Source organism: Cervus canadensis, chromosome 3 (assembly GCF_019320065.1).
Source record: "Cervus canadensis isolate Bull #8, Minnesota chromosome 3, ASM1932006v1, whole genome shotgun sequence".
NCBI classification, from domain to species: domain Eukaryota; kingdom Metazoa; phylum Chordata; class Mammalia; order Artiodactyla; family Cervidae; genus Cervus; species Cervus canadensis.
In genome coordinates this window covers 29,619,303-29,758,132 of record NC_057388.1, presented here as the reverse complement: position 1 = coordinate 29,758,132, position 138,830 = coordinate 29,619,303, and the positions used below count along the sequence as shown (strand labels likewise).

Here is a 138,830-nt window from a genome sequence, read left to right as displayed (position 1 = left end):
GCGGTAGGTGGGATCCAATTTTACTTTCATTCATGTAGTAGCACGATTTCCTAGGACCGTCTTCTGAGAAGCCCTCTTTAACCTGGTTTGTTGGAGGCAACTTGTGTGTCTGTCACCTGGGGACTAGGAGAGTCAGATGTATAGATGGGCATTCTAGGATACCAGGCATCAGGGAGAATAGAAGCCTAGAAGTCCTCACAGCAGCGTAGACCTTAAGACTGTAGGGGGAACATTACAAGTAACACACATATAACATGTGCATTCACCACTGTCACACAGCCTTTTAACAAAGCCCAAAACAGAGAGTTACCTTAAACCCAGAATGCTGGGGTGGGGGGTGGGCAGTGGAATGGGAGGGAGGAAAAGTGAATAGGAGAGTAAGTAAAATATAAAACAAGGGAATAGACTTCTGTGTAGACTAATGAGAATGTGCTTCAAACAGAGGAATAAAATTAGCTCAGCTCTTCATCTAGCTTAAGTTAATGAGGATCTTGAAAAACCAGATCTGTTTCATGTTGTGACCTGGGGTTTCCAGATCATTCCTGCCTTCTGAGGGAGAGCCTGCAGACTTATCCTGCCACAGAAAGGAAAATTCCTCTGAGGGGGAGTGGCAGATTACTTGATGAGTGAAAAAATGCCAGAGGTTTTGTCAAGCGTGGGCAAGTGTGAGAAAGGATGAGAGCAGGGCTGTAGGAAGACCATTTTGGCAGAGTTGTGAAGCTAGATCAGAGAGTTAATTGGCATCCATCCAGAATGATGACAACGGCAATGACAATGATTGTTTTCCATATATTGGACAATACGGTTTTACATCCTTCACAATGACCTGCCAAGGCGAGGTGGTGAGAGAATGGTTACTCTAATTGTTCTGATTTTTCAGATGAAGGCGCTGAGGCACAGAGAGGTGAATTTGCCCAAGGTCACACAGTAAGGACTGGAACTGAGATCTGAACATCTGCAGTCTGATTCTGGACTCGGCCACGGAACCCTCTTACGGGGCTGAAGTCTTCACCACGTGTCGGGAGGACCTGATAAAGCTGTATCACTGGCACCACTCAAGTTGAACATTTTCAAAATATGGGGGCATTCAGTATTACAGGGAGCAATATATAGATTTTTTTGCCTTAAAATCTTTCAGGAATATTTGTTCTGTGGTTTTATTTCTCAGTAAACTCATATGCCACCATTTATTTTTAAATAAAAAATATTGAGAGCCATATTCTTGGCTGGTGCCACTAAATATACTGGGAAGTGTTCTTCCTGAATTTGGATGTTGAGAATGACATAGGTGAGGAGTGGTTTTGATGGAGGTACAACTATGACAAATTAACTGGTTAACAAACCTTTTAATCTCTAATTATATTATTTGTAACTTAATCAATGGAAAGGATCCTGGCATGCCTTCATTAATCTCAAAAACAAATGATTGCATTTTGTATTACCAAACAGATAAAAATACTGTCAGTGAGCAGAATATAATGAAAAGATAATGATTAGAATAATGTCAGTGAGCTGAAGAAAAGGGAAAGTTAAAGATTTTTGTATTCAGAGCTGTCCAGTGTTAAACTGATCTTTCAGGCCAATGTTTTGGAGTGTGTTCAAACCAAGAAAAAAGAGCGACATTCTTCATTAGCCGGAGATAACAAGAGGCATTTTCAGTGGGATTTAATGCTGGGTAGAGAGACTGCAGCAAGCATGGAAATAACTGAGTCTGAACTCATTGAACTGATTTGTGCTGTTTACTGATGTTCAAAAATAAAAAGACCCCATTGATTCAAGTTTTCTACCCCCAAATCCTTTCATCAAGTGTGCAAGGAATTGGCATGACACTCAAGGCCACAGAGAGCAACACCATGAAAAAGAGACTCGTGAAGGAAGTGGACTTTTCTGGCAGGAACGCGCCACGGCCTGTGAAAGGGAACACTGGATGTCTGTGGGGCCAGGCTGGGGGCCACAGCTGTCAGATGCGGCCTGAGCGGAACACGTGGCTTCTGCCTAAGGAATTGGGTTTCTGAGAAAGAATTACGGCTCGGCTGAGGTGGTGGAGGAGAGTTCAGAATGGTGAAAAAGACAGCTGGGGTTGGCACCAGGAGAGCACAGCAGGCCCCCTGAAAGGCAGCGAATAAGGGCCATTATTCAAGGACATTTCAGCCCCCCAGGGCTCGACCAGACCTGCGGAGAGGAGGTCCCCCTGGGGTGGCTCACACTGGAGTCTGGGACACACAGAGCTGGGCTTTGAAGGCTTAATCCAACTTTTAAGAGGAGATTATAAAAACATGCTGTGCTATATACACCTTTCAGAAATACAGCCTGCCCTAAAGGGATACCTTTGTGAGACAAATGAAAGGAACAATTAGGAACATCAACATGAACAAGAAAGAGGAGCAGGAGAGGCATGAGGAAGAGGAGGGAAAGGGGCTTTAAGACAGAATTCTTTCTCTATAGACACCTATCTATATGTATGTATATTTACATTTTAATATGGAAATTATTAGACATGTCTAAAAGCAGAATGGTACAAAGACTCTCTGTATATCCCTCACCTGGATCTACTGATTGCTAACATTTTAGTGTATTTTCTTCATATATTTTGATATTTACTTCATCATTATTTTAAAATAAATCCCAGATACTTCCTGTATATTTCCATATGTGTTATTAAAAAGAATACTTTTTTCAAGGTTGAAGTTGCTTTTATTGGGGCCAGCACTGCAAGGCCGCCATAGCTGGGTTAGTGCTCTGCCCTAAGAGGCGGCTGAAGCCTGACACCTCTGCTCTCCACCTGCCCCGCACCCCCCCCCAACCCCCACCTGGGTTAGTGGAACATGCAAAGCTCAGAGTTTGGAGCAGGGGTAGAAGCCACCAGGACATGGGGCTGTATAGAACAGGTACGTGTGGCAACAGACTGGGCCGCCTCGGTCAGCACAGACTACCCAGGCGGCATCATGGGGCCCAACACGGGGCCTAAGGCTCCCTGGGAGAGGCAGGTAGGCAGCACCCCAGGTTAAAAAGAATGTTTCTTGTAACTCCAAATTATAACAGTTCTAATTTATTAATTCCTTAATATCACTTCATACTTAGTCCACTGTAGTTATCTGCTGCTGTATAACAACTCCAACTTAGTGGCTTAAAACAGCACAAATTCATTATCTCCCAGAATCCATGGGTATGGAGGGCCAAATGTATTATTAATTAAAACAATGGTAGGTAGTACTATAGCAAACACATACACATTCTGTGACAGGTACTGTTTTAAACAACACTTTACAAACCTTAACTCATTTAAGTTCTCATAACAACCTTACTAGGGCAAATGCTATTACTACTCCCACTTTGCAGGTGATAAAATTGAGGCACAGGAGGTCAAGTAACTTTTCCAATGTCACACAGCTAATATAAGAAAGTGAAAGTCGTTCAGTCGTGTCCAACTCTTTGCGACCCCAAGGACTGTAGCCTGCCAGGCTCCTTTGTCCATGGAATTCTTCAGGCAAGATTACCGGAGTGGGTAGCCTTTCCCTTCTCCAGGGGATCTCCCCAAACCAGGGATCGAACCCAGGTCTCCCATGTTGCAGGCAAATTTACCGTCTAAGCCACCAGGGAAGACCAAGAATACTGGAGTGGGTGGCCCATGCTTTCTCCAGGGGATCTTACCGACCCAGGAATCTAAGCAGGGTCTCCTGCATTGCAGGTGGATTCTTTACATGAGGGAAGCCCAATAAATGATAGAGGTATGATATGAACTCAAGCAGACTGGGTTCAAGACCCAGACTGAACCCAAACCCAGAATCTGTGCTTGTACCACTACATCATGCTGCATTTTCTTCCCCAGCCTACTATACATCTCTACTAGTATATCTAAAAGATACTTTGAAGTTATCATGTACAAAACTGAACTCCTTATTTCCCCCCTCAAACCAATTGCTTCCACAGCATGATGGGATATCGTGGATTTGCTCATTCAACGTCTATCCCAAGCTCCTTCTAAAGTGCCTTCCAACACTACAGAAGCTAGAAAGCTAGAAACTGCATTTCCCAGACTTTCTTGAAGCTAAATTTCGAGATGTCAGTTAGGTTTCTACAATCAGATGCAAGACCTGAATTTGGAACTGATGTGAGGAGAGGCAGGACACATGCATCTATTTACTAATGAGGAGCCCAGCAGAAGAGGCACAGCTCTGAGGCCAGCAGAAGTTTGGGTGGCTTCCTAGCTTAGTCAGAGGCAGCCTGCTAACTGTGGCAACTATGGTCATGAGACTGAGCTGTTCCTAGAAGCTCAGTATAGAGCCTATATTGTTGCCCTTGTAATGATCCCATATGTCATTTTATACCCTGAAATGTTTTTTTGTGTAAACTAGAGTGGATTTTTCTGTTAGAGTAGACTTTGTTCTCTGCAACTGAACCTTGACTGATGATGATAGTCTGCCTTCCCTCAGCAGCTGTTCCATTTTTCCTGGGGGGAGGGGGTGTTTGTGTCAAAGTTATGTAAGTGCACACATAAGTATCAGCAATACACTATCTATTATGCCTCAATAAAGCTATTAAATTAAAATGAAAATATGATATATTTGAGTTTTTATATGATGTGAAGTTTTTATATGTGAAGCAAGGCTCAAAGTTCATCGTTTGCATGTAAATATCTAAATGTTCCAACACCATTTGTTCAAAAACTGTCCTCTCTCTACTGAACTGGCTTCAGATGTTTATCAAAAATCAACTGGCCACCTCTGCTTAAGAACCTGATAGTAAACGGCCCTGTGAAGTCACTGTGGTGCATCCTAGGGGCATTATTGGGGATTTTACTGAAGGTATCACGTGTCCACTAGAAGCTCCGCTGATCTCAGCACATGATATGCTTAGCCTTGTCCTGAGCAGCTGCTTGTTTGTGTTCTCCTTTTAGGAAAAAAATCAGGGTCACCATGGGCTCATCACTTGTTACTGATTCACTGTCTTGCTATGAGGAAGCCAAGAGGCCACGCCGCCACCACCATTAGCAACCGGAGAGCCTGTTCTCAATACATTTTGGTGTCAGAGCTCACTCTTGGCTCCATTTTATCTTTCCTGCTCTCACTTTCTCACTTTCCTTTTGCTCTGGTTTCCTCACGTACTTGTTTAAAGTTTTAATCTTATTATGCGTATTTTTGTAAGTCATCTCATATTCTTTCTGGAAAAGGTTTTACTTCAATAAATAAGTGACAATTGTTAAACTAAACTAAATCCAACAAGATCGAGCACCTTCTTCCCATAAAATTCCTATAAAATATGAAGAGTTTTCCAGGACCTACTCATTTCAGCTGTATCATTCACAGAGACATTCTGGCGCAACAGTGAGTGGGGGCAGTCCCGTGGAGTCATGGGGTTTGCTGTGCAAGGGCCCGAGCGTGATATTGAAATGCCTCCAGGCCAGCAAGTCCTGTGACCCCAAATCAGCTGTCTGGGGCTCCTGGGGAAGAGATTACTACCTCCTTCTTCGTCTTTCTCAAAAGTAAAGTAAACCCAGGTGAAATCACTGGCCACCAAACAGATAAACCCCTGGTGTCTCCTCTGATTCCTAAATGCAGCACAGTTAGTTTCGGTCTGTGGATTCTAGTTTGCTGCACCATCCATGCAGGAAATGGGGAACACAGAGAGCCAGCCACTAAATTAACTTACCTTAGCTGTTTGGAATATTGCAGGAAGACGGATGGATGAGGGTCAGGTATCACATTTCTGAAATCACAATGTTTCAGGCAGCACAAGATAGCAGGGTCTTTTCAGCCTTAGTCACCCTTGTACAACCTTCCTGGTTTCTGTCGTGTTTGTGTACTTTTTATTGTAGCTTTTACTTAATATTTATCTTTGTATCTATTAGTGACACCTTAATCTCATCCTAAGCAATAGTGCCTGTAGATTCACGAACCATTTTTTTTTCTATTAATATCAGTAGAAAAATGATCCACTGTAGCTAAAGAAAAGGAATCTATTGTAAGATAAATACTGGGAACCACATGAAATTTTAAAATGTGTTTACAAACCTCCCAAAGTCATCTCGAGCACCTCTAGCAGTAAATGTGCCACACTCTGGGACACCCCAGAGGAGAAACTATCCTGGGTCTCACAGGACAGCATAGAAATGTGGGATCCAGTAGAACTGGGGAGACTAGAGATTCTGTCTTTTAAAAGAGCCATATATACATACATGCATTATTATAGACTGAGTCATTGAATACCATAAATGTAATTGATCTCTCCCCAAATTAATCTGGGGCTTCCCTGGTAGCTCAGATGGTAAAGCGTCTGCCTGCAATGCGGGAGACCTGGGTTCGATCCCTGGGTCAGGAAGATACCCTGGAGAAGGAAATGGCAACCCACTCCAGTATTCTTGCCTGGAAAATTCCATGGATGGAGGAGCCTGGTGGGCTAGTGTCCATGGGGTCGCGAAGAGTCGGACACGACTGAGCAACTTCACTTTCACTTTTCAAATTAATCAAATCAGCAAACACTTGTATACTGATCCACTGCCCCCCGCCCCTCTTTTTTGGCCATATTATGCAGTATGTGGTATTTTAGTTCCCCAACCAGACATCAGACCCATGCTCTGCACTGGAGGGCTTCCCTAGTAGCTCAGTTAGGGAAGCACAGTGTCTTAACCACTGGATCTCCAGGGAAGTCGTTGATTTACCTTCTTAATTAGGTAATGGAAAAAGGCCAGCTGGGATTTCTTCTGCTTCAAGCCTTATTTTCTCAGTAAAAATTTTGTTTCAAGTTGAATAACATTCTTTTTGAGCTCCTCTCTTCTCAATCTCATGAGTAAATAGGAATTAGGGACCCATGCAGAGATAAAATGCTACCTTCACAGGATAAAGAATCACTCGTGTACACAGATCTAGAAAAAAAAAAATTAGGCTTTGGAAAACCAAAAAAATCACAAGGTAGGGACCATAACTTGTACACCATTCCTGGTTCTGTTTTGAAGCTTGTGATAAAATTGAGTCTTTAAAGCAAATATATCTACTAATGCCAATAGTGCAGCATTCGTAATACCCTCTGGAAACAATGTGAAAAGAGAAAGGGTTAGTCACTCAGTTGTGTCCGACTCTTTGCAACCCCATGGATGGTAGCCCACCAGGCTCCCGTGTCCATGGAATTCTCCAGGGAAGAATACTGGAGTGGGTTGCCATTTCCTACCCCAGGGTATCTTCCTAGCCTAGGGATCAAACCAGGGTCTCTGGCATTGCAGGCAGACTGTTTACTGAATGCTGGCAGTTACAAGTTCCCTCTTTATTTTATGAGTAGTACTTGTTCATTTGGGCTTCCTTGGTGGCTCAGTTGTAAAGAATCCACCTGGCAATGCAGGAGACACAGGTTTGATCCCTGGGTCAGGAAATTCCCCTGGAAAAGAAAATGGAAGTGCACTCCAGTATTCTTGCCTAGAGAATCCCATGGACAGAGGAGCCTGGCTGGCTACAGTCCAGGGGACCACAAAAGAGTCAGTCACAACTTAGCAACTAAACAACAACTTGTTCATTCAGTTTACCAAGTACCAGTAAAAGAAAGTTTTATTTATAAAATATCAGCGAATGTTGTGACCTGAAGGAAGACTATATTCCAAAGTGGGCTGGGAGCTTTCCTGGGAGCCCCTGTGGAGTTGAGAACGCTGATGAAGAGCAGGGGTCGGAGAGGGGACAGCTTCAGTCCGTGTTTTCACTCCCTGCTGGGCATGGAGGGAGGAGGAGGAAGAGGACTTCTGTTCTAAGGACTGGAAAAGGGGTTGACAGTGTTTTGTCATGGAACTGAGAATGTGGAAGCTCAAGAGAAAAAAATGGGAAAAAATGTTCTGCAAGTTAAGGAAGAGAAAGCTTATTTATCAGCAATAAAAGTACAGAAAGTGTAACCAGGTAGTAACTGGAGATCTGGAGGGTATGAGAGCCAAGTTCTAGGACTTCTAAACTGAAGTTAGCCTAGAGAGGTTTCTAAAGACATTATTTTTGTAAATGACATTATTTTTAAAATATCAGGCGTCAGAAGCAGAAAGAACACATCTCTCAGACATTCTTCTGAGAGATGCTGCATTTAGTTAGCCAGAAGTGCTGACTTACAGCTTCAAAGTGATGGACTGGCAGGACAGAGGCAGTACGGGATGGGCGAGGGCAGGACCATCAGCAGAGGACCAAGACAAGGGCTAAGAAGTCAGGCATTGGTCTGGGGGCAATGTCACCTCTTTGAGGCTGGAGGGTTGTGGTAGGTGCTTTCTGTGGCTTGGGGCACAGCAGCTCTTAGACAATGGAAAAAGAAGGGAAATGGGAAATGTCAAAGTTTTTAACAGTTCTTGTGAATTGATAGGGTGGAAGCAGAGGCTATGAGGAAGAACAGATTAGGAGAAAGGTATCCCTCCTGCATTCCCAGGTGGCCCAGGGAGATGAGAAGGCAAGTGGGGCTTCTACAGAAAATTGGACCTTTTCTTTCTTCTAATTTTAGGGTAAACTTCATAGAGCACATATCTTTACAGCTGGACTATATTTGGTGAACCGAAGAGAATGAAGACAAAGTCTAGATATTGCAGCCTCCAGTGTCCCCTCCCCCTTTCCCTTCCTCAAAGTGGTCACAGGAACATACAATGTGACATGTTGGTGGTGTGATGGAAAGTTCCTTAAAACACAAAAATCACAATTCAGCAGTTATGAACTTGATGAGTTTTGTGAAGAAAGAACAATGTGAGTATGAGAGTGTATGTGGGTGATCAAGGTACAAGAAAGTGCATCCTGGCATTATTTATGTTAGTAAATTGCTAGAAAAACCTAAATGTCCATCATCAAAGGAGAAGTTGAATACATTATGACACATTCATGCAACAGAATACTAGGTAACTGTTAAAAAGCTACATATCATATGTACATATGAAACTCTTTGGCCAGGATATCAGAAGAGCCTGTGTGTTCCGTGACTGATCCAGGATCAGAGGCTGTAAGAATTTTGTTGGGAATCCTGGGGATCATTTTTCTTCACTGACTCTCAGAGAAGACGTAGAGCTGGAGCTGTGGCAGGAATGCTGTCAGAAGTAAAGGTAGTCTGAAAAGAAGCCTAACTGGTAGTAAGACCTTTGCAAGGTCAGTTTCAGTGGAATGGTGGGTGGGAGGCAAATCAGAATGGGTTGAAGGGTGACGTGAGACTGGGTTGGGGAGGGGAGTGATCAAGTGAAGTGAATATTCAGAGAAGCATGGCTATTACAGGGAGCAGAGGGCTGGAGCGGTGGCGAGAAGATGGAGAGCATTTGCATCTGTTTCCCTACCCTCTCAAGCAAGAAGATGCTACAGCACGTGTGACGTTTCCGGGAGACTCCATAAAGCGGGGGAGTGGATAACTAGTGGTATCACACAGCATGTGTGAAGCACTGAACTTGGAGTGCAGAAGAGAATGACCAATGTCCTCTTGGATGGCTTCGAATTCTCTGTGAAGCATGAGGAGGGATCCCTCCTTCAGAGAGAAGCTAGATCAGGTGACAGTGGAGAACAGCTTAGGTGGGAACAGGTGCCCAACACCCAAGAGGAACTGTGTGGATTCCTGGGCAGTCACCGAGAACACAGGTCGGGACTCACAGTGCAGCTGTCTGTAGCAGCACTCCGCCCTGCTGGTGTGATGGTCACAGAAGACAGGCTCCTGGGGGTTCAGGTTGACTTTGCAAGCACCTGGAGGAAGGGGGTGCAGAAGAGGTACATATCTTTGAGTGACTGACTGGGGACTTCCATGGTGGTCCTGTGGCTAAGACTCCAAGTTCCCAGTGCAGGGGACCAGCGTTTGATCCCTGTCCAGGGAACTAGATCCCACATGCTGTCAACTAAGACTCAGCACAGTCAAATAAATAAATTAAAATGTTAAAAAAAAAAAAGTGACTGACTGATGGGCCCTGGGATCTAAGCTAGACAAAGAAGCCCATGAGGCCAGAAGGTGCCTCAGTCACTTGGGGATAGTTCTCTCCTCCCAGACAGAATTTCATTTCCTCACCTTTTGACAGCCTTTACTCATTTCTGTCTCAGGTTGGGCTTGTTAGAAGCTGCTTAGTCAGTTAGAAAGCTGGAGTTGTTTCTTAAAGTCACCTCTGTCCACTTCTGCCCCCACCAGGGAGCTGCCTAAGGTGGTACTTTCTGCCAATAATTGATTTTATTTTTTTCCTTTTCATTTTGATGAGATTTAGCTTCTGTGGTCAAGCACAAAAACTAGTATACAGGGCAGATGGCATCTTCAGAATAGTTGGGAATCCTGTCTCTCTGGGTCTCTGGATTGTTTCTTTGTGTGTATGTTTTAATATTATTCATTTATCTATTTGTCTGCTCTGGGTCTTAGTTGAATCATGTGGGGCCTAGTTCCCTGACTAGGGAGAGAACCCAGGCCACCTGTATAGGGATCATGGAGTCTTAGCTACAGGGCCATCAGGGAAGTCTCCAGTTTCTTTGTTTTCGAAAGTATAATTATTTTTCTTATTGTTAATTGGTCTAACAGATATCAGTTTGTTCAAAATAATAATACCCATAATGTATCTGATAATGCATGCTTATGCATTTATATTACATATATATGTATAAGGATCTCTTGTTTTAATGAAAAAAAGCACATAAGACCTGAAGCAATGTCCATACTGGACTGGTCCAGGAGTTCACTGAAAGGGACTCACGGAAACGCTGCTGATCAAGCTCCCAGTCTTCATGGCTCTTATCAATGTGCATTTTCAATAACAAATATATCATCTACTATCCTTTGAAATGTGAATAGGTTGTTTTCTATTTTCTGGACCTATGTTGTGGGAAGGAAAGCGGGGAAGGATAAATCAATAAGACATTTCAAAGAACAATTTTGCAAACTCTATTAAAAAGAAAACTTTTCATACTTTCAACTCGGCATTTCCGTTTCTTACAAAGTACTCCCACAGTGCAAAGATGTATGCTCTAGAATGTCCTAGTAAAAGACTGTTGGCCCATATATGGGGGCCTGGTTAGGTAAATTAAGGAATGGACACACAATGGAACACTATATGACCTTTGCTTCCCTGGCAGCTCAGATGGTAAAGCGTCTGCCTACAATGCAGGAAACCTGGGTTCAATCCCTGGGTTGGGAAGATCCCCTCCCTGGAGAAGGAAATGGCAACCCAGTATTCTTGCCTGGAAAATCCCATGGACTGGGGATCCTGGTAGGCTACAGTCCATTGGGTCGCAAAGAGTCGGACACAACTGAGCGACTTCACTTCATATGGCCTTTAAAAATAGTGAAGTAAGCTGCCCTTGCCTTCTAAGATGGCCCACATGCTGCCCCATGGAATGTGTATCTCTGCTTTGTTTTCTATGGCTTGCTCTTGAATTCTTTCCTGTGTAAAGCCAAGGATTCTCACTTGGGGGCCCATCCCAGGAACTTGTCAGAGACCTGGGACATGACCATCCCCTTGGGACCAATTTTCCTGCAATAGCTTTACAAAGGAAGCAGAAGAAGATGGTTTTCTCTCCTTCCCCATTTTTCTTTATGTTATAAAAATGTAGCTCACTTAGTTCTTGGGGAGGAGCTCTCTTGCCTGCCTGCTTCTATCATTCACAAGTATCCTATATTAATAAACCTACTTCTTATCTAAGAGAAGAAAAAAACAGTGAGGTAAACCTGTATGTACTGATGTGGAAGTTTCTTCACAACATTCTGTTCAGTGTAAAGATGCAAAATAGTATTATGGCATTGATAACGATAGTTACTATTAGACTATGTATAAGGAATAAAGATTGAAGAAATGTACACAAAAGTGTTAAAGACAATGTTGTCGGGAATGCGGAGTATACTTTTCATTTTATGTATTTCTATGTGGTCTGAATTCTCTATAGTGAACAAGCATAATTTTAGTGACTAATGGAATTTTTGAACATAATTTCTCTGCTAAGCATGTTACATTAATTATTGGTCACACAATGAATAGGTGGTGTATATTACCTATTCTACAGATAAGAGGATTAGGAAAGTTAACCTGTCCAAGTTTAGATTCTTTATCTAAAGAGATAATCTTTTCAAGCTGTGTATCATAAAGTGAATATAGTCTTCCCAGGCCCAGCTTCTCTTTTTTTAGAAGCTGGCTCTTTTGGCTATTTCTCCTTTCCATTGTGATTTCACTTCTCTCTCACAACTATTAAAATTCATTTCCTCTGGGAAGTTACCACAGACTCCTGGTTCATTAACTTCTCTGTAGCATTCTGATGTACTCACCACTGTGCTTTTGCATATATGTTACCACTTGAGCTGGTAAAGAATCCGCCTGCAATGCAGGAGACCTGAGTTCAATCCTGTGTTGGGAAGATCCCCTGGAGAATGGAAAGGCTTCCAGTTCCAGTATTCTGGCCTGGTGAATTCCATGGACTATATAGTCCATGGGGTTGCAAAGAGTCGGACTAAGCAACTTTCACTTTCTACCATTTGAATTTGCATGGTTCTATTCTCATTCACAGAATACACAGAAGAACTATACAAAAAAGATCTTCATGACCCAGATAACCACGATGGTGTGATCACTCACCTAGAGCCAGACATTCTGGAGTGCGAAGTCAAATGGGTCTTAGGAAGCATCACTATGAACAAAGCTAGTGGACGTGATGGAATTCCAGTTGAGCTATTTCAAATCCTAAAAGATGATGCCGTGAAAGTGCTGCACTCAATATGCCAGCAAATGTGGAAAACTCAGCAGTGGCCACAGGACTGGAAAAGGTCAGTTTTCATTCCAATCCCAAAGAAAGGCAATGCCAAGGAATGTTCAAACTACCACACAATTGTACTCATCTCACACACTAGTAAAGTAATGCTCATAATCCTCCAAGCAGGCTTCAACAGTATGTGAACCGTGAACTTCCATATGTTCAAGATGGTTTTAGAAAAGGCAGAGGAACCAGAGATCAAATTGCCAACATCTGCTGGATCATCAAAAAAGCAAAAGAATTCCAGAAAAACATCTACTTTTGCTTTATTGACTATGCCAAAGCCTTTGACTGTGTGGATCACAACAAACTGTGGAAAATTCTTCAAGAGATGGGAATACCAGACCACCTGATCTGCCTCCTGAGAAACTTATATGCAGGTCAAGAAGGAACAGTTAGAACTGGACATGGAATAACAGACTGGTTCCAAATTGGGAAAGGAGTACGTCAAGGCTGTATATTTTCACCCTGCTTTTTAAACTTATATGCAGAGTACATCATGAGAAATGCTGGGCTGGGTGAAGTACAAGCTGGAATCAAGATTGCTGGGAGAAATATCAATAACCTCAGATATGCAGATGACACCACCCTTATGGCAGAGTGAAGAACTAAAGAGCCTCTTGATGAAAGTGAAAGAGGAGAGTGAAAAAGTTGGCTTAAAGCTCAACATTCAGAAAACTAAGATCATGGCATCTGGTCCCATCACTTCATGGTAAATAGATGGGGAAAGAGTGACAGACTTTACTTTTGGGGGCTCCAAAATCACTGTAGATGGTGACTGCAGCCATGAAATTAAAAGACACTTGCTCCTTGGAAGAAAAGTTATGACCAACGTAGACAGCATATTAAGAAGCAGAGACATTACTTGACCAACAAAGGTCTACCTAGTCAAAGCTACAGTTTTTCCAGTAGTCATGTATGGATGTGAGAGTTGGACTATAAAGAAAGCTGAGTGCCAAAGAATTAATGCTTTTGAACTGTGGTGTTAGAGAAGACTCTTGAGAGTCCCTTGGACTGCAAGGAGATCCAACCTGTCAATCCTAAAGGAAATCAGTCCTGAATATTCATTGGAAGGACTGATGCTGAAGCTGAAACTCCAATACTTTGGCCACCTGATGTGAAGCATTGACTCACTGGAAAAGAACCTAATGCTGGGGAAAATTGAAGGTGGGAGAAGGGTACGACAGAGGATGAGATGGTTGGATGGCATCACTGACTCAATGGACATGAGTTTGAGTAAGCTCTGGGAGTTGGTGATGGACAGGGAAGCCTGGTGTGCTGTAGTCCATGGGGTCACAGAGAGGCGAACACCACTGAGCGAATGAACTGAACTGATTCTCATTCATCTTTGAGGATGAGTTCCAGGTGAGGAACTTGACACTTCGTTTAGAACTTATGATAATCCTTCATAGCCTGTTTCTAAACCTTCTCAGTAGATTTTAGGACTGAATCCTTAATGTAATACTTGCATTTGGTGGGTTCTTAATATTGATGATCATCAATTCCTGTAAATCAAGCAAACTTTTTCTTACATAGCACTATATGTTTTCTCTACTGAATTATGTATATAAGTGTCCTTCAGTTGAGTAGCTTCTGAATTAATAATTCCAATAAAGTCATGTCTTCTTTTGACTTTTTTTTTCTTAGTGTAGGGGAGGTGTGAGTCATATAGAATCACTAGAAGTTTTCCAAATGCAAAAGCTTGATACTTACTGTGTTTACAATATATATATATATATATTGTATATTATATATTATATATAAAATTCCTCTATTTCTCTGTTTCAGAGCTAACAGGGTTAAATGCTGCTTACATTATAAGTGACCAAGTAAATAAGAACAGATTTAAAAAAAAAAAAAAAAGAATAGATTTCCAGCTGGTTGATAATATGTGGTTGAGAAAAGAACCTCAAGGTAACCAGTTATATTGATTCTACATTATCTTCCTCGTCAGGTATAAGTAGAGAGATAAACACATACTCTTTCCCAAACAAGTGAATAAAAAATAATTTCCATTTTGCTCCACAAATATTTGAATTACTTTCAGGATTTCATTAGCAGCAAAAATAACATGGTCTACATCCACAGTTGGTTGTTCTTTAGAGCAGTTGTACTCCTTGTACTTTAGTACTAGAATGACAAGTATCATCAGAGTAGAACATTTAATTCAAGATTTGGAAACAATCTGACAAACTACTCAATTCATAGTGATTACTTCAGAAATCTAAAAGCAACTTTATAATACAATTTAGGGTGGGAAAGAATACTTCTTTTTTCTAAATTAAATCTTTAAAAATTTGTAAATGTATTTAAAGTATATAGAAAAACATAGAAAATAATATAATGTACTCACCACCTACTCTATAAAATTCTACTATTGTCATGTTTTAAATTAAATAAATAAATAAATAAAGTTTTAAAAAATCACAGATATAATGCTCCCTATATATGCCTTCTAAATCTCATTCTTTTTTTCCCCCTTTCCTGGACAAACTCTATTCTGAATCTGGTGCTAATTTTCTCAGGCTGTTATTCCTTTACTATGTTTATAAATTTATAAACAACATATAGTATTGTTTTATACTCTATTTTCAGTGGTATATTAAACCACCTGTGCTTTTTTGGCTGTTTATATGTGTAACTCAAGTTTTACAGATGTATCACATTATACCAAAGTGTATCTGTTACCTTGAGCATGAACTTCTGATTGTTTCCAATATTTTGCTATTATGAATAGTACTATTTAGTCTTATATGTCTCCTTTTCCCACATGCAGTAGTTTCTCATATATTCATGTGCATACCATCCTCCCATAAATATCATAAAAATAGAGACTCTGATTTGGTAGCTTTGGGATGAGGCTTGAGATTCTACATGTGTATTAAGTTCCCAGATGATGTTGATGCTGCTGGTCCTAGGACCACACTTCAAGGAGCAAGGGCCTTGAAGAGGAGTAAAAATTTCTAGATTGTAGAGGATGATCATCTTTAATGTTACTAGATATTGCCAAACTGTCTCCGAAGTGCCTACACCCATCCACACTCCAGTCAGCAGCTCACAACAGTCTCCAAAATACCACATCTTCATTAACACCATCATTGCAAGACTCTGATTTTTGCCAATAGACAGGAAGTGGTATTTTGTTATATTAATTTGCCAAGTATTATTGATTTGATCAAATTGTATTAATCTGATGAATATTATTGAAGTCAGACCTCTTAAGTTTCTTCTGCAATAATTTTTAACATAAACTAATGTCTGGGTAAAGAAAATGTCTTCATTCATCTGTTTCATACTTTAAAAACAACCTTGTACAGCCATAGCCAAGATTGTCTTGAGACGTTCAGGCTAGAAAGATGAGTTGCTGAAACAGATGGATGACCTGAAGGTGGAGCTGTACCAGCTGCATGTCTCTGAACTGCCAGGCAGCACAACACCCAAACTATCTTAAGACTCGAGTTGTTTGCAAATCTATTGCCTTTGTTCTCACTACCATTAATCAGACTCAGAAAGAGAATCTTAGGAAATTCTACAAGAGCACAAAGTATAAGCCCCTGGAACTGCAGCCCAAGAAAAGACGTGCTATGCACTGCCAGCTCAATATGCATGAGGAGAATTTGAAGACCACACAGCAGCAACGGAAGGAATGGTTGTGACCACTGTGGAAGTACATGGTCAAGATCTGATCATTGTGGTATCAACAGAAAACAAGCTGGCTGGGAAAAAAAAATGTGGAAGAGAGTCCTTCAAGTCAAAACAGAAGGATGATGAAAACCAGACAAAAATATAAAACTCCCTCACAAAGGTAAAAATATAGATAAATTTATAACTATGTAGTGTTGTAATGTAACTGCATAAATCACTTTTAAATCTGGTATGGAATTTAAAACACAAAAGAAGCATAAAAAGTAATTATATATCTATGTTAATAAACATGCAATATTAAAATAGGTAATCTTTCTCAAAAACATAAAGTGGGTGAGGCAGAACTGAAATGGAGCAGTTTTATGTGACTGAAGTTAAATTATGCTTAAAATGTATTATAACTTTAAAACACTGTATGTAATTACATCAGTAACCACAGAGAAATTATAGAATATACACAAAGGGAAATGAGAAGGGAATCAAATGTGTCGCTAACAACAACAACAACAACAAAAAAACCCAGCATAGCACAAAATAAGGCAGCAGGAAGAACAAAAAAGTTATAACATATACAGAAAACAATGAACAAAATGGCAATAGTAAGTCTTTTCCTGTCAGTAATTACTTTATATGTAATAGGTTAAATACACTAATTAAAAGACACAGATGGGCTAAATGGATAAAAAATAAGAACCAACTAATAGGTTGTCTACAAGAGGCATGCTATAGATCTAAAGATACACATGCTATAGATCTAAAGATACACATAGGCTAAAAGGATGGAAAAATATTCCATGAAAACAAGCATCCAAAGAGAGGAGAAGTGGCCATACTAAGATAAAACAGACTTTAAAACCAAAACTATTATATGAGACACAAAGAAGGACATTATATAATAACAGCATCAATTCACCAGGAAGATATAACAATTATAATGTACATGCACCTAACATTAGAACTCCCAAATATATAAAGCAAACATTGACAGAACTGAGGGGAGAGATAGACAGCAACATAGTAACAGTAGCATATTTCAATACTTCACTTTCAGTTATGGATAGAACAAAGAGGAGATCAATTAAAAAAAAAACAAAACAGAGGACTTAACACTAAAGAACAGCTGAACCAAACATACTGAGCACTTCACCCAAGAACAGGAGGATACACATTTTTTTCAAGTACACATGGTTGTTCTGCAAGGCAGTCCACATATTAGGCCACAAAACAAGTCTTAACAAATTTAAGAAGATTGAAATCATACAAAGTTATCTTCTCTGACCATAATGGAATGAAACTAGAAGTCAACAGAAGAAGATAAAAACACAAATATGTGAAAACTAAACAACACATTCTTAAACCACCAATGGGTCAAAGAATAAACCACAGGGAACTTAGAAAATACTTAGAAACAAATGAAAACAAAATACAAGACATCAAAACCTAGGCAAAAGCAGTGATGAGAGGAGTTTACAGAGATAAATGCTTGCATTAAAAAGAAGAAAGATCTCAAATCAATAATTTTATACCTTGAAAAAAAAACTAAATTTAGCAGAAAAAATAATAAAGATGAAAGGAGAGTAAATGAAATAGAGAATAGAAAAACAGTGGAAAAATCAATAACCAATAAAACCAACTGAGTATGTGTGTCCTTTACCCAAATTCATGTGTTGCTGCCCTAACCACCAAAGTGATGGTATTTGGAGGTGGGGGTATTTTGAGAGATAGTTAGTTTAAATTAGGTCATGAGGATGGCAACCTCATGACAAGAGTAGTGGCCTTGTAAGAAGAGGAAGAGAGAGAAATCTATTTCTTCATGCACATGTACCAAGAAAAGGTCATCTTAGTACCCAAGAAGGCAGCTATCTGCAAACTAGGAAAAGGGTTCTCACCAGAACTGACCATGCTGGCACCCTGACATGGACTTCCAGGCTCCAAAACTGAGAGAAATAAATGTCTATTTTTTAAGCTACCCTGTCTATGGTGTTTTATTTTGGTGGCATTAGCAGACTAAGACATGGTCTTTTAAAAAGACCAAAAAAATTGGCAAATCCTTAGCTACATTAACTAAGAAAAAGAGCTAAAAGATTTGAATAACTAAATTAGATTCAAAAGAATGGATATTATAACTGATGTCACAGAAATAAAAATGGATTTTTATAAAAGATTACTGTGAACAATTAAATATCAACAAATTAGATAACCTAGAAGAAATGGATTGATTCCTGGAAACATACAAACTACCAAAACTAAATCATCAAGTAGTAAAGAATCTGAACAGACCTACAGTAAGGAGATTGAAGCAGTAATCAAACACTGCCCAACGAGGACAGGATGACTTCACTGAAGGATTTTATCAAACAATTAAAGAATTAATACCAATCTTTTCAGAGAACTGAAGAGGAGGGAACATCCCCAAACTCACTGTATGAACCCAGCATTATTCTGATACCAAAACCAGAAAAAAAAGACACAAGAAAACTGTAGGCAAATATTCCTGATGAATAATGATACAAAAATCCTCAACAAAATACTAGTATACTGAATTCAACAGCACATTAAAAGTATTTACACATGATTAGGTGGGATTTGTATCTGGAATGCAAAGATGGTTCACCATACAAAATCAATCAATATAAATACACATTAACAAAATGGAGGACAAAACCCATATGATCATCTCAACTGATGCATAAAAAAACATTTGACAAAGTAAAAACTTTTTCATGATAAAAACACTCAACAAACTGGGGAAAATAAGGAAACTACTCCAACATAATAAAAGCCATACATGAAAAGGCCACAGCTAATATCATATTCAATCATGAAAGAAAGTTTTTCCTTTAAGATCAGTAAAAAGGCAAAGATGCCCCCTCTCACCACTACTATTCAACACAGTACTGAGTGTCCCAGTCAGTGCAATTAGAGTAATAATAATAAAATAATAATAAATAAATAACAAGCTTTTGCCCATTGACTACAGAGTGAAACCCAGGTCATTTAGAAAAGCTGTACTCCAATATATGAATCTACCAGATTAACCAATTTCCTGTTGTTGGACAACAGATTGGATTTTTTACTCTTATGAACAATACTTGAACAATACATACTCTGTAGCTAAACCATATTATACTTTTTAAATAGTTTTAATATCAGCTTCTCTCTCCCTTTCTAATTAGCTCTCAGCTGTTATACTTCTTTCTGTGATCAAATAATCAAGCTAGTTAGATCATTTTACTTGTAATAAAACCTTATGCAATTCTGTCCCTTCCTCTAAGTCTTAGGGAAAAGGGGCAGCCGTTATAGAAGCTGTGAAATGGGTCTGTCTGTGCCTATTTGGGAGTGTACTTTCAATATGACCAGCTCTGTCAGAACTGGTTCTTGCCTCATTGAATACATCTAAATCTTGTACCTTTCGGTTGCCTCTTCCCTTCACTCCTTTTTAGGGTCTTGAAACTTAATCTACCTTTATGCAGGGTTCGTTCCATCAGGGTAGGAGAACTCTAGGAGTCAACTGTAAGTTGAAAAAAAAAAAAAATTGGAAAGTCCTTATAAAGAACTTGAAATCAAAACAGGAACTTAGGGTCTACTTATCATCTCTATACCAAGGATGGTTTCAAACATACACCTCGTGCTTGCTTTGGCAGCACATATACTAAAATTCAAACATACACCTCTTATTTGGAGTGCTGGGGTTCCGAAACTTAAGAGTTATAAAGTTCTTCAAAAAGTACAACAGAGAATCTGGATCCCCTGAGGACCAAATCCTTTGCATATACGCTAAAATCATGTGGTGCATATATCTTTAATAGGTAAGATTTTCACTTAAGAATCAGTTCAGATCCTTTTGTAGTTCATGAGCGTGATGATTGGGTGTTCACGCTGCTGCATGACATGTGCCTCCTTCCAAACCTTTTTATGACACCGGCACGTTACCCGTCTGATGTTTTAAAAAAAAAAAAAAAAATCAGTTCAACACCTGATCTGTGTAAAGAAACTGTTCTCGCAGTGCTAGTTATATATTTTCTGAGGCTTGAAAAAGGAACACAGGACTCTTGACACGTATGCTTCAACTAATGACGTCTCTGGCTGTTTGGATCAACCATATATATAAGATACTACTCCTTCAATCTGAGGACACAGAGAGACCCAAACACATCTGAAAATTCTAATAGAAACTCTAGAAAAACAGCCGATGAATCCTCATCCCTCTATATACACTATTCTTGGGGGGGAGAGATTACAGATAATTTTAATTTCCTTGTTGTAAGTTTCCAAAGTTGTTATAATAAGCATATTTTATAAAAAGTTTTTAAGAAATACACCAAAAGGAATAAAAGCATACCTTAATAATGTAAATGGAGGTGGAAGAAAGCCTAGACTTGTTCTTCAATGGCCTTTTTCCAGTTATAAAGTTACTTCTGTTACTTGAAAAGAAAAAAGCCTAGAGAAGATGCATCTTGAATACTTGTTTAAAAAAAATTCTTTTCAAAAATGCATCCTGAAAAACTAGCTTGATCATACACATTATAAACTTGCCAATAATGTTTAATTGGAAAAAGTTTCCTAATTTTTCGTGATCTTCTTTTAATTAAAAAAACAAAGTACCACATGTACATGGTAAAATATTCAAACAGTTCAAAATGGTACACAAAGTATTTCTCCTAACTCGGACACCAATTCTTTTCCCAGTGGTAATCATTATTAGCAAGTTTCTTACTCTTCCAGAAATGTCTTATGCATCTACAAAGGATATATATATACACATATGCTCTTCATCTACATGAGATCATAATTTCTAGTCCTCTTACAATCCATCCACTTGATGAGACAATGTGAGGAAAAAATAGAATTACGTAAAAATTAGGCCAAGATAAAAACTAGCATGAAATTGTTGACAAAAACTCAAATGGTTCATGAGATAGCCAAAACAGGAGGAAAAGTTATGAGGCAAAAATGCTTCTTAGTTACTAAAAGTAAAAGCTTTTACCCTTTAAAAATTATATTTCTCTCTTTAAGAGAATCTTCTTTAACACAAAAGAAAGTCACCATGCTGCTGATGTTTATTCAGCAGGCAGACTAAACACTTAAGCATTTTTTTCCTACTTGTTCTAGAAATTATCTCTTTCCTTAAAAAAAAAAAAAAAGTTTAAAGGTAAAATTTTAAATGGTAAGACAGTATAAAGTGATACAGAATGAGAAAAGTACTTTATTCAGTGCACCCTGACAGGTTTTTCAGTTCCATTCATCATTACAGTAAAAAAAAAAGAAAAAATCTGTTGCTGAGTAGTTTTTGTTGTTTTACTTAAATAGCTAGAGTCAAGGAAAAAATGTTAAATTTAAGAACTCCTAATGTTATTATTGAAAATTTATACTTTTTATAAATATATATGCATATATATGCATATACACGTGTGTGTGTGTGTATTCCTCCTCTTTCATATGAACCACTCAAAACAATTTTAAAAGCTGTTCTGTATTTAAAGTTGCCCTTTTAAATATTTAGAAGTTCCACAGGTGGTGGCTTTAATGGAATTTTTCCCAGAGTAAACTTCTTAGATTGAAATTGTTCCAGTTCTTCTGCTGTTAGTTGATCCTTGGGTGTGAATAATGCATTATCTGTTGTGGCGCTGCCAAGTGAGAAAGAGAGAGAAGTGGGTACACTGCTGTTTCCGAAGGCATCACTGGATGACTTAGAGAAAGCAGTGTGAGGCGGTGAGCCTGAGCTACCAAAACCAGCTGCAGAACTGCCACTTCCAAAGGCTAGCGCCACTGGAGATCCAACAGGGCTTGCTGCCATAGAAGGCGAAAATCCTGAAAATCCAGATGATCCAAAACCAGAAGCTGCAGGGGTTTTAAATGAAAATGAAGCAGCAGATGTGATTTCGGGTTTCCTAAGGCCAAAAGTCGGAGTAGCAGCAGGGATGGCAGAACTGGCAGCGGGTACAGCTCCAAAGGCTGGAGTATTCCCAAACACAGGAGGACTTCCAGAAGGGGCTGTAGCAAATCCAGAGCTTGATTTAAAACTAAAATTCTGAGTGCTGCTGCTGCTGCTGTTATTCACTGGAAAACCTACAAAAACCAGAAAAAGAAAAAAGAAACTATTAGTCAAAAAATGTAGCTATATTACTACCTTGTCCCCATCTTTTTTTGTTCTTATTTCTGCCATGTTTAGATGATGAGAAACTTACTGGAAGGAAGAAAAGTGAAAATGAGAAGTTAGGACAAACTCACTAAACTCTGTTGGCCTGTCTTTCTGCTACACTGATCTCATTTGCACTCTAATTTACATTAAGAAGGGAGCTCTTGAGAAATCTCAGGGATTAGGGAGTGAACCTTCACTTCAGCTTGTCCTCTCCTCTCACTGGAGCTGTCACTTGAAGACAAAACTATGCTGTTATGTATAGAAACAAGAAAGTCCTCATAGGTGCTGCTACCATAGCTATGTAGTCCTATGAAACTCTAGAAAAACCATTCCTAAAATATACATCTAAAACCTGAGCCACAGAGTCTTTCAAAGAACGTGCCCATTCTGGACACCATTTCACAAATGCTAGATGAGCCAAATTCTTTAAAGCTCTATTATGGAAGGTGGTAGAATTTGCAAGGGTGACTTAAAATGGCACTAGAGACACCTTCAGGCTTTGTATTTGAAACCCATAAAATCCCATTTTTCTATATCAGTCAAGTCTTGCATGACTCTGTCACTTACCTGGTGACCCAAATGTTACTGTTTGCCTATTGCCAAAACCAAATGAAGGTGCTGCTTGATTCACTCCATCCTGTAAATCGGAGAGCTATAAAAAAGAGGTAGGCAAGTGAATAATTCTCAAGTACTTTTTCTGTATACTTTTAGCCAAATTAAATTTTTCAAATGTGCACTCTAAAATGTCTTCATTTTGTTTAACATAGAAAAATGCCCACAAGCGAATATGCATAGAAAAAATGGGACTTTCTCAGGGAGTGCAGAGTGATTGTCTGGCTGATGAATTGTGAGTGTTTTTAATTTTATTTATGCTTTTAAAACATTTTCTAAATGTCTTCAATGAACACATATTAAAATAAAAAAAATACTTTTTAATTCTAGATTTCAGTGTCTACAGGTTGATCTGCATTAATCAAGAAACCCAGATACAAGGTAAGGGATCTTTAGAGGCTACCCCAGTTGACTTACTCAAATGCTTGACTCCAAGTTAATTCACAATTACATTATTAAAAGCTTACCAGTAAACTCTATTAAACATTCCCTATTCCCTTAAAATATTTTATGTTCTTGCTATTTTCTGCTGTAGAAATATCTTTCATCTCTGCTTATTGAAATCTTAATCTCCTTTTCAATGAACTTTTCACTTAATTCTGACCTCTAATAAGTCCTTCCTCATTAATACAAGCATATATTTTTTCTTTCATTTGAAAACCCTATTGGCATTGTTTTTAAAAAATAGTTTATTTGGCTGCATTGGGTCTCAGTTGTGGCACTCAGGATCCTTTAGTTACAGCATACGGGATCTAGCTCCTCAACCAGGTATAGAACCCCAGCTGCCTGCATTGGGAATGCAGTCTTGGCCACTGGACCACCAGGGAAGTCCCTAGCATTTTTTAAAACTCAACTTTATTGAGGAATAGTTTACATAAAATAAGATGCATCCATTGAAAAATTTATTTTTCAATGAGTTTTCATAAGTTTATAACCATCACTACAATCAATATTTAGAATATTCCCATCACCCATAAAAGTTCTCATGCGTCCATTTCAAGGCAACCCTCTCCCAACCTCTGGTCCCAGGGAACCACTCATCCACTTTTTATTACTAGAAATGAGATTTGTCTTTTCTAGAGTTTCATATAAACAGAATCATATAGTTTACAGTTTTTAGCTTTTTTTTGGGGGGGGGGGGCTAGCTTCTCTCTCTCAGCTTGTGTGATAAACAAATTATCATATAAGGAATGTGGATAAACAAATTATATCCATATGGATTAAAAGAATAATTGGACATAAAGAATTGATGCATGGTAAGGCAGTCAAAGGTGGGCTATTCAAGATTCTCACCTACAGAAGGGCCCCTTGGAAGCTGTCAAAGAACACAGAACTTCCAACCTTGAAGGAAGCTCCCTAGTTCTCTGAACTCAGTTACCCCTTCCACATTAGCATTGGTGATGGTGGGCCACCTCTCATCTAGAGAAAAAATACTTCCAAGAAGTCCTACTGAATTCAAATGGCATGACAACTGAAAGGCAGAAACTAGCTTGCACAAGAGTCTAGTCATTTACAAGCAGATATTTAACGAGTAGGGTACTGGGACTTTCAGTCATTCACTAAGTTCACAGGCAGCTACTATTCTCACAGCTTTTTTCAGAAAGTACAAAGAAAAATCACCTAGGAAACTGGAAATATTAAATTCTAAATGTAAATATTTTATTTAAAAATAATGCTCTTAAGAACATTTTATGGGGGTAGAAAAATAAACTTTATCAACAGAGATAATGAATATGCTGCAGTAGTATCATGCATCTTTGGGGACAAGTGCGTATATATCTCCTAACAGCATTTCTGTATAAGACAGGAACTTATGGTAAGTGTCCTTTAGTCACCGAAGTGTGTATTAGTCTACATGCGACTTCCCTGGTGGTCCAGTGGTTAAGAATCTGCCTTCCAATGCAGAGGATGCAGGTTCAATCCTCGGTTGGGGAACTAAGATCCCACACACCACAGGGCAACTAAGCCCACATGCCTCAACCAGAGAGTCTACGTGCTGAAACGGAGACACCATGTGCCAAAACTAAGACCCAGTGCAGTCAATAAATAAATTTTAAAATGTGCATTCATATCATTTTTCTTTTATTTTTTTATTAGTTGGAGGCTAATTACTTCACAACATTTCAGTGGGTTTTGTCATACATTGATATGAATCAGCCATGGAGTTACACGCATTCCCCATCCCGATCCCCCCTCCCACCTCCCTCTCCACCCGATTCCTCTGGGTCTTCCCAGTGCACCAGGCCCGAGCACTTGTCTCATGCATCCCACCTGGGCTGGTGATCTGTTTCACCATAGATAGTATACATGCTGTTCTTTTGAAATATCCCACCCTCACATTCTCCCACAGAGTTCAAAAGTCTGTTCTGTATTTCTGTGTCTCTTTTTCTGTTTTGCATACAGGGTTATCATTACCATCTTTCTAAATTCCATATATATGTGTTAGTATGCTGTAATGTTCTTTATCTTTCTGGCTTACTTCACTCTGTATAATGGGCTCCAGTTTCATCCATCTCATTAGAACTGATTCAAATGAATTCTTTTTAATGGCTGAGTAATATTCCATGGTGTATATGTACCACAGCTTCCTTATCCATTCATCTGCTGATGGGCATCTAGGTTGCTTCCATGTCCTGGCTATTATAAACAGTGCTGCGATGAACATTGGGGTGCACGTGTCTCTTTCAGATCTGGTTTCCTCAGTGTGTATGCCCAGAAGTGGGTATTGCTGGGTCATATGGCAGTTCTATTTCCAGTTTTTTAAGAAATCTCCACACTGTTCTCCATAGTGGCTGTACTAGTTTGCATTCCCACCAACAGTGTAAGAGGGTTCCCTTTTCTCCACACCCTCTCCAGCATTTATTGCTTGTAGACTTTTGGAGAGCAGCCATCCTGACTGGCGTGTAATGGTACCTCATTGTGGTTTTGATTTGCATTTCTCTGATAATGAGTGATGTTGAGCATCTTTTCATGTGTTTGTTAGCCATCTGTATGTCTTCTTTGGAGAAATGTCTGTTTAGTTCTTTGGCCCATTTTTTGATTGGGTCATTTATTTTTCTGGAATTGAGCTTCAGCAGTTGCTTGTATATTTTTGAGATTAATCCTTTGTCTGTTTCTTCATTTGCTATTATTTTCTCCCAATCTGAGGGCTGTCTTTTCACCTTACTTATAGTTTCCTTTGTTGTGCAAAAGCTTTTAAGTTTCATTAGGTCCCATTTGTTTAGTTTTGCTTTTGTTTCTAATATTCTGGGAGGTGGGTCATAGAGGATCCTGCTGTGATTTATGTCGGAGAGTGTTTTGCCTATGTTCTCCTCTAGGAGTTTTATAGTTTCTGGTCTTACATTTAGATCTTTAATCCATTTTGAGTTTATTTTTGTGTATGGTGTTAGAAAGTGTTCTAGTTTCATTCTTTTACAAGTGGTTGACCAGTTTTCCCAGCACGACTTGTTAAAGAGGTTGTCTTTTTTCCATTGAATATCCTTGCCTCCTTTGTCAAAGATAAGGTGTCCATAGGTTCGTGGATTCATCTCTGGGCTTTCTATTCTGTTCCATTGATCTATATTTCTGTCTTTGTGCCAGTACCATACTGTCTTGATGACTGTGGCTTTGTAATATAGTCTGAAGTCAGGCAGGTTGATTCCTCCAGTTCCATTCTTCTTTCTCAAGATTACTTTGGCTATTCGAGGTTTTTTGTATTTCCATACAAATTGTGAAATTCTTTGTCTAGTTCTGTGAAAAATACCGTTGGTAGCTTGATAGGGATTGCATTGAATCTATAGATTGCTTTGGGTAGAATAGCCATTTTGACAATATTGATTCTTCCAATCCATGAACACGGTATGTTTCTCCATCTGTTTGTGTCCTCTTTGATTTCTTTCATCAGTGTTTTATAGTTTTCTATGTATAGGTCTTTTGTTTCTTTAGGTAGATATACTCCTAAGTATTTTATTCTTTTTGTTGCAATGGTGAATGGTATTGTTTCCTTAATTTCTCTTTCTGTTTTTCATTGTTAGTGTATAGGAATGCAAGGGATTTCTGTGTGTTAATTTTATATCCTGCAACTTTACTATATTCATTGATTAGCTCTAGTAATTTTCTGGTAGAGTCTTTAGGGTTTTCTATGTAGAGGATCATGTCATCTGCAAACAGCAGAGTTTCACTTCTTTTCCTATCTGGATTCCTTTTACTTCTTTTTCTGCTCTGATTGCTGTGGCCAAAACTTCCAACACTATGTTGAATAGTAGTGGTGAGAGTGGGCACCCTTGTCTTGTTCCTGATTTCAGGGGAAATGCTTTCAATTTTTCACCATTGAGGGTGATGCTTGCTGTGGGTTTGTCATATATAGCTTTTATTATGTTGAGGTATGTTCCTTCTATTCCTGCTTTTTGGAGAGTTTTAATCATAAATGAGTGTTGAATTTTGTCAAAGGCTTTCTCTGCATCTATTGAGATAATCATATGGTTTTTATCTTTCAATTTGTTAATGTGGTGTATTACATTGATTGATTTGCGGATATTAAAGAATCCTTGCATTCCTGGGATAAAGCCCACTTGGTCATGGTGTATGATTTTTTTAATATGTTGTTGGATTCTGTTTGCTAGAATTTTGTTAAGGATTTTTGCATCTATGTTCATCAGTGATATTGGCCTGTAGTTTTCTTTTTTTGTGGCATCTTTTTCTGGTTTTGGAATTAGGGTGATGGTGGCCTCATAGAATGAGTTTGGAAGCTTACCTTCATCTGCAATTTTCTGGAAGAGTTTGAGTAAGATAGGTGTTAGCTCTTCTCTAAATTTTTGGTAGAATTCAGCTGTGAAGCCATCTGGTCCTGGGCTTTTGTTTGCTGGAAGATTTTTGATTACAGTTTCGATTTCCTTGCTTGTGATGGGTCTGTTAAGATCTTCTATTTCTTCCTGGTTCAGTTTTGGTAAGTTATACTTTTCTAAGAATTTGTCCGTTTCATCCAAGTTGTCCATTTTATTGGCATAGAGCTGCTGGTAGTAGTCTCTTATGATCCTTTGTATTTCAGTGTTGTCTGTTGTGATCTCTCCATTTTCATTTCTAATTTTGTTAATTTGGTTCTTCTCTCTTTGTTTCTTAATGAGCCTTGCTAATGGTGTGTCAAATTTGTTTATTTTTTCAAAAAACCAACTTTTAGCTTTGTTGATTTTTGCTATGGTCTCTTTAGTTTCTTTTGCATTTATTTCTGCCCTAATTTTTAAGATTTCTTTCCTTCTGCTAACCCTGGGGTTCTTCATTTCTTCCTTCTCTAATTGTTTTAGGTGTATAGTTAGGTTATTTATATTACTTTTTTCTTGCTTCTTGATGTAAGCCTGTAATGCTATGAACCTTCCCCTTAGCACTGCTTTTACAGTGTCCCATAGGTTTTGGGTTGTTTTCATTTTCATTCATTTCTATGCATATTTTGATTTCTTTTTTGATTTCTTCTATGATTTGTTGGTTATTCAGAAGCGTGTTATTTAGCCTCCATATGTTTGAATTTTTAACAACTTTTTTCCTGTAATTGAGATCTAATCTTACTGCACTGTGGTCAGAAAAGATGACTGGAATGATTTCAATTTTTTTGAAATTTCCAAGACCAGATTTATGGCCCAGGATGTGATCTATTCCGGAGAGGGTTCCGTGTGCACTTGAGAAAACGGTGAAGTTGATTGTTTTGGGGTGAAATGTCCTATAGATATCAATTAGGTCTAGCTGGTCCATTGTGTCATTTAAGATTTGTGTTTCCTTGTTAATTTTCTGTTTAGTTGATCTATCCATAGTTGTGAGTGGGGTATTAAAGTCTCCCACTATTATTGTGTTACTATTAATTTCCTCTTTCATACTCATTAGCATTTGCCGTACATATTGCGGTGCTCCTATGCTGGGTGCATATAATTGTTATATCTTCTTCTTGGATTGATCCTTTGATCATTATGTAGTGACCTTCTTTGTCTCTTTTCACATCCTTTATTTGAAAGTCTATTTTATCTGATATGAGTATTACGACTCCTGCTTTCTTTTGGCCTCCGTTTGCGTGAAATATTTTTTTCCAGCCCTTCACTTTTGGTCTGTATGTGTCTCTTGTTTTGAGATGGGTCTCTTGTAGACAGCATATATAGGGGTCTTGTTTTTGTATCCATTCAGCCAATCTTTGTCTTTTGGTTGGGGCATTCAACCCATTTACATTTAAGGTAATTATTGATAGGTGTGGTCCCATTGCCATTTACTTTGTTGTTTTGGGTTCACGTTTATACAACCTTTCTGCATTTCCTGTCTAGAGGAGACCCTTTAGCATTTGTTGAAGAGCTGGTTTGGTGGTGCTGAATTCTCTCAGCTTTTGCTTGTCTATAAAGCTTTTGAATTCTCCTTCATATCTGAATGAGATCCTTGCTGGGTACAGTAATCTAGGTTGTAGGTTATTCTCTTTCATTACTTTCAGTATGTCCTGCCATTCCCTTCTGGCCTGGAGGGTTTCTATTGATAGATCAGCTGTTATCCTTATGGGAATCCCTTTGTGTGTTATTTGTTGTTTCTCCCTTGCTGCTTTTAGTATTTGTTCTTTGTGTTTGATCTTTGTTAATTTGATTAATATGTGTCTTGGGGTGTTTCGCCTTGGGTTTATCCTGTTTGGGACTCTCTGGGTTTCTTGGACTTGGGTGGCTATTTCCTTTCCCATTTTAGGGAAGTTTTCAGCTATTATCTCCTTGAGTATTTTCTCATGGCCTTTCTTTTTGTCTTCTTCTTCTGGGACTCCTATGATTCGAATGTTGGGGCGTTTCACATTGTCCCAGAGGTCCCTGAGGTTGTCCTCATTTCTTTTGATTCTTTTTTCTTTTTTCCTCTCTGCTTCATTTATTTCCACCATTTTATCTTCTACCTCACTTATCCTATCTTCTGTCTCCGTTATTCTACTCTTGGTTCCCTCTCAGAGTGTTTTTGATCTCATTATTGCATTATTCATTTTTAATTGACTCTTTTTATTTCTTCTAGGTCTTTATTAAACATTTCTTGAATCTTTTCAATCTTTGTTTCCAGGCTATTTATCTGTAACTCCATTTTGTTTTCAAATTTTGGATCATTTTTATTATCATTATTCTAAATTCTTTTTCAGGTAGATTCCCTATCTCCTCCTCTTTTGTTTGACTTGGTGGGCATTTTTCATGTTCCTTTACCTGTTGGGTATTTCTTTGCCTTTTCATCTTGTTTCGATTGCTGTGTCTGGAATAGGGCTTCTCTCTTTTTTTTTTTGTAAGGTTATAGTGTATTGAAAATGAAAATTAAGGAGTAGTAGAGGAGTACTAGAGGACTTTAAAAGAAATAAGAGAAAAAGAAAAATAGAAAATAGAAGAGAAAAAGAAAAAAAAAAAGAAAGAAAAATTTTTTTTCCCTAATTAAAAAAATCGTAAAAATCTATGAAAATGAAAGTTAAGGAGTAATTTGGGAGTAATAGAGAATTTTAAAGGAAAATAAAAAAGAAAAAATAAAAAAAAATTTTTTTTTCCCTACTAAAAAAGAAAAATAAATAAAAATATATCTCGGAATTTCTCTGGAGCTGTTGCGGTCAGTGTGGGTTCGGCTCAGTTTCAGATAGCTCCTCGTTCCAGCTTACACTTCTTGGTATCTACAGGCCCCTTCCGGTGTAGTCGGTGTTTTCTACAGGGATTTTAATCTGTTGCACCGGTCCCTTCTGAAGCGGTTCCCTTTGTTTATTTGGCTTCTGCTTGCCGGTCTCTTCAGAGCCTCATTTCCGCCCTGACACAGGCGGGCGGAGGTGGACTCTTATTCAGGTAGCTAGTTCCGTCGTGCTACAGGGAGGGGCTGTCGCTGCTTTCTCCGTCTGCACTGCTCAGGCTCCCGGCTGCTCTATATGGAGCACGCCCCGCGCTGCGCGCGGTTCCAGCCCTCGGGTGTTCCACAAAAGTGCGGAACAAAAAGCTGCGCCTGCTCTTTGTGCCTTCCCCGTCAGAGCGGTCCAGGCAGCCAGGGGCTTGACGGGTGCACTCTCCCGAGGTGCGGCGCGTCCACTCCCTTCCGCGGTCCCAGTCTCGGTTTCCGCCGGTGCCAGTCGGGTGCGTGTGCCTTCTGCCCTCCGCATCCCCAGCCCCAGTCCCCGCCCACGCCAGTCGGGTGCCTGCGCCCTGTGTCTCGCGACTCCCCCCCCCCCCCCCCCCACCATGTCAACCATCCAGAATCTCAGGAGGTCTTTGATTAGAAAGTGGAGGCCTGTTTGCAGTGCGGAAGGGGATGCGGTCGTTGGGGCCCAGCCTTCCCCTTTCCCCTCCCCCCTGCCTCCGGTGGGGCTGGGCCGGTCCGCAGCCTGCGAGCTCTTCTCTGGACTTTCTCTGTCCCTTTGTTCTGCGAATGGCTGGCAGTGTGTTTGGGCCAGTTAATTTTCTCTCTCTCTTTTGCTGTCCCACAGTTTAAGTTGGCAACTCACAAAAGCTCCCTACAATTGTCCTCAGGGCACTCAGGCCCGACCCTACCCCAAGCAATGCCGCCGGCTCCTCTCCGTTCCGCCCCCACTTGCTGGTGGCAGATGCAGGTGTCTGGGGTACTTTTCTGCTGGGAGTTGCTTTTAGGCTTGTAATCTGTGGGTTTTATTTATTGTTTCCCTCCCAGTCAGGTTGCCCTCCGAGATTCAAACACTTCCCCCAGGCCCGCCAGGGCGAGGGTTTCCCGGTGTCTGGAAACGTCCTCTATTGAGACTCCCTTCCCGGGACGGATCTCCGTCCTTAGCTCTTTTGTCTCACTTTTTATCCTTTATATTTTGTCCTACCTCCTTTTGAAGACAATGGGCTGCTTTTCTGGGCGCCTGATGACCTCAGCTAGCGATCAGAAGTTGTTTTGTGAAGTTTGCTCTGCGTTCAGTTATTCTTTTGATGAATTTGTAGGAGAGAAAGTGGTCTCCCTGTCCTACTCCTCCGCCATCTTGGCTCCTCCCCCATATCATTTTTCAAAGCAATTTCTTTTTAAATGCTGATAAGCTGGAATACTTCAATTTATATTTTATTTCCCAATTTTCAAAACTAGTACTACCAAAATTAAGAACCTGATCCTAAGAATAGTTTTAGAAAAGCATAATTATCTCTGCATTTCTGACTAAGGAACAGAGAGAAAGGAATTCCAGAACCTTGACTCTAAATGATAATATATTATGGTTCTTGAGAATGTGTGTATCCTAATTCTTGACAGAGAATTATAGTTTTGTTTCATAAATCCAAAGTGAAATTCTGCAAGAAGGCAATAGATACTTCCCTGTAGAAAATTCTCCAATACTCACCAAAGCTATTGCAGTTGATGTATTTAGACTTTTCAGTTCATTCACCCTGTTCCTCCACTGATTTATTAACTGCTGGACAGAATTTAGCTGAAGAAAGAGGACAGAAAAATAATGTGTCAGTATTGAGTGTTTAAGGTAATCTCTTCAACAACTTCATGTCTCTATTTCCAAAGTCACAATAAATTTATAAAATATTTTTATGGCCCATAACTTGTAAAATTTGCATTGACCTACTCCTACTTGCCACAGACACTCTTGCTGTAGACCCCTTTCCCTTTCCCTATTCTCCAGCTCCTTGTTAAGATCCCAAGTACCTGGCAGCACAAAGTTATTAATAGTTATATTTGGATGGGAGACAAACATGTGTACTGGTCAAAATATATGATATTGACAGTAGACAAAAGAAAAATACAGGGTTTATGTCATTTCCTTTAAGCACTAAACTTATTCTCACCCAGTTTTTCAATTTTTTGATACTTGATACATGAGAAGGCTAATCTGCACACAACACTGCACCTTATTTGTTTTTCTAGCAGTCGTCATGGTGTCTGCATGTAAGAGATGCACCATAAATGTCTGTCAAATGATGAAAGGGTATGATTTCTGGATAATTGGTAATAAAAATAAAAGCACTGGTAGTTACTACAGTCAAAGTATATTCTCATCACTTTAGATAACCAACCAATTGTAAAGAAAATAATTTAGAATATAAAAATAGTCTTCTGAAAAACAGACTTCATCCACTTTGCCAACATACAAGTGAGCCACTATAGAGAAGACAATAATTAACAGCTAACCTGTTAGTTAGATGAATAGGAAACAAACTTACATAACTCTGTAAGTTATTGCTGGTTAAGAAGTTATGGTATTCAAGTCTCAACTCCTCTGGTGAAATGTCTGTAAAACCTGAAGTGAGGAATCAATTGGAATCTTTAAATACCAATACTTTTGATAGTATAGTAAAATGAGAGGTGCTAGATAGGAAAATATGCTAATCTTGATCACTAGAAAAATTTCATAATCATAAGGAAAGAATTCAAAACCTAGACTTTATCTAATAAAGTATAAAATTAGAATAAAATATAGTTTGTTATTAATATTTGAAGGGGTAAAATTTTCTAAAGATAAATGGAGTGGAAGGAATAATACAGAAAAGAAAAAGAAAGAGTTGATTACATATACATTTGAACTTATAAAAAAAATTCTGTATGTTAAAAACTATAATAAGCAAAATTAAAAGGCAAACAAAAAATTAAACTGGGAAAACCATAACTGCAACATATATGACAGGAGAAGAGTTAATGAGAATGTATAATTAGTTCTTATAAATCACTAAGAAAAATAAGCTAACATGGGCAAAGATAATGAACAAGCAATTCACGAAACAACTCAAATAGCCAGTATACAAATGAAATTGAAAAGTTCAATTTAAAATTACAACTTAGGACTTCCCTGGTGGTCAGGGAAGATTCCACATGCCACAGGGCAACTAAACCAATGTGCCACAATGACTGAGTCTGAGATGTAGAGCCCTCAAGTGCAACTACTGAGCCTCCATGCCACAACTACTGAAGCCTGCATGTTCCAGGACATGTGCTCTTCAACACAAAAGAAGCCACTGCAATGAGAAACCCATGCACCGCAACTAGAGAATAACCCCCACTCACTGCAATTAGAGAAAGCCCCTGTGCAATAATGAAGACCCAACACAGGAAAAAGTAAGTAGATAAAAAAAAATTTTTTAATAAAAATACAACTTAAAATAGATTCAATGTTTTATTTATCAGATTGGCAAAAATTAAAAATGGACAATTATTAATAAGGATGTGGTGAAATGGACATTCTTCTAAGTTGCCATTATGGAAATCACGGTAAAACTTTTCTGGGAGGAAAGCTGTCAATAAATGTCAAAGGCCTTACAAATGCTCATACCTTTTGATTCTAACAGAATTTCCAGAATTTGACCTCAGGAAATGATTGAACATGTAAACAAAGGGTGTTACATAAAAAAGATATTCATTCTAGTATTTCTAGTAATAGAAACATTGAAAACAACAAGGCAGAATACAACACTAGGTTATGATTCCTAATTATATATATAATAAGAAATAAGTGTGTACATGTTTTGAAAGAAATACACTAAAATATTACAGCTGTTATCTCTGAGATCAGTTGATCTTTATTTTATTTACATATTTCTGTATTTTTCAAATTTTCTATGGCAACAGATATAACTTCCATAATAGGAAAACTTTTTGAGGAAAAAAAGAAGAAGAAAGAAATATGTTCAGGATATTTTTCTACAGAGGACTACTGGTAACCAGATAACACTAACTCCAAAGACTCCTACCTTAGAATAAACCTAAACATTCAAATCAGAACCCTCAATGCTCTCTAACAACTTATCTTTACAAACTACTCAGGCCATAAAACCAAGAATCACCTTGTATTTCTCTTGTTGCCCATATCTAATTAATAAACCTCCTGCCAGTTCTAGCTCCAAAACAGAACACGGATTTGACCCATTCTCTCTCCACCGCAAATAACTCTCAGTCAACAGCAGCTGTCTCCTAACTCATTTCCCTTCCTCTATTTTGTGCCCCCAACCCCTGTTCCGAGAAAACCATTTCTTTTCACATAACAGTCTAAGTGAGCGTTTTCTAATCAGATCACATCCCTCCTCGTGCTCAAGACTCTCTGGCTTCCTAGTGCAATTAGGCCCAACATGATCTGGCCCCTGGCTGCCTCTCTCTGGCCTAATGTTATATTACTCTTTCTCTTGTTTATCCTCCTCCAGCAATTCAGGCCACACTAATCTACAAGTACGCCAATCCTGTTTGTACAAGGGGCTCTGTACTACCTATTATATGGCCAGGAACATTTCCCCTCAAATCTTCCCAGAAGACACATCTCTTCATTCAGGACTCAGTTTCAATACTGCTTCCTAAAAAGAGATAACCACTCTATGTAAAGAAACACTGTCCCTCTGGTTACTTTCTCTTCCTTCCATCAGTCACTCATGGAACCACAAAGATAGAAAATGATCTGGGTGACTATTTTCTCAATTCTTTCAAAGGTAAGTATAAATACAGTATCATTCTAGTGGCAAAGGAAAAATTAATTCATTATAAAGGATGCCTACAGACAGTGATTCTCCTACTTTCTGACTTCAGGACCCTTTTACACTCTTAAAAATAATTAAGGATTCCAGATCTTTTGCTTACATAGGTTACATAAATCAATATTCACCAAATTTGAAATGAAAACTGAAAAATGTAGAAAATATTAATTCACTTAAAAATAAGAAATCATGGAGAAGGAAATGGCAACCCACTCCAGTATTCTTGCCTGGAGAAGTCCATGGACAGAGGAGCCTGGCGGGCTGCAGTCCATGGGGTCACATGACTGAGCATGTGTGCACGAGGGTGGAGGGAGATAGGTTGGTAGCAATAAAGTGGTAGAACTAAAAAAAAAAAAAAAAGAAAGAAAGAAAAGAAAGAAATCAATGTGTCAACATAAATGAAAAAACTATTTTCCAAAACAAAAAGTAAAAATTTAGTGATATAAGTGGCAGTGTTTTATGTTTGCAAATCTCTTTAATGCATGGCTTAATGAAAGAAGATGTATTATAATATCTGCTTCTGCTATTCAATCTGCTTCAATATGTTTCAATACATTCCCTGGTTCAAGTATATAAAGAAAAACTCTTCTCACACAGATATGTAGCTGGGAAAGGATGACTTTAGTGGTCTTTTCAGATAATTGTGGATATTCGTCTTTGGTACAATACCAAAACTTGACAGGCAATAGTTTCTTAAAGGTTTGCTATAATGTGGACTCAAATCACATTAATGAACCAAACTATTAACTAGTTTACCCACTCCAGTATTCTAGCCTGGCTAATTCCATGGCCTGTATAGTCCATGGGGTCACAAACAGTCAGACACAACTGAGCCCCTTTCACATCATTTCACTTAGAATGAATTTTTCAACCATGCACAATTTTGTAACTTCACACACTGGTCATTTGGAAAATATTGGTTCACTGAGTTATCCAGAATTTCCAAATGTTAGCACATGTCATCTTACAATAGAAAAAAATTTTTATTTGTTAATGTTTCTATGTGTGCTTCCCATTTGCACACAGAATACTTAAAAGGTGTACCCTTATAAAATTAATAACTTTTACCTCTTCATCAGGGACATTCTTTTTTTTTTAAATTTTTTAAAATTTATTTATATTAGTTGGAGGCTAATTACTTTACAATTTGTAGTGGTTTTTGCCATACATTGGTATGAATCAGCCATGGATTTACCTGTGCTCCCCATCCTGAACCCCCCTCCCACAGCCCTCCCCATCCCATCCCTCTGGGTCATCCTAGTGCACCAGCCATCAGGGACATTCTTAAGTGAAAATGTCATTAAAAAAATTTTTTTTATTGACTACTATAATCTACTAGTAGTTTGTTGCCTGTACCTCATCAACAGCTTTACACCAACAGTACAAATGTCAACACAGTGAAAATGGCAATTAATGTCTCAGTATTATTATGAAAATATTTCTAAACTTGTATAGCCCCTAAAAAGGATCTCAGGAATAGGGTTGCCAGATTTAGCACACACAAAAAAAGGATGCCCAATTAAATTGGAATTTCTGACAAACAAATACTTAAAAAGGTAGGTATATCTTAGTGGTCCAGGGGTTAAGACTTCACGCTTTCAGTGCCAAGGGCCTGGGTTCAAATCCTGGTCAGGGAATGTTAACACCCCACAAGCCATATGTTAAGGCCAAAGCCAAAAAACAAAAAAGTATAAGTATGTCCCAAACAGTACATGGGATATCCATATACTAAAAATATCATTACTTATCTGAAATTTAAATTTAACTGGACGCCCTATATTTTATCTAACAATGCTGCTGAGGGATCTATATTTTACACTGAGAACCACTGCTTTAGGACATTCAGTTCAGTTCAGTTCAGTCGCTCAGTCGTGTCCGACTCTTTGCGACCCCATGAATCGCAGCACGTCAGGCCTCCCTGTCCATCACAAACTCCCGGAGTTTACTCAAACTCATGCCCATCGAGTCAGTGATGCCATCCAGCCATCTCATCCTCTGTCGTCCCCTTCTCCTCCTGCCCCCAACCCCTCCCAGCATCAGGGTCTTTTCCAATGAGTCAACTCTTCGCATTAGGTGGCCAAAGTATTGGAGTTTCAGCTTCAGCATCAGTCCTTCCAATGAACACCCAGGACTTATCTCCTTCAGGATGGACTGGTTAGCCATGTCCAATTCTGAAATTTTTAAAAAAGGCTTAACACTTATTACCTTTACAGAAAAATCATTATTTAAAATTATTTATTTGTATTGCTTATAACCTCCATCCCTCAAGAACATAAACTTCATGAGCTATCTTACTCACTGCTATATCCCTACCACCTAGAATGAGGCCTGGCAAAAAAGAAATTCAATAAGTATTTGTTGAATGATTAGTAAATAAATGACTAAGGAGTGGTGTGACACAAATACTCACAAAGAATGAGCAGGTAGAGCAGAGACAGAAATTCCAGAGTTCTGAGAGACTGAAAGGGCCCTCGTTTTCCAATGACTTCCTGTTCAACTTCACAGGGCCTAGGACCACCCAGAGCAGGCTTAGAAAACTGTGGTGGTCTAGCTTTCAGCCCCAAATGAGCTATGGACAAAAGAAAGTGGGAAAGAAAGGAGTATTCTAAGGCTCCCTAACTTCAAACATTACCTCCAGAAGAGGTATCAACATGCTTTATTAAAAATAACTATCCTTAGAAAAAAAGAGGAAAGAAAGAGAACAGAATGAAAGCCATTAGACAGGCATAATATGATTCTTCTATTCTCTGCAGGCAGCTAAAGGTTCTGAAGTAGTATCTACAGGGAACCAAGAAAGTAGAGCCTCTTCTTAGGCTTACAGAATTAGAAATGTGGTGAGTGGCGAGTCCTCATTTTACTGGTTTTCTCACGGGATCAATATATCTTGAACTATATCTTCCAACCTCAATCTCTGAATTACAAAGTTCTGGTAGAATACTCAGGTATTTTAAACAATGTTCAAACTCCCCTAACTGTGGTTAAATATTTGGTTAATTTCTTTTTTTGACCTGGTCTTGGTTTTAGAAAATAATAGTGGTAAAACACATTTTAAAAACACATAATTTCTAGTTACCTGAAATATTCGGTTTCTTTTTCACTGGTGAATAAACAGAAAACATCCACTGCCCTGATGATTCCCAAACCTCCATATCTTTAACAATTCCTTCCCTGAAAAAAAAAAAATGGCAAAAGATCTATTTCTTCTGCTTGGTAAAATTTATCATTGATAACTTTCAGTGATTGTTATAGCAAATATATAATTTTAGATTTTTCCACTATCTTTTCTGAAGTGTCCTTCAAAGCAGAAGTTGACAAAAATATGAGCTGCACTTAATGATTATAAATATAATATCAAAGACATTTATGGTTTTGGTTTTCCAGTACACTGAACCATTAACCAATATATTTATTGAGAACTCACTATAGTACTATATACATCTTAAAGAACTGAAATATAAAATACACAATATTAACTTTAACATTTTAAAATACCCAATATTAAACTTTAACTTTCTCTGTTCATTATAATTAACATCAATGATCATTTAACTGGGAAAGAAAGAACCAGTAAATAATAAAGAACCATAAAATATTTAAGTAGGTAGGACTTCAGAAATCATTCTGTCTAATACTCACATTTTGCAAAAATGGAACAGACTCATGCCCATGGTTAATTTGTTAGAAGTCATGGATACATTCAGCTCTAAGTTAAATATTTCCCTCTTACCCAGAATAGCACAATTAATGAAGTAAGAATGGTAATTGATAATAAAATAATACTAAAATTTAGGATTTTTACAACAACATCAAATATAGGAAGGAATGTTTCATTTGTTTTATTTTACTTACTCAATTGTGTACGATACATGGCTCAAAATGTTTACAACTAGTTCTAATTTAATTATGGGATATAAAAGGCTAATGAATATATTTAAGCTCTGTCCTAGTTGCTGGGAGCTGAGGGAATATTTATATACAGCCAGGCACTGTTCCAGCACCAGTCATAAATTCTACTACGAACGTTCTCAATAAATGATAAGAAATGTACTCCACAATAATGAAGGAAAATCAAATGAAATCAGTTTGCATGAGGTAACTGAAGCAAAAGTTTTATTACAGAAAGAAAAATACAAGATGCTGTAAGTGATCTCCAAAATCACAAACTGCTTTAAATCACCTCATACTTTGTAAAGAACTCATAATTTAACATAAGCAGGATTACCTTAGAAAAATATTCACAGTATAGTATCATCGATAGAAAAGTGGAAAAAGAGTAATTATCTCCAAGAAGACATTGCACTGATAATCACATTTTAAGTTGAAATAAAGTCTAGCATGACACCTGCAAAACAGAGATTACCTCTGATCATGGATGCTTTTTCTCCTTTTGCTTATTTTGATTTTATAACAATTTAATAAAGTAATAAGATTACTTCTTTTTTAAGGAAATATTATGGGTGCTTTTGGAAAAAAATAAGCAAATGGGTGGTAATTTTTCTGAAGGCTTTCACTTACAGAAGCTTCTTATCATCTTTCTGGTCATCAGAGCCAGGTGAAGCAAATGGGTTCTGAGATAAGCCAAATCCCCTGTTCTTGCTAGCGGACTCTCCAGAATCAAAAGAAGCAAAAGATGGCTTTTCTTGATCTCTGCTGCCCCCCCATGGTGTAGGCTTGGAGAAACTGGATGGCTGGATAACATTGGAATATCTCTGACTGGTGGTATTCCATCCTCTTCTGTTACTACCTGAAATAAACAACAAAATAAACAATTTTACTAGCAACTCATGCTTTCAATCTCTAAAAATTTCATTATATTTTGTCTTATTATATGCTGATATTATGTAAAGATTCAACAGGCACTACATGCCCACTCATTTTAAATTACAAAACTTTTCATTTTCAATTTATAGAATTAAGTGTAATATCAACAAAGGGGCTTCCCTGGTAGTAAAGAATCTGCCTGCAGTGCAGGAGATGCAGGTTTGATCCCTGGGTCGGGAAGATGCCCTGGAGAAGGAAATGGCAACCTACCCCAGTATTTTTGCTTGGGAAATCCCATGGACAGAGGAGCCTGGAGGACTACAGGCCGTGGGGTCACAAAAGAGTCGGACACAACTGAGCAACTGAGCACACAAACACACACACACAGTAGCAACAAATCACACAATGATCTCATTTAACAAGACTGAGAGGACTGTAAATCCACAGTAAAATTATATTACTAAATTCAATTGATGTAAGTTTATTAAATAAACAATTGTTTGATAATGGAGTGGACAGAAGGCATGTAACCTATATCATAAGCTCCTTCATGGTAAAAAGTTGTATCTCTATCATTCTTTGCTCCCCAATTGGGCCCTATATAGTAGTAAAATCTGAAAAAAGAGCAATGTATTAAGAAGTTTATTGAAAAGATTCGATTCTACCTTCTGTCCTTCATAGATGGGTAAATCTATTTGACTCAGGATTCTGAGAAAGAAAACACCTATCCTCTTATTTTCCATATGAGAATTGTAGCGGTAGTTTACATATGAATAAAGTGCATTGACTTCCTCTATTATAAGCATATTTTTAGTATTCTTATAACTATCAAAATGAGCCAAAAGGACTTTCTCCTTTCTGTCTCCATATTTAAAAAAAATCTTATCACTTCAACTATATCATTTATTCATCACTTCTCAGCTGGGGCCAAGATAATTCACCATGTTTCTAACTGAATTAGGAGACATGCTATTAAATATGTATAATAAAACTGGAGTGATGGGAGATACACTCTTTTAAAAAATTCATCTCCCAATTCTAAAACTACTTAACAAAACCAAAGAGGAAAGAGGGCACATTGCTAGATCAGATCCCGCAAGTAGGGGTTAATAATATTGCATTTTTCTAGAGTTTGATCTTTTTTTGTGTGATCTTTTTTCCTTCACAACGGAAGAAATTCATTCCATCATTTGGAGATAGCTTTTGGCCTTCACACTCACTGATTCTGCAAGCATTTATTTATTTCTGAGCATTAGATACACTGTTTATTTAACTAGTTTTATTTACACTTTTAAAATCCATCAATCTATCCATTCAACATTTATTCTGTACTGTATTTAGAGTGAGTCTCCACAGAATGTTAAATATTACGTTTTGTTGTTCCTGGAAGTACTCACATTTGTCTGATCCCGAGTCCTAATTTTTGGTTTGGAATATTTCACTAGACTAATTGTGGGGAATTAAAAAAGACTGTCTTAAAAAAAAAAAAAAAAAAGATTGTCTTCTAGAAGGGGTATAAAAGTGAAACCACAGTGTAACAAACGGTTTAAACGTCAGATGAGTAGCTGTACAGGAGGAAAGAGAAAGGCGAGGTGGTCAGCATCCTGTGGTACTTTTTAAGAACTAAGTTTCAGTTCTAAGAAAATCTAACTATTCATTTGACCTCTAAAACCTTGCATTGTACTATAGATTCACTTCGGATTCCTCCTCTCCTCGAAGACAGTTCCTTTGCATCATCCACAATTGATTTAGTGAAATATTCCAATTTCGACAATGACTTAGGCCCAGAAGGCAGGTCACCGCAGTCCTGCATACCTTTCCCTCAGAGCCCAGAGTTCTTAATTGAGCAGCCCACTCTCCCGATCTTACCTCCAATTTTATAAGCATGTGCATTTACATGAGGTTTACGGCTCTGTAGCTTTTATTAGATTTTCAAAGGAGTTCACGACTTCCCCAAAGAGCCCTGACTCTGACCCCACTTATAGCCTCTCCCTAGAAAAAAGTTTAGAAAAAAAAAATTACATTAAAAGCATCAACGGGAAAAACAAGTACGCAGAAAAGTAGTACAATGTTACAGCAAGGAGGCGTCTAGGTCGACCTACGCCAATTCTGGAACCACTGCCGTGCAAAGACTAGGTAGTTTTTATATGTAATTCCAACTTTAAAATTCGTTGTTTCTCACTGTAACCACGAATAAGCTGCAGTCCGCTTAACAAAATCAGCCGCAATTCCTATCAAAGGCGAAAACGTCAGTGGGCGGGGCGGGCGAGGGCACGGCGCGGGCACGTCCGCGTCACCTGACTGGTACGCCGCGGCGCTGTGCCCAGCGGCTGGCCCCAGGAGAGACGTCGGATCCTCGCCCGCCCGGCCCCACGTCTGGCCTTCCCCTGCTCGGCTAGCTGCGAAGGATTGAGGAAAACGTCACCTGAGGGCTGTGGCTGCCGTCCTCCGCCCGCACCCCTGGCGCCGGGATGTTCGTTCCAGCACCGGTCTCCGAAGCGGCAGCGGCCTTGAAGGAAGAACTGACAAATGGTCATGGCGACGGTGTCGCGAACGGAGCGGTCTTCACTTAGCACCCTCGGCGAGCAGATCCCAGAGCAACCGGAGGTCCCGGCTCCGCTACTGTGATGTCATCTTCTTGCGCCTGGTAAAGGCCCTTTCTCTATTGTCCCGCCCATAGTGTGATGAGAGGCGAGGATTTTACCCAATAAGATTTGAGAAGAGTGGGCCCGCCCCGCACGCGTTGAGCGCAACCTTGGGAGGGCGGGATGCTTGAATGGTTTTGCGAAGAAAGGCGCTTAAGAGCTTGATGCAGGGTCTCATTCGAAGTAGTTTGAGATCTCAAATGAAAGGAAAGTTGGTCAGGCAAACCAAGGACTTCAGCCCTGGGAGGAGTATTAGCTGTGGTTTGAGAAGCATAGTCGGATTTTCATTTGTAACTGCTTAGTAAAAACCTGGCCAGCCGTTCATCAGGATGGGTAACAATGTAAGCCAGTAGTAACTTTTACAGTAAACAGATTAAGGACAGACTGCAACTAAAAAGTATAACAACCGGCATCTTTGGGTGAGTACTACATTCTTACACAGAGAAACTTTGTTCTTTTAAAACCCACGTGAACGTTGCTATGTGAACTTTTATCAGTAATAATGAAATATTCCACTCGTTGCCTAGTGGATCTAAGACACCTGACACAGAGAAGCAGCTTCTATTTCTAACCAGGTGCAGAGCTGAGGATAGGGGGATTCCTGAAAAACAACAACAACAACAACAACAAAAAACAGTACATATCCTCTTAACTTTGTGGTTTCCAAGGAAACATGACCCTAGATCCACTTCTCACTCCTGATGTGGTGTTCATGCATCATTACACTGCTCTGCTATGCTTTGGGAGTATCAAAACTGTTTCATTTAGATTTTACCTGAACTCCACCTTTCCCACTAATCGTACAACTACCTTTTCCATTGTGTGGTGAGACACACTACAGTTCCTCTAGTGTGCCATCTCCTTGGTTGCAGTGAGTCGATAGATCTGTTGGATTACAGGTTTGTCCCTGATAGTTTAAAATAAAAAGATTAGCCATTGTTCTTGCTCATATACTTTGGATTTGGAAGACAGTGGAATCTACAGAGCACTGAGAGTAACTGGTGCAATCTAGTATATATATATATATTTTAATTCGTTTCATTTCTCTTGAAAAAAAAGTTGTGGGAGAGTTACATGTAGGTATAATACAAAGAACGTTTTCCTGAACCACTTGAGACTATATTATAGACCTGATGCCCCAACACCCATTTTATTTCCTACAAACAAGGACATTCTACTTAACCACAAAATAATAACCAAAATCAGGATATTAGTATTGCTGCATATTACTAATCCTTAGATTCTATTCATATTTTGCCTTAAAAACGTCTCAATAATGTCCTTTAAGCGACAAGGATGCAGTTCAAAATTATCATTGTCTTACTCATATTTCTTCAGGCTTCTTCATTCTGGACTATTTTCTCAGTCTCTCCTTGACTTTCATTACCTTGACTCTATTAAAGATTACAGCTATTTTATAGAATTTCCTTAATGCAGACTTAAGTGTTTTGTTAATTAGATTTAGATTATGTATCTTTGGCACCCATGGTCTTCACAATGCACCTGTCAGATTGTGCACATCAGTTTGTCCCATTAATTGTGATGTTCACTTTGGTCACTTTAGGTGTTATCTGGCAAGCTGCTCCACTGTAAAATTACTCTTTTCCTCTTTGTTAGTAATAACAAAAGGTAGAGACTTTGAAAGTATGTAAAACCTCATTCCTCACCAAACTTTTAATTCACTCATTTATTTATTCCTATCAGTATGGACTTAAGAGTTTCTGATTTTATTCACTGGATTATACTTTGTTAATATCATTTATTTTCATGTGCAAATCATTCCCAACTGAAACATCTCATGCTTCTTTGAGCACTTCACTTCCTGGCCTAAAAGATGCTCCAGGGTCATCTGACACTTTCCCTGCTCTCCAAGGAGACCTGGGTCTTTTTTGGTGGTACTTAGAAGCCAAGATCTGAGCTCTTAAGTTTGTTCATTGCTTTTGTAATATCTTTGTTCCCAAATCCTTTCATGGGCATTGCTAGAGGATATATACTATAGACAGATACATTTACATCAATGTACATTTTGGTTTCTATGTGTATGACTTCACACTTTGATAACCTCCAATTTCAATCCAAGATCACAGAATTCATTTTATTTCCCTTCTTTTTTTTTTTTTTTCTCTTTCATAGTGAGAAACTTGGCTCCCATTATTCTTAACATATATATTTTGAGCAGTCCCCTTGTGGTAACCAATCTCTCTTTGTGGCCAATGACTTCTCATCCATGCAGATGCCAGCATGTATAAGGAATTTGCTGACATCAAAGACCTAAAATAATACCAGTTAGGCTGAAGCTTTAAAATGAGGGTGAGGGTGGAGAAGATAAAGTGCTGTGTGAGATGATGAGAGTCTAGGGCTGAGGCATGTAGAACTCAGTAGTGATAGGGGAGGAGTAGATGGAAATCAGGAGAATGAGGCCATAGGAAGAAAATATCTTATTTCAAGGTGACAGACTAAAAATACCTCTGCCTCCCTTTCCGCTTAAAAATATCTCAAAATAAGACGTAAAACAAGCAAAAACTTTGTCTTTGATTATACTAGGAGATAACCATAATTTCAAACCACAATTTATGAAGACTGAATGTACACAGAAGAGTACATAGTAAATTTCTTAGAGGAAGAGTCATATTCCTTTAAGGTGGACAACTGATGTCCCCAGAAAAGGTTGAAAATTAAGAGGCCTCAAGAATTAAGAACCACCAGGTATTGCAAAAGGGTTAACTGTTCACCCCTACCTGATGGGAAATAGGTGTTTTTCTTGACAAAAAGGTAAGAAGAGAGGCTTCAGAGTCTAGGAGGTAAATATAGAGGGGCAAGTTATGGTACTGACAAACAGGAACCAAACTATGCCTGTTGAATAGTGCTTTTCCTGAGCTCAGAAATCCTTCAGCCAGGAGGACAGTCTCTTCCTAGTTTGCCCTCCCCCTCACAAAGGGTGGGAGTTTGGAAGTTTTATTTTCTGGAGAATCAGACATCCCAGAAAAGTATCTATGGATCTTTTACCAATCTCCAACAAAAATAGGCAGCCATTTCCTTATCATATGATGAAGTTCTCTGACACTTCAGCTCACACTTGTACATGAAAGTTCACAATTTTTTAACATCTCATTTTAAATATAAATGCATAGCCAAGGACCAGATATTTGAGGAAAGATTCCAAAAGAAAAGATCAAAGCAATTGAAAAAGAAGTGAGAAGAAAGAGAAACACACCAATAGCATAAGTAATGTTAAGGTGGCTCAGATGGTAAAGAATCTGCCTGCAATGCAGGAGACCTGGGTTGACCCCTGGGTGGGGAAGATCCATGCCTGAAGAATTCCATGGACAGAGGAGCCTGGCGGGCTATAGTCCATGGGTTTGCAAAGAGTCGGACACAACTGAGTGACACACGCAAGCAAACTAAAATGCCCTCAGGACAACCTGAAACAAGACCAACATGCTGTAGAGGAGGACAATCATAAATAGAAAAATGCTCTTGGAGATTACACATGGATAGTGCTCACAAATTCAATGGATGGTTGGAAGACAGGGAAATCCCCTGAAAGAACTGACTAAACCAGACCTTGAATCCCATTTTACAGCTTTGTTATCAGAAGAGACTAAAGCTCTGGAAAGTAAAAAAGCTTTCTAGTTAGTAAGAGTGACATTTCAACAGAAATACAGACTGCTGGTTTTTAAAAATGGCTCCTTTTCATGACTAAATTTTTCAGGTTTTTCAAAGCTAGGTCACAATTGTAATTAATGTTTTTGATAGCAACAACTTTTTTTAAGACATTAAAATTTCATGTTCACATTGTGATTTTCAAAAGTATAAACTGAATTGTTATGTCATCTAAGTAGTATCACTGCAAAAAATATAATATTAACAATCACATGTCTACTAAAAAGAAAATAGAGCACTTTATAGGATAGGAATTTTGGGTGGGAGAGCAATAGAAAATGTACTTACCAACATATTATACTCATTATCTTGATATCAACAATGTCATAGACTATTTCCAGGACAGAAAACAGACAATAATTAGAATTACTAAGGTCACTAAGGAAATAGACACACACACTTCATTTTAACCTACATCAAAGCTATCTGCATACTTATCATAGTGTGTTCCAGTCAGCAGATACAGCCTAAAGAAATGGGTAATCTATTTAAAATACTTTAAACAGTTGTATATTCCATATGGGAAATTATTTATGTAATATTAAGTAACTACATAATATAACCAAATTGCGATATGACAAATCAATATTCTGCCCTCAAAAATATTACACATTTTTCCCAACAGAGAGCAAAGGCCAAAACCCAACATAAAATTGTTCAGAATAACCAAATCTAGAAAAAGAAAGATTAATGGGATGGGGTCCTTTGGGAGACAGAAATGGGTTGAGTAATGTCTCCCTAAAACTCTAAAATGAGACCTTATTTTGGAGACAGTCATTGGTTGAGATAAAATGATGTGTGATTCATGTTGAGGTTTGATAGAAAACAACAAAATTCTGTAAAGCAATTATCCTTCAATTACAAAATAAATTTTAAAAAATATAAAGAGGTGCGTGCATGCATGCTAAGTGTGTGCGAAGTTGCTTCAGTCATGTCCGACTCTGTGACCCCAGACTGTAGCCCACCAGGCTCCTCTGTCCATGGGATTCTCCAGGAGTGAGTACTGGAATGGGTTGCCATGCCCTTCACCAATGAGGAGGGTGAGCTAAATCCAATGACTTCTAACAGTACCAGAAGACAGAGACACACAGGGAAGAAGTCCATGTGAAGACACAGGCAGTGACTGGAGTGATGCAGTTATAAGTCAACAAATATCCGGCTTGCCAGCAGCCACCAGAAGCTACGGGAGAGGCAAGAGAAATTTTTCCCTCAGGAACTCCAGAAGGCATCAACCGTTTCAATACCTTGATTTAGGATTTCTGGCCTCCCAAACTGTGAAAGAGTAAATTTCTGTTGTTTTAAGCAATGAAGTTTATGGTAACTTGTCATAAGAGCCATTAGAAAGTAATACAGGGAAAAGGAGGAGTAACTGCTAAAAAGCATAGGGTTTCTTCTCATGGTGAAGAAAGTGGTCCATGATTAGGGTGATGGTGGCATAACTCTACATATATTTCAGATCAATGAACGGTACACTTTAAACAAGTGAACTGTATGACAAATTAATAGAACTGTAATGTACATAAAACCTTACGTAAATGGAAATACATCTACCATAATCTTTCATAATTCCCTTTTCATTTAAACATTGTTAGGTCTTAAGATTATAACCCTCATATAAAGAATAAAAATTTAAAAAGAAACATTGCTTCACAAGTTAAAAACAAAAACTACCTAACACATTTAAAGTGAAGAATGAACTTAGCAGTCTACTTGAAGTTTAAAAATATTTAATATTATCAGGTTTAAAAACATTGATGGTGACAGCTTTACATGGCTCATTCCATACATTTCATAATGTAAAAGGGTAAAACATTACTAGGAAAGAAATGAACAGTTGGTTTTGTAAAGGATTTACTGATCACATATAAGTAATTAATATGACAAATATTTAACTCAATTATAAAACTTGTAGAGACAACTGGGTCAAATTTGCTGATATGTTATGCTAAGGAAGAGAAATTATGTACCTTTTTAATCTATAAGAAGTTCAGATTCAACATTGACAGTGTATAACTATCAGTGATATTCTAGTGACCTAGAATTTGCTATAAGTAGCTTTCTTTTGCTAGGTAATATTAACAGAGTGAGCACTGAGGAGGTATAATCCTTTTTTAATCCCTGGGTTAAAAAAGTGATGTAAATTAATGATGGGTGCTAAGCTTCACATTTTGTGTTAAAAAGATAGAATTATTTAATTGTACTGAATATATTTCATGAGGAGTTGATTACATTTTAACTCCCAAAATGTATTTATGAGGTTTTATGAGATATAAGTGTATGCTTTGACTCACTCTGGCTTGCTTTTAAAATGGAATACATTTGGCACTAAATGGAACAAATGAAGACAAGCAAAATTATATGAGACTAAGCTGCTCCATCAGAACTATCTTTGACTTACAATTCATACTATTTCTTAGTTTTTGACTGAAAAGAAACAGACATAACTACATAGCACTTCTATGATGTATGAAAATAGAATCTAGAGCTAACATGAGACTGCTTCAATCATGAGTCAGTCCCCCATTCTGCCCTAATCATACTTAAACAAATGTGAAATTCATTTAAGAATTCATATTTTCACCAAGTGCTTATAATTTTACAAGTTTTCTTGCTAGATTTGTTCTTGGTTATATGGCCAGTTGAAATATGGTCTTTCAATTAAGGAAATTCATATAAAAGAAAATCTATTTTACATGAATCTTACTTTACTTGAAATTTCCTTAAAAACAACAACAACAACAAAATACCAAACTAAAACTTTGTAACTGCACTCTTGGAACAAAGCACGGTGGCCATATTTTTGAGCCTCCAATGAATCTTGAAGTTCACTCATTTTTCATGTTTCAAGGGTTTCTTCATTTGCTCCGCAAGTATCAACAACACAAATTAAACAACTTGTTACTGGAAAAGCTCGGACTTTGGAGTTGGCGACCCATTTGTCTGTTTCAGTATTATATTCAAGGATGTTTCCTAGTCGACCCACACCTTGAAAACCAGCCAAGACATAAACTATAGAACCAACTGCTGCACACTTCACTGTTACTCCCTTCCATGGCATTGGTGAGACCATCTTCCATTCGTTTAACTTAATATCATAATATTCCACATTGTCCAGACCACCTTCAAAAGAAAAAAACATGAACTGTGAACACTTCTACAATCTCTTAAAGTATTAATTCTTCATATTTTTCCAGACATTTTTTATGAAAAAGTTCAAACATACAGAAAAGTTGTAACAATGTTACATATCTACTATCTAAATTCTTATTCTGACTATAACACAATAGGGATTTAACTTTTTATTTATCATTTTAGAACCATAAATACTTAAAATTTAGTCTATAAAAATGTTCTATCTGCTTGGAAAAATTAAAAAGGAAACCACTCAATGAAGTTCCTTTCTGATTAAGTTTGATTATAATTATTCAAATGTTTGTTTTCCTTCTACCATTTATCTGTCAGCAGTTTATGAAAAATAGCAATGGAAAGAGACAGAGGAAGGAAAATAAGTTATTTCTTTGTTATTCTTAAAGATTAAAAAGCACTGACTAAAATGAGCTTTGTGGAATCTATCTGTAGATTCAGTCCAAATTCTACATTATGAAAAGCAATTTCTTGGACTTCGTTGGTGACTTGGTGGTCTGCCAGTGCAGGAGACATGGATTTGATCCTTGACCCAGGAAGACCCCACATGCTGCAGAGCAACTACGCCTGTGTGCCACAACTACTGAGCCTGAGCGCTGGAGCTCAGGCTACGATTGCTGAAGCCACGTGCTCTAGAACCTGTGCTCCGAACCAGAGGAGCCTGCGCACCATAACGAGAAAGTAGCTCCCGCTCGCCACAACTGGAGAAAAGGCTGCGTGTCAATGAAGACCAAGCACAGCCAAAAATAGATAAATACAATTTTTTTTTTAAAGCAATAAGTTTAGATTCTTTAGTACAACATTATTTATGAAAATAAAAATATCAAATATAATCAATTAGAAGAGTAATACTGATATGTTCATGAAGTGTTTAAAAATGTTTAGGAAACAGTGCCGTTCAGAGCCTGGATACAAGACCTAAAAGTTAAATTTAAAAGTTTTAAAAGTTGTATTAAAGTTCAAATATTTCTGTCACTCAACAGTTCTTAAGTTAGAGTGATGCCATTCCCCAGAGGGTATTTGGAAATATACAAAAGCCATCTGAGACTGTCACAGTGACTGCTGGCTATTACCTACATTCACAGACAAGAATGTTAAATGTATTATGACATTTCATAAAATGTTAGTTCCCAGAAACTGTAAAAATAAATCTAATGATGTATGTAATTAATGCTTGTATCAAGATCTCAAGAAACATTTTTATAATTTAGGATAAGGAAATATCAGCATATTCACTGATAATGTTGAACAGTGAATTAACATCACATACCTAAGCCATTCTGACCACCCACAGCAAATATCTTGTCTTTTACAAATACCAGCCCATGATTCTTTCTGGCTTCAATCATTGGACACAGCTCAGTCCACCTGAAAAAAATTAAGGAAAGTGTTTAGAGAGTGTTTAGAAAGTGCCTCTTGAGAACTCTGTATGCAGGTTAGGAAGCAACAGTTAGAACTGGACATGGAACAACAGACTGGTTCCAAATAGGAAAAGGAGTATGTCAAGGCTGTATATTGTCACCCTGCTTATTTAACTTATGTGCAGAGTACATCATGAGAAACGCTGGGCTGGAAGAAGCACAAGCTGGGATCAAGATTGCTGGGAGAAATATTAATAACCTCAGATATGCAGATGACACCACCCTTATGGCAGAAAGTGAAGAAGAACAAAAAAGCCTCTTGATGAAAGAGGAGAGTGAAAAAGTTGGCTTCAAGCTCAACATTCAGAAAACTAAGATCATGGCATCCAGTCTTTATCACTTCATGGCAAATAGATGGGGAAACAATGGAAACAGTGAGAGACTTTATTTTGGGGGGCTCCAAAATCACTGCAGATGGTGACTGCAGCCATGAAATTAAAAGACACTTACTCCTTGGAAGGAAAGTTATGACCAACTTAGATAGCATATTAAAAAGCAGAGACATTACTTTGCCAACAAAGGTCCATTTAGTCAAGGCTATGGTTTTTCCAGTAGTCATGTATGGATGTGAGAGTTGAACTGTGAAGAAAGCTGAGCGCTAAAAAATTGATGCTTTTGAACTGTGGTGTTGGAGAAGACTCTTGAGAGTCCCTTGGACTGCAAGGACATCCAACCAGTCCATCCTAAAGGAGATCAGTCCTGGGTGTTCATTGCAAGGACTGATGCTAAAGCTCAAACTCCAATACTTTGGCCACCTCATGCGAAAAGTTGACTCATTGGAAAAGACCCTGATGCTGGGAAAGATTGAAGGCAGGAGGAGAAGGGGACGACAGAGGATGAGATGACTGGATGGCATCACCGACTCGATGGACATGGGTTTGAGTAGACTCTGGGAGTTGGTGATGGACAGGGAGGCTTGGCGTGCTGCGATTCATGGGGTCGCAAAGAGTTGGACACGACTGAGTGACTGAACTGAGCACATTGCTGTGTTCACAGGCTCTATTATAAAGAATGAGATTGAGAATATAATGTGGACATATGTCAGAGAATAATTCACAGGTAGCTTTAAACACACGATTTTGTTAGTTTTTCTATGAGATTCAATCTCTCTTTTTGCCTAAACTCCCAGACATATAACTGACACCTGTGATTGTGCAGGTGGTGCTCTTAATGGGTGATAGAAATCAAAAGGCTCCAGACAACCACACACACACACAAAAAAGAAGGAGGGGGGGATATCTGGCATAAGTATAACTCTCTAATATGGTTATTTATAACTCTTCTTTTTAGAGCATAATGAAGAACTCTGAAATATCAACAACTCTTGTAGCCTTATATTTACATACTTCTGGTTTATTTTAAAAATAGTTCTGACAGTCACTATTCTCATTTTCTGAGCATTTGGTTAAAGACCTTCCATTTTTCAGGATAAACACACAGGACCCCCCAGGGGAAAAGGTCAGCGTACAACTCAGAAGTGGGAGAGCCTGTACTCGACCTCTGACAGGCTCTGTACTCAGGGAGCTGTCAAAGTGCATTAAACAGAGTATCTGACTGGGAAGAACTCAATACACATACCCCTTCTTTATGATATAAAATAAGAGAATTTACACTAGCTTTTCACTTAGGAAAATTTAGGGAATTTAAATGTAATAGAAAATATACAGAATTCAAATTTAATACATAAGCTCAGTACATACAAAAGAAATGCTAAGTTGTGTAAGTTTAAAAATATTCCCCAAACTGATTATATTCACCTAGTTTTTTAAAAAAAAATATTGATGTTGTAGATTCCTTTATACTTTTCCCCCGCTACTATGAACAAGAATATATTGATTTACACTGATACTGCCTGAATACAGATCTCAAAATTTAGAAGCCTGGAGTTTATATGGTATGGGTTCTACTTTTAAGACCTTTTTAAGAAATGAAACAATAATTAGGCAGCAGAGTGAACGAGATTACAGTTTTCCACCTGTATGCTTTCTGAGTATAGAATCTATGGGAGGCAAAGTGGAGACTGATACAGGAGGGAGGACCATCTGTATACACCCTGCTCCTACTGTTTAGGACAAGAGGGGCTGGATAGCTAACTGGCTGGATGGACGGTAGATTACAATAAGGGGTATCCCCAGTGAGCCCTGGCCAGTACAAAGGTACATTTTTTAAAAACATTGAGAAGTATTAAGTTTGATGATCTCAAGAGATTTCCTAGTCTCAACAGTTTAGCAAAAGATAAGTTTTAAGAGAGAAGTGCTAATTGCTCAGTCATGTCCAACTCTTTATGACCTCATGGACTGTAGCCCTCCAGGCTCCTCTGTCCATGGGATTTCCCAGGCAAGAATACTGGAGTGGGTTGCCATTCCATTCTCCAGGGGATCTTCCCAACCCAGGGATCAAACCCGGGTCTCTTAAATTGCAGGCAGATTCTTTACTGTGTGAGCTACTAAGGAAGCCCCAAGTTTCAAGATAAGCTTCTTTCAATTCTGTTCCTAACACGGGACAGTAGTAGAGCAAAAAATGAGAAAAGAACAATTGCAACTGCACTTTTGTCTGGGAAAAGAGTTAATGGTTTTGCTTCCTTAAATCCTTGAAAAGTAGGTGGGAAGCACAAATAAGCAGCTGCAAATGACAATCATATTTCATAATTAAATATTTACTCTTAACTTAAAAAAAGCGATAGCTAGAGTAGAAGGCTTGTATGTTCTGTAGCCCGGCAGTATTTTCTAAATACAAACATTGAGCACAACAGTTTTGGTGCAGTTCTTTGGCATAACATTTAAGTTGAACATATTTACCCAATAACTTTTTCTGGTAAAGGAAGAACAATCCTTTCAAATGAACAAGTGAATTTTCTTATTAAAGGTCTATGTATGTTTCTGATTATTAATAAAAGGTCTGACTGGAGTATCACCTGTGTTCATTTTCTCATTAGTCAATTACACTATACTTTCCACCACTCCCACTATTCAGTAACCAGCACATTTCCTTTGGCTGTACTGGATGGGTTCCATCATTAACAAGATCAGGAAAACTGGCTAACCATTTATTTCTTTATATTTTGCTTTTTTAAAAGGAGTTTACTTCCCAGTTGATTAAGAATAATTTTATTTAATAAATGTGAATCCAAACATACTTTAGTAAGAACAAATTTTTTAAAAAAAGACATTATACTTAGGGCTATGATTCATTAAAGCTATGAACCAATATATAATGTTTATAATTAAAGGCAAATTTACCACTGATTGTACATTGTTTTCCCCTCTCTACACTTCCTGATATCTCAAAAAAAACCAAAAAACAAACAAAAAAAGGCATTTTGAGTCTGATGAACCAGTCATATTTGCTCATCCTCAGGCATTTATTTATTGAACAAGCAGGAAAGAAAGAGAGGGGCTCCCACAAGATACAAGGTCAAGCCATATCTTAAGGCGTAGAGGAAGGGTCCAACCTATACACATGCCCCTGAACCTAGCACATTCTAAAGTGTATGTATTAATATACTCTTAATATAAGAACAAAATCCTTCTGTTGGGTTCCTTCTGCCTTTTAAGATTTTCCTCCTTGGAGTGTAAAGAATACAGTTAATAGTGAAGTAAGATTTTTAAATTGATGATACATACGTTTCTGTGGCAGGATCATAGACTTCACAGGAATTCAAGACTCGCCCAGAAACGTTGTTCCCTAAACTTCCACCACAAACATAGATCAGGCCATTGGCTTCCACCATCCCGTGGCTGCAGCGCTGAGTCAGCATGCTGGGCTTCGTGTGCCAGCTCTCAGTTCTCGTATCATAGCACTCAAATAAATACAGAGCTGAGTTTCCTGAAAAAGAAAAGGACCCCATCTTGATTAGCTGAGTGTGTGTGTGTTTGTGTGTGTGTGGGGTTGTGGTAGCGGGGGGAGCTTGGAGTGAGCTGACTGAGGAGCTGAATCATTAATTCCTAGAGGAAAGATTTGAGGGTTGTAGAGTCTTTTCTAATCTCAAGCAAAAACAGCAGCAAAACATAGAAATAGTTTAAGAAAAAGCTATGCTTGTTTGTATAGGCCTTGGAAAATATTCAAAAAAGGATCTGTCAGAGAGCCTTATTAATTGGTAATTAAACTTTCAGAGAAGAAGCTGGTTTGATTTCAGAAGATTTTCAAATTAAGTAAGAAACGTTATTATGTCTTCCAGCCAAGTTATGCATGACAGGAATTAACTAAATGTTTCTACAGAGGAGAAAAACAGCTGTTTACAGATGGCAAATCCATACCTTAAATTATAAAACTACTATTTGAGAGTATCCTAAGGATTGTCATTTAATATTCTAGAAGAGCCACTGCATCATTAACAAAACTATTCTTCCTCACTGTTATCAGCTGTGTAGAGAATATTGTTGTATAAGAAGGCTCTGAAATCATGCCAGTCCATTCTTAAGTATACACTCATAGCATTGTTATGTTTCTGGTGTTCTTTGATTATACATTTTAATGGTAAAACACACTCATCCTGTTTTACAACTTTTGCACATTACAGGAGCTCAGTAAAGAGGTTTTTTTTTAGAAATGATACTATTAAAGGTCAAGTGTGTTTTTCTTTCCCAAGAAAAAAAGAAGTTAGAACTTAATGAAATTATTGCTCATCTCCCAGTTTTCTCGACTTTTCTAATATTTAAAAACAATAGTACCCTTGTAATTCTCTTTCAAAACCAAAGCCTACAAAGAGCAAATATCAAAGAATACCAAATGGAAGAAGTAATATGATGACTAACAGTAACATCTTTTTAACTTTTTAAACATTTCCAATCTAGTAGATTCAGTCCGTTGACACAAGGGAAATAAACAGTATATAGTAGATACAAAAAACGTTACTATTTAAGTGAAAAACTAAGTAGAGTAAATGATGAAGAAATGAAGTTATTTACTATACTTTCTACAAAAAGTATATCTATAAAACACTTCCTACTATATTAAGGATTTATTGTTATTTCAAATATGCTGAATTAGACATTCTGTGAAGAATGCTTTTAAAGAGGGGAAAGGTCACCTCCTAAAATCACATTTAGAAAATATAACCTTTCTTGTATTCATTTTATAAACATTTGGGGGTGGGGAGTAAAAAATAAATATGCTGACCAAAAGTAAAACATTCTTTGGGCTAATATAAAAATCAAAGAAAATAAAAAGGCTAACATTTAAATTCCATACCTTATAGTTACTTGGTCTTCCTAGTTTTCTTTATAAGCCCATTATTTAGCTAAAGAAATTACTTGAAAAGATGGAAGCATATAAAAGCTAATATGCATCTAGTCTGCATGTAGAAAATTTTTTCATTTAGAAAAGGAACACTAGTAGACACTAACAAATTATCAATGAAAATGGTTTTTATACCCATACCCACACCCTGTTCTGATCAAAAAGCCCAAGATACGATTATCAGTCATTACATTAAAAAGTGAAAGCATGAAGCAAATGAAAAAGATTCGTCTTACCTTTTTCTGATACAAAAAAAGCAAAGATAATAGATTTTAAAAGCTTGACTATAATAAAGAGATCTTAAAGGGTCTACAAGTAAGCCAAATTCTGAAATTTGAAATCTTTAAAGCAAATAATGTGTATGCATGTGTACATTCGTGCTAAGTCACTTCAGTCATGTCCAACTCTGTGACCCTAGGCACCATAGCCCACCAGGCTCCTCTGTCCATGGGATTCTCCAGGCAAGAATACTGGAGCGGGTCGTCATTCCCTTCTCCAAGATTAGGTATATAAAATAACTAATTCACATGGCACCAATGAAATTCAAATCCAGATGACGTCAATGAAAGCTTTATCATGACAGAAATTGGATAATTAACATAATTTAAGATGAAGTTCTCTTAATGATTTATATAGAGTAAGGTAAACCTTCAGGGAAATGTGCTCTAAAATATGACAGCTATGTATTTAAATTATGTCAAAAAGTATCTGGACAAATAATACCAACTCTTTATTTAGATATAAAAGCCTATATATACGCTTGGCTTTAAAGCACAAATACAAACACTGAATAAGTCCTTACCAACTTCGGAACCTCCGGATGTATAAATTTTGCCTTCTGCAGCACACGCAGCAAGGCTGTCTCGAGGTGTTGGAGGGCCCAGTTTGGAATACCAGCTATCCTTAACGACATTATAACAGTCCATTCGCTTTATAGGGAAAAGCTGGGAGCCACCCAAAATGTAAACTACATTGTCCCAAAACACGCATGCTGCATCTCTTCGTTTTTCAAAGGGGCAGCGGATGTCTGTCCAGCTATAATCCTGTAATAGGAAAGGACAGGAAGCTTTCAATGATGGAAAAATATAATTGAAAAGGAGGAAGCAAAGATACAGCTGAGAATATACAAAACATAAGAATATGTTAGTTTATCAGTATATATAAGAATGTTGGGCTTGAAACTATTATCTAATTTTGTGTGATTTCTTCTTCAGAATGTTGGTTAATTGTGGCAGAAGGCAAGAGGAAGACAGAGATGGCTTTGGGTCTTTTCTGGCTCTAAAATAAACTATAATACATTTGCATTCATCACTACCACCCAGTCTTCTATTCCTTCTGTTACTGAGGATAATAACACAAGAAAATTCTAAAATAAGTAGTTTTATTAAAGAAAGACTTTTTAAAAAAGGAAATAGTGCATTCCTTCCTTGCCAGATGTATAGTGATGTAAAGAATTAATGGATAATTTGAAGCTTAACTGCCATTATCCTACTGATGTCTAAAGACAAAGGCATTTTGTAGACTTCTGAGAGATATTTTTTGTAAATATTCAGTTGAGTCAGTATAGTCAGCCAGACTCTTAAAGTTGTGATATTTATGATATACTTGGATAATTTGAATAATCTGGAAGCTCAAATTTTTCCTTCTCAATGAGAAGAAATGAGCACCTATCAGCACTTCACAAAAAAGGCTGCTCACAGCACCGCCACTTTTTGTTTGAAGCCCGTGCCTTTCTATGAAAATATGTGGGGGAATGCTTCCAAAGTTACAGCTTGTTGGATCCTCCCCCTTTTAAAGCAAGGAAGCTACAGTGTTCTGGCTACATTCTGAAAATGGCTGAAAATAATTAGGGTCAGACCGAAATCCAGACAATTCCCAATCTTATCAAGCAAAGCACTGTGTGTGATTGATTAATGCTGAGTTCTCTTTGGGAAAATCTGACTGATATCTATCATGCTAGCTCATCAAAGCATCATAGGACATAAGGGATGATCTCTTCAGGAAAAAGAGCACCTGATGTTGAGTATCTTGACTTCCAGTAATGATAAACATTCTGCTTCTTAGGTGACCAGAGAAACAGAGCCTTATCCCTTTTTTATTCCCAAAGTGGGGTCTAGTGAGTCCCCCTGGGCTGCTCAGTGGCATGTTTATTGGTAGGCTCACAAAACTGTAGGGTAAACATCGTCCTGAAATTTCAGTTTTACTCAATGGATTTGAAAAACTGAGGAAGAATATTTTAGAAATTTGTTTCCTTAGGGAAACTGCATAGTACAGAATGGGAAAAAGTAAGCAATAGAATATTCTACAGGGAGTAATATCTCAAAAGCAAACAAAGTTAATCTCTTACATATTATGCAAATTACTCGTAATTCCTACCTGACCAGGTTGAATAGTAGAGAAATACAATTTTATTAATTAGATCCCTTATATTTAGTGAACCTCAAGTCTTGCCCCTCTTATACCCAATTTATTTGATATTAGAAAGTAACATGCAAACGATTCCAAAGATATCTTTAAGAACCTGTTTCCAAGCTCTTCTTTAATTTCAGGATGAGAAAGTTAGTCAGACATTCTTTGAAGTGGTGTCTAACATCTGCTACTTTTCAAAATAAAAAGAGCTACCCATGCAGATGCTGGATCTAAGAAAATAAAAATGCTATTTCTTTTAGCTCAGTGAACTTACATTGACACTAGGACATGAGGTTCAGAAGAGGGAAGTAATTTGAAAGAGCTTGGTGACAATAATTCTAACGTTCCAGTACTACTCAAGGACCTGAGTAGGGAATGGATGATCATTAAGTCATCCAGGGCTAGGTTATGCTTCATACTCAAGAATTAAAATAAATTGCTCTGTCAGAACTCTTAAGTCCAAGGGAACTGATTAGCTAGTGTGTGTGCAGTGTGTGTGTGAGACACAGGAATAGGCACATGCTTCTATTTACTTGCAATTTGGGCTCTGATTTCTTTAGAAGTCCTCAAAGTTTTTAAATCTTTTCCAACTCTTCCACTATACATGTGAAACATCATGCTTGATAAATATTAGCCATATATAACATTCTGCCTAATAGTTCATCTTCTAGGCAGATAAGTGAAATGATCTTTCTTTGCAAGAATTTCTACCTAGAATGAAAAATAAGACTTCATTTCACATACACAGTAATGTTTTATACTTGGGCTCATTATATGTATCTGTCAGGTGTTAAATGCACCTGTATCATCTGGCTTAGATTGTATGCAGGGGAGTTTACGGTATTTTTTCCTGTGTGTATGTGGGCCAACCTCCCTTGGAAATATGCCCAATTCCTTCAATCTACGCTTCATCCAAAATAGAGAATGTGATTTAACATCTGCCCTTTAATAACTTATACTATGTAAGTTATATATTGCCTAGGAGATGTGTGTAGTTGAAGAAGCAAGCAGAGAGGGGAAAACAACAGATGGGAAGTCAGGCCTGTCAGCTTAGTGGATATGAGTGCCAGTCTTATTCCACTGATGGGACCACTCCCCATCTGGGGCCTGGGGGTGGAGGAAGAATTACTTATGGCTCTCTGCACACATGGACTGTGGGCAAGGTAAAAGCACATGGAGCTTTCATGTTAGCAGCAGATGGGTGAACAGCACTAGAGTCACAGTGTGTATGTGTGAGCGGGAGATTGTTACCCCAAAAATATAATTTAATTCAGTTAAGTTTTATTATCCATTCTAGGCAAAGTTGGCTTAAACTCAACATTCCAACAACTAAGATCATGGCATCTGGTCCCATCACTTCATGGCAAATAGATGGGGAAACAATGGAAACAGTGACAGACTTTATTTTGGGGGGCTCCAAAATCACTGCAGATGGTGACTATAGCCATGAAATTAAAAGATGCTTCCTCCTTGGAAGAAAAGTTATGACCAACCTAGACAGCATATTCAAAAGTAGAGATATTAATTTGCCAACAAAGATCTGTCTTAGTCAAAGCTATGGTTTTTCCATTAGTCATGTGCAGATGTGAGAGTTGGATTATAAAGAAAGCTGAGCGCCAAAGAATTGATGCTTTTGAACTGTGGTGTTGGAGAAGACTCTTGAGAGTCCCTTGGCCCGCAAGGAGATCCAACCAGTCCATCCTAAAGGAAATCAATCCTAAATATTAATTGGAAGGACTATGCTGGAGCTGAAACTCCAATACTTTGGCCACCTGATGGAAAGAACTGACTGATTGGAAAAGACCCTGATGCTGGGAAAGATTGAAGGTGGGAGAAGGGGATGACAGAGGATGAGGTGGTTGGATGGCATCACTGACTGGATGGACATGAGTTTGAGTAACCTCCGGGAGTTGGTGATGGACAGGGAAGCCTGATGTGCTGCAGTCCATGGGATTGTAAAGAGTTGGACACGACTGAGTGACTGAGCTGAACTAGGCAAGGTTCTATGCTTAGCTGCTGAGAAGATATTAAAATGAGAAAACTGGAAAGTCTAGAAAAAACACAGGTAGAAGGATTTAAGTTTTGACAAATCACCTATGCATGCATCCCCACATACTATAGAGACACAGCCAAGTATAAAGTCCTATTTTTGCCGGTCCCAGTCAACCTTTCTTGCCTCTGCTGTGATACATCACATTCTAGACTTTTTTTTGCAAGCTTCTCTGATTTCCTTTTTCTGAATTCCTACCACACTAAAGTCTGGAGTTGACAACAGAGCACTTCATTACATCTTGCGTGATTTTTCAGCTGTAGGACACTGCTGCAGGAAGTGAAAAGCTTCCGGAGTTGATAGGATGTAGTATTTTTCTTCAAATGCCTTAAGGCAAAAATATGAGCCTGATATTTTCCTTAAGAGAAATGACTGATTTTATATAATCTGCATTCTGAAAACACATGAATCCTCAAATAATAGAAACACTACACATGTAAATTTTAATAAGATAACCAAAATGCAGTATGAAAGAAACTTTTTAAAAATAAAGACTTGAGAACTTGATTTTGTATCATTTTGAGAGAAAATGAAGCAAAACTAGGGGAGAAAGGAGGTTTCTGCCAGATGCCACAGCATTCCTAGACACAGTTTCATGAAAAGTACACCTATATCTAAATTCCTTTTTTAAAGGAAATAGAATCCATTCAGTTAATATGTTGTATGCTTTTTCTTTTTATGAAAAAATTTAACAAGATATATTCATACTTAAGATTAAATATATTCTTTTCTTTCTCTTTCTTTCTATCTAAACTCTATCAGTAAGTTTCCCTCGAGAAGTTCCATGAAGCTTGCTGGACAAATCCATCCCAGGGGGATCTCTTCTTTTCAGACCACTGCTGCTGTCATTATCTATTTTGTACTGAGTTAATTCTGAGGTAGGTTGATAAGGAGTCTGGGGCCCTCCTTATACAAATGTTTTATTTTTCTACATTCCTTCACCTTAATCACATAAGATGGTTTTTTTTCTTAAGATCTGAGTTGTTATGGCAACAATCTATTTTGCCTAACCAACTTTATTCAAGCCCAGAAATAATGATTACACAGCAAAACGACTCATCTTGCTCAAGGGTATGTTTTCCCTTAAGCCCTATACTAATGACTATATTCTTTGGAACTCTGCATTCAAATGAGTCTACCTTTCCTTTTCTCCTTTGCCTTTCGCTTCTCTTCTTTTCACAGCTATTTGTAAGGCCTCTTCAGACAAACATTTTGCCTTTTTCCATTTCTTTTTCTTGGGGATGGTCTTGATCCCTGCCTCCTGTACAATGTCACGAACCTCCGTCCATAGTTCTCCAGGCATTCTATCAGATCTAATCTCTTGAATCTGTTTCTCACTTCCACTGTAAAATCATAAGGAATTTGATTTAGAGCATACCTGAATGGTCTAGTGGTTTTCCCTACTTTCTTCAATTTAAGTCTGAATTTGGCAATAAGGAGTTCATGATCTGAGCCACAGTTAGCTCCCAGTTTTGTTTTTGCTGACTGTATAGAGCTTCTCCATCTTTGGCTGCAAAGAATATAAACAATCTGCCTTTGGTATCGACCATCTGGTGATGTCCATGTCTAGAGTCTTCTCTTGTGTTGTTGGAAGAGGGTGCTTGCAAACTCTATTAGACTTTGCCCTGCTTCATTTTGTACTCCAAGGCCAAATTATAGCGAGAATAGAAAGGAGAGATAAGAAAGCCTTCCTGAGTGATCAATGCAAAGAAATAAGGAAAACAATAGAATGGGAAAGACTAGAGATCTCTTCAAGAAAATTAGAGATGCCAAGGGAATATTTCACGCAAAGATGGGCACAATAAAGGACAGAAATGGTATGGACCTAATAGAAGCAGAAGATATTAAGAAGAGGTAGCAAGAATACACAGAAGAACTACATAAAAAAGATCTTCACGACTCAAATAATCACGATGGCGCGATCACTCACCTAGAGCCAGACATCCTGGAATGCGAAGTCAAGTGGTCATTAGGAAGCATCACTATGAACAAAGCTAGTGGAGGTGATGGAATTCCAGTTAAGCTATTTCAAATCCTAAAAAATGATGCTGTGAAAGTGCTGCACTCAATATGCCAGCAAATGTGGAAAACTCAGCAATGGCCACAGGACTGGTAAAGGTCAGTTTTCATTCCAATCCCAAAGAAAGGCAATGCCAAAGAATGCTCAAACTACCACACCATTGCACTCATCTCACAGGCTAGCAAAATCCTCCAAGCCAGGCTTCAACAGTACATGAACCGTGAATTCCAGATGTTCAAGCTGGATTCACAAAAGGCAGAGGAACCAGAGATCAATTGCCAACATCTGCTGGATCATCGAAAAAGCAAGAGTTCCAGAAAAACATCTACTTCTGCTTTGTTGACTATGCCAAAGCCTTTGACTGTGTGGATCACAACAAACTGTGGAAAGTTCTTCAAGAGATGGGACTACCAGACCATCTGACCTGCCTCTTGAGAAATCTGTATGCAGGTGAGGAAGCTGGACATGGAACAGACTGGTTCCAAATCGGGAAAGGAGTACATCAAGGCTGTATATTGTCACCCTGCTTATTTAACTTATATGCAGAGTACATCATGAGAAATGCTGGGCTGGAGGACGCACAAATTGGAATCAAGACTGCTGGAAGAAATATCAATAACCTCAGATATGCAGATGACACCACCCTTATGGCAGAAAGTAAAGAAGAGCTAAAGAGCCTCTTGATGAAAGTGAAAGCGGAAAATGAAAAAGTTGGCTTAAAACTCAACATTCAGAAAACTAAGATCATGGCATCCAGTCCCATCACTTCATGGCAAATAGATGGGGAAACAATGGAAACAGTGACAGACTTTATTTTCTGGGGCTCCAAAATCACTGCAGATGGTGATTGCAGCCATGAAATTAAAAGACGCTTGCTCCCTGGAAGAAAAAGTTATGACCAACCTAGATAGCATATTCAAAAGTAGAGACATTAATTTTATGACAAAGATCTGTCTAGTCAAAGCTATGGTTTTTCCAGTAGTCATATATGGATGTGAGAGTTGGACTATAAAGAAAGCTGAGAGCCGAAGAATTGATGCTTTTGAACTGTGGTGTTGGAGAAGACTCTTGAGAGTCCCTTGGACTGCAAGGACATCCAACCAGTCCATCCTAAAGGAGATCAGTCCCGGGTGTTCATTGGAAGGACTGATGCTGAAGCTGAAACTCCAATACTTTGGCCACCTGATGTGAAGAGCTGAACCATTGGAAAAGACCCTGATGCTAGGAAAGATTGAAGGCGGGAGGAGAAGGGGACAACAGAGGATGAGATGGTTGGATGGCATCACCGACTCAATGGACATGAGTTTGAATAAGCCTCGGGACTTGGTGATGGACAGGGAAGCCTGGTGTGCTGCGGTGCATGGGGTGGCAAAGATTGGGACACTGAGCTGAACTGAACTGAATGATTATATAACAATGTATCTTGCTCAAGGACATGTTTCTCCTTCTTAACAGGAACCTTCTGACTCATCTTACTAAGACTTATGTCCTAGGAGTGGGCCTGGTAAGACCTTTCTATTGTTAGCAACCAGTTGAAAAAGTATAGAAGGTCTTGATAAGACTGAGTGGGACACTCTCTGCCTCCTTCTGATGTCTGTGTCAGAAGCTTTCTCTGTCCCTTTTTCACTGTAATAAACTCTGCTACACAAAAGCTCTGAGTGATCAAGCCTTGTCTCTGGTTCCGAAGCTAAATTTTCTTCTTCAGAGATCACGAATCTGACACGGTTCAGTGTAAGCTATCAGTGTCACGACTTTAACTGGTTACGTTCAGTGGCTGCTTCACTGACCTCGGTCTCCATCTTCTGTAACTGCTTCAAGGTTGTGTACACCTCACACACTTTGAGTTTGAGGGACAGGACTGTGATATATATCCTTCACAATCCCCGCTGCTGCCCAACCCCAAACCTTCAAATTCTGGTTAAACTGCACTTTACAACCAGCTGACTGTACAATACGCTGTTGTACAAGCTGTTGTTGTTTATAACAGCTGAAGTTAATTATCTCTTATACTGATTACCGATTTTCAAAGAAAATCATCACAAGAAACCTATCTGAGCACGATTTAATCCTTCTAGAATAATAGTTCTTACTGTGCCTTGGGATCATCATGTGAACAATTACCAAAGGTAGCCAAAAGTAAATTCCAAGTGACATGATATAGTAAAAATAGTAATGATTTCTTTCACTCCCAGGTGGTTTTCTTCAGCCTGACTCTTGGCCCACTAGCATTGCATTTATGTACCCACTACCCTCTAGCTAATTCCAGGATGACTAGAATCCTTCAAAACACCACATAGATTTATCTTTCCTAGTCTCTTCATCCTTTCCCACCCAGGGCCCTCAATCAAATGCCTTCAACTTTTTTCTGTCTTCTCTCAGTCTTTCAAGGGGACTCATCTGTTAATTGGTAGTAATTATGGCTGACTGTGGCTTATGAGAGTAACTCTGAAGTCATCCCTCCCATGGTGAGTTGTATTTTCACCAAGGTTTCTTGCAGACACAGTGATTAAACACAAAAGGAAGTGATCCCTGAAGCGGGGAACTTCAGGTACCACACCTGTGTGGGGTACAAGGGCTGTGAGGCAGACTTTAGAACAAAACTACAAAAGTGTGTTATGGAGATGCTTGATAAGGAAAAAAAAAGAGGCTATCAATATTCCTATTTTGGAAAACATTTTAGGAAGGCACTCTACTGAGAATTCACCTCAGAATGTGTTCCAATCTCTTCTGTCTGAACTTGAGAACCACCAAACTGCCTGCAAACAATCAGGTGGGAGAAATACCTAACGTGCATAAGCTGCAAAGAACACTGGTTTTACCACTGGTACCTATTATAGTGACAACTAAGAATGTTTAAAGGATACCCATGTTGACCCATACTTGTATTCCAGCAATGTCAGTCCCTGGGGGATATAGCTATGGTCCAACCCACCTGGGATTACTGCTGTCCTTTGTGGAGATTCTGTTCTGACAGATGCTCCTGATCATTTCAGCAGCACTTACTCTTGGACTTCAGTACACTACTTGTACAACACTCTGCTGGTGACAAACACCACTGATGCACTCTTACAAAAACTTCTCTAATTTTTTTAATGTAACAACATTTTCCTATAAGGCTTATACTTCTTTTACGCACAAGTCTTTTAAAATCATATGCAACATACAATTGCCAAGTTCCACCTGGATGATAGTGTAGCACTGTCTCCGTACACGCTGGGCCAGACACTAAGCTCAGTGATGAGTCTACTTCAGAGTTGTGAGCAGGAAAAGGTACCTAGAGGCAATTCTCTGGCGGCCCAGTGTTAGGACTCCATTCTCTCATTGCCGAGTGTCCTGGTAGGGGAACTAAAAGTCCCACAAGTGTGCGGTGAAGCCAAAAGAAAAAGATACTCAGCATAGACCTTTTGAATCTGACGGCTCTGTAAAACATGGCACCACTGGTTTTCTGCCTTTGCAACCAGGAATGGTCCTCACTGTGTTGTTCTTACTCATTGTCTGGTTTTAGCAGGGTATATGCAGAATCCCTTTTTCTCTGGGGCAGAGTCTCTTATTTCTCCACCATGTGAAAGTGGTGAGCCAAGACCCCTACAAAGTTTTAAGCCCTCAAAGCTTATCATTTCACTGACAGGAATAGTCCAAATAATCTGGTCAATTAAGTCAACTTTTATTTTAGCATTAGTATTATAAAACATATAAAATATGCTACAATTTGAGAACACAAATTCTAAGAACAGAGCACTGGATTCAGACAAATAATGCTTCAGTAATCATTAAACACTTGATAAACACAGGGACAGTGGGGAAGGGGAAGACTCAGCAAAATTCATGAAAGGACCACGACAAGAACAGTATCATTTCAATTCAATATAGCAACCCAAGATTTCTACTATTTTATCTACTTATCTACTAGAAAAAATATTAGTATTTTTTCTTATCATCTTTCAACCAGCAATTAATATAAATATTTGCTGCTTCTCACGAGTGATATCCAAGAAATATCTAAAAACAACACTTTATAGGGATACTGCTTAATTCTAGATAATTCAATTAAGTAGTACTGCTTAAATTGTCTCTTTGAAGGAGATCAATCAGTGAAAATATTCATTTGAGACAGGTATAGGACACATGTCAATGATAGTTAGAACCATTTTAACATCTCTGAAAATGTTAAATTCAAGAATTTTAAAACAATTCCTATACAGTATTTATTATTAAGCAGTCTACTTGAAATGGAAGATGAAATAATGTTCACTTTGGAGATTCAAGATAAATAATAACTTATAGAGAAATCAGCCTCCTGACTTCTAATATTAGAAAATAAAGACAATCAACTTATATTAAAATACGAAATAAGAGTAAATGGTAAAAATTTTTAAGATGTAGTTTTTAGCAAAAAGAAAGGAGAGGGTGGAACTTCCAACAGAAATATTTAATAAATATTATAATGGGTTGCTAATAGTATTAACATTAGGAAACAAGTAATAATTAATGAAATAAGAATGTTAAAAAAAAAGAATGTTTATATTGGTAGTTATATCCTCAATTATTTAAATTTTTCCACTGTAAGTCTAAGAACTTGTGATTGAGTATACAGAAGAGCACCAAGTATGTGCCATTTATAAAAGCAAAGCAAGACATCAAATGAGATTTCTGAAGTTACAGTCTCATTTCCAGGCTCGTGCAGCACACTCATCTTTTTTCAACTGTTCAATAAAAAAAAAAATCAAGGAAATTGTTACAACTACAGACCAGAAACAAGTGTTAGTAGTCATTCTATATTTGCCTTACTCTAAAAACAATGCTGTGTCCCAAATGAAATCAGTATTCTCCTTCTACCTCTGTACATCAAACCAGACATCTACTATAAGATAAAGTATTTACCAAAACATACTTTAATTACTTTTTTAACTGTCAAAATCAACACCAAAGTTAGGAGGGATGCAACTATCATGAACCTGAAAGCTGTGGTTCATAGAATTATAATTTAAGCTCCTATGACTTCAGATTTTCCTTGGGGGGAAAAAAAAGAACTGGTAAGTTTCCTGCTCCTGACTCAGAAGGATCCTGAAAAATTAAAAAACAGTGAAATTAAATAGCCACTGAAATGTCAACAGTCTTAACATTACGTAGTATGAAACAGATGTGTAGGTCTATCAACCTGTTAAGCACACTGACGTTGTGCCTACTGCACGGTGCTGCACAGGCCATCCAGCCTTATGGTACCTGCCATTCACTCCGTCTTCTACTAAGGAAGGAAACCAGATGTCTTTAAAGAAAAAAAAAAATCAGCCTATATTCTGGACTGTAGATAGATATATGACCCAAAAGCAGGTCACAGGGACAGTCCAAATATGATGATATTTAACCAATCTAACCTGCCCACTCCTTCCCCGGAGGTCTTTTTGGTACCTGGCAGCATATATCCTCTGTGGGTTATATGAGTCACCACCCTTATGGCAAAAAGCGAAGAAGAACTAAGAGCCTCTTGATGAAAGTGAAAGAGGAGAGTGAAAAAGCTGGTTTAAAACTCAACATTCAGAGAAAATCAAGTTCATGGCATGCGGTTCCATCACTTCATGGCAAATAGATGGGGAAACAATGGAAACAGTGACAGACTTTATTTTCTGGGGCTCCAAAATCACTGCAGATGGTGACTGCAGCCATGAAATTAAAAGATGCTTGCTCCTTGGAAGAAAAGCTATGACCAACCTAGACAGCATATTAAAAAGCAGAGACACTACTTTGCTGACAAAGATCTGTCTAGTCAAAGCTATGGTTTTTCCAGTAGTCATGTATGGATGTGAGAGTTGGATTATAAAGAAAGCTGAGGGCCAAAGAATTGATGCTTTTGAACTGTGGCATTGGAGAAGACTCTTGAGAGTCTCTTGAACTGCAAGGAGATCCAACCAGTCCATCCTAAAGGAAATCAGTCCTGAATATTCACTGGGAGAACTAATGCTGAAGCTGAAACTCCAATACTTTGGCCACCTGATGGGAAGAACTGACTCATTGGAAAAGACCCTGATGCTGAGAAAGATTGAAGGCAGGAGGAGAAGGGATTGACAGAGGATGAGATGGTTGGATGGCATCACCGACTCAATGAACATGAGTTTGAGCAGGCTCCAGGAGTTGGTGATGGACAGGCAAGCCTAGCGTGCTGCAGTCCATGGGGTCGCAAAGAGACACGACTGAGCAGCTGAACTGACTGGTGACTCTTGATTGTTGCATGAGGGCCAGGTGAGGTCTCCTCACTGGACCAGACTGAAGCAACCATTCAAACTTGGTCTATAGGTTACACTCTGGCTAGTGTGTACTTCTGTTACTATCTACCCAGATCATTAGATGGAATTTCTTTTCAATTGACAGAGAAGATAAAGTTATTTCATAGTCTGACTTCAAGATCTCTAGACTCTAACTCTATGCTATAATCTCAGCTGCAGGAGCCCTGGTCTATCTCCCCTTGCCAAAGATCTCCTATGTGGATGCCTATAACACTGATCAGTTCTGGAAACAGAAATGAACAGAAAATAGAAGGGATCCCACATGTCTTGGGAAGACAAGTGTTCCCAAAACAAAAGTTATCCTAAAGTATGGTGTTGCTCATAACAGAGTTCCTAGATGTCCACAGGTCTGCAGCAGGGGTTGGCAAACTGCAGGCTAAATCCAACCAACTGACTGTCTCTGTAAATAAAGTTTGATTGGAATGCAGCCATGCCCATTTTTTTATGTATTATTTATGGCTGCTTTCTGGCTACAGCATCAGTTTGAGCAGTTACAGCAGAGAATATGTAGACTATAAAGCTGCAACTGTTTATTATCTCTTTTAGAAAAAGTTAGCCAAGCCCTGATCTACATCACGTTGGTATAACCCCTTGGAAATGAAGGACAGCTTGTTGCCCCAAGCATCTTCTAACACTTTACAGATGACACATATCCTGTGTTTGGGTGTCCTACATTTACACTCTAACTGGGCAAACCAAAAAGCTGCCAGTTGTGAGCAAAACCTGGAGCAGCTTTCTAAGTGGGACAGGTGACAGAAGTACAGCTCAGCTGCTCAGGCGAGCCTGTGACCCGAGGGCACTGAGTTGCTGCTTATAACTTGAGGCATGTCCCAAGACAATCACAGAGTACACCCCTGGGGTTCTAGAGCAGGGCCAACCTACTTTAGGCAGGTACCATTTTCTCAGTAAATAGCTCCTGGCTGGCCACTAGGGTCTGACAGACGGCAAATATCTGACACCAAGGGAAACCAGGTGAGCATATTGTTAACCCATTTTGAATAGTATTACCTGACCTATCACATCACCAATAGCATGGTTTCAATCCATGATCTAGTATTTAGACACAGAACTGGGCTTTTGGAGGTCTCAAAGGCACAGAACATCCAAATGGTATAATCACAACCCTTCCTCAGTAGGCCTTCTCCCTCACCCAGGGTTATGTGTTCTTGGAGGTGGTCTCTACACATCAACTGACCAATTTGAGAGACCTGAGCTTGGTTCATCTGTGATAGTACTAGCCAAAAGTACTAGCTTAAGCAATGCAGTCCCTTCAGGAGTGGTACTGAGGGATAATACAGAAAAGACATATCCTGATATGGCAGATTTTCAAGCAGTCCCTTCAATTGTTCATTATGTCATTCAGTAGAGGAAGCCTCAGGTCAGTTTTTTATCAACTGTCAGACAGTGACTAATGGTTTACCCAGATGGTTATAGACCTGAAATAAGCAAGAATGAAAAAATGCTGACAAGGGGATTTGAGGAAGGATAAAGTAGAAGCCCACATAAATTCTTACTAGAGTGCCCACAGCTGCAGCAAAGTCTTAGTAATCATGTGGAGAGGACTGTGTCTGCATCTTTCCTCCCCAGTGTGATGCTTGCTCAACGGGCTTGTGAGTGGCTACAGTGCAGTGACAGATGCATGCAGTATCTAGGTAAGTCAGTGGCTACAGAAGTTAATGAACCTTTATGAGAATGGATACATGTATATGTATGGCTAAGTCCCTTTGCTGTTCACCTTAAAATGTCACAACATTGTTAATCGGCTATACTCCAATAAATAAAAAGTTAAAAAAAAAAAAAAAAAAGCCAAAAAAAACAGCTAATGGCCCTTCCTTACCTGAGGCCTACGTGGCTATCCACTACTGGCTAGCACCCACTTTGTGGGCAATACTGACCGATTTTAAGAACCTGATTTGTTATCACACCTTGAGGGAACTAGTTAGTTACCTAATGCCATGCTAACTACACTGGAACGTCCCATTATTGAAGGGACAAAGCTCCGTCCTCATTGGAATTGATGTTTATTCTGGATTTGGACTGGCCCATGCTGTCTTTTGCACTCTTGACAATACTACCATATGTGTATCACCACTATCGTATTATATAGAAAGCCTCCAAGGACCCACTTCTCAGAGAAAGTAGTATCAGAAGTATCCTGATGTAAAAAGGATGCTCTGGACTCATCAGGTATCTATCATCAACAAAAAATGGGCCTATAAGATGATGAAAGAGATCGTTAAGTGCTGAGACTCAACATCAGCTCTGGGTACCATCTTGCAAGGTCAGGTGATATCTTTTTAAGATTATGGTATGTGTTCTGCTTAGCCAATATATGTAGCAATAGCAAAATGTAGTATTATCTCTCCAACAGCCAAAAGTCACAGGTCTAAGAAACAAGAGATAGAAATATGAATGGACTTTCTCATAATCTATTTTTAAAAATTGTGTTCCTAGACCTATGACTCAAACTCTGCTGCCCAACTGGCATAATGTAAAGCACATTAAAATTGGTAATAAAATCTAGATGGTTGGACTAAAGATAATTTTATCTTTTTCCTCATGATGGTCTAGATTTTTCACATTTTCTAGAAAGACTGTATTCTTTTATATTCAAACATAATTACTAAAGGGGAAAAAAAACCCCATAGCTCCAGAAGCAGATTTTCATTGAAAGTGGCACATAAGTAAAGAAAGGAGTTGAGATGAATGCAAGGAGTTCCTAACAAATCAGAAAAACTGTTTTCCTTTTTCTTTGATAATGGTTACTATGTAGCACTCCAGAGCAGTCACAGAGACATTTGAAATATGACTCAGCCTCAGTTTCCTTATTTGTAAAATGAGATCTAACTATGTATCTAATAAGGTCTATGAAAGAATACCATAAACTATAACATCTGAGTCATTACTATCGGTGGTAGGTGCCGGTCTATCTGCTCAGTGCTTTTACAAACAAAAACAAGGATAAAGTTAGTTACCTTTGGGTTAAAATATCTACAAGACTGTGGTTGGGAGCCTCCAAACAGGGCTATGCGGTAGTCATGTTTCTTCCTTCTGGGCCTTGTGCCTTCTACCAGTTCTTCTCGATCCTCTGGAGAAAGGAGATGATACCTCATCCCACCTGGAGAAAAATACATGGCAACTCTTCAAGAACTTCAGGCACTTTAATACTTACTTTGAAAAGGAAACACCCAAACAAAGCAGTGCTCTTATTTCTGTAACCGTTTTTTTTTTCTATCATCTCTCTAACATTTATGGAAAGAGTGAGCGGGAATGAGGCAGGAGAAATGTATAATAATCTGAGTGCTAATCAATTTATTATTCTCCGTCATCACCATTAATGCTAAGATTGTCCTATCCACTTAGGAAATATCAGTGAATCATCTGGCTTTTCAAGCAACAGCAGCCATAATATTAATTATTGAAATTCAGATCTCCTAACCCAGCAGTTCTCAATCTTCACTGTACATTAGAGTCACCTAGAAAAATCTCAGAAACTATCGCTGGGCCTATCTCAGCACAGTTAAATCAAAACCTCTGGTGGAAGGGTGGAGGCACTGGTATTGCCCCTTATATGTGGTTAAAATATCAGCCACTTCATTACCTGGGAACTTGTTAGAAATACTGAATCCCAGAGCTACTGAATTAGAATCTGCATATTTAACAAAATCCGAAAGTAACTCAGATGCACATAAAACTTGGAGAAGTACTTACTGCTTAGATGATCCTAAAATGCAATGAAGATTCATAACTACTGTGATCTAAAATCTTTCTTTCAGCAATTACTTAATTTTGTCAAGTCAAGGGACACTCAATGATTAAAAACTTTAGATGTCATTTCAAATCAGTGTGGGAAAAGTAGATTATTCAATAAATGATGATAGACAGTGATATGAAGAAAACACCCAACCTCATATTTTACTCTAAAGCAAATTCCAAATCAACAGAATATTGTAAAATGGTTTTTTTTTGTTTTTTGTTTTTTTTTTTTACAAAAAAAGCCTTATAAATGAACTAAAAGAAAAATAGGAAAAGTTTAAAAAAATAGGCTCAGGATGAGGAAGCCTGAAAGTGAAAGTGAAGCCGCTCAGTCGCATCAGATTCTTTGTGACCCCACGGACTGTAACCTACGAGGCTCTTCCATCCATGGGATTTTCCAGGCAAGAGTACTGGAATGGGTTGCCATTTCCTTCTCCAGGGGATCTTCCCAACCCAGGGATTGAACCCAGGTCTCCCTCATTGCAGGCAGACGCTTTACCGTCTGAGCTACCAAGGAAGCCTAAGAAAAGACAAATAACACAGAAGCTAAAAAAAAAAAAAAAATTCAGAACTACAATTTTAAGTTAAATTATTTCATGGCAAAAAGAAAAAACAGAAAAATTAAAAGACAATGGCAGGATTTCCCTGGTGGTCCAGTGGCTAAGACTGCACTCCCAATGCAGAGGGACCAGGTTCGATTCCTCATCTGCGAATTAGATCCCACATGCAGCAACTAAGACCCAGTACAGTAAAAAAAAATAAGTAAATGTTAAAAGAAAAAGACAAACTAGAAAAGAATTTATAAATCATATAAAAGACTTATATAAGATACTCAATAACATTATGATGATCAAATGACAGAAAATTAGATCATGTATCTGAACAAAGTTCATAGAAAAAGAACTAATTACAAATAAGTCTGAAACATATGAAAAGATGCTCATGTGCTCTAGTCAGAGAAATACAAATTAAAATCAAACGTTCTCATACATCAGACTGCACAAGATCAAACTATCTGGAACACAGGGTATGATAAAGGAAGCAGCAGTCTCCTACACTGCTGGTGGGAATGTGGATGAGTGCAAATTATCTGTGAAATTATTTCACATATTTTAGCCAGCTATTTCCCCCTTTAGGATTTTATCAACCTAAAGTTCATTGTCAGGGAAGTGGTTAAAAATTATGGTTATCCACACACTGGAATACTAAATATGGTTATTGAGATGAACAAGGAAGGGTAATATGTACACATAGGATGAATTCCAAGAAATAATGTGGAATGGAAAAAAGCAAGATGGGAAAATTCCCTGGTTGGGGAACCAAGATCCCACAAGCTGATGGGAAGGCAGGCAACGGAGAAAGACATAGAAGAGTACACAGAGCGTGACATTATTTATTTTAAAAATTTATATCTTTATTTATATATATTTACACATAATATATATAAGCATTTGTCAATAAATTACTGTGTGTGCACAGATTCAAGACTACTTTTAGAAGGATATACAAGATAATAATGGTTACCTCCAGTGAGACTTTTCACTATGTACCCTGAACTGTGTATGATGTACAGTATTACTAGCTCAAAAATAAAATAAGGTAAGCAATCTTCAATACATGCAGAAAACACTTCTGTTCATGATGCTGTGTTGGGCTTTTATAAGAGGAATACAGGTTGTGAATGAATGAAAATCAATATCAGTATTTCTAGCATTTCTTTCTACTTTAGAGCATCAGTAGAAGCAATGTGCATTAGAGCAGCTGGCACACTCAGCAGCCAAGACTCAGATGCCCACCCTCAGTCAGGGGTCAGCAAACCTTCTCCAGACAGCAAATATTCTGGGCTCTGTAAGTCACATTTGGTTTCTATCATATATTCTTGATTTGTTTTTTCACAATCCTTTACAACTGTAAAAAAACCCTTTTCCTCATGCCCTCCTCTCCCACTCTAGATATAAGACTGTAGTTCTCAAAACTGTAGTTCCCTGACCAGCAGCATCACTTGGAAACTTGTTAGACATCCAAATTATTGAACACTACCCCAAAACAGATCTTGTGGGGGTTGAGAGCCACTGCTCTAGGAGGGCTCCACACAGGGCGGATGTGTCCTGTGGAATCTATGAACACAATTCTCCCAACAAGAGAACACAGGCAGTGGGGAAGGAGAGATACAGGAGGGGAAGGTTCCAGGCAACAGGCCATGGCTGCAAGTAGATGACTGTGGCCAACTGTGTCCACCCCTGGAGGAAGCACAAACTGTGGCTCCTTCACTGATGGGCTGTTTCTCGCTGAGGACAAGTTCTCTGGGACCTTTCCCTGAGAAGCACCTTGCTCCTTAGGCTTATTCCTTTGGGAGTTAATCCTCTGAGAGGCAGGTACTGTCATTTGAAGATTCTGAGTAAGAACTTGGTCTGACCCTTTGTGGTGGCTTTGACTGTGATCTTCATTTTAGGACTCATTTTCTTTTAGTCGTAAATTCTCTCAGTTTAGTTTTATTCTGTATTCCTATCATCTTTTCTGTTTTTCTTCTACTCTCAGAAGGCAGCCTCTAGGTCACATGGTAGGGAGGTAACTGACAGTCTGAGGAAGGGAGGCCTTCTCTCCACTGAGCTTTATTCAGGCTTCAAAGCTGCTTGTGCCTAGTCAAGGAGTTGTAGAACTGTTCTTCATTAGAACAAGACAAAACAAAGAAAAAAAGAAAATGTAACAAAGATTCCTGCTCAAGAGCCTAACCCCACACTTGGCTGGATTTCTGGAATAATCCCGATACTCTGTCTGAGTCAGTTCAGAATCCACATAAGAACTAAACACTATACTTCATTTAGACTGGCTAATTTATCTTCAACAGCTTACTCCATGTGTGAATAAACAGATGCAGGTCTCCACCCAGTGAAACCAGAAATATGACACAGTATGCAAATAAAGATATAACAAAAAATCCAATATTAACACGTACGAAATCCACATAATGAAAGCACTAATCTAAAGGTGTCTTCTTGGTCTTGATTTTCTTTCAACCTCCCTGTACTTAAAGAAACTAAGTATTACCTATAATCTACCTCTTTAAACTCCCTACACCTTGGTTTTAAAGATAGCAGCCTGGGTGAACTCTCCTTTTCCAGTTCTTTTCCCATCACCCCTTAAGGGATATGTTCTTGATTCATACCCTTTCCCCCCCTCGACACCTTAACTGGAGCCAAAAGGTATTATACCATGCACTGTTTTATGCTATTGCCACTCATGAAAAATGTTTATTATTATTATTATAGTCATCTAAGATATTTTTAGTAAATATAGAGCATTCCACTGTATGGATATATCATAATACTTTCCCAAATTAGGGGACAGTATTGGGTCAACTTACCCTAAAACCATAATATTATTAACTAGTAGCCATGTGATAAGTCTAACAGAAATTTTACTTTACTTCCAAATCAAGGGGAAAGTGATACTATTTAATAATTGGATGAGTGCCTAAAGCCTGTGCTCTGCAATGAGATGCCACCACAATGAGAAGCCCATGTGTTGCAACTAGAGTAGTCCTCACTCATCACACCTACAGAAAGCCTGCACACAGCAATGAAGACACAGCGTAGCCAAAAATAAAAGAAACAGATGAAAGAAGAAATAGTGAACTGGAATACAGATTTGAAGAAATCACCCCAAGTGCAACGAAAAGCGTAGATATTATGGAGTGGAGAACTGACAACATCTTTTTAATTAAAATTCCTGAGGAAGTTGACACTATTGGAAGAGAAAATGGCTGAGGATTTTCCAAACCTGATGAAAAACATGGATTCCTCAGACTAGGGAAAGTGAACAAACACTGAGCAAGATAAACACCAACAAATGCCCAGCCATATTTGATGCTAAACATCAAAACCAACAGAAACCCTTTTAAAAAGACACAGGCAAAAAATTCACACTATCTACAAAGAATGACAACTGCACTGACAGGAGACATCAATAGTAACGATGGAGGTGGGGTGAAATATCTTCAAAGTATTGAGAGAAAATATATTCAACCTAGAATTATATGCCCAGTTCATCTTTAAGAATAGAGTAAAAGAAAAAATATATATTTTTATATAACCAACAACTGAAACAATTTAAAATCAGACTGTAAATGTATGAACTTTATAAAGGATGCTGTTCAGGAATATGGGGAGAAGATCTAAGATACAAGAAGAAATGGTGTGCAAAGAGATTGACAAATATGGATAAATTTAAATACTATTAAAAAAATTAAGTCCCATTTGAAAAGTTAAAAAAAACACACTAAAATACAGAACAAAAAACATTTAGTGTTTGCATTATTCTTTATAGCTTTAGGTACAGCTTAAATACACATACTAAATTTTAAAATAGCACTATAGCAATATTTGTCAAAATCCTCAAACTCTCAGAAAAAAAGCAGTAACTTTTATCAGTATCCACTAGAAATAAGTTTAAAATTCAGGAAAACAAAATTAATTTCTTAATTATAAACATCTCCTACCTACTCTCCACTCATATCCACCTACATACCCCAACACATGTACCCAACTAATGTCAAAAGCCAGGTCCATGGCTCTAGGTGAGAACTAAAGGTATTCCCATCAGATTAAGGGAAAGACAAGGCTAATGTTCATCACCACCATAGTTAATTGAACACTGTTCAATTAAAAACTTATTCAATGCAATTATGCAATATAACAAAAGAAAAAAATATAAATATTAAGGGCAAAAACTAAAATCATTATTTGCAGATCATGAATTATTTCCCTAGAAAAAAGAAATTCACTGAAATTTATTTTTAAAAAGATCAATAATGACTAAAGAAAAAAATACAATCACAATAGCAACAACAAAAATATCTGAAAATTTTTAAGAAATATAGAATGTAAAAAAAAAAAAAAGAAATATAGAATGTAAAAAAAGAAAATTACAAGTTCTTTAGGGACACATGACAATTTAAATGAAGTACAACAATAATTAAGGGCTTCCCCGGTGGCTCAGATGGTAAAGAATCTGCCTGCAATGCAAAGATGAATCATTCAACAATAATACTGGGTTAGAATCTTGCCAAACATTTAGGAGGGAAAATAAAGCTAGGTTCTTAATTATTCTGGGTGGCATGAGATTATTTCATATGAAATCAATCTCAGTTGCATATAAGGTTTAGAAATTAAAAAAAAAAATCCACAAATGCACAAAAGGAAAATTTAGGAAATTAAAAAAAAAATCTTGGACCAAGAAAGACCCTTCCAAACATATTTCTAAACCTGGATATAAAGGAAAAGATTGATTAAGATTTATCAATACAAAAATAACTTGAGATTAGACTTTCCATTTCAAGACGTTTTCCTTCCTCTCTCTTGAAAGCCACTCTCCAAAAACAAGCAAAGAAGCAGCAAACAAACTCTACCTCTGATAATGCTAGAAGATCTGCAACTCCTGTTAACAGTTAATGAAGACAGCTAGCAGACAGAATGTTAAACCTGAATAGTTATGGCAAGAGACACCAATGAGAAACAAGCCAAATGATCCTGCAGAACCCTGGGATGATAGAGAGTACCCCAAAAGAGGTAGGTATGAGAGAGTGGGGATGAAATCAAGAGAACTCTAAAATTCTAAAATAAATGACCGCTGAATTGCCAGGTCTCCTTTCCCTACTGCAGTCAGATACCTATGTTTTTCCCACTATAGGAGACAGAAGGGTTGGTTTTCAGAGATTCTGAATCAGAGATGTCCAGATTCAGAAAATCACACAGAAAAGGGTGTAAAACTGAAAACAGGGATTAAGTGAAAGCCTTCAAGTCAGAATGTTCCCCCATTCAGTTCCCAAATGCCTCTAACCCAACTGCCTGAGAAAATAACTACAGGTAATGACCTCTGAAGTCACTCAGTCATGTCCAACTCTTTGTGACCCCATGGACTGTAGCCTACCACGCTCCTCCGTCCATGGGATTTTCCAGGCAAGGGTACTGGAGTGGGTTGCCATTTCCTTCTCCGGAGGACCTTCCTGACCCAGGGATTGAACCCGGGTCTCCCGTACTGTAGGCAGACGCTTTACGGTCTGAGCCACCAGGGAAAGATTAATGACCTCTGGGGGTCCCCAATTTAAAAACTGTCTGGCTATCCTGATTATCCTACAGTTTAGCCCAATAAATGAGAAGACCACTCACATATATAGTATTATCAATTTTATAATAACACACTCTTATGGTTCACAGATGATATGAAATATTTGTTTTCAACAACAAAAAGAGAAAAAACAAAACCAAAACAAAGGCAATACAGAAAAAAAAAAAAGAAAACAGAAGGCAATACAGGAAATGCAGGCAAGATAAGAAAACATTAAAGGCATTATAATGCTACTTTGGAATAAGATATTATAGCCATGAAATAAGAAGAGAATAAAACTCACAGAAATAAAAAATAACTGAAATAAAAGTGCTAAAAGAAAAATTAAGGCTATTTCCAAGAAAATAGCAAAGACAAAGATGGATAGGAGAGACAAGAAAAGATTACAGACTCAATCCCTAAAGAATCACAATACCAGCAATAAAGAACTGAGAAATCTGTGGCTGAATAGATAGAGAATGCCAGTGTGATAACTAAAAGATGAAAACCAAGGTACATTACTGTGAACCGTCAAAACACCAGGGATTAAAATAAAATAAAATGTTACATGTTTACAAGGAGGCGTACTAAATAAACTGGGCATCAGATTTCTCAAAAGTAATACTGGAGGCTAGTAAACAATGGAAAATTCCTTCAAAATTCTAACTAGAAATCATTTTTCAACATAACTCTATAGCCAGTTTAACTATCCTTCAACATTTTATGATAAAATAAAGATGTGATTTGTCAAATTTCCAAATATTTACTGATCATATACTCTTTCTCAGGAAACTTTTAAGGATATGTTCAATCAAACAGAATTTAGGAAGGGGAAGACCTGGGTTTGAGGAAAATAGTGAATCTAACTTAGGAAAGGAGTGAAAGAACATCCCAGGATGGCAGAGAAGTCCCAGGACAAGAACTGTGCCTTAAGTTTACACCTACAGTGCAAACACTTCATACTGGAACAGGCAGAAAGAAGGCTCTATGAACAGTGTTGCCAAAGAAAGAAAAGCAACAGATTGTTTAATAGTACAATCTTATTAACTGGCATTTTACAGAGGGGTTGGAACTCAAGTCTAAAAGTCAAGAAAAATTAAGTGAATCAAAAAAGAATGTGGCAAAAAATGTGCTCCAGGTGCAACAAACCAACATTTTTCTTCAAAAAAGAAAATGTGATCACAGTACACTAACTTGGCTCAATTATTTTAAAAAGGAAATAAAACACATAAAATGAAAATTGCTGTACATGAAAGGAAACAAAGTCTAATTTTTTACCTTCTATCACAGGTGTTCCTATAGAATAAGGGATGAGGCTAAGTTCCTTCCAGATAGACAGCTGAGAATCCCAATAGATTAACTATACAGAAGGGCTAAGTGTCAAGTGTTTCTCCGTGGCTGCCCCATCTGATCCAATCTGAAGGGTTTTAAGTCCATGAGAAACTGGCTACATGATCAGGTTATAAATGGATATTAAGGAAACTTACTTATCACCATCTTAAGGCATTCGGGATTGTCTTGAATAAGTGGTTCAGCTTGTACTGTTTTACTTAAGAAATTCTTTGAGATAAGAGGAAACCTGACTTTAGCAAGGATGTCAACCATAAAAGGCTGGCGATTAGGTTCATCATATTTCAACCACCTTACTGCAGCGTCATAAACCTAAGGGGAGAAAAACAGCATGGTAAAATTTTTAGATGGTAGCAGTACTTCCAATTACCTATGTTTACTCTCATAGTGAAGAGAAAGAATCTCATTAAGACATAACTGCTTACCCCCAATATCTTATTCAGATACTTGTTTTCATCCCCAAATGCCCATATCTTTACTTCAGAACAGTTTACACAATGCTCTAGTGATTCTTCTAGGTAATATGCTTTATAGAACTTATTACTACAGCATAATGTATAACGATAAAGATGATGTTGAATACAGATTTTTAAATTGCTTTTAAACAAAATGTAACTTCTGTTTTGCAAGGAGATATGATATACATTTCCCACTGAAAAAAATCTATTGATCAACACTAGTTTCAATATTTGCTTATATGGTACCAGGAAAATGGGTTATTTCCTCAGTGGCCTTCTATCCCAAGAGATATGAAGGTCATCTAAGATTTTGTTACAATCTAATATTCCTGAATTATGAACTGATAGACCTATGTGCTTTCCACAAACTTTATGATATAAAAATTCTATATATATAAAAGTAAGTTAGAGTATTTATGTAAGAATTGCTTTCTAAAATAAAATAATTCATTTAACTGTACCAAAACAGTGCCAAGTTTATTAACATAATCTGATCTACAAATCACTAGTTTAAACACATTGAAAAAAATCTATTATTTCATATACCACACACTTTTAGGTTGTATTAATAAGGCCTAAATTTAATTTCCCCATGGATCAATTTTTTATAGGAATTAGTCTTTTATTTTTAAATAAGTTCTTTATTAGGATAGTTTTTTATTTATAGAAAAGTTGGAAAGAGAGTTCCCATATACCTTACACTTAGATGTTAACTGGTACATTAGTATAAAATTCTCATCATAACTAACAAATAAATGTTGCTACATTAAGGTCCATACTTTAAAAAAAATCCTTTAGCTTGTCTAATTTTCTTTTTCTGTTCCTCAATTCCAAAGAAGATACATTACATTTAGTCATTATACCACCTTAGGCTCTTCTATGACAGATTCTCAGACCTTCCTTGTTTTTGATGATTTTTGACAGTTGTGAGTTCTAATCAGGTATTTTATAGACTGTCCCTCAGTCTAGGTTTGTCCCTCAATCTAGGTTATCTCATGATTAGGCTGGGGCTGTAGTTTTTTTGGGAGGAAGACAGAGACGACATGCCAGCCTCATTATATTCATGGTATGTGCTATCAACATGGTATCACTGATTTCCATTATATAATACATTATCACAAACTTTTTGACTTAAATTACAGAGAAGGATGGGGAACTGAAAATAGATTAATTAAATGTCTGCATATTAAAGTGTTACCCCATCTAGCTCCCAACGCCTGCACCCAGCTTACACCTCTGACAGTTTATTTGACAGTTCTGGAGATCACAGTCCAAAGTGGGTCACACCCTGGGCAAAAATCAAGGTGTCATCAAGGCTGCCTGAAGGCCTAGAGGAGAAACCGTTTTCTTGACTTTTCTAACATCCAGCAGCCATCTGTCTTCTTGGTTTGTGGTCCCTCCTCCATCTTCAAAGCTGGCAATGGCCGGCCAATTCTACCTCACATCACCTCACTGACACTGACTCTCCTGTATCCCTCTTCCATATTTAAGGATGCTTTTGATTACACTGGACCCACCCAATAATCTCCTCCTCTCAAGATCCTTAACCAAATCTGCAGAGTCTCAACTGCCATGTAAGGTGACATATTCCCAGGTTCCAGGGATTAGGATGTGGGCAACACTGGGGGGAAGCACTGTTTTCTCTCCCCAGTAGCATCTCTACAAGCAGTCTCTCAAATCGCCAGACCCTAGGAGCATCCAAGACTTATTTTTCCTATGAAACAGAATTTGGAATACTCTATTTAGTGTAAATACCATCTCTCCTAATATCATTCTTTTCTCTGTCATGTATCCAAAAATGAAGTGTAAGAAATCCATAGGAGCATTTTTACTAAGAATAATGTGGGAAGGCAATTTAGTTACCTGATCCTCTGCTCTCACAGTCAGAGTGTCCTGGTTGAGGAGATGTGTAACTCGCTTGACATCAAGTTGTAGAAATTCATCAGTTTTATAAACTTCAGTAAAATGCTGATGAATAAAGTCATCTGCAGTTGCTTTCAATTCAGGACAGTCTAGACACTCCGCTAGTACACTTATACCTGAAGATAGAAAGAATATAAATGAACCAAAATACCTTAAAAAAAACAGTGAAGATACAGTAATTGACTCTAGGAAAATGAGATAATAAATTTCCTAAGTCTTTTCCATTGATTTGTCTATTGTTATGCCAGAATGATACTACCTTATATGTAGCTGAATTTGGTACTTGGTAGGACAGACCATCTTCAATGTTTTTTCAAACTTTTCTTGGCTACAAGTAAAACATTTTCTCTTGCAAATAAATTTTAAAATAAGCTTATAATGTTCTACTTTTTAAAAATTCTAATATGACTTCAATTAGGGTTGCTAAATATTTGGATTACTTTAGGGACAGTTGACAGATCTCCACTTAAGATTTTTTTAAATTATCTTCAATGTAATTATTATTAATGTTCTGTATCAGGAATCTGCAAAGTACTGTCATGAGCCAAATCACTCACCTCTAGCTGTAGGGTCATCAGCTAAGAATATTTTTAAGGGTTGTGAAAAAAGGGAGCGTAGGGGAGAGAAAGAAGGAGGGGAATATACTAACCAATAACACGGCATGCTATGTACTCATGGTGAGCAGTCGGCTACATATGAATGTCTAGGCTCCCAGTAGGGAAATGATACTTTCACCAAAAACCAGTATTTATTAATTAATTAATTTCTGGCAGCTGAATTTGTGATTATGTGACCAAATAAAATGTCATGTGGATCAATAAAATATGAATGTGAAAAGTAGTTGTTTCTGTGAAGACTAATTCTAAGGTTTAAGACAGTCTTGAAATAGCTCAAATCAAGCATGACCAAGACAATTGATAAAATCTGAGACAACACTGCAAAATTCTAGAAGGATTCTGTCATCAGACTTCTTGCTGAGTTATCAATTTGTTTTAAGGAAATTAAGAATAAAAAACCAGATGATATTTTATTGGTGTGACTTAGGTAAGACAGATTTAGGTAAAATCAGCATTTATAGAGTTGGGCTTAGCATCAAACAGTAGCAGATTGCTATATTTATATTACACTAAAATAAAACCTTTACAGTTGATAAAACCTTCTTTAGCCACTTACTACATTAATGAAATTTAAATTAGCCAACTGACTACTGTCTGATTATGCCGGATAAGGAGACCCCTATTGTTACTGTGTTTCCCTGACTGACCGCACGGGGGGAACCTTCAGCAGGAAGCTGAACACCAGCATGTCTCCATGCAAAGAACATGTGCTATCGGTTTCAGACACATATAGGTTAACTATTTTATTTCTAGTTTAAGAGTTTTTATAAATATAGGAATGAGTACTGAAATACAAAAGTGCCTTCTGCATCTTTTGCTATGGCTTTAAGTATTTTTATATAAGTACAGCGTGTCAGCGTAGTAAATTATGTTTGTTTTTTTAACACTGAATCATTCTGGCATTTCTAAAGTAAATCCTTGCACCTCTTCTTACACACAAAAAATCATTGCTGAGGTTATTTTTTATTTTGGAAAATGCTGATACAGTATTTTATGGCTTGTTTCTGCTGAGGTTAATAGGCATCTTCCTAACCTCCTCTTAAAATATATTACTGGAAAATTTTTTAGTGAGCATCCCAAGATTACATAAGGAAAAAAGAAGATTAAATGAGGATACTTATAACCATGCCTTTTCTCTTTATTAAAATACAAATTAAAGGTTTTTTTTTTAATAGGAATCTCATTTCTTACCAAGACAGTTTGAAGCATCAACTTGTTCTTTCAAAAAATCAACACACATTTTCTTCACAGGTTCAATCTGGTACTGGTTTGCTGCATCTAGCAAGGATTGAACATTGTTGCTATTCACAGAAATTCTGTAAATAAGGTGAAATGAATATTAATTTCCTACCATTTATTATTTAAATAATGCTGCTGTAAAATGTATCCTACTGGCCCCTAAAATTAAACAAAAAATTAAGATTTTCAGCCTCTGAACTAGTATAGCATAAGCTCCTCAAACCCCACCCCTACCACCCTTATAGTTTTTCATTTTGAAGACTGTGGAGCATACCAATTTGTTATAATAATACTTTGCATGGCAGATCCTGACCTTCCTTCTCCACAGCAGAAATGATCCTTAACTTACCTAGCTGTATAAGCAAATTCCACAAGTTGTTCAATAATGTCAGGTTCGGCATCTTTGAGTTCCACTTCAAAGGACTTTGATTCAATCATGTTAGCTAATACAAAGAGAAGAAACATAAATGGCATGAGTACTTCCATGAGTCTAACTGAAGAACCAGATCATTCTAGGCTGTGTTAAATGTTAGAGAAAAATAGCATGACAGACACCTCTCTGAAAGAAAATACCCTAGAAAGCCCACCCAGCACTCCCCTATAATAAATGCAAATTAATTCTCCATGCTTGAGATGTGCCTTAAAATAATATACTACTCAATTAGTGTACTTAAAAAAAAAAAAAGCCAAGTAAACAGAAAGACATAAATCTCGATTTAGTATTTCCCCAACTCCTAAATTAATTTGGTAGCATTCTCTTAAATTGCTATGGGCAAAATGCCTCTGATACAGTTGGAAGAGACCTATAAAAACAATGACAATTAAATATACATAGTCAGCTTTCAACAGCAAGGCTCTCATTCTTCCCCAAAACCCTGGTAGGTAGCCAGGGCATTAAAGAGAAAATTTGAGGCTGATATATTATATAACTTGATCAAGCTCATAAGCAGTACTAAGTAGAAGAACCAGGACTCGGACCCAATTCTTAACTCCAAAATATGGTTTTTTCTAGTATGTTATATTTCATTTAACTTGCTAGATAAAATGCCATAAGACTTACCTGCTCCTTTGTCTTTTAATCTGAGATTCAGAAAAAAACCCAGTATTCAACTAGAAGCTGTATATTCATTAAAAAACACTTAGGGCCCTTTAGAGCTAACAAAAGGACAGTTCTCCTTCGAGCAATCATCACCATGACCTCTTTTCAATCTCTTCACTGTTCTATGGTCTTAAGTGCTTTTAAAACTGGCATGTTAAATATGAAAATGGCATATTTTCATTTAGACCTCACCTAAATCTTACAGAAAAAAATATTATGTTTTATCCTCAGATACTTACTTGTGAACATTAAGTTAAAAAAATGACTGGCTGCAGCAAGGACAACACGATGAGCAGGTATCTTCCTTTCCTGGACCATAAGGATCACATCACACAGTGTTTTCTAATCAAGAGAGAAATAAATGCAATTAAAAAGGGCTCAATGGGAATGGCTAGGCAAAGGAAAAAAACAGGTGCTGACCAAATGCTTTATCTCTATTTTCCATTTAAATCCAATATTTTCCCAGCACAGATCTTGTTTATAATGTAAAATCTATTTACAAAAGACTTACAGAGTTGCTGTCATGAGTTTGGTGTATCAAAATCTGGCACTAAAGCTCCCAACAGTCAGGATAAAAAAAAATCTTTAAAGTCAGAAAAAAAGTACTAACCTTTGGGGAAACCAATTTTTTTTTTTTTATCTGACACAATTCTAAGATGTTTATCATGGTGAGATTTTACGGGGACAGTAAATGACAATGTCCTTTTTCAAACAAAGACAGTGTGGTTTTTCAAATAAAGCAATCTGCTTTTAAAAAAACTCTCCTTGGGACTTCCCTGGTGGCCCAGTGGCTAAGACTCTGTGCTCCCAATGTAGGAGGCCCAGGTTCGATCCCCAGTCAGGGAACTAGATCCCACATGTTGCAACTAAGACCCAGCACAGCCAAATAAATAAAAATACATATAAATAAAATATTAAAAAATAAATAAATAAATAAATAACTCTCCTTGATAAAAATGTAGAGTACACACTGCATTTTCCAAGAAAGTTGCCTTCATAGACCTAACCCGAAACTGGAACAATTCAGAACACAGAGTAGATGAACCCAGTGTCCATTTAGCACTCTTTCCTTAAATAACACTTCTCTAATATCCACTTCTGATAAGACCTGGATAGCAGCCACTTTTAAATTGTGATATCTAACCAAGGACAAATGTGTCACTGTAGGTTACTGAAAGAAGACAAATCTACATTGTATACTTAAAGTGTTAGAAAAATGGGGAACATTAAAGTTTAAGATTTACTTTACTTACTTAAAGATGAATTTCAAGAAAAAAGAAATGTTTACCAAATAAAATTTCAATTTCTTAATGAAGTTAAAGATATAATGTATAGATTTGGCTCAGGAAAAAAAAATGTAAAGCACTCTCTTAGGCACTGGGAATACGAGGCAAATAATATTTTCAGAGTAATAGTACTCACAAATTTAAATAATGGCCCAATAGCTCAGAAGATATGACATTTTGCAAATTTAGGTATTTTACTAAAACTACTGATATAGTTTCTGATAGATAAATCACTATTTCCTACATTACTATTCCATGAATAAAATCCCAAATAAAATAGTAACACTTAGAATGAGAAAAAAATGGGTCCCATTTTTTTTAGAGCCCTAAAAATGGGTTCTTAGCCAGCTAAGAAATGAACATTTCATTCTTACAGCTTACTTAAGGACTCTCTTTTTTTTTTTTTAAAGGGGCTTCCCTGGTGGCTCAGACAGTAAAGAAACTGCCTGCAAATGTGGAAGACCAGAGTTTGATCCCTGGTTTGGGAAGATTCCCTGGCTAAGGAAATGGCAATCCCCTCCAGTATTCTTGTCTGGGGAATTCCAAGGATGGAGGAGCCTGGTGGGCCACAGTCCATGGGGTCACAAAGAGTCAGACATGACTGAGCGACTAACACTACTAGGAACTATAGACTATTGTTTAGGCATGGCATGCAGATCATAGTTAAAGCCACTGTTATTCCAATAATGTCTTACATTTTTATTTCCATTTATTTTGGGAAGGCGTACAGAATAGGCATAGCTTGCAGGTGGTTTTGCTGCACCAAAAAATACTAGGTAGCAAAACCAAGCCAACTATTTGGTTACCATCAAAAACAAGCTGATCAAGTTTGCTTAAAAGGAAGAAAGAGAAAAAGACAGGGAGAAGTGAGGGAGGGAAGGAAAGAAAAAAAGAGGAAGAAAGAATACTGACAGAATAGCAAGCAAATTAGACAGGAGAGGGACCTATGGCTGCTGAAGGGAAGTTCCAGAAAAATGTCAAGTTAAACTGAAAAGTAGCAAAAAACTTTCCCAAGGCATACTTGGGGATGGGAAATGTTAGTGTAGTGAATTAACAGACACAGAAGGAAGTCAGGGAAATCAGAGGGATCTTTGTACAATTTAGTCTTAGTCTAAGATTAATCTCTAGCTGGATGTTAATGTGTACAGCAAATGGGAGGAGGTGAAATGGGAGCAATCGTTTACATTCAAATGGTACATTTATTTGACTGGACTACAATAGATTAATAGGTCCTATTCAACAAGAAATGGGGCTGACCTAAAGAGAGAGGTCCCTCCAGCTATCTATCCTTGGGGAAGAGGAGTATGCACAAACAGGAAATGGGAAGAGACAGAGAGGCAGGAAGCTGGAGAATGAAAGGTAAAAGGCCTGAGGCGAAAAGAACAGAAACTTAAACAAAACTACCTTTTGAACAACCTATCTTCATTGGATTAAACAAACCAAAAAACCTTGCAATTTCTGTTTATGTCCTCCCATATGTGTTAGATCTTTGTTATTTATTATTTCCAGCTTTTGAATCTTAAGTCTCTTATAAAAGCATAATTTTTGTGTAACTTTGCCTGAGGTTCCCACAAAGATAATTTTTAACAGAGTTTAACATAATCCCTGTTTTTCACTAATAACTTAATTTCATTTTACATATGCTATCTTTTAAAATGCTCTTTATTAAAAAATAAATAAACAAAATGCTATTTATTATTTCCTTGCTACCTTCATTTTTTTTAAAAAAACTGTCAGTTGTTATTTTGGTCACATTTTCTTTGCTTATTTTCCTCTTTCAGGGATTTATATAGAGATCCGTCAAATATTTGCAAACTGAGTCCAGCAGGATATTGTTCTAGGCACACAAGAAGGGTTCAAGAATATTATCTATTAATGTAATTCATCAAACTGATGGGTTAAAAGAGAAATTTTTCACGTAGAAAAGCTTCAATATGTGGCAAAAGGGTGTTTGATAATATTAAAAATTCATTTCCTGAGATTCTTTAGTAAAGAGAATGATGTGTCTGTATGCTTAAGGTCATTCATCAGAACCAACAGCAAACATCACATCTAATAGTGAAACAGAAAAGGCATCCTCATTCAAGTCTGAAATATATATACACATACACACATCCTGTCACATTTTTCTGCAATTTTTAGCCATATCAGTACGGAAATAAAGATCAATCAATTTAAGACTAGTAGAACTTATATGGAAAGTCAGTAAGGTGGCTAGACAAAGAAGATAAATATGAAAAGGTAATTAGATGTGAGTAATATGTCATTTAAAAAAACACACAAATGAGAAAAAAAATCCTAATCACAGCAGTAAGAAAATAATTAAATATTGAGAAATAAACCTAAACAATGTGAGGGATCTACATTAATGGGAATCTGGCATATGATAAAGATGCCATTTCAAGTATGTGGTGAGGAGGTGGGGCACAGGTGACGTTTAAGGCAGTGGGATTGTTTTGCTTGATACTCTTAACAATGGATATATGTCATTATACATCTGTCAAAACCACAGAGTGTGCAAAGAATGAACTCTAAGATACACTATGGTTAATAATGTAACAAGGCCTCATCCATTTTAACAAATGCCTCACACTTAAGACAAGATGTTAATAAGAGGGGAAACTGGGGCAGGGGGACCAAAGGGGTAAATGCAAACTACTTTCCGCTCAATTTTTCTGTTAAAACTGCTCTTAAAAAAATTAAGTTTAATTTAAAAAAGGTGGTGAGAGATTTGAGAACTGGGACAAAATGGTACTGGAGTGGCTGATACCGATTTATGAGAAAATAAATAACAGTTTTCTCTCTCATAAAGTGCTCTCTCTTCCTCTGGTGAAGCTAAATACTGGGAAGAAGTCTCAGTCCTTTTCTCCATCCGTCGCTGGTGGAAGAGTGACCGCAGGATGAGCAAGAGCGTGGCAGAGGTCACTGACCACACGGAGCCCGATTTCCCAGCTCACTCTTCCAGGAATCTGCTCCCAAAGCAGAGCTGAATTCACTGGGACAGGCTTGCCTCTATCTATGGCAGGAAAGGACTGTTTCCATTCCTCAGCTGCTCTGCCTCAGGTTGGGTAGGAAAGTTTTTAGTTAAGGGGGAGAAGAGGAGGAAGCCCATTTTATGCTCAAGTCAAGGCCATGCTCACTAGTCTGTCGTCACCATTATCTGTCTCCTGTGTCTATTTCTGAAATATTTATAACCAGAAGAGGGTCCCTCAAACCAGTATGGATAGACACTCAAACCAAGCCAAACAGCAACTCTGGGGCTGCTTTAGGGTTTGCAAGTATTAGGCACTTTTGTGGGGAAAGTCCTTTGGTTTGAAAAGACTCCCCTCAAAACTCCCCTAAAGGCAATCATTTTAGACACACGTTTGTGGAATGACCTTTTGCTCTCTTTAAGTATTTGCCAGACAGGACTGCAAAAAGGCACTTTAGGTTCCTGTAAGTTCCACAGCATTGCATGAGGTTCTAGCTTTCAGCAGTATGTGTTGGTGTTAGGAGAAGGCATGCAAGCAGCAGTCCCAAATTCTATTCTTCACTGTATCCCAAGGAGAGGACTGAGGAATGACTGACCTTTGGATTTATGTGGCTTGTCAACAAGGTTCTGCAATCAGTCCCTCCCAGCGTGAATTCAAGTTGACCCTGGGTACAGATCCCTGGATAGACTGTAGATTCAACTATAGTTGGGTGGTGGATTTAAATCACTGAAAGGATAGATGAAAACGGAACCCTTATTACACAAGAGTAAATCATCATTTTGGATTGAGATTTACAAGAAAAGCCTCAGGGAAGCCCAGAAAAGCCTCAACAAAGCAATAATAAACGCAAAGGTTAAGAGAAAAAAATACTTTACATGACTTTAGAAATCTTGTTTGTTCAGAAAAGCAAGAAAAACATCACTGGGTTTAAATACATGTATAATGAGGATAAGGCAAGTGGCAAAGTAAAAGAAAAACAAAGGAACACACCTAGATTAATAAAGGAGATTTCCTTCCTTAAGGGAAATATATGACAAGCTCAGTCAAACATCTTTGAAAAGGAAAGCAGATAAATTTTGGTGCAACTGATCTTTAAAAGATGAGATTAGAGGGGGAAAAGGGTTACTTTTGCTGTTATTTATTCAATGAGGGTGATGTGGACCAAAGAGATATATAACAAAGGAAGAAGGAATTCAGGAGCAGACTGAACAGTCTCTCTCAGAAAGAAGTTTGACCTAGGAATTTTTTATAAGATTTCTTTTAAAGCTAAAGCTAAGAAATCAAACAGATAATTAAAGGATTGCCCTCAAAAGACTGGGACAGCTATAGTAGGTGATTACAGTAAGTTCAGATCGATTTGAAAAGGGGAAATGAAAATCAGCAATAAAGTATTGCATGCATTATTAAATAATCTGCAAGGTGATCTGGTGAGAAGACAGGAATGGTAAATGCTCTAGTGGAACGTATCTGCGAAGTTTCTGGAAATTAAGACTACGGGAGAGTACTAGGTCACATTGAAAGTGAAGTTGCTCAGTCGTGTCCGACTCTTTGCGACCCTGGGGACTGCAGCCTACCAGGCTTCATGGGATTCTCCAGGCAAGAATACTGGAGTGGGTTGCCATTTCCTTCTCCAGGGGATCTTCCCGACCCAGGGATGGAACCCAGGTCTCCCGCATTGTGGGCAGACGCTTTAACATCTGAGCTACCAGGGAAGCCCGTTAAGGGGAGCCAAATAATTCAGACCTAAGTTAGATGCTGGGCTTCCCCATAATTAAAATTACCTTACTGAGGGTGGTTAAGGGTTGGCAGTAAACCTAACACAGACCTCATATTTTCTACCATGGCAATGTCTATAGACTTTGAAAGGCACTAGCAGAAGAAGTTGGAGAAGGAAATGGCAACCCACTCCAGTGTTCTTGCCTGGAGAATCCCAGGGACGGGGGAGCCTGGTGGGCTGCCATCTATGGGGTCGCACAGAGTCGAACATGACTGAAGTGACTTAGCAGCAGTAGAAGAAGTAGGTTAGCAAAACATCTGGGGCCAAAATGAAAAGGAAAAGAGGCATTTGATCTAAGCAATGTTAGCTCTACAGGATAGGAAAGTATTCAACTTAAACAGGTTAACAACTCAGCTGGAGTTGTCTGGAAGGAACAAATGGACACAAAGACACCGCCCACTTCGACACAAATAGGAAACAGAAAGGAATGTGTCTGCTACCACCAAGTTTTCAAGGCCTGGCAAACAAAAGATGAAGAAAGGCAAGGTTTTGAGGAGCACACTGTAAAGGACGCAGGCCTTAGAGGAGTCTGTTAAAGGTCACGCTCCAGCTGAGACAAACGGAGGTGAAAAAAAGAAAAGGTTCTTCCATGAACTAAGAGTAATACATAGAAGGAGACTGGATCACTCTGCTGTACACTTGAAACTACACCGTAGAGCAACTATACTTCAATGTATTTTATGCATACATATATCTGAATATATAAGGAATTTCACAGCAGGTGAGGATTGTAATGAGGACAAAAAGGTGCAGAACAACCAGGAGGATCAGAACTGTAAAGGATTCAAGGCCACAAATTGCTCTGCACAACCGCCTGTTACAATGTGAATCCCTCTCCTCCCAAACAGGAGGGAAGACTTTGTCACTAGACAAAACTCAACTATTTTGGCACTGAGTTGCCAGGGACACAGGGTTCAAAAAAGAATTGAAAATTAATCTTAAGCGTGCAGGATGGACCACAAGGAGGAAAGAGATACTCTAGCAGACCCAGCAGCTGAGAGGCTCTGCTGGCAAATTTCCATGGAAAACAATGTATCCTATGCCAACAAAGCATTATTATGCATAGATGAAATTCCTTCTCCAGGAAACGGTGTGCCCATTAGCCTCCTGATCAAAGTGATTCCTCCAGGCTGAGTTTAGTCTTAGGGTCTATCAATTACAGACAGCTGACAAAAGCTGGCAATCTGTCAAAATCAAAAGCCAAGATTTTCTTTTCTTTGAAAACTGTTTCACCAGAAACAAAGTTTCTGCTCTGTTTTTGGCTGGCAACAATAACGTGGGTTAGGACCATATAATAATGTGTCAACATCTTTACTATTTATTGAGAGATAGGAGATGTGCTTGTATAGTTTCAAGTTTGTGGGGATGGGGGTGACACTATGCTAATCTTCAAAGTCCTAGAGACCCTCTGCCATATTGAAAACGTGACACAAACTACTTTGAAATTGGAAAAGTTCTGCAAGTGCTCAATTAACAATCTATTCTGATGGAAGACAGCCTACACTGAAGATGCTGAAGAAGTTATCCTGACTTGACCTTAACACTTAAGTGAATGCCTTATGGCTGACACTAAGCACCATAAGAAAATAGGGAGAGCAGACTTTTGCATTTCAACTACTTTAATTGACAGGGAGATTACAGATGTGGGAATTCAACAATAAAGGGGTTCATAACAGACGGACTTGGGGGATTTTGTTGCTAGTATGGAATTAGACAGCACTGTCATTTGTTCACTGCAGACAATCTAGAGAGCTATGAATGACATCCTGGCTGAGAAAAATTTGAGATGAGAAACGCAAGTGACCTTCCAAGTCTAGAGTTAACAGGTATCTACCCATTTCACACCTTTCTGCATTCCACAGCTTTCTGGAGTGAAAAGTTAAATAACTTCCTGAACTGTTCTTCAGAGGCTGCACAGGGGAACAGTCAGTTGATAGAGGATGCCTCGTCAGCATCTGAGACAGAGCAAAGCGCTCCGTGTGCCAGTAACAGAACACCGAGAAGACGAAGCAGCCCTGGGAATACGAGCTCACAGTACTTTGTCCAGTTAACGTCTGGGAAGAGATCTGGTGCCTAGGTTCTACTGTCCAGCTCTAAGATTCTCAACTCAGGGAGTTTATATAAAGATCAACAGCCAAATGAGACATAATAAAACACCCTACTGACAGATGAGCAACTACCTGGTAATCCCCCATAGTCAGTGCTTCTCTAGTGAAATAAAGTTGGAAGATGAGGCTTTGCTTGAGAAGAACACCTTGTAAACTCCAATAATCTAAATTTTATAATCTGAATATTCATGTGTCCTGCAAAGGGGGCAGTGGGGTGGATGGCTGGGCCCAAGTCCAGCATACAGAGTCCACTGTAAGACACATCTTTCCTGTCCTATTGAGCAGATGGGGAACTCAAGCAGAAGTATGTGAGGAATCTCATCATTAATAAAACAGCAATGTCTTTTGTTCTAATTTAATTTTACTAGCAACTTCTCTGTTGTTGGGTAAAATTAGGAAGAGAGATGTGAACTCAAGATACCTTGTGCCTTTCCTTCAAGAGAAGTGATGATCAGAAATATTCTGTTCTCAGTACCACACAGACACAGAGAGACAGACACACGCAGTTTATTCTTTTTTCAGGGAAAAACCTTGGATCAGTGGTTTTCAAAGCTTTTTCTTTAAGCAGCTGAATCCATTTTCAAATGATCTGATTTCATTAAATTTGTACAGACAGAATGGTTTCTAGCCAGAACTAGCCTGGCAACCAAGGTATGGAATATGCTTAATGATTCATTTACAAAACTTTTGTTTCTGATCTCAGCAATTAGTCCTTCTGGAGGTGGGTTCTGCTAGCAGTTTAAAGATTTGGGGACCTAGGAAAAGAATCATTTAATGAAGTGATAAAACAGCATTTCCACAGAATTCAAAGTTAAAACTGTGACCTGGCCATTCTGGCCTCCTTGTGCCACTGGGTAAAAAGTTACTACAATGGGGTAGGTGCCTGATCCTGGCCATCAAGAAAAAAAATTGTTGCTCTTCTCCATGAGACAAAAGATGACCGGAACTCAAGGGACCCCCATTGGATTCCTTCTGGTTGTTGGGAGAGACAATCCTCTATGGTTCTCGAGGTCCTGGACATGCCAAGAATGAAAGGTTCTGTCACTTTTTACCCAAGCCACCATTTCTCAGGGTTTTGCTGGCAGAAAGTAACCATGACGTTGAGACAATGTCACCCTTCCGGGATAAAAAGCAAGCTTGCCTGTGGTTTGCTATAAAATTGGCAGATTCCCTAAACCCAGTGTTCATTTCTTAGCTCCAGCACAAACCCTCTGTGTGTGTAATATCCATCCGGGCCCACCACGTCACCCTCGTGGTGCTTCTGGGGAAGGGGGACTGGTGCATACACTCGGAGGCTGTGGATGCTGTGTGCCGTGAATAACCAAGTCTGCTGCCCCGGACCGAGGAGTCTCACGTCTTCTGCCAGCATCCACCCAACAGTAACAGGCCAACTAGTCAGCTTTTAAGTAACAGAAAATCAAATCCCAGAGGCAACACTGATACTGCCAAATGTAGTGGTAAATGTTAATATTAAGACTAAAGTAAACCTATACAGGGAAGTTCAAAGGTTCAAGATACCTAGGAAGAACAGATCAGGTCACCACCCCATCAGGTAAAGAAACTTGAGGGGTTGGCTAAAGACAATGAACAGGATGGCCAGTGAAGAAAGAAGTCACACATACAACAATTAATAAACCATGATAAACAATGAATGTGGCTTCTACTTTATTTCTTTTTTATAAAATATTTACATAAAAGTTGCCCTTCCCCTCTAAGATCATATAAAGTGTCAATTATCACATATAGCCCTTAGGATCTTAAAGTGACTTAGAAGGAATGGATATCACTAAGTGATCCTGGAGCTAGATGCTATAAGTGAAAAAAATTTTGGTGGTATATATACATATTTTTTAATTATAGGAATGAGAATAAGAGCATGCATGTTTGTATTGGGCAGCCGAAAGTAGAGGTCATAGTATATATCTGTGGATCCTGGCAATCTAGCTTCCAATTTTCCCCACCCATTAGAACTCCAAACTCTCATTTCTGGGGAAAAAAATCCTCATTATGAACTATCCTGGAGAGAGGGCAATTCTCAGAGTCTGCCTCTCATTATGGAACCTGTAAGTCAGACAGTTCTTCTATTCACACCTTAGCAAAGACCTAATCTGGCAAACAATCAAAGACCAGCCAATTAGACACCTACTTCCAGGATTTTGAAACCTGAGTGAATGATGGTAAGATAGGGCAGAGTGTGGGGGATGGAGATGTCTTTATGGTGGCATGAGCTAGTCATCAAGACTGTCCCTGCGTGGTAACCTTGGCTCCGGGGTTTTGCAGCCCTTGTTCCCCCGTTTGCCATGCCTGCTCAGCTTCCAGCCTGCAGTGAATGCAGTAAGCTCCCAAAAGTCTCTAGACAGAAACTCCCTCAGTCTCTTGATTCCAAACATACCCACCTACACACTTAACAACCCTCTTTTCCTTCCTATTCCTATGGAAGAGGGACCATCCTCCTTCCATTTGAGATTACTCACCTTTACTTTGGACTTCATCTCAGGAATTATCAACTACCCATTCTGTCTCACATAAACTCAACTTCTCCATCTCAAATGAATTCTTTCATTTGAGTTTCTAAACCCACACATACACATCTCCCATTTAAACAAGTAACATCAAAAGCCTTCATTTGACTCCCTCTCTCCATTTAGGGTCAAATTTCTCAAATGAACTGTATCAATTTTCTGATAGCCTACTCACACTAATCTGACTTCCATTCGTCTCGTCAAAACAACTCATCACAGTCAAGACACCCTCTTTGTTAATACATCCTACAAGCATTTTTAGTTCTTATCTTACTGACTTCTCATAGGCTTCAAATTTTGCCATCTTCTTTCTGAAACAATTTCTTCTCTGAGTCTCAGAACTCTCACTTTCCTCCTACTCTTTTGGCCATTCCGTTTTTGTTTTCCTTACAGGCTCACTCCCTATCCAACCTTTATCCTAGTCTCTTAACTCTCCACAGCTTCAATGAAGTTACCTTCTATCTTCAGGTAATTCATAAATTCATATTTTTAACCCACAACTCTCCAGACCTGTCAACTCAGATACCTCAATGTCTCAGCAGCACTGTGAACCAATTAAAATGCAAATTACCTTTTCCTCAAAGCCTTAATCTGAAAAAAAAAAAGCTGTGGTCCATTTCTAATATCTCCTCTCTTAGTAAACAATGTCATGATTCATTTAGTTATGCACTCTAGAACCCTGGGGACCATGAATGACATCCTGTACAGAAGTCCTCAGCATTCAATCAATCACCACCTTCACGAAAGCAAAAACAAAAAAACAGCCAACTTTTATTGAGACCTTACTCATTATCAGGTCCTGTTTTAAGTTATCTTAATTTGATTATCTAAGTTAGTCATCACAACCACACAGGATGGTTATTATCACTAACCTGTTGATCTTACCTCCTAAATCTCTTGAACATATCACCTTTGCTGAAGCTCCAATACTTTGGCTACCTGATACACGAAGAGCCGACTCACTGGAAAATACCCTGATGCTGGGAAAGATTGAGAGTAAAAGGAGAAGGGGGCGGCAGAGGATGAGATGGTTAGACAGCGTCACTGACTCAATGAACATGAGTTTGAGCAAACTCCAGGAGACAGAAGGACAAGGAAGCCTGGTCTGCTGCAGTCCATGGGGTTGCAAAGACTTGGACAAGACAGTGGCTGAACAACAACTTCATTGATATTGCTGTTGCTGCTCTCACCTCTGTCCAAAGGACCATCTCACTGGGAACTTCTCTTTGGTCTGTCAGCAACTACTGAGTTAACTCACTTAATTCAAAGAGCAGTCAATCATCTTTGTCAAAAGAAAAACTGATAACACCTTTTCCTCTTCTCACATATTTGAAAGGGTATTAGAAAAAAAGGCAAAACCCACTAACTTGACTTATGAGGCTATACCTGGGTAGATCTCTAGCAACTTGTCCATTTTCATCTTTCACCATCTTCCCGCTATGTTCTGTGCTCCAGTCACACTGGCCTTTTACCAGTCTCTGGTACCTGCCATTTTATGTTAAGTAGGTCTCACACAATGGATTCTCAACAGATATTCACCTGAATGGATGAGTTAAAAAGCCAAAGTGAAACAGGAGAACAGATAACCAGTGAGCCAAAGAGGGAGAGAGGTATTTACCGGGAACTACTGAGACAAACTGGAGAAGGAAACGGCAACCCACTCCAGTACTCTTGCCTGGAAAATCCCATGGGAGAAGCCTGGTAGGCTAGTCCATGGGGTCGCAAAGAATCGGACATGACTGAGTGACTTTACTTACTTACTGAGACAAAGAATAAGAGGATTGGTTTGTTGGTTGGTTTAAAAGCTAGAGAGGTCAAAACATGCCTAAATGCTGACAGCTAGACTCCAGCAGAGGAGAAGTTCATGACGCCTAACAAGGATAGAGTAATCAATGGTGCAGCAACTTTTCTGATCAGACTAGTACTGAGAGAGTCAAGGCCCAGGTGGAAGTACTGGCTTTCAACGGCCTGAGTCACTAGCAGGAGCAGAATTTTTAAAAAGTGCCGAAACAAGTTTACAGATTTGGTGGTGGAAAGATGAAAGATAGATAGTTCCAGACAAATGACTTCTATTTATTTGTGATGTCAAAAGAGGGATGATCTACTGAAAGTAAGAATACAGACTAAGGGTTCAGGTTAGAGGGAAACAGTAAAATAAATGGATAAGTGGGACTGCTCACCAGTAAGTAGCACTGCCAGGCCAGGTGAAGTCAGGACTCACCCGGTGGAGGGCTGCCCAGTAATGGGATATTCTTCAGCTGTGCTTGGAAGCCTTGCACAAAGGTGAACAGTCATCAGTGCTGCTTGCCCAAAGGATGTGAAAAAAAGGACAGAGGGCCAAGAAAGCTCGGGACACTGAAAAGAGAGCAAAGAGAGAGAGAGAGAGATCTCCTAAACCGGACAGACAACAAGAGAAAATGGAGAAGAGTTAAGGATAGGGAGGTCTGAATAATAGGGAGTTGTCAATGGGTGTTGTTATGAAAACTCAATGAGAAAAGCATGTAGAACACTTTGCAGAATGGCTGCTATATCCAAAGTAAGTGCTTGAGAAGTGTTTCTATTATTGAGGATTTGATGCAGAAGGCTTAGATCACTGCAGGAGACCCTGAGGATTACCGACGTGTTATACCTGACAGTCTTGGAGAAGTGAGTATACAGAGGCTGAGTTATTTTGGCAATAGTAAGAGCACTGGGGTGGCTGCTTAGCAAGCATCCAGCCCTCAAAACTAGCTTGGCGGTTCTCTCACTTCACTCTCAAGGGGGCTTTAACATGAGCTCTTACATTCTAACTATTCTTCAACTCATTTAACCTGAGGAAACTGAACTATAGTGGTACTCAAAGTTCTCAAAACATCTCTCAGCTGATAAGGGTCTTCCGGACTTCATTACCGAACAGCATCAGCACTGGCGATGTGCAGTAGTGACTAAGGACCCTGCCCTGCTTTGAAGAGCCCCTTTCTAGTGTAACAGATGACGTGAACCTAAACAAAAAGCTGGAAAAATGACAAGGCACTCCACAAAATAAGATGCTACCATACAGCCACTAGAATGGCTAACATCATCGAGACTGACGATACCAAGTGTTGGCTAAGACACAGCAAAAGCCTCTGTCATACAGAACTGGCTGAAGTGTGAACCGGCACAACTCCAGAAATTGTACCCCTATACTGAGTAAAGTGGGATGTGGCCTGCCTTATGACTCAGCAACTCCATTCTTGGGTATTTCCCAACAAAGGCATGCGTGTACACATCAAAAGACATGTACAAAAATGTTCAAAGTAGTACTAGTTTTAATAATCCCAAATACCCAACATGATAGAAGGGATAAATTGCAGTGTGTTCATGCAATGTTCATGCAAGTTTGTATGTATGCAAACTCCATACTATGAAGATGGACTACAGCAACACACAACAGTATATATAAATCTCACAAACAAGATGTGAGCTTTAAGAAACCAAGACACGTGAGTAAATACTCTATGATTCCATGGACACAAGTTCAAAAGCAGGAAAAACAAGTCTATGGTAGTAGAAATCAGAATTGTGGTTACCTTTGAGGAGGTAGCAACTGAGAAGGGCATAAGAGGGAGACCTCTGGTGTACGAGTCATGTTCTTTTTCTTGGAGGGGGTATGTTCATTTTGCAATAATTCTTTGAGCTGCACATTTATGATCTGGATCCTTTTTGTGAATCTTACACTTCATCGTCAAGTTTACTTAAAAACAGGAGGCTAGGAATGACTGCAAGGATAATGAAAGAAAAGGCTTCACAGGAAGCTGAGGCTGCTGGCTCAGCAGCATCCCCTTTCACCACTACATACAGATTGGCTGCAATGCCACAGAGAGATGAAATGACCTAAATCCTATTGTCTAAGATCACAGAACTACTTAATGATAGAGCAGGAATTGGATTCAGGAATTATAAGTTCACAGTAGTCTTCAATTCTTGTAGGGATGTTTCTCGGTGTGTACAGACGGGCCCTTGTCATCCCATTTTCAAAGTAATGAGGACATAAGGGAAAGCGAAAAATAGTAATAACACAAAAGTATTCACCAGAGAACAATGACAATTTTAAAACTGGTCCTCACTCCAACATTCCTCCTCTAGCTTACCCTAGCTTCTCCTCCTGCCACTTCCCATCAACTGCCCTTGTCAGTCCTTCTTGGTGAGCCTCTTCTGTATTATGTCAAACAGAACAATACGTGTACAACGTAAATGAACTGCAAAGTCAAACTGCACATCTTACAAAAGATGCAGGATTCCAAGAAGTTGGTAAAAATGCTACTGGAGAACTGTTAGCAAAGCCATCGACAAAAAGCAGAAACTGGCAGATAAGGGCCAGTTAACCATTGTGGAAGAAATTCCTGATGGCTCATCCAGCATCCATTTTTCCCTTCCCACTCAGTAACAGAATCCTGGTACTTTAGTAACTGTATTTCTATTGTAACAATAAACAAACAGATACTCATATTGCTTAAGGCTAAGTCTAAGAAATGGTTATGAATCAATTTTAAACTCCCAAAGCTAAACATAGTCTCGGACAATCCCCTCCTTCTCAAGCAGACATTTGATGCTGCAACCCAGTTGCACCCTATTTACAGAATAAGGCAATGCTTTACAATGCTATACTCTGCATATGAAAAACACGTATTTGGGGGAATGGGAGGGTTGTTGGAAACAAATCTGGGCGCTAGTTATCTAGGGTTCATTTACCTTTTAGAGGCAGACACTAGTTAAATGCACCAGTAATGTGAAGTCAGTGGTGTCGTAAATATAAAAAAGGTTCACATGAAAGGAACATGAATGTACACATGTAAATACATGCATGAAAGTTACATAAAATATTGAATTCAGGCATTCACAGCTACTTCAGCCCAAAGACCGGGAAAGATTTAAATGCACTCCCACTACCATCTATTGCACTCATGCACAATGTCAGGAGCTAATGAACAAAAACAAGATGCCAGCAGAGTTTGCTTAAAGACACCACTGATTATTATCTTAAAAAAAAAAAAATCTTAAAATTCCTCTACTATTGTCCATATTCCCATCAGAACAGATACGGTAGGAAAGGGTGGCAGAGCCACACGACATGACAAAAACTGGTTAAAACCAACTTGGTCCAAGATGGTGGAAGATTCGACTTCCAGTGGACCTTGAGCCTCACTACACACTTACTGTAACGCATTAGCACAAACTAGATGACACACCCACCAGTGCCCTGACTCTTCTGAGGTTAACCATAAAAGGCCAAAAAGTGGGTGACGGCCCAGTTCCCAGAAATCTCCACCCCTTCCCCTGAAACCGCTGGAATAATCTTCCCACTCATTAGCCTATGAAATGATCGAGCCCAGGAAAACTAATGATATTCGAGGTGCATTTTCAGGTACTGAGCCAGACTGCATTCTGTCTATGGGTTGTGCATTTCTAAAGAAATGCACTTCTTACCTATCACTTCACTGAATTCCTTCTGCCATAAGACAAAGATACTGAGCTTTGGGAATTCCCTGGCGGCTCAGGGGTTAGGACTCTTTGGCTTTCACTGCTGGGGACGCTGGTTCAATCCCTACCTGAGGAACTAAGGTCCTACAAAGCCACAGGAAAGAAGAACCTGACCTTCATTAAAGTCCGGAGACCAGCTGCCCTCAATTAAGTTGAGACCAGCTGCTCTCAATTAAGTCCCGATCTGGTTTGTGCAGTTTCAGCACCACCAAATGAGCAAGCTAGGTTTTGCAGTTACACTCACATCCTGCTTTTGTCATGAAAAACAGGACCACAGACACAAAACTGAAACATTCCCACAGAGCTCCCTCGACGCACATTTCTAGAAACAAAGCTTCCAGGATGAGAAAATGACCAAGCGACTTTTCTATGCTTACTGGTCTAAAAAGCATTTCCAAACAGAGTCTCTGGTCTACATTCTTTGGCGTTAAAACCCGTTCTTTTCACAACCCACCTTTCGCCGACGTGCTGAAGACTGTCACTAAAACGCCACACATCAAAGACAGAACAAAGACTCCTCTTAATAACAGAGGCGCAAGGGACCCTTAATGGATGGCACGGAAATTTATCCACGACTGTTTCTGCTCTAAATTAACACGTACAGGAGACTCTGTCTTCTCCTAGCTCCACCCCGGTAACACAGAAGGGAGGCGGGGATCCTTATTTAAGAGGAGCTGATGTCAGGGCCAGCAACGCTTCTCCCTTCCTCGAGGGCTTCGGTTTGGGCTGTGCCAATGGGATTCTCCGCACGAGATCTCACGACATCTAAAAACGGCTGGCCAATGGAGGGATGCTCGGCTCACAAAGAGATAACCAGGGCACAGCTGTTATACAACCGATACTCGACGCCGGACGCCAGCCCGAGAGGTCCCCTAGGAGTCTGACCTGGGAGCCACAGCATCGGCGGACAACGAGGCACTTCTGCTGGAGAGCTGTTTAACGCGACCCTCCGCCAGCAGCTGCTTCGCCGGCGTGCGAAAACGCAAGGAAGGGCGAGGGCAGAGGAAGAAGAGGGTCGCGATCCACGGGGCGCGGGTTTCAGCCGGGTCCGTCAGGGGCCCAAGCCCCGGACCACCTCCCCCACGCCGACGGTCACTCCCACAGAGGCGGTACCTGTTTCCGCATGTTATTCATGACGCCCATGAAGCCTGCCAACAATTTGGCTTCCTCTCGAGCAGCAAGTTTCTTCTCGGTCTTCTTCTTGCTGCTCTTCTCTACCCCAGAGGCTGCCATCCTCCCTCGGTCAGCGCGGCTCACGCCCGGGACTCGCCGGGCCGGGCGAGGGGTTGCACTCTCCAGGCACGCTGCGGCTTGTGTTCACCAAACCACCGAGGCTGGAGAGTGGCTGGCGGTACCACCCTGCCTGCGAACGCGCAGGCGACAGCGCAGCCACTGCGGTAGGACAAGACCAGACGACGCGCTCAGAAGATCGCTGGAAGGCGATGTAGTCGCGGGGCTGCGTCTCCAGCAGAACCGGAGCCCGGAGGAGGAGCCTGCGCACTTAGCTCGAGGGAGCGGGGCCGCTAAGGAGGACTGGGGGCGGGGTCTACGCGTCAGAGCCGCGCGCCGCTCGGAGCGGCTGCAGGCCAGGTGCCGAACGTCCATTCCGTGCGCCGGCTGTTTGCGTTTCCAGCTGGTCTGAAGTTACGCGTTCCTTTCCCTCTGCCCAAGAAAGGTTTTACAAATTTGGCTGACGTGGCGAGATTATCTTTTGGGAATAACTGGGTGATAGAAGGCATTAAAGAGCGTCCCGTTAGCGTAAACTCCGTAAGGACCAGCGTTGGTGTTTCTTCACGGCTGAATGACATGCTGTAGGCGCTCAATATTAAATGGGGGAAGACTACCACGTACTGCAAGTTAAAGGTTTATCGCATGGAGAACAAGGTTTATTTGCCTGGGAGTCATAAAGCAAGGATACACAGCCCCCATGGGTGTTTCCTTGATGTGGAACGCCTGCCTGCTTAGGCTGGTTTACTTTTCAGAGTTTGAAATGAAGATCAGGTGTCAGCTCCAGAAATCTCCAATTAGGCTTCCCCAAGTAATCATAGAACTCATGAGATGCTTTTTGTACCTATACATCATATTATTTCTAGCATATAATATCTATAATATAAGATTATTTGAAATTTACACTTTGAAAACGTATACATATCCCTTTAATTTTCTACCTAGGTCTGTATAGGAATATGGGAGAAGGAGATGGCAACCCACTCCAGTATTCTTGCCTGGAGAATCCCGTGGACAGAGGAGCCTGGTGGGCTGCTGTCCATAAGGTCGCACAGAGTCAGACACGACTGAAGCGACTTAGCATGCATGCAAGCATATAGGAATATATAGAAACATGCTTTAAGTAAAATAATTTACTCTGTCAAAGCATTATGCTTTCTCTCGATTAGGAGAAAGCAATATAGTATAAATCAAATGAAAGAGCAAGTGGCTTATGCTGCTGCGAAGTCGCTTCAGTCGTGTCCGACTCTCTACGACCCCATAGACGGCAGCCCGCCGGGCTTATAAGGCCCTCCAAAAACAAACAAAAACGATCTAAGCAAAAAAATGTTTTAAAAAAGGGAGTTTCCGGGTGGTCCATGTTTAAGACTCTGAGCTTCTACTGCTTTCATCTGGGGTTCTGGTTGGATCCCTGGTGGAGGAAGGTGCAGCCAAAAAAAAAAAAAAAACACACAAAATTTAAGCATTCTTACAAAAGAATAAGACATTTATACCTCTGTGTACCTTATAATTTTTTTTTAATCTAAATGTTCTCAGATCTTTGGTTTTAACTAGTCAAGACAGTCATCCTTGAGTATTTGCAGGGGGTTGGGTTCAGAAGCTGTTGAGGATACCAAAATCCACAAATGCTCAGAATCCCATAGTGAACCGTCCATATCCATGGTTCTGCAACAGGTGATTCAATCAATTGTGGATCATGTAGTACATGCTGCTACTGCTGCTAAGTCACTTCAGTCGTGTCCGACTCTGTGCAACCCCATAGACGGCAGCCCACCAGGCTCCCCCTTCCCTGGATTCTCCAGGCAAGAACACTGGAGTGGATTGCCATTTCCTTCTCCAATGCATGAAAGTGAAAAGGGAAAGTGAAGTCACTCAGTTATGTCCGACCCTCAGCGACCCCATGGACCTCAGCCTTCCAGGCTCCTCTGTCGATGGGATTTTCCAGGCAAGAGTACTGGAGTGGAGTGCCATTGCCTTCTCCAATGTAGTACTTCATGTACTTATTAAAATAAAAATCATTGTGTAAATACTCAGTTCAGACCCCTGTTGTTAAAGAATCAACTGTAATTTGAGACTTTAGAGTGGACCCTGACAATAGAAACCAGTTATCCCCTAATGGAATTAGAGGAAAATTTTGTTTACTTTATCAAATAACCTAGAATAGTGAAGAACGAGTATATTTAAACATTTTTTTTAATTGAAAGGAAGTGGAAACCTGTCTTCTTACTCTAAGGCCTTGGAAAACACCAAGGATCCAGGATTCAAAGGCAGAAATGTAGGCGATGAGGTAGAAAGCTGTTCTGTAATAAGGCAAAGGAAGCAAGGAACAGCATCCTCTCTACTTGATGTTGGAAAAAGTCCTTTCGCATACTGCAGAATATGGAACACTAAAGGTCATGGAAGAGCCTTAGGATTCAGAGCTTAAAGAGACCATGGAAGTTATATAGCACAGAGGTTTGCTGGAAGCCAACACACGAGACCCTACCCATGACAAGGTCATGAGGGAGAAAGCCTGACAGGCAAGGCAGATCAGGTTTTCAGGGATTTTGAAAAGCTGCCCCTGGCGTTCACCTTAAAGATGATATCTGTCTTTCTGATGCCTGCCTCAATAGACTACTCCCTAATTTCTGTGACACAGGCAGAAAGCCTTCCCCAATCTCTTCCCAAATAAGAATCAACTTAGAACTTTAATCAATAAGTTTCCCAGGTGGTGGTGTTTTATGAGATTATCCAGGGTGAAAGGAGTGTTTTAATTTAAACTCCTTTGCTGGTATTTTAGTTTGTCTGGCAAATGCATTTATGCCCTTGGTACTAATATGCATGATTGCTTATAATACCCTAATCATAAAATAACATAAAGAACCTGATCATATAAAGGCCCTAACAGACATAGAGCCCTTCGGGGGGTGAGGAAGCCCTATTAGAAAACACAAGAAAAATTATTCTAAAAGTAGCTATTGGGTTAACATTTGTTTGCTGTGTTTTGCTTGCTGTGTTTTTGCTTTTAATGTGCTAAGGTTGTGTTATAGAAACCATTGTTAATACAGTTAAAGATCTAGAGAAATAAGAGCTTAGCCCTGGTGTGGTAACAGTGAGATGGTTGTTAATTGTCAGCCAGGAGTGCTAGGCAGAGGCTGCCTCACCAAAGTCTCAGAGTCAGTCTGGGGTAAACTTCTTAGATAAACGCAACTGACAACTTCTGCAGAAGGATTAATTTTTGTGTTAACAAGGTTATACTTCTACTCTATACTGTTGCCCTATGAGACTGCTACCTTTCAGCTAAGGTCACCATAGAAACAGAAAATAGGTTTACATTCATCTGACTTGCATAAAATGTCAATAGGCCCCAAGGCCAGAAGATAACGTACAAGACCCTCATAAACAAAGAAGTATGCAGAAAACACCCTGGTTTCATGAAGAACAAGCTGGTGTAATGTTAAACTTATCTTCCCCTTAGAAATGTACTAATTTAGGGTATAAAAGCCACGGTAAAAAATAAAGCATTGCCAGACTCTGCCAGACCCTGCAAACACCCCCGTCTGGTCATTCTCTCTCTGTCTCTCTCTTTCTCTCTCTCTCCCTCGCAGACTTGGCCCTATCAAGGCTGGTCTCACGTGTCTTCTCTCTTTCTGTCTCGCAGACGCCGTTCATCCTGAGGGTATCCCCTGGATCCTGCCGAGGCTGGACCCCGGCAGAGGTTAGGCAGAAGGCTTGCCTGGATGCAAAGTCAAGTATGCCACTCTCTTCTAGACTACCAACTTTGAACAAGTTGCTTAACCTCTCTTGTGTTTAAGTCTCCTTATCTGTAAAAATAAAACTTACCATGGGACTGTTATAAGGTTTGCAACAATACTTAGGTTGTGGGAAGGGGAACCCCTTCCAGGGCCCGAAAGGGGGAGCTTGCCTAACACTTGGAAATGAATTGTCTGAGGAGACACATGTGCTGACAAAGCAAGAGATTTTATTGGGGTACCCGGGTGATGAGTAGTAGGCTAAGGGAAGCCAGAACTGCCGTGCCACGTGGCTCACCGTCTCAGGTTTTATGGTGATGGGGTTAGTTTCCGGGTTGTCTTTGGCCAATCATTCTGACTCAGAATCCTTCCTGGTGGTTGTGTGTGTTGCTCGGCCGAGATGGATGTCAGCAAGAGGGATTCTGGGAGGTCATAGTGGCATCTCCTTTTGACCTTTCCCGAACTTTTCCAGTTAGTGGGGCTTCCCTGGTGTCTCACATGGCTTCCCTGGTGGCTCAGATGATAAAGAATCTGCCTGCAATGCAAGAGACCCAGGTTCAATCCCTGGGTCAGGAAAATCTCCTAGAGAAGGGAATGGCAACCCAATTCAGTATTCTTGCCTGGAGAATTCTATGGACAGAGAAGCCTGGTGGGCTACAGTCCATGGGGTCACAAAGAGTTAGACACGAATGAGTGGCTTTCACTTCACTTTTCTGGTTGGTGGTGGCTTATTACTTCCATGTTCCTTACCAGGACCTCCTATTGTAAAATAATTTATGCACATGGTTACTATGGTACCTGGCCAGGGTGGGTGGTTTTAGTCAGTGTGCTTCTTGTAACACTTAGTTTGGTGCCAGAGCAAGGCAGAGAGTATTACTTCACTGAGTTGACAATATTAACTATTGTTATTTAACCAGAATTTCCCAAAATGTGTTCCTCAGAAACCAGTTCTATAAACCATCCCCCTCCTCTGTCCTGAAATAGGATCCCTGGGAATACTACTTTGGGAAATTAGTAATGTGTCCTCAGAGAAAAATCTCAAGTATACTTGTATGTTAAGTATGTATGTTTGCAGAAGACTTATCCCTATTGCTTGAAACTTGATTAGGTAAAATTTGCTGTTGTAGATGACATTTTGAGGTTTCTTAGCTTTTCTAAATGTCTGAAAACCTCCCTTGTTTCTTTTGTAAAGATAACTAATGAATGGAGGGGTCATTCACCTGGAGGGAAGAATCCCAGGCAGACCTGAAAACTGACTTCAGGCTTGGAGACGTTGGAATCACTATCTGAAAAAGAGCTTTAAATCAGGATCATTATTGCCAGCCAAAATCTTTGCCTTCTCTGCCCACTGAGGCCCAATGAAAATGCGGAGACAGAGCTTTAAGAAATAGAAAGATGGCTTTTATTCTCAGCCAGCAGAGAAGGGAACACAGTAGACTCATGCCTCAAGAAATGTACTCCCCCTCCACGAGGAGTCTAGGGGCTTATATAAGGCAAGGGCTCGCATTCAGGATCAGTGATGAGGAACAAAGGTGACAGGATCTTGATTTCTTCCTCTTGCATTGTTTCAGACATAGTCATAAAGTATCAGTAACCCAGTATCTGAGTCTGGCAGTTCAGTGGCTCTGTGGCCTCCTTTCTGATATGTAACTATAAGGGGAAGGGTGTTGTAAGGATAAACACCAGATAGGGGATGTATTTAGCATAGAATCAAAGGAGAAAACTTGAATTGTAACTCCTGCAGAGTTAGGGGGCAGAAAAGCAAACTTGAAGACATGCAGAAGTTAAAAAACTAGGAATGTTCAGGCCTGCTCACTGTTTTCTTTATCTTCTTTGTTCTCAGGAAAGGGAAAGAAAAATTCATTCCTCTTTTCCTTTTCACTACAACATTATGACAGTGGAACTCTAGGTTTTAGAAACCTTTATTAATATGACAGGCAAAAAAGTGATTTTTGTGTGTGTGTTATTTTAGAAATTCGTAATGAGATTGAACATTTTTTCATGTTTATTGGTCATTTATGTTTTTTCTTTCATGCATTTTCTGTATTGTCTATGTCCTTTGTTCATTTTTCTTTTGGATATTTTTTTCTTGTTGGTCTGTAAGCATGAAACCAAGCAGGACCCTGTGGGTCTTCAGGGCACAAAAGTTTCTCTGTGCCTATTTCTTATTTGTAGGAAATAGTCTTCATACAGCTTCCATGACCTTCCCTGAGTTCCCAAGGGCAGGTTCAAAGAGTTGCTAATCAAGGACGGGAGGAAATGCAGAAACAGAAAAGCAATCAAGAAACAGCGGTACAGCCTTGGGACAGGGTCAAGGTTTCCCCCACTCAATGAATATACCCAGCAATATCTTTGAGCTATTTTGCAGATACTGAAACCCCTACCAGAAAAAGTTAACTATGTGCTTCCCACAAGCATGTAGACCCCAGATTGGCTGGACCAGAGATGGACAATGCTGACTCCCAATTACCCCATCACCAACCAGTCAGAAGAATGGCTATGAGCTGATCACACCCGTCTCTTTGAACTGTTACTATAAAACTCATTACCTCCTCTGGAGCCACCACATAGTTTTGAGGGCATTAGTCTGCTGTGGTTCCCCTTGCCTGGCAAAGCAATAAATCTGTTGTTTTCTATTTCACCCAAAGCTCTGTCTCTGAGATTCAGTTTGGTACTAGGGTACAGAAGCTGAATTTCAGCTACAAGCATGGTTTGTTAAGGTGGGTTTTAGGCAAATTAAGTGTGAGATAATACATGCATAAGATATCCTGTAAGTCATTGAAGACACATGTGAAAGGCTCGGCGGAGTAGACTCTGAGAAAAGGACACGGACAGCCTCTATGGAAGACTGACAAAACTTTACTTCTACAGCGAGTCTTTATACATGAGAGCAAGGAAATAGCTTACAAAAACCAAGGTTACACAGATGGAGCTTGAGCATGTACAAAGTTGATAACAGCAAGTTTACAAAGTTCATGAGACATATAGACTCTATTTTCTCAGGATCAAAAGACAATCTGTTTTCCTCAAGGCAAGCTTGTTATTCTCAGCACTATTCTCAGGCAGTCATAAAAGCCATAAGTTCCTCCTCCCCCGGGGGCTTGAGCTCCCCGGGGTCATTGTTCCTGCCAGCTGGAGAAGGGAGGCAGTCCTATCTTAACAACTCAAGTCAAGGCCAAGTCTCTGATTGTCTGTGCTGGGGGGTCTCCGTCTTCCCTCCTTTCTTCCCTCCCAGCTCCCTCAGGATGGGGTTGCAGATGCGTCTATCTTGTAGGAGGAGATGGGGAGGGGCGGTGGGCAGCTGTCTGAAAATAGCTCAAGGGTATGGAGTGTCCATGGGGTCTTAAGTCCTGGTTTTGACACCTGGGATAAGAGCGTTGCATTTTGGTCCTCGTGGCTTTCAGATATCCAGTTGGAACCAGATGGACAAGAGTTCATTAGGTGCAAGGTCTGTTAGTGCTCTAAACTTGTGTGATGACCAGCTAGAAGGTGCAGGAAATGTTTCCCAGGGCAAAGCATCGAGACATGCCCGGCGGCCCTGGTCCTTCGCCAGTTCCTTGTGAGGACCTTCTCCTCAAGGCAGTCACATAGTTTCCCTCAACATTTTCTCCTTTTCTTTTTTAGTGTTAGGACTGCAGCCATCATTTTTTTTTTTTTTTTAAAGAAAAAAAGTGTTTATTTAAGCCATCAACTAGGATCATAATAAATAATGCAATATACTAATGTAATAACAGATGTTCTCATGCATTTATCACATTTATAAATATACAAGAAAGCTGGCTTACAGGGCTGTTGGGACAAATTTGGAAATGTGTAATTGGCAATACAGTGAAAGTTAACAGTGTTAAGACTATCAAACAGATTTTCTTTCCTATCATTTTTTAAAATACATCCTCTATATATCTGTGACTAAATGGTAATGTTCCCTTATAGTTTCTACTTTTTATACACATGCCAGAGCTAAGCCAATTGTCAAAGATCCAGGTTGATAATTTGTTATTTATCAATATTTCTAATGGAAACCAAATTTTAGAAATAATGAAGGTAAAAACTCTTTTGCATTTCAATGTGGAGGCTGATGTATTGCATGCCAGAATCACTTAAACAATAAATGGTGCCTGAATGAAATAAAATCCCAAAGTAGAAGTCTATAAATAGTAACCTTGATACTCAATATAAAAATGCTATTGTAATATGATGTCTGTAATTTGGCAAATGACCAAATTATCTGACTGCAACAGTGATGAACTTTGATTAAAGCTTAGTTTTGCTAGTAAATTTCACATAAAGAATTTAAATAGGGTAACCTTTAACATAAAGCTTTAAAACAAATAATTTAAACATATCTTAAACACTGAAAATGTGTCTTTAATTGTTATTTACAGTTTATCGGTGATACCAGTGTATAGCTTCATTGGGTCACTTGCCAGTCTTGCATCCTTTTTTCAACATCTGCTATTGCAATCTTCTTTATAAATACTTAGGCAAATCAGTTTAGTGAAGGAGAGCGATCTGTGGTCCAGAGTAATTCAATGTATGGCCATTTGGTTTGGAGACAGCGTTTAATGGGCGTGTCATCTGTCTGTAGCAGGGGGTCTTCAAACCCCATAACAACTGCAGTTCCTTCCACATACATTACCTTTTCATTGTAATTTGACTGTTTCAATCCATTGTAGTGGTAGACAGTAAAAGACTCTGGACCACTGGAACCCTGATCAGGAAAAAATTCTTGAAGAAATGGACCCAATAATATGATTCCTAATCCTTCTGGATCTAATTTATTCTTCATGAGATTTATATATTCAGGATCTGAAACGAGGTCCAATGCTTTCATCACATCTTCTAGAAGTGAGTCAGGTATGAATCCATTATCTTCTGGATCATAAGTTTGAAAAACTCTTCTGGCTTGTTCTGAAGGAGCCTCAGGGGCAACTAAAGCCATATCCTTGGCAAAAAATACGGTGAGGTGAGTTTCACTGCCAACAATCCAAATAGGGAATTTTGGAGATTTCAAGTAAGAGCCAACCTTATAGCCTGCCTTCAAGGTTACATACTTAACCTGGGGAGAGTGCGCCCACCAAGCCCCCGGCTGCCCGGACCGCTCTGACGGGGAAGGCACAGAGAGCAGGCGCAGCTTCTCGTTTCGCGCTCCTGTGGAACACCCGAGGCCTGGAACCTCGCGCAGCGCGGGCCGCGCTCCATACAGAGCGGCCGGGAGCCTGAGCAGCGCAGACGGAGAAAGCAGCGTCAGCCCCTCCCGGCAGCGCCAGCCCGTGCAGCCATCATTTTTATTCCTGTAGCTTGGGTTTGGGAGGGTATTATCTAGAGGGTCGGAGGACCATAACACCAATGCATATAATGAGAATTATTAGAACATATGAGACAATATGAGCAGATGGAAACCAAGATCGAGGGTCTAGTGATGACAAGGCGGAGATTAATGCATCATAAAACTTCGAACTATATAATTCTGGGGGTGAGTGAGAATAACTGTCATATATTTGTTTCTTCAATTTTTCAACATCAAGACTCATGTTAGTTTTCTGTAACAGCAAATGAGCTTTAACCGAGTCCCAAGGGTACTCAGAGGCATTGTAGGGTAAATTAGTAATACAAAAGTCTGTAGATTTCCAATGACATTTCAGTTTAAGTTGTAATTTTAATTGATTTATTTGGTCTCCTACATATATCAAAGCATCCTGTATTTCATCTAACCGGGCCTGGATCTGCTGATCAATTTTTGCTTGTCGTGTCCACAGCTCATGGGAATTGTGGTGCCATAAAGTGATGAACTCATGATTTTGAATGGAATTATGTAAGGCCATGCCTGACACAGTGCCAAGAGACACGACTGTTATGAGGCTAACAATGCCCAGTATAACCCAATCAATAAAGCGTTTAGTTCTTTTAACAACTCTTTTTAATAAAAATGACAGAAACCTAGCGTCAGACCATGGTTCATCAAGAGAAATAGGTATCCATAATTCCGCTCTCTGTTTCATAAGGAAAATTCCCTCCCTACTATGATTGAATGGCAAACTATGGTTTAAGCAAGTGTAGAGTTTACAGTTTGTGCAATGTACTAGTTGTGTAGACTTTGTAATAATGAATTCTCCTATAGCAAACAGAAAAGGAGGGCGTACACATGCTTGAATAAACCCAGTGCCACTATAAGTGATAGTATAGTTTTGGGGGCCTGAAGTACGAGCATGTCCTACAAGGGTAGCAAATTGGTGTAAAGAGGCGGGTATTTTCCAGATGTGCCAATGTTCGGGCCCAAGTTGAGGATGGATCATACGGGGCCTGGGTGGAGATAGGCCACCATTATACCAGTTGAGGATATCATTCTGTTGATGCCATAATCCGCTCAAAGAATGATTAAAGCTAATATTTTTTGTCCCATCGCAGGTTTCCACTTCCCATTCAGAGCAATTAACAAACATTCCATGTGGTCCCCAATCAACAAAGGTAAAATTCAAATAACGAGATATTTTTCCAAAAATTCCCCGGCACTCAGACCATAATAATGAAGGACCCTGATGTTTCTTTCGCCAGGATACTGTTTCACAGGGAGGTTCACCAGGCAAAAATAAAGCATCTGTACTGTTAGAAATTTGCCCATGATAGTACCTTTCAGATTGATTTAACAGAAATGAAGCGGCAACAAAAAAACCCATCCTAAAACCTGTGCCATTATTATAGGAATAACCCCACCATTGAGGGAATATAGACATGCAAGGAGGACTTGCACCGAAGCAAATAGGTAAAACGTTATACCCTATGGATATGTTGACTGCTTTCCCCTCTTCATCAGGGTGAGTAGGTCCAGCTCTAGACCATGGAGGAGGGAAGTATTGGCTATCATTAGTGAAGACCAGAGGGCTAGGTTCACTCCAATCAGCAAACTGCAACAGAGGGGGAGCAGGAATGTAAGTCCAGTATGTATAATTAGCACTCACTGCCGATGTACAGGACAATACAGCTAGCATACCCAAGAAAAGTTTATCAGGAGTCAAAGGGGTTCCAGTTGCTTTCAGTGCATCTTCAGCTTTTCTGGTCAGGTTCTTGATCTGTGCCCCAGTGGGATACGGTTGAGCTGGGGCAGTTCTCCTTCTCTTCCATTGCTTCTCTTCCTTCAGTGACATTGTGGCCATTCTCTTGGTGATGTGGGTCACCCATTTCTTTGCTCCCGAGGGATCCTTGTTGTCAAGGACGTATATACCACTGCGGGGCCCAGATGTCTTCTCCATCTGTAGAGACAAGACCATATCCTCTGCCTAGGAGCTTTAATACCCTTGGCTTCCAGTTATTAAATCGTTTAACCCAAACATCCAAATTCAAAACTTGCTCAGAAACATTAGTCTTGGGCATATTCAAGAAATGCCTTTTGTCTCTAGTCATCTTTTCTGAAGATTCATTCAAAACCTTTATGGTAAGTAAAGCAAGAGGTAAATATCCTTTTGGGCCATATTTTGTATAGAGTGTCCCACCTTTTAATTTATTTAAAGTTAATTTAAGGGTCCTTTGGGCCCGTTCGATAATGGCTTGCCCCTGGGGGTTATAGGGGATTCCACAAAGATGAAGGATGTTCCAATCCGAAAGAAAAGTCGCAAAACCCTTTGAAGTAAAAGTGGGACCATTATCAGTTTTCAAAGTATGAGGTAGGCCCATCACTGAAAAAGCGGACAGTAAGCCCTGGATTGCTGCTTTAGTTGACTCAGAAGAGGCAGGAACAGCCCAGATGAAGCCTGAATGGGTGCAACTACAATGAAAAGCAGAGAGGAAGGGGCAAAGAAAAATGGGTAAAATCAGCTTGCCACAATTCATCAGGATGAAGGCCGCGAGGATTAGCTCCTGATGGTGACATCCATTGATGTAATGGGAAACAGACAGAACAAGATCGTACAATATCTCGAGCAGCAGATAAAGGTATATGATAGTGGCCATGTAGGCGATTAGCACTGGTATGAAGGAGCTCATGTTCTTCTTTTGGAGAGGAGAAGAGAGCACTTATTAATTTACCAACCTTATTATTTCCAGCTGCTAAAGGTCCAGGAAGACCTGAGTGAGCACGGATACGTTTAATATAGAAAGGGCATGAACGTGATTGTATGAGAGTCTGAACAGACAGAAACAATTGAGTCAATTCCAAATCTGAAGAAGAAAGTAGAGCTGTGACAAAATTAGGAAACATGGAGGCAATATATAATGAATCTGTAAGTATATTAAAAGGGGAAGATTCATAGTCTAGTAGAAGATATAAAGCATAAAGTTTAGCTCTCTGAACAGAGGAAAAAGGACTTTTTACTCGTTTCATCCAGTGAGGACCACTATTCCAGAATATCCTTGTTTATTTCCATCTATGTAGTAGGTAGGTGCTTCTGGAATAGGGGTTTCAGAAATGATGGAATTGACCACAAAAGGAGTTGTTTTCAGAAAGTCCCAAAGTTTACCTTTAGGCAAATTTGGAAGTAAAGTTCCTTGAACATCAGAAAAGGCAATCTGTATCATGATATTATTTTGTAATGCTGCATTAAATTCTGTTTTTGAAATGGGGATATATATACCATCAGGATCACATCTAGTGAGCGCTTCTTTACGAGCACGACCCTGATGAACAATAGTGCCAATAAGCTCAAGATAAAGGACAGTTTTTTTGGCCTGTTTTGAATGGAGATATATCCATTCTATTGGGGGATTTGCTTGTGATATAACAGCAGTAGGAGATCTAATAGTGGGAAAAACATATAAAAAAATTGGAAGATTAGGTTGGATACGATGAACGAAGCCGTCAGCAATATGTTTTTCTACTAATTCTAGTTCTCTTTTTGCCTCAGAGCTCAGATGGCGAGAACTGTTTAAGTCTGGAGGTCCTTTTAAGTTTTAAAAAGATTTTGAAAAGCATATGTGGGAATGCCCAGGGAGGGTCGCAACCGATTAATGTTGCCCAACAATTTCTGAAAATCATTTAAAGTCTCCATGAAATCCATTCTAATGGACATTTTCTGTGGTTTTACTTTGTTTTTTGTTAAAAGATAGCCCAAATAATTAAAAGGCTCTGTACATTGGATTTTTTCTTCTGATAACGATTAAGCCATGACTTTGTAATTGCTGAACAGTGTCTGAAAAAATTTTGTCTAATTGGAGCGGCAAAGCATCGGCCAGCAGAATATCATCCATATAGTGTATAATATAAGCGTTAGGGTATGTGTCCCTCACAGGCTGCAAAGTCTGGGTGAAAGATATTGGCCGATGGTGGGGGAATTTTTCATACCTTGAGGTAAAACTTTCCAATGATATCTCTGAACAGGATGAATATTATTTGTCGTGGGAATAGAAAAGGCAAAACGTTGCCTATCTTCCTCATGAAGAGGCAGTGTAAAAAAGCAGTCTTGAAGATCTATAATGATAACAGACCAATTTTTTGGAATCATAGCAGGATTTGGAAGACCAGGCCATAATGCTCCCATGGTTACCATGGTGTCATTAACATCGCGCAGGTCAATAAGCATTCTCCATTTACTTGACTTCTTTTTAATAATAAATACAGGAGAATTCCATGGAGAAAAAGAAGGTTCAATTCTCCCATAATTCAATTGTTCCTCACTAAATCCTTTGAAGCCGCTAATTTTACTGTAGTCAGGGGCCACTGGGCAGTCCACACAGGTGCATCAGATCTCCATTGTAGGCGTAGCGGCGATAACTGGCGATAACTCAGTGGCCCCGATCAAAAAGGTTCATTAAGTACAAGTCTTGCTTTAGTTTGTTGTAAGAAATCTTGGCCCCAAAGATTAATAGGAACTTCAGTAATATAGGGTTTTATATAAACTGTAATTTGGTCTGGACCATGAGCTTGTAAATAGGAAACACTTTCGAAAGTGGTTAAGGAATTAGCTTCTCTTACACCAATTATTCTGTTAGAGGCCGGTCGCATGGGCCATTCCGGGGGCCATTCAGAGCGGCGTATAATGGAGATATTCGCTCCAGTGTCTAGCAGGCCCTCAAAATTTTTTCCCCAAATATTAAGTTGTAATAAAGGTTTTTTAAGTTCATGTAATAAAGTAGTTAATCCTGCAGTAATGTTAGTGCTACTGAAACCCCCCGTTGTGGCAGTGGTAGAAGTCTTTTGTGGTTTTATATATGGTAGAAGAAGTAACTGAGCAAACCTGTCACCTTTCTGCAAATGTAAATTCCAAGTGACTTGAACCATTAGTGAAATTTCCCTTACGTAATCCTCATCAATAACTCCAGTCATAACTGTGAGCCCTTGCATGGTACAACTGCTTCGACCTAAAATTAGTCCCACGGTTTGAGGGGGTATCGGGTGGTAATACCCAGTGTTAATTTTATAAGGAGAATTTATCATCAAAAGTTCCATATCTTTAGGACAAGGAATATCAACATAAGCACTATGTTGCATAGCTGCCTGCAACTGAAGAATATTATGAGGATTCCCCTCTTTGTGTGCGGGGCTGAAGGGCAGCCCCGTATTTAGTTTCCTGACTGACAGTCCTTTTTTTGCAATAGTAGATTCCCCGCTTTGTCATATTTCGACTTGCATTCATTTAGCCAATGATTCCCCTTTTTACATCGCGGGCAAGGTCCGGGAGGTTTCCCTTTCTCTTTGAAATTCATAGTAGGAGGAGGTTGCCCTGGTCTAGTGGGGAGGTGGCACTGCTTCTTCAAATGGCCGGGCTTCCTACAATTGAAACGCTTCAAATTCATAGCCTTTTTGTGCAGCGAGAGTTTCCATGGTTGCAACTTTAGCTCTATGCTGAATGGAACCAATGTTTCGACAGACTTTCATATAATCCATAATAGATCCGGTTTCTCGAATTGGTCGGATCACATTCTGACAGTCCTCATTAGCATTTTCAAATGCTAACTGTTTTAGCAACATTTGCTGCAGATTAGCATCCTTAATGGATTTCTCTGTAGCGTCTTTAAGTTTTCCTAGAAATTGGGCATATTCTTCCCGTGGCCCTGGAAATATTTTGACGAAATATCCATCAGACAGAGCACTGTCAACCTTTGCCCAGGCATGCAAGGCAACCTCCTTTATCCAATATACCATGGGTGGGGCAGTATTTTGTAATTGAGCCCCCACCTCAGCCATAGTGCCGGTTCCTGTTAAAATGTCAAAAATGAGCTGAACAGGATTTTTGTGACTTTGTTGTTCCTGTAAAATTTCTTTTGCTTCATCATTAACCCACATTTGCCATCGCAACAATTGTTGAGGAGCCAAAACCATTTTATCCACCGCCGCAAAGTTGGTGGGGAGCCAATGATCCGCCCAGTTCCGAAGGAATTCAAGACAGTACGGAGAAGTGGGCCCATGAAGAGTGCATGCTTTTTTGAAAGCAGAAACTAAAGTAAAATTAGCAGGGTTCCAGGTAACATGACCTGGTTGTGGTTGGTTAAATACGATGGGGAATGCGCGTTTAATTAGGTCCCGTGGTGGCAAAGCATTGAGCAGGGGCTGACGGAAGAGCGGTGCTAGGGAATTCCTTCGGCGGTGGAGGAAAATTACTTTCGGTTTTAGGAGACCAAAAATCACAAACAGCAGATGGCTGTTTGCTCTCATGGCCAACATCGGTGGGTCCCTTCTGATTAAAAAGAACATTCTTATGATGTAAAGCACCTTGCATATCCTTTTCATCTAATTCATATTCATGTAAAGATTGCACCGTTTCTACTTCTACATCAACCTTTTTGCCATCAAGCTGTTCAATAACAGTCCGAATCAATGCCCAAGTAACCCACCATCGGGGAGGAATTTGAGCACCTCAGCGATATGCAGTTAAGACATTATTTCAAACACATTGCCATCCTTGTTCATTTAAAGTCCCTTCCTCAGGAAACTAAGGATTGTATTCTAAAACAAGCTGGTAACATTCAGTTAACTGATCAACAGAAACGTTAGTGCTGAATTGTTTTAAAAAATGATGCATAAGTGAAACGAAAGGTATCTTATTTGCCTGGTGTCCCATTGTCTGCTTACCTCCTTCTGCAGGAATCTTTCTCCGTGTTCAACTCGTCGTGACTTCGAGCCCCACGTTGGGCGCCACATGTGAAAGACTCGGTGGAGTAGACTCTGAGAAAAGGACATGGACAGCCTCTATGGAAGACTGACAAAACTTTACTTCTACAGCGAGTCTTTATACATGAGAGCAAGGAAATAGCTTACAAAAACCAAGGTTACACAGATGGAGCTTGAGCATGTACAAAGTTGATAACAGCAAGTTTACAAAGTTTATGAGACACATAGACTCTATTTTCTCAGGATCAAAAGACAATCTGTTTTCCTCAAGGCAAGCTTGTTATTCTCAGCACTATTCTCAGGCAGTCATAAAAGCCATAAGTTCCTCCTCCCCCGGGGCTTGAGCTCCCCAGGGTCATTGTTCCTGCCAGCTGGAGAAGGGAGGCAGTCCTATTTTAACAACTCAAGTCAAGGCCAAGTCTCTGATTGTCTGTGCTGGGGGGTCTCCGTCTTCCCTCCTTTCTTCCCTCCCAGCTCCCTCAGGATGGGGTTGCAGATGCGTCTATCTTGTAGGAGGAGATGGGGAGGGGCGGTGGGCAGCTGTCTGAAAATAGCTCAAGGGTATGGAGTGTCCATGGGGTCTTAAGTCCTGGTTTTGACACCTAGGATAAGAGCGTTGCATTTTGGTCCTTGTGGCTTTCAGATATTCAGTTGGAACCAGATGGACAGGAGTTCATTAGGTGCAAGGTCTGTTAGTGCTCTAAACTTGTGTGATGACCAGCTAGAAGGTGCAGGAAATGTTTCCCAGGGCAATCGAGACGTGTCTGGTGGCCCTGGTCCTTCGCCAGTTCCTTGTGAGGACCTTCTCCTTAAGGCAGTCGTGTAGTTTCCCTCAACAACACAGGATAAGGCCAACAAGAAAAGAATACTCACTAGGCAAAATAGAGTACAGATTTGAGCCTGAAGAGGAAAAGAATTCAGCAGAAGCGAAAAATGAAGTATTCACAGTGATCTGGATAAGCATAGCCTCGTGTGATCCTTACCAGCCATGCTTCCCTGTATTATACAATTTAGTGTGGCAGGCATGACTGCAGAAGTCCAGTCTTTTTTGAATTTTACTCCCCAAGAACTGTATATACAAGAAGCCCCAGGCATTCTGATTCATGCCCAAATATTTGTCTGTCTAGCTATAAATTTTCCTTCTTAAACCCAAAACTCAGTGTACCCCCTTGAGGTCAGAGGATTCCACAGAACAGCCCTGATGTTGTAACACTCCAAAATGTGCTGCTGTTTCTTTGTTGACTGAAATGCCTAGTACACTGCCTTTTGAAACCCGAGCAGACCGAAGGCATGCCCTGACCAGCCCACGCTGTTGTTACCCGTGAAGAAGAAATTCATAGGGCCTGGACTCCATCTCAGGCCTGTCCGTGCTGGTCGTGGGCGGCCACCTCTCCAGTGGACTCTGAACTCTGTGCTTAGCGCTTATGGGAGTGACAATGGAAGGATAAGACCCCCTCTGGGCAGGGGAATCTTGAAGATCACATCCAGGTTACTAGGAAACATACCGTAATCACCCCTGTCTCCGGACAGGTCATAAATTTTTTTCCGTATCTATCGGTATGTAACCACAGGCTTATCGATTATTAACTGGTTGGAACGTGACCACAGGCTTATTAACTGTTTGGAATGTAACTGCGGGCTTATTGATTATTAACTGTTTGAACACATAACACGTGAATGATGGGGTTATAGTAGTTGTATTTACCCTTCCTTTGTTTATGTAAGTCTCAAGGAAATTGGGGTGGTGGGTTTGGATACGTACACATGGGGTATAAAAGATTTTCACAAATGCTGGTTGGGGTCCTTGGCTAAGAGGAGACTCTGCGCTGGGCCCGCCGGTGTAATAAACTGCACTCCACTATTTGCATTGTCCTTCTGAGTGAGTTTGTTTCCCGGAAAGCGTGGCTCTAACACCCAGAGACCATCTGCACTGTCACTGCTCTTACTGACCCTGAACCTCACGGTTGCTGTCTACTGACCCAGGCCAACCCAACACAGTGGCTGTAATTACACCACAGATCCTAGCCCAGGCGATGGTTGTTCTCTTTGTACAAAGGAGAAATGCACAGTTTGTTGTCATGTAGAATTGAAACTGTACCCTATAGGGTTAACAGAAACTGGCATCTTAAATCCCAAGTGTGTCTTACAAAACAGTAGATAAGCGAATAGGTTTATTAAAACCCTCTCTGTTTGTAACCTCCCTTCACTACTTAGTAAATGAGTTGTTTTTCTTAAACAACTAATTTAGTTGTTGTTTTTCTTAATTGTCTACCCTCCAAGCTTCATGTAGCCCAGATAATATATTACAGGGCTCCTTAACCACCCCTCTAGATAACGTCTCTGACGTATGGGTCACTATGGTAACAGGTGGATTTAAGTTGTTTTCTGGAAACTTAGAGTTGACTCTTACCCAGTTCAAACTGGTCAAGAGTGGTTGGGACCACCAGCCCCCAGACTGGGCCTGCCCAGATGTCCAGTGAATAACCTTTTGACGTCAGGAGGCGAAAAACTGCACCATTTTTGAACATGTATCCCATGAAGAAGCACGTAACCCAGAAACACCTCTGCAGAACAACGATTATCTCACCTTTACCCTACCTCCAATCACCTTTCCCCACAACTAAAACCACCCTGCTTTAAAAATTTATTTTATTTTATTTATTTACTTTTGGCTGTGCTGGGCCTTGGTTGCTCAGCAGGCTTTTCTCTAGCTGAGGCCAGCAGGGGCTACTCCTTAGTTTCTGCCTGCAGGCTTCTCATTGTAGTGGCTTCTCTAGTTGCAGAGCATGGGCTCTAGGGTGCTCAGGCTTCAGTAGCTGCAGCTCCTGGGCCCTAGAACACAGGTCAGTAGTTGTGGCGCACGGGATTAGTTGCTCTGCAGCATGTGGGATCTTCTGGAATCAGGGGCCGAACCCATGTCCCTATATTGGCAGGTGGATCCTTTACCACTGAGCCACCAGGGAAGCCCCGCCCTGCTTTACTATCCCATAAATATTTTGCCTTCCAGAGGGCAGATCTGAGACTTGTTCTCCCATCTCCTTGCTTGGTTGCCTCATGAGTAAACTTCCTCTGCTATAAATAGTAACTGGATGTGCACCCAGTATGACTCGGCCTGACCACCTTCAAATGCTTATCATTCGCATAGGTACTTGCCTGAAATCCATCAGAGTGTTCAGGTCTCTTGAGTGAAAAATTTTCATGGCCAAGCAGAATCTTTGGAGTTGGTTCTGGGATACAAGCCTGCCTTTTCCCCAGGTTGCTGGCCTCCTGAATAAAGGTAAGCTTTCCTTTTCCAATCAGTGCTTCCCTCTCCAGTACTGGCTTTAGAGCAGTGAACACTGGAAGCTGAGTTTGGTAACAAACATCTTTGTCCAGCTTACGTTGAATAGCCATCTGCTGCTCTTTTCTCTCAGTTTCTCAGCCGCACTCACTCCCATGTTTTTAAGGACAGTTGTGTTCTCCTGCACATATGTCTGTCCTCACCATTTGTCAGATGGGAGCGACCCTGTAAAGTCTGTGAGAATTCTGCCCCCACACCCCCTTCTCACTGGAGACTTATAGACCAGACTTTCTAGGTAACTCTTTCCAGTTTCTCTAAGTTTCTTTTCTATCGTCTTCTCCATGTTTTCACCAACCTTTCCCCATACTCCAAAAGTCTTTCCAACAATAGACAAAACAAAAAAATTACAAGCAATTCTTTTCTAAATCCCCAAATAGGTTGAGCACAATTTTCAAGTATTCCATTTTGGTACCAACATTCAAAGTCTTGCAAAAATCTTTCATAACTGTGAGGAAGGGGTTCAAAGAGATAGCCTATGATATGGAAAGATAGCAGAACATATTGAAAATACATAGAAAAACTGTCTGGAAACCCAACTATAAATCAAATTGCTAACAGTGCTATTTATAGAGGAAGAACAGAAATAAAAAAGGAAAAATTATTCTCATGATCCCTCAACATAGGCTCTTCTTATTTGAAGTTTTAACACTTGTTTTAGAGAAACAAATAAGGATTGAACCCAGTCTCCTGCATTGCAGGCAGATTCTTTACTATTTGAGCTACCAGGGAAGCTGTAATAGAAACAGCAAATATATTGGAGTTACAAATATTACAAAGTTCATTAAGAAAGGCTTCTGGGTACATGTTTCTTGGCACAGAGTTTGGCACTTTGTTACGTTCAGATACTTACACTGATGTATCTAAAAGGTCCTGATCAGGTCCTTCATGGTGCCAATCAACTGATGAGAGGCTGGGAAGGAGAGGCCTAAGGAGCTGCCGTGAGCTAAGAATACATCTCTCCTGGTCCCAACCACAAAGCCATCAAAACTACCAATAAAACATACTCTGGAATGAATGTTAAGATGGTTGCCTCCTGTACATGCGGTAGGAGCTAAGAAGAAGGTAACATAGATGAGATATCCTTGAAATTCTCTCAGTCTTTGAAGAACAGTTAAGTGTTAGGAAAAAACGCCGCGGGAGGAAAAAAGCCGCCTCTAAGGACCGGTGGTAAAGGCCTTTATTAAGCGTCGCTCTCGGGCAGAACTCCCGGGGGCAGGTGAGTGAGGAGACAAAGGGAGTCTGCAAGGTATGAGGGGTGGGGAGCGGTTTTATAGTCCGGGCCGGCGTCCAGGCCAGGTCTTTTCATAAAAGGAAGAAAGCGCGGGCTACAGCGGTGGTCAGTGTCTGAGGGCTCTATGTTGGTACCTGATTGGACCAGCCTGCAGGGGGCCAGCCCCTGGAAGTTTAGCCAGCCTCCGGAATTTGCCTTGCAGCACTTTCCCGGGGCATGCCCTGACCTTTCATCCCGGCCTTTTTGTTATAGGACAAGGGGCGCCGGTTCTCTCTGGCTATTTCTTGCTGAACGGGGGCGATGAGGGGTAGGGGCCAGCCGGGACGAAAGGTCAACTTATGCAGGATTGTGAAGTGGGTCTATGTCTTTTTGATTGAGTCGAGTATAAGCTGTTAGGAGCATGGCCCGTCCGGTCGCAGCCTGCGCTATTTCTTGGACCCAGCGAAGAATAAGTTGGACGAGGCAGGGGCCTGTGGTGAGGCCCAGAACCAGCAGGAGTATAGGGCCTAGAAAGGGCAAGAGGTATGGGAGTAAACCATTGAGTCCGGTCCAGAGGGGGCTTTCTTGGAGCTGTCTGCACCTTTGTTCCAGGCCTGATGGTTGGGGCCGATAGGGGATGTGGAGATGCCAGTCGATGTCCAGGGCCATAGCCACCTGCTGGGAGATCTGTGAGAGTATATATATATATATATATATATATTTTTAAAGAGAGGAGTAGGGCAGGAGGGGATGACCAGAAAAGAGTGGGCAAATAGGCAGGAATCTAATTGACAGGGTGGTGGTTGGGTTTGGAGCGGACATGAGGGTTGGCCGTCAATGCCCATAACCGAAACCTGGGAAGGACGTAAAGTGTCCCCGACAGAGGGAAGGACCGAATAGGTAGCCCCCGCATTAACCAGACTTACCCGTTACCTGGAGCGTTACCCTGGGCTTGGCTTGGGTTATCGGGGTTCCCGAGTCTGGGCGATGTCAGCCATCGTCGAAGCTCAGCAGCTCGAAGGCCGGAGGAGGGCAGGAGGTCTCCCTGGGGCGCTCTGGTTCCCGGCCCCTAGAGGTCGGGGCCCGAGAGGCCTGGGGACAGTCACTAGCCCAGTGCCCTCGCTGTTTGCACAACGGGCACGGCTTGGAAGGAGGCCGCGGATTGGGGCACATCTTGGCCCAGTGTCCTTCTTGGCCGCACTTGAAGTAGGCCCCCAGAGGGGGGTTTTGGGACCCCGAGCCCGCCGCCAGCCGCAGGGCCGCTACTAAGGCCTGGGTTTGTTGGTTTAGGAGGCTTGCCTGAAATTCGGCCTCTTGCTTGAGCCTTGCCTTTTGGCTGGCCTCAGCAGTTTTTTTTACGGGCGTTGTAAACCTTAAAGGCCATTTTTACCAGGTCTCGAATAGGGGTCTGAGGGCCGTCCTCTGCCTTGGCCAGTTTTTTTTGGATGTCAGGTGCGGATTGGGAGATAAAATGATTGGCCAAGGTAGCTGACCCAAAGGGGGACTCAGGGGACAGTCTGGTGTATTGAACAAGGGCCTCAGTCAGCCGATTAAGAAACATGGCTGGGTTTTTGTCGGGCCCCTGAGTCACCTCATCTAGTTTGAGGAGGTTTACAACTTTATGAGAGGACGTTTCCATCCCATCAAGGAGACACTCTATCATATAGCGTACCCGCAGCTGGCCGCCACCCCCTTCCTGGTAGTTCCAATCAGGGTCGGTGTCAGGAACTGCCTGAGCTCCTGGGGGGCGCTCGGGGGAGGGGTTGGCACTGTGCCGCTGATCGGCCTGAGCCCTGGCTGCCGTCCAAATGGCCTGCCTCTCCTCGGGGGTGGTGGTAGACCCCAGGATGACATATATGTCCTGCCATGTTAAGGCATAGGCGCGGGTCAGACCAGTAAACTGCTTAATGTACTGAGTGGGGTTGGAGGAAAAGGATCCCAGCTTGGCCTCAATCTGTGCTAAGTCCTGGAGAGAGAAGGGGACGTGGACCTGGGCTAGACCCTCAGCTCCGGCTACTTGTCGCAGAGGGAGTAGCGGGGCTGGGGGAGGGGGAGGGGAGGCCCCTGGAGGGTTGCTGTGGGAGCGAGTGTGGGAGCTAACCGGAGACGAGAAGGGAGTGACGGGGGGAAGAGGAGGATACAAGATAGGGTTAAGGGCCGGAGGATCTGGGGCCGGCGGTGGAGCCTCGGGGGCGGGAGCAGGAACAAAAGAGGCCGGAGTAGGGTTAGAGGGGGAGGGGTTAGGAGGGGCCGGAGAGGAGGGGGAGGGGCGAGAGCGCATCGCCCAAAAGGCCTGAACATAGGGGACCTCAGACCATTTTCCCTTTCTCCGGCAGTAATTATCTAAATCACGGAGGACGTCAAAGTCTAGTGTCCCTGTGGCTGGCCATTGTGAGCCATTATCTAGGGAATACTGAGGCCAGGCCTGTGAGCACAGAAAAGTGAGCTGCTTGGGGCGGATATCTCTCTTTAGCCTTAGAGTCTGCAGGTTAGCCAGCAGGCACTCTAAGGGGGTGGAGTATTGGGGATCGGGTTTGGAGGCTGTCGATCCCATGACGACCACGAGGCATGGAGGCAACCTCCGCTGTCCGAATGTCTTCAGACAAGTCAAGGGGAGCCGGAGGTCCGTGTAGTCGCGGGGAACGTCTTCCTCATGACCGCAGGGACCCGGAAAGGCCAAAGCCGGAGGTCTACTCAGCCGCTGGGGACGTCTCCCCACCAGCTGGTGACCGGAAAGGCCGAAGCCTGAGGCCGAAGCCAGAGGTCTACTCAGCCGCTGGGGACGTCTCTCCACCAGCTGGTGACCGGGAGGGCCCAGTAAGTGCGCACTCGTTACAGGGCCCTAGGAGGTGATCGTCAGGGAATGCAGGCCCCAAAGCCGAAGGGACTTACTCCGTATCCTGCCGTCCGGGGGGTTGGTCAGCCGCCTGGGTCCGAGGCTTCCGCGGCGGTGGAGCTCGAGGGGGCCTCAACGGCAAGTGCCGGGGGCCCTCACCTCGGGCCTCACGTTGGGGCACCAGATGTTAGGAAAAAACGCCACAGGAGGAAAAAAGCCACCTCTAAGGACCGGTGGTAAAGGCCTTTATTAAGCGTCGCTCTAGGGCAGAACTCCCGGGGGCGGGTGAATGAGGAGACAAAGGGAGTCTGCAAGATATGAGGGGTGGGGAGCGGTTTTATAGTCCGGGCCGGCGTCCAGGCCAGGTCTTTTCATATAAGGAAGAAAGCGCGGGCTACAGCGGTGGTCAGTGTCCAAGGGCTCTATGTTGGTACCTGATTGGACCAGCCTGCAGGGGGCCAGCCCCTGGAAGTTTAGCCAGCCTCCGGAATTTGCCTTGCAGCACTTTCCCGGGGCATGCCCCAACCTTTCATTAAGTATCTCAGATAATGTGTGTGACAGAGCTTTAAAAGCAAATGGTAGTGGTTTAGTTGCTAAGTCGTGTCCGACGCTTGCAACCTCATGGACAGTAGCCTGCCAGGCTCCTCTGTCCATGGGATTCTCCAAACAAGAATACTGGAGTGGGGTACCATTTCCTTCTCCAGAGGATCTTCCCGACCCAGGGATCGAACCCAGGTCTCCTGCATTGCAAGCAGATTCTTTATCAACTTAGCTACAAGAATACAGAACTTTAAAAGCAAAATTCTTGAACAAAGTTATTTGTTAGAATGTATCTAATTTTTGGATTTCCCAGGTGGTTCTAGTGGTAAAGAACCTGCCTGCCAATGCAGGAGGCATGAGGGATGCAGGCTTGACCCCTGGGTTGGGAAGATCCCCTGGAGCAGGGCATGGCAACCTGCTCTAGTATTCTTGCCTGGAGAATCCCATGGACAGAAGATCCTGGAGGGCTACAGTCCATAGGGTCGCAAAGAGTCGGACATGACTAAAGCAACTTAGCACTCACGCATCTAATTTTTATTAGTGAGGGAATCAGGAATTAAGCAATTAGACAGTAGAGTTGGTTTCCTTGCTTTCACACACACACGAACATGTATACAGTTAGCAAAAGGAAATGTGGCCAAGTGAGATACAAACCTGGGTAACATTCTACAGGGTAATAAAACCATAGTATCTTCTGGGTTAATTTCTCTAAAGGTTATAAAATCATAACACCTTATCAAATCCTTCAGGGTAACCTTTAACTTTCTAGGGCTATGGCACCATTTGCCCTTTTGTCAGTTGTGGGTGTGGGTCAAATATACCTTGAAAACAAAGTTACTAGCATCAGATAAGGGTAAACCAGGACTGCATGGTTCCCCTCTCCCTCCCTACTGAAGAATCTCCCTCCAGTATTAACTTTGAAAGTTCTCAAAATGTGTCTTTGTAAGGGAGCCAGTATTTTCATGTACCACCATGGCTAGAATTGTGTATAAAATAGGAATAAAGGCTCCAGGAGGCACACCTAAGGATTCATCCTGTGACTTTCAGTATTTGGAACGTGTGAAATTGGTTTTAGCTGCTCAGAAACATCTATTATCCACCAGCTAGTTCCCCAGTGAGAGCTCTTTAGGCAAAATGATCATTCCCTTCTAGCTGCCTTCACAACCAAAGCTGCTGCTTTTAAATTCAAGAGTCATGTAAAATAGATAGCCAGTGGGAATTTGCCGTGTGACTCCAGGAAGCCAAACCCAACTCGAGCTCTGTGACAACCTAGAGGGGTGAGATGGGGAGGGAGGTGGGAGGGGGGCCCAAGAGGGAGGGGACATATGTATACCTATGGCTGATCCATATTGATGTATGGCAGAAACCAAAACAATATTGTAATTATCCTTCAATTAAAAATAAATAAATTTTAAAAAGAAATGAGTCAAAGAACTGCTTGTAAAGTCAGGACCAAGTGAAATTATGGTGGCAGGGCTTTGTTCTTCCTTCTTACCTTTGTATCCTTAGTCCTAACATAGCAAATACTCAGTAAAATGAAGTAAACATATACAAGCTTAACTAGACGATAAACATTAATGCTTCTTGTCTGTAAACTTTACCTAATACTAAATGGAGTTTGTGAATTGCCTGTTCATGTTTCAGCATCTTTTCAGGAAGTAAGGCAATAAGGTATCCTGTTACCCTCACCTTCATGTCTTTGATTAGTGAAAATCTTCTATACGTTTCCTCATCTTCCTCCATTTGTGAGGCTGAGTCCTCTAAATTTTGTCTTCCACAAATGATTCAAAGAGATAGTAACCAAGTGTGTCCCCAAATTTGGCTCATTTGTGGTTCTTAAAGGACAACTTCTCTTTGAGAGTAATATTAATTTCTCAGCCATCAGAAGTGAACAGAACACTTTGTTGCTTTGTACTTACTGGGCATTAACTATGACTTGCTTCACAGAGACAAGGAGAGAGGAAGTCATTTTCAAGACAGAAATATCATTATTGGTTGATAGGCCCTACAGTATTCTCACAAAGTGTATAGAAATCATTCAAGTCCATTCTTTACCTGGTTATTTGTGATATAGTTTTAGGAAGAATCTTATTATAGCACAAAAGCATTTAACTATTTGAGGTGTGTTTGTGTGTGTATTTGTGCATGTTTGTGTATGTGTGTGGAAGAGGTAGGCACTTAAATGTTGATTCGATCGTCTGAGAAATAATCTAGATTTAAAGAGAGAGATTGGTCCCAAGTCACATGAACTCTGTGTTAAGGCACAACCAATCCATGGACAGGTGCTATGCTCGCTTCACCCTCTGGGCTGCCTCACATGGGGACTAAGAGGATGCCTGAGTCTATGAACTCAGATGCAGCTGTATTTAATGCTTAGATCCAAGAATCTGACATTAGTCATGGCTCCAGTTCTCTGGGTGAGGCAAGATGCAATTTGTTCTGAAAGGGCAACTAAGGGAAGGAAGCTCAGTGGGGAATGAGCTGGAAAGAGGAAAACTCTTTAGAATCAAGTGGTACTTGGTTCTCATAGCCAAAGCAGAAAACCTCCTACAGTAAAAAAGAAAAGTGTGTTCCCTGCTTTAGAGAAAGCTCCAGGGGAGCCTAAGCCACAGTTGCAGTGTTCTCAGAGAACACTGACTCTCTGTCACCACCAAGGGAGAGGTCAAAATGAATATTTCACTTCATCCAGCGTGGGAATCCAGTTGGAACTCAGAGGAATGGAGATTAAGACAGAATCTTTGATTTCTTATTCCTGATTCATATCTTGTCCTCATTCTGTCTCTGAGTGATTTTCCTAAATCTTTTTGATTTCCAACTCTCTTCCATTCTCTGGTCATATGTGAATAACTGTATGTAGAAGATTAGGACAAGGAAATAAGTTAGAATTAAGATACAAATATTTGTTTTGCAGCTTTCCCCCAAGCCACCTTCTGTGCATCTAGAAAGCTAAGTCTGTGTGTTTTTCTAGGGCATAGCATGTTTTCTCTAGCAGAAATATGGTGAAGGGTCTCCGGGGTCAGTAAATCCCCAGCCTATAAGAAAAGTATGACATAGCAACTTAATACACGGGGAAATGAGTATGAACTCAAGACTTCAAAAACATATATATTTTCTGACACTGACTTCAGTGCCCCAGCAGCAGTAGCATTCACTCACCACTAACTCTCGTGTGTACTTATAATGCCAATGTTTGGGTCTTTGATTTTTTTCACCAAAAAGGAGCCTGGACTTCTTGGACTGTAGCATTTTCCAAGATTAGAAACAGGAAAAAAATTGCAATGGGTCAGGAAATATCCTTCTATTGCCAGAAAACAAGAATTCTTTAAAAATACATTTGACTTAGTGCTAAAAGGGCATAGGCACCATATTAAAGGTGTTCTTGTTTGGTGGTTCAGACTGAACCACCTGGGTCAGATCCCTGGTTCGGGAAGATCCCCTGGAGAAGAGCCTGGCAACCCACTTCAGTATTCTTGCCTAGAAAATTCCATGGACAGTGGAGACTGGTGGGCTGCAGTCCAGGGGGTCACAAAGAATCAAACATGATTAAGCAACTAGCGCTTGTTGTCAAAATTTTGAAAAATTCACAGTCAAATGATTATTTTTTAAGTTTCTAATGATAAAAGAAAAAGATTAAAATGTAGGGAAAAAGATGGATACAAGACAAAAGAATGGTGAAGATGAATAGATCTGTCCAATTTTTACTTATTAATGATATTCAATAGTGAATAAAACAGTAGGCAGCTTTTCCTTTCCAGTTTCTATGTCTTGCTAAAGGATAATTTTTAAAAGCAGCCATTCCAGAGCCGTGCTGGTTCTGCAGCTCTGTGGCAAGCCTCGGAGTCGGGGTTCTGTTCCGCAGGATGGGGTTTGTTAAAGTTGTCAAGAACAAGGTCTACTTCAAGAGATACCAAGTGAAATTCAGAAGAAGGTGAGAGGGCAAATACTGACTACTATGCTCGGAAACGATTGGTCATCCAAGATAAAAATAAGTACAACACGCCTAAATACAGAATGATTGTTCGTGTAACAAACAGAGATATCATTTGTCAGATTGCTTATGCCTGTATAGAAGGAGATGTGATAGTTTGTGCAGCTTATGCTCACGAACTCCCAAAATATGGTGTGAAGGTTGGCCTGACAAATTATGCTGCAGCATATTGTACTGGCCTGCTGCTGGCCCGCAGGCTTCTTAATAGGTTTGGTTTGGACAAAATTTATGAAGGCCAAGTCAAAGTGACTGGAGATGAAGACAATGTGGAAAGTATTGATGGTCAACCTGGTGCCTTCACCTGTTACTTGGATGTAGGACTTGCCAGAACTACTACTGGGAATAAAGTTTTTGGGGCCCCAAAGGGAGCTGTCAATGGAGGCTTGTCTATCTCTCACAGTACCAAACGGTTCCCTGGTTATGATTCAGAAAGCAAAGAATTCAGTGCCGAGGTGCACCGAAAGAACATCATGCGGCAGAACATTACAGATTACATGCGTTACCTGATTGAAGAAGATGAAGATGCTTATAAGAAACAGTTCTCTCAGTACATAAAGAACAATGTAACTCCAGACATGATGGAGGAGATGTATAAGAAAGCTCATGCTGCAATACGAGAGAATCCAGTGTATGAGAAGAAGCCTAAGAAAGAAGTTAACTATGATGCTTTGGATGTTGCCAACAAAATTGGGATCATCTAAACTGAGTCCAGTTGGCTAATTCCAAATATAAAAGTTTTCACTATGTAAAAAAAAAAAAGAAGTTAAAAAGAAGAGGTGGAGCCATCCCAAAATGTCACTTGCCCAGAAGAAAGATCGGGTAGCTCAGAGGAAGGCAAGCTTCCTTAGAGCTCAGGAACAAGCTGCAGAGAGTTAAACCAAACCACAATTTTCTATCAAGATTTTTCAGATAAGACAATAATAAACTTATTGAACAAGCAAATAAATAAATAAATAAAAGCAGCCATTATTTCTATATGACATTCTTATGTAGATATAGAATCTATGTGACTCATTAATTAATGAGGGAAACAGCCCTGTGTTACCACTTGATCAAAGGAGAATTCAAAGAACTATATATATATATATATATATATATATATATACACACACACACAGTCAGTAAGGAATGCCAAAGTAAATTTACAAATAAATGAAAATGGGTTTATTTACAGCAATAATAAATTGCATTCAACTGTTAATTTGCATTTCTATGGAAAAAATCCTTTGTGCTGAAATATTAGTTCACTACAACTTACATTGTCATAAAATGTTTCACTTTGCCAACAAAGATCTGACTAGTCAAAGCTGCGGTTTTTCTAGTAGTCATGTATGGATGTGAGAGTTGGACCATAAAGAATTCTGAACACCAAAGAATTGATGCTTTTGAACTGTGGTGTTGGAGAAGACTCTTGAGAGTCCCTTGGACTGCAAAGAGATCCAACCAGTCTATCCTAAAGGAGATTAGTCCTGGGTGTTCATGGGAAGGACTGATGCTGAAGTTGAAGCTCCAATACTTTGGCCACCTGATGGGAAGAACTGACTCATTAGAAAAAACCCTGATGCTGGGAAAGATTGAAGGCAGGAAGAGAAGGGGACAACAGAAGATGAGACGGTTGGATGGCATCACCGACTCGATGGACATGAGTTTGAGCAAGCTCTGGGAGATACTACTGGTGTGAAGGACAGAGAAGCCTGGCGTGCTGCAGTCTATGTGGTCCCAAAGAGTCAGACACAACCGAGCGACTGAACAACAACTACAAAATGGTTTATTGTGGAGGAAAAATATGACTTTCTTCTACTTTTCTATGTCCTTTGCTGGGACCGTTGTAACAAAAGACAAATTCATAAGAGAAAGCATACAAATTTGTTTAATATAAGTTCTATGGGACACTTCATAAGGAAATGAAGATCTGAAGTGGTTGTACTTGAGTGTTTTAAGGTTCGGTCTGATGAAGAGTAGAGAGTGGTGGAACAATGTGATAGGACAAAAAAGGATATGAGCCAAGTACAGAAAACTGTTCAGATTCCTCTCTTGGAGATAAGGATGTTCCTTTCCCGAAGTATTGAGAATGTACCACTCACACAAGGATTTATTTTTTAATTTTATTTTTATTTATCTATTTATGGCTATGCTGGGTCTCTGTTGCTGCATGGACTTTCTCTAGCTGTGGAGAGCGGAGGCTACTCTCTAGTTGTGGTGTGTGGATTTCTCAGTGCTGTGGCTTCTCTAGTTGCAGAGCCTAGGCTCTAGGGGATGAGGGCTTCAGTTGTTGTGGCATATGGGCCCAGTAGTGGTGGTTTCCAGACTCTAGAGCACAGGCTCGATAGTTGTGGCCCACATGGGGCTTAGTTGCTCTGTGGCAAGTGGGATCTTCTCAGATGAGGGATCGAACCCAGGTCTCCTGCACTGGCAAGCGGATTCCTATCCACTGCACCACCAGAGAAGCCCTCACATGCTGCTGCTGCTAAGTCACTTCAGTCGTGTCTGACTCTGTGCGACCCCATAGATGGCAGCCCACCAGGCTCCCTCATCCCTGGGATTCTCCAGGCAAGAACACTGGAGTGGGTTGCCATTTCCTTCTCCAATGCATAAAAGTGAAAAGTGAAAGTGGAGTCACTCAGTTGTGTCCGACTCTTAGCGACCCCATGGACAGCAGCCTACCAAGCTCCTCCATCCATGGGATATTCCAGGCAAGAGTACTGGAGTGGGGAGCCCTCACATGAGGGTCTTATAAACTGCTTCAGAGTAAGGCAAAGCCCGCCCTGCACATGCTGTCTCTCAGATTTCTTCAACTTAGTATATTCAATATGCCAAGGTGCCATATTTTGAGGTAGTATGTCCTGAACCCCATCAATCAATCAATAGAAAATTGTGCTAGACAGGACAGTTAACAACTTTTTTTTCCAATTTCAAAGTCTTTCACAATTTTTCCTCACAGCCTGTTTATAAAGTATATGCTGCTGCTGCTGCTAAGTCACTTCAGTCGGGTCCGACTCTGTGCGACCCCACAGACAGCAGTCCACCAGGATCCCCGCTCCCTGGGATTCTCCAGGCAAGAATACTGGAGTGGATTGTCATTTCCTCCTCCAATGCATGAAAAGTGAAAAGTGAAAGTGAAGTTGCTCAGTCGTATCTGACTCGTAATGACCCCATGGACTGCAGCCTACCAGGCTCCTCTGTCCGTGGGATTTTCCAGGCAAGAGTACTGGAGTGGGGTGCAATTGCCTTCTCCGTATAAAGTATATAAATGTCCTTATTTTTATGTCTATATACAGAAAAGAATATATACAGGCAATAGTAGAGGTAGATATTGTTACAAGAAACAGAAAAAATGATCACCACCACCAGCCACATGAAGTAATAGAATGAGGGTTTGATAGTTTTTCAGCACACCCATTAGTTGTGCAAGAAGATCATGTATTCCAAGAAAATAAAAGAGCCATTTATACCAAAGAGAATTGACTACATAGACTCAACCCCTAACCACCCAGGAGAAGATATATCTACATCTTTGCTATGCAAAGTGTGGTTCAAGGACCAGAGCATTAGGATCACTTGGGAGCTTGCAAGAAATGTAGAATCTTAAAAAAAGGAAAGAAAGAAAGAGAAATGTAGAATTTCAGGTCCTATAAACCCAAAGAATCAAAGTCTGTAGTTTAACATTGGAAAAGACCCTGATGCTGGGAGGGGTTGGGGGCAGGAGGAGAAGGGGACGACAGAGGATGAGATGGCTGGATGGCATCACCAACTCAATGGACATGAATTTGAGTAAACTCTGGGAGTTGGTGATGGACAGGGAGGCCTCGCATGCTGCGATTCATGGGGTCACAAAGAGTCGGACACAACTAAGCGACTGAACAGAACTGAACTGAACAGGTGATTTGCATGTACCTTAAAGTTTGCAAAACCCTGATCTACATATTCTGCTAGTTATAATGAGACACATGAAATGGAAGCCTTCAATTAAACCTTCACGTTAAACTGTTAAGTCAGAGTGGTAAGCTATTTGGTTTTACATGGTCAGGCATAGAAAATGTGAAAAAATGTAACATTTTGTAGAGAAAAACTATGTATCAAAACATTAAAATCTATATGAGAGGCAATTAATTAAAAGTAAAAGTGAATTTTGACTATAATAGGGGTTTAATTTAGTAACCTGTGGTTTGGGGTAGAATCACTAGTTTGCGGTAGAACTGTATTATTGAATTCCAAATCCAATTGAGAAGCAACAATTTGCCTAACCAAATCCTTCAGTGCTAATAATCAGCATAATATGTGTGTATGTTTTGTCCTCATTATAGGTTTTTAAAGCATTTATAAGAATCTGATTGTTAATTTGTGATTTAAAATAATTATTTATTTACTTTTATTTTTTGGCCATGTGACCTGTGGGAGCTTAGTTCCCTGACCAGGAATTGAACCCAGGTCCCCTGCATTGGAAGTGTGGTTTCTTAACGACTGGACCTCCAGTGAAGTCCCTAAGCCATTATTTAGACATTATAATTTTAAATAAATTTGTAATCAATGCTTGAGTGAGAAGTTTTGACTTGTTAAATCTGTGATTTATTGGGAATTTGAATGTATGAATATTTTGGATAATGTTTATTGCTTAGTATTTAAAGAAATGCTGATTGCTTAATGCATCAGTCAGGTTCCTGCTATAATACTGATGTGTAAAATACAACTCCCGAATCTCTTATTTCATGTTCACGGCCTGTAGGTGGGGACTGGTGAGTCTCCTTTGAACTCTGCATTAAGTATGTTCCATGTGTTTCTATTGTATGATCAGTGAATACTCAAGGGTCTTTTCAAGTCAGATGACTGAAGTACAAGAGAAGAGGGTAGAAATGGGTAATTATCTGGACTCAAAACTGACAGGCTCTCTTGTCTACTCACATTCCATTGTCAAAGCAAGTCACATGGCCAAGGCCAACATCAAAAAGTTAAGGAATGCTCTGCCTGCAGTGAACCATGGCAGAGGAGGGGAGGGAAGGAAGACTTGTGAGCAAGTAATGTAGTCTACCACTCTTATTACATCCATGAGATTAAAATATCGGCTATTAACCACAGTACAAATAGTACTGACCATTCTTCATGTACTAAGTAGTAATAGTGCACATGTGCTCAGTTGTGTCTGAGGTGTTGCAACCCTGTGGACTATAGCCCGCCAGGCTCCTCTGTCCATGGGATTCTCCAGGCAAGAATAACTGGAGCGAGTTGCCATTTCCTGCTCCAGGGGGTCATCCCAACCCAGTGACTGAACCCAAGTCTTTTGCATCTCCTGCACTAGCAGGTGGATTCTTTACCACTAGTGCCCCCTGGGAAGCCAATTTCATGTACTAAAATCTCTCATAAATAAAGATCTTTATTAATAACAAAGTCCTGAGGAATAAAAGACTATTTTTGTGGGGTTAAATGCGGTCTGATGTGAACTTATTATTTCATCTCAGTGTTTTGTAGCAGGATTGCAAGTTACTCACAATACAGAAATTTAGAAAAAATTTAGCTTCTTTGTTTTGTCTATAGCTGATCTGGTCTTGTGGCCTGGTAGGTGGTGGGAAAGAAAAAATGAAACAAGACTAACTTGATTGATCTGGTTTCATATTTCAACCAGTAATTTAACCACCTCATTAGAAAATTTTTCGGTTCTCAGATTTTTCACATTTTCACTTCTCACTGCCCTTTTACCTGAAAGTACATGGGGAAGATTACAGCTTATTGTATTCTTATGGTTTGGGGTAAGTGCTGGCGTCCAGCCCCAGGGGATCCAGGGGTACCCTCCGGATGAACGGAGTCGGCGAGTGAGAGAGAGAGAGAGAAAGAAAGAGACCAGACCGGGATGTGCAGCAGAGTCTGGCAATGCTTTATTTTTTACCATAGCTTTTATACCTTAAGTTAGTACATTTCTAAGGGGAGGTGAAAGATAAGCATACAAAATTTAGTTTAATATTACATCAGTTTTGTCTTTCACGAAACCAGGGTGTTTTCTGCATACTTCTTTGTTCATGAGAGTCTTCTTTCATAGTGGATCTTTGTACATTATCTTCTGGCCTTGGGGCCTATTAACATTTTATGACCTAGGTGAAGGCAAAACTGCTTTCTGTAGTCTATTCTTTATTGTTCTATTTTGCCTTGAGTTCAGCAGAAAACAGAAAAGTTGCAGTCTCATGGTACAGCAGGTTGCAACATAGTAGAAATACAATCCTGTTAATGCAAATGTCAGCCTTTTTGCAAAAGTTCTCAGCTATTTATCTAAAAAGTTTAGCACACAAAGACTCTGTGGCTCTGATGAGGCAGCCTCTGTTTTAGCACTCTTGATTAAAATTAGCAATTATCTTATTGTTTCCACACTAGGGTTAAACTCTTATTTTTCTAAATCCTTAACTATATTAACAATAGTTTTTACTGCACAACCTCAGCACATTAACAGCAATCAAACGTTGATCCAATAACCACTTTTTTTTTTTTCATTTATTTTTATTAGTTGGAGGCTAATTACTTCACAACATTTCAGTGGGTTTTGTCATACATTGACATGAATCAGCCATGGAGTTACATGTATTCCCCATCCCGATCCCCCCTCCCACCTCCCTCTCCACCCAATTCCTCTGGGTCTTCCCAGTGCACCAGGCCCGAGCACTTGTCTCATGCATCCCACCTGGGCTGGTGATCTGTTTCACCATAGATAGTATACATGCTGTTCTTTTGAAACATCCCACCCTCACCTTCTCCCACAGAGTTCAAAAGTCTGTTCTGTATTTCTGTGTCTCTTTTTCTGTTTTGCATATAGGGTTATCGTTACCATCTTTCTAAATTCCATATATATGTGTTAGTATGCTGTAATGTTCTTTATCTTTCTGGCTTACTTCACTCTGTATAAGGGGCTCCAGTTTCATCCATCTCATTAGGACTGGTTCAAATGAATTCTTTTTGACGGCTGAGTAATATTCCACGGTGTATATGTACCACAGCTTCCTTATCCATTCATCTGCTGATGGGCATCTAGGTTGCTTCCATGTCCTGGCTATTATAAACAGTGCTGCGATGAACATTGGGGTGCACCTGTCTCTTTCAGATCTGGTTTCCTCAGTGTGTATGCCCAGAAGTGGTATTGCTGGGTCATATGGCAGTTCTATTTCCAGTTTTTTAAGGAATCTCCCACACTGTTTTTCCATAGTGGCTGTACTAGTTTTGCTTCCCCACCAACAGTGTAAAGAGGGTTCTTTTCCTCCCCCCTCTCCAGCAATTTTATTGCTTTAGACATTTTGGAGAGCAGCCATCCTGACTGTGTGTAATGGTACTCATTGTGGTTTTGATTTGCATTTCTCTGATAATGAGTGATGTTGAGCATCTTTTCATGTGTTTGTTAGCCATCTGTATGTCTTCTTTGGAGAAATGTCTGTTTAGTTCTTTGGCCCATTTTTTGATTGGGTCATTTATTTTTCTGGAATTGAGCTGCAGGAGTTGCTTGTATATTTTTGAGATTAATCCTTTGTCTGTTTCTTCATTTGCTATATTTTCTCCCAATCTGAGGGCTGTCTTTTCACCTTACTTATAGTTTCCTTTGTAGTGCAAAAGCTTTTAAGTTTCATTAGGTCCCATTTGTTTAGTTTTGCTTTTATTTCCAATATTCTGGGAGGTGGGTCATAGAGGATCTTGCTGTGGTTTATGTCGGAGAGTGTTTTGCCTATGTTCTCCTCTAGGAGTTTATAGTTTCTGGTCTTACATTTAGATCTTTAATCCATTTTGAGTTTATTTTTGTGTATGGTGTTAGAAAGTGTTCTAGTTTCATTCTTTTACAAGTGGTTGACCAGTTTTCCCAGCACCACTTGTTAAAGAGGTTGTCTTTTTTCCATTGTATATCCTTGCCTCCTTTGTCAAAGATAAGGTGTCCATAGGTTCGTGATTTATCTCTGGGCTTTCTATTCTGTTCCATTGATCTATATTTCTGTGTTTGTTGCCAGTACCAATTCTGTCTTGTATGACGTGTGGCTTTGTAGTAGATCTGAGTCAGGCAGGTTGATTCCTCCAAGTGTCCCTTCTTCTTTCTCAAGAATTACTTTGGCTATTCGAGGTTTTT

At 39.8% G+C, this 138,830-nt stretch overlaps 4 protein-coding genes, 1 long non-coding RNA gene, 1 other non-coding gene and 1 pseudogene across 11 annotated transcripts; 3 read left to right on the top strand and 4 right to left on the bottom strand.

Moving 5' to 3' along the window:
• Positions 1-19,855: 19,855 nt before the first annotated feature.
• On the bottom strand, positions 19,856-43,348 carry NUP42 (nucleoporin 42). Of its 2 annotated transcripts, XM_043462828.1 has the most exons (8): positions 42,353-42,567; positions 42,120-42,242; positions 40,005-40,233; positions 38,563-38,657; positions 33,198-33,274; positions 32,369-32,455; positions 23,044-23,128; positions 19,856-22,403 (listed from the first exon to the last, which is right to left on the bottom strand). In XM_043462828.1, the coding sequence occupies exons 4-8, from the start codon at positions 38,636-38,638 to the stop codon at positions 21,826-21,828; spliced, it is 903 nt and encodes a 300-aa protein (XP_043318763.1). In that variant the 5' UTR covers positions 38,639-38,657; positions 40,005-40,233; positions 42,120-42,242; positions 42,353-42,567; the 3' UTR covers positions 19,856-21,825. The 2 variants fall into 2 exon arrangements, with proteins under 2 accessions (XP_043318763.1, XP_043318762.1); XM_043462827.1 differs by lacking the exons at positions 42,120-42,242; positions 42,353-42,567 and adding an exon at positions 42,676-43,348.
• LOC122439024 lies at positions 20,173-20,277 on the top strand. The gene has a single exon (XR_006268764.1). It is a non-coding gene; the product is annotated as a small nucleolar RNA U13 (small nucleolar RNA).
• LOC122438206 lies at positions 42,759-50,869 on the top strand. Its single transcript, XR_006268481.1, has 2 exons — positions 42,759-42,897; positions 50,138-50,869. It is a non-coding gene; the product is annotated as an uncharacterized LOC122438206 (long non-coding RNA).
• Positions 48,269-103,366, bottom strand: KLHL7 (kelch like family member 7). Of its 5 annotated transcripts, XM_043462823.1 has the most exons (12): positions 102,949-103,083; positions 90,522-90,652; positions 85,908-86,010; positions 84,919-85,012; positions 84,522-84,646; positions 82,654-82,829; positions 80,470-80,644; positions 72,097-72,239; positions 57,164-57,404; positions 54,747-54,948; positions 50,973-51,070; positions 48,269-49,678 (listed from the first exon to the last, which is right to left on the bottom strand). In XM_043462823.1, exons 3-12 carry the CDS (start codon positions 85,984-85,986, stop codon positions 49,395-49,397), a joined length of 1,617 nt encoding a protein of 538 aa, XP_043318758.1. In that variant the 5' UTR covers positions 85,987-86,010; positions 90,522-90,652; positions 102,949-103,083; the 3' UTR covers positions 48,269-49,394. The 5 variants fall into 5 exon arrangements, with proteins under 5 accessions (XP_043318758.1, XP_043318756.1, XP_043318759.1 ...); XM_043462821.1 differs by lacking the exon at positions 90,522-90,652 and having other exon boundaries at positions 102,949-103,366; XM_043462824.1 differs by lacking the exons at positions 90,522-90,652; positions 102,949-103,083 and adding an exon at positions 102,721-102,930.
• A 6,285-nt stretch (positions 103,367-109,651) lies between these two features.
• LOC122438201 (endogenous retrovirus group K member 25 Env polyprotein-like) lies at positions 109,652-119,579 on the bottom strand. Its single transcript, XM_043462820.1, has 3 exons — positions 118,795-119,579; positions 112,080-114,043; positions 109,652-110,438 (listed from the first exon to the last, which is right to left on the bottom strand). Exons 1-2 carry the CDS (start codon positions 118,900-118,902, stop codon positions 112,112-112,114), a joined length of 2,040 nt encoding a protein of 679 aa, XP_043318755.1. The 5' UTR covers positions 118,903-119,579; the 3' UTR covers positions 109,652-110,438; positions 112,080-112,111.
• Positions 110,522-111,995, bottom strand: LOC122437795 (ubiquitin carboxyl-terminal hydrolase MINDY-3-like). Its single transcript, XM_043462328.1, has 2 exons — positions 111,956-111,995; positions 110,522-111,896 (listed from the first exon to the last, which is right to left on the bottom strand). Exons 1-2 carry the CDS (start codon positions 111,993-111,995, stop codon positions 111,283-111,285), a joined length of 654 nt encoding a protein of 217 aa, XP_043318263.1. The 3' UTR covers positions 110,522-111,282.
• Positions 119,580-130,613: 11,034 nt separating the features above from the next.
• LOC122438205 lies at positions 130,614-131,657 on the top strand (annotated as a pseudogene).
• The last annotated feature ends 7,173 nt before the right edge of the window (positions 131,658-138,830 follow it).

What these genes read in the sequence shown, in the direction of transcription:
- NUP42 (XM_043462827.1), bottom strand. Translation starts at nt 42,787, where the DNA reads ATGACCATTTGTCAGTTCTTCCTTCAAGGCCGCTGCCGCTTCGGAGAC. An exon ending in AAAGATGATAAGAAGCTTCT is followed by an intron (nt 38,658 to 40,004) that starts GTAAGTGAAAGC and finishes TTTTTTTTTCAG; the next exon opens with GGAAGGAATTGTTAAAGATA. An exon ending in AAAGAAACCGAATATTTCAG is followed by an intron (nt 33,275 to 38,562) that starts GTAACTAGAAAT and finishes TCCTCACTTCAG; the next exon opens with GTTTTACAGACATTTCACCA.
- KLHL7 (XM_043462821.1), bottom strand. Translation starts at nt 103,068, where the DNA reads ATGGCAGCCTCTGGGGTAGAGAAGAGCAGCAAGAAGAAGACCGAGAAG. An exon ending in TTTTAACTTAATGTTCACAA is followed by an intron (nt 85,013 to 85,907) that starts GTAAGTATCTGA and finishes TCTTTGTATTAG; the next exon opens with CTAACATGATTGAATCAAAG. An exon ending in ATCCGGAGGTTCCGAAGTTG is followed by an intron (nt 54,949 to 57,163) that starts GTAAGGACTTAT and finishes TTTCTTTTTCAG; the next exon opens with GAAACTCAGCTCTGTATTTA.
- LOC122437795 (XM_043462328.1), bottom strand. Translation starts at nt 111,995, where the DNA reads ATGGAGCGCGGCCCGCGCTGCGCGAGGTTCCAGGCCTCGG. An exon ending in CGCGAGGTTCCAGGCCTCGG is followed by an intron (nt 111,897 to 111,955) that starts GTGTTCCACAGG and finishes CTTCCCCGTCAG; the next exon opens with AGCGGTCCGGGCAGCCGGGG.
- LOC122438201 (XM_043462820.1), bottom strand. Translation starts at nt 118,902, where the DNA reads ATGTCCTTTTCTCAGAGTCTACTCCACCGAGTCTTTCACATGTGGCGC. An exon ending in AAAGATTCCTGCAGAAGGAG is followed by an intron (nt 114,044 to 118,794) that starts GTAAGCAGACAA and finishes TTGTCTCTACAG; the next exon opens with ATGGAGAAGACATCTGGGCC.